The following is a 137,324-nucleotide window of genomic DNA, read 5'->3' on the forward strand; positions in this document are numbered from 1 at the left end:
GGGACCTTAGAGTTGTACCAAACAGGTCCTCAGTGCATTGCCTCCATAAATAAAGTACTACTCCCTCTGTTTATATTTAACCTCTTATTTATCATAAAATAAATTTATCTTTATGAACAATTATTACATCAAAATATTATAAAAGTACGATTAAATGTATTAGGGTTAGATAAAGTGGGGTAATTGCATTGGTATTTGAAATAGTAAAAGTATGTGTAGGGTGAGTGAAAAGTGAACGCGAAGGGATAATAATTTGCCACCGTTAACACATACAACTAGAAAATTTTTTTATATTCATCGATTTTCTTTTTCAAGGATGAAAAAAGTACTTCCTCCGTCCCCTAAAAAATAAATATAAGATAGGATGTGACACATCTTTATACTATAAATATGTCACATCCGGTAATATGTTGTTTTTTATGAGGCAGAGGGAGTATGCTCTAACTGATTTTTTTGCTAACATACTTATAATGTTATAAAATTCCTTTTTCAAAAAATATTATTGCAAAAGTTCTTATAAATAAAAAAAAGTTTCTATGTTTTCAAACCCAATATTTTGAGAGCTACGGATGGTTAAAGTTTTAAAATTTTTACCGGATAAAAATTAGCAGTATCATGTACTAAAATATGGGGGGAGTAATATAATTACTCAGCAAAGGTGTACTACTGGAGTAGTATATAGTGGAAATAATTCCCAATGTTCTAGAAGCTATCCAAGCACAAATAGGGGAAATCAGTGGGGTAACATGCGCACAGTTAGCAAGTTGCCTTGAGCTTACAAAACAACCTGCATAGTTATTAGTAAAATATCGTGAGCTTACAAAACTTACCAGTGCAGTTATTAAATTATTTTTGACTTTAGAAAATTACCAGTGCATAGTTAGTAAATTATTGTGAGCTTATAAAACATACAAGTGCAGCTAGTAAATTACCGCGAGCATAAAAAACTTACTCGTGCATATAATTGGAAGTTACGTTGAGCTTACAAAACTTTAAAGTACAAGTTGGTAAAATACTACTCCATGAGCTTAGAAAACCTACAAGCTTTTCTTTAAAAAAACATAAAAGCTTTTATTTATTCAAAAATAACCTACAAGCTTTTTTTTTTCTGGTGACGGGGATATTTCAAGAAAGCCATCTGATATGGGTTACCACCAAATACCAATGCTAACAAATACGTCAGAAAGTGTAGTTAGAATCAAATACACGTGGTCAAGCAAACGTTTGATTTTATTGAGGCGTCTATCTTTCTTTATTTTTTAGAAAAGTCGAACTTAGTCGCCTAAAATCAAGAATCGTATTGTGGAGACAAAATCTTCAATTAATTAACAAACTAATCGTAATATTCTGGCTACCAGGTGGCTAGAATCAAATACATAGTCAAGCAAGCTTTTGGTTTGATTGTGGCGTCTAGCTACTTTGTTTTATTTGAAAACATCTAAGGCCATGAAAGGATTTATATAGAAATTTCATCGGATTTAAATAGAAATTTTCCTATTTAGCAATTTAATTCAAAAGATTGAAGCTTTTAAAATCATATGAAATTCTTATGGAATAACTCATTGCATGTGATTTTGGAGGAGATTAGCAAGAGTTTCAACCTCTTAGAAAATTTTTTGTCTATCTCTCTCATCTTATTCCTACGTTTATTTGCGGATCAATCAAATGATCATTCTTGTGTGTGTCTTCTGAGTTTTGCAATTCTCTATTTTATACTTACATTCATTTCAGAAACTTACGTTTTTTCTAATCCTCTATTCGATCATGCGATTCAAATAGTCCCTAAAACATGAACCAAATCGTGAAGACACAATCTTCAATTAACGAAATAATCAGGTGGAAAGCATGTATACAGACGAGGGCCCTATATACATCAATCTCTTTGATCGGAAAGCATATATGATATATCAGCAAGGGAAAAGAAAACGGAAAACAACTATTTTTTTAGTCGGGGTGATAGCAGATCCCAGGATTTGGTCTCCAGCCTTTGTTTTCTATGTTAAATACTTAAATCTATACCATTATACCACAATCTAACAACCTAAATATTTCTTTATTCCTGATTAATACGATAATACTTGTCCCCGGGTGACCGGCGTGGGGGAGCCGGATCGGGCGCTCCCCCCGCGCGCCCCTCCCTCATGTGCTACCTATTGGGCCCACCCACTTCTCCATCCTTTTTTCACAAAAAAATGTTTCACTTAGTATACTTACAATGTTTCACTATTTATAGATCTAATGTTGCAGTGAATTAAAATAATCTTTTGCAACAAAAAACCTACATATTTTGAAAACTCTCTATTAAGGAAATTTGGTTTATTTTTTGTTCCATCAAAAATGTTTCACCTAGTGTATTCACAATGTTTCACAATGTATAGTTGTAATATTGCAGTGAACTGAAATATTCTTTTACTATTTGCTAAAACATTGATTTTATATAAGGTGAAACAACACCCGATTTAAAGGAATGAAACATTTTCGATTTACTTAGTGAAACAATTCCGATATACCTGGTAGAACATTGTGTAATATTTAAAAATAAGTCAATAATAAGCTATTTTTTCGTCGGAATATATCTATGTGTGGTCTTGTTTTGAAGATTTAATTGCAACGAATTTAATGGTGCAATCGAATTATGATTTGGATAAGTAATTTAAGAGAAAAAACAGTTTAAAGTAGTTTTACACGTAAATCAGGAGCTGACGTCAGGCGCTGACGTCAGCGCCCGATTTCCCCAGCCCTAGATCGGGTCGCCCAATCCGTAGGCGCATCCTGATTAATGTGGTAGTTTCCGGCCTTCAAAACGAACATGATAATAGATAGATAGATGGATGGTGCTGATGAATGCTCCTAAATAATCAATTTATTTATGAGAAAGTATTAAATATTATAATTATAAACATAACCAATAAAAAAATGCATCCCAAATCTGTTTAGAACGGGACCTAATACAAGTTTTACTTCTTTCAAGAACAACATATAACCCTTTTGTCTTTCAAAAACAACTTATAACCTTTATTCTTTCAAAAACAACTCACAAGCGTTTTCTGGTGAAAGGACTTCCAAGAGTGCCAGGTCGGAGAGAAATCCATCTGATTTCGGTGACCACCAAATGCAATGCTTGGTCTGGTTTTTCACTGAAAGTCTGGAATGAAGAGTTGATTTGGATGTGCCAGCAGCTGAAATTTGTACTTTGTTGTGCATTAGCAACTGGAGTAGCAAGCAAACAGAAATCAGAGACACGATTGTGGTTGACATATTCTCTCATTTATCTACCAACAACAGTGATTTGTGACTTATTCATTAGAGTGAACATGAATCTGTCCAAAAGCTAGAGCACAGCAGCGCGCATCTTTGACGGCACAACTACACAAGTATATGACTATGGAGTACTCTTGAGGACAAGAAGTACTGTCATGAGCTTGTAAATGCTTCACCAAATCCTTTGTTTAAAAATCGCTGCAATAATATATTATATAGAAGAAACATCGTATACTTGTTGCCATGCGTCAACTTGCATCTGATTAGTTTAGACAGAATGAGAGGGAATGGGCAATGAACTAGAAAAATAAAGCATGGTGGATCATTCAATATTTCAATTCAAAACCCATGTGGTTATGTCCATTGTAATACAAAATCACCTGTCTGATCAGTTACTGGTAGTTTTTGTCAGCCGTGGCTGCATGCGTCTAAAAAACCTAGGCAGAACCGAGAGTTCTGTCAGCTGACCTTATGTTTGTGTCGGGAATGCCAAGTTGCAAGTTCGTAATTTTTACAAAACTACGTATACTTTGATTAAATTATCACAAAACTACGGATTTAATGTGATATATCACAAATTTACATATTTAGTAATAATTTTATCATAAAACTACAGGTTTAAAGTTACATATCACAAAACTATAGATTTAACAATAAAATTATCCCAAAAGTATAGGTTTAACGTCAATCTAATCACAAAACTTGGATGATAATAACTCAAACATAACATTAGTGCTAAGTATTGAATCCCAAAATCTGTAGTTTTATGATAATTTTATTATTAAATCTATAGTTTTGAGATACTTAACTTTAAACCTGTAATTTTCCGATAAATTTATTTTTCAACCTATAGTTTTGTGACACATCAGCTTAAATATGTAGTTTTGTGATAATGTGCAAGTGTGATTGTAGAGTTGTATTGGGCTGCATCAAATTCAAAACAATGTATATATTTTTTATGGAAACCTATTAGATAGCTTGATAATATTGAAAGAAATCGGATCTATTATGTCGCATAGTTTGAAATTTATTATCATCATTCTACATGAAGAAATATACAACATATTTTTCGGTGAATAGTAGGCTCATCTTTCTATCTCTTCTCTTTGAATTATCTTCGGTACAATTTCCTTCCTGAACAAACACCGAGGTTTCATTTGGCGAATGGGATAATGAAATAATATCCCACCCTCCAAAGGGCAATATTACATCCTAGCCATACATTCTTCATACCTCATTTAATCTAGTCATTCATCCATTTCTCTTTACCAATCCCACCTCCAATGTCACATTTGCTAAACACACCCTGAGCATGGGCAATTTTTTTTTGAGATGTGGGCCCTTCATTTTCAAGAAATTAAAGACTGCACCGTGCAGCAACGTGCAAAGCTAACCGGCCGTGTTTAGTTTCCCCCAATTCCCAACTTTCCATTACATCATATCACATCAAAAAATTTCCTACACACATAAATTTTCAACTTTTTTTTCCAAACTCCTAACTTTCTTCAAACTTCCAATTTTTTTTTAGAACTAAACACACCCTAGACATGGACAGCAAACAGTATAAGGGGGTCAATTGCAACTGAAAAATCTCAATAACGTCATCCACGCAATTGAGCGGTTGAGCCCCTTTTTCGTTGGATTTTCATTGCTGAACAAATGTAGGAATCGATGGGGAAAGAGACAGGAAAGGTGTGGCGGAACGAGAGTGCCTTTTACCTTTGGCACGATCGAAGATAGAAAACCACCCCTTCCATCTGCTCCTGGATCAACGACGATTGAAATCGCTCGATCCTCCGCTGCCATGCCAGGATCTCTCCCAAGCTCTCGATATTGATTAGTCGCTGCTGCAAAGATGAAGAAGATCAACAAAGGAATTCGTTGCAATGGTCAGAATCAACATGATAAATGAAGCTGCGACTAGAATCAGGAGTGTACATACCATTGAACATTGATATCGTATCACAGCTAAACAAGTATGCACCAACCAACAAGAGAGAAGGAAAGACGCAGGCAATGGATCGCAACAAACTATGTTAACATACAGTGTGTAACATCGAATAAACACAAAGGAAACCTCTTAGGCAGTGAAATACAACAATTAAATAGCGTCTGGTATCGGAACGATGTCACATATGAAAAAGGTGGCAATGTTTACATACATCATTTCAGGCACTATACTGTCAAGGCCCTTTTAGTGGCTCTGCAACACGTTACACGTTACACTTCGAACGAGGGCAAACCATCCTCTTAAAATGGAGAGTAATGGTATGGTAAACTCATGCTACACATTCCAATCGGGGCGATAATTTTACAATTTGGCTGAAATGCCTTATTGTGCTTCTTCAGACACCTCACACAAATTTCAACTACAGCCAATTTAATTCAAGTATAGCCTCCATTTTAGCTGTCTCAGTAGTCATGCTGCAAATCAGAAACCACGCGCTGATTGAGGAACTCAAAAACATGGCTAAACAGTCGGGGCCTCCTCATTGGTACCCAACTTTTTCGTCACCATATCATAAACGTTATCTACTTTGGCAGGGTCAACCTTAAATAATACATGGGCATCTTCCTTCTTGGCGACACTACCCTTGAATATTTCCTGCATCAAAACCTCCTGCATTTTCAGGTAATGGTTGGGTAGCAATCTGTTCTGACAGCATAGATTTTTTTCCTGAAATTGAAAAATGGATCATTTATTTACTGTAGGGAGTATGAACAAGGCAATGACAAGATAAAATATGCACAAATAAATGTAAAATGTTAGAACATTGAAATTTGAAATATACTTACACTGGTGCTTAATAGCTCTGCCCCAGGAAAACCAACAATATCCCAGTCATCCCAATGTTTAGTGCCTGCATGCCCTGTGGTTTTTGGAGAATCCCTGCCAGTAGAATCCAAGCTGGCACCACCTTTCTTCTGATCCAAATTACCATCTGACTCGATTTTCATAGGTCGATTCGTCTTATGCACCACTTTAGTGTTGGATAAGAGCTGACCACTTTCCTTAGCTTTTTGGGCATTCACCTCATGTTCCTTTTTCCTCTTTTGCTCTATGTGAATCTTTGCTTCAGCCAATGTACGGCATCCAGCAGAACGACATTCCTGGACATCATAGAAGCAAAACAACCTCTTGTGCATCAGAACATAATGCAACCAGATCAATGAAGGGAGAATCAGAAAATCAACCAACAAGAGTTACTCGTGTGATCAGTAAAGAACATGTTATGTTACCAATCCATACCAAATCCAAATGGCATGATACTGAACAAAGAAAGAACAAAATACTGTATGCAGGACTGCATGCTTTAGAAGACTTGGCTGCGTTGTGAACTACCGGTTCTCATCTTCTATTCCCTCATTTTCTGTGCGCACGCTTCCCAAACTGCTAAACGGTGCTTTTTTGCAAAACAAAAATTCAAAACGAAAGTTACTTTTTTAAAAAAAATCATATTAATCCATTTTCAGGTTTTTGTAACTAATACTTAATTAATCATGCAGTAATGAGTAACCTCGTTTTCTGCGCAGGGGAAATGAGTTACGAACCATTAGGTTTGAACACGCCCTTAACCTATTTCATAACCTACACCATGTTTTTCTTTTGTTGTGTTTAAAATAAAGAAATTGCACCATCATGTTATTATCCTATTGTCCGACGCAGTGTAAAGCTGGCTATCATGTAACAAAATAATTAGCAGAAAGATTTGTTCTTAAGGGGTAAAACAGAGATTTACAGGCCATTAAATTTATTGAGGTAATTCCTTTGCTTGTTAACTAAATAAGTAATCCATCTTTCCCAGCTTCATATAGCATTATAGCATATACAGAGTCAACACGTAATAGAATAGTTCTTGCAGTAATGTATAACTTTATAAGAAATGAAAGAAAAAGATATGACAGCATAAAGTACAGTACAAATTAAATACCTGAATTTAATAAAATAAATAAATACCTGAAGCTCTTGAATCCTCCTTCGAATTTTCCGTTCCTCAAGAACACTCCTAACAAGTGCTTCATGTTCCTCCTTAGAAAGGAAACGCATGAACACCTTATAGCGATGGTAAACTTCCTTGTCTTCATTTGTGAGATCCTTCTCCAAAGGATTAGGAAATAGTAAGTTTCTTTCCAGTATGAACTCTTTTCTCCTTTTTCTTTCATCAAGCCTACAAATGCAACAAAGAAATGAATTCTCTTTATGGACCAAAACGCATAATATGGCTGTGTGAGATAGACATAACTTCAAGTAGGATATTTGGATTATCAGAAAATTCAGTGACAGGCATTTAGCAAATCACCAAAAAAAGCGAAGATATGTACTGATTTAGTTAGAAACTAAAGCAATGGAAAAGGCTTTCATCATAATAACTAAGATGAACAGAAAAAGATGCTGATCTTCTTAATCTCCATAATGAAGTTACTGCAATAATACAGTTAAAATAATTGCATCAGCACTGTTAACCAACCTTGACAAGTAAATACGCAATACCCTTAGCTTCAGTTCACGATCAGTTTCCGAATCAGTTTCTTTAAACTCCATCTCAGCGAGTGCCTGTTCAGCATCGTTATCATACTCTGGGTCAAATTCATGTCTCTTTGAATTGTATCCACTCAGTTCAGTCAAAGAAGGCCCTTCATCTGCAGAATATCGGGGTTTTTTCACACCTATACTTCTATCCACATGACCATCTGCGACATGCAAGTTAAACAAGGCAATATTAAAGTAAACAGATGTACATAAACATGAAAAGTTCAGGATGCGTGGTGTATACTTCGATACGGTAAAGAAAATGAGTTTCCCACAAACACAGTAAAGAAAATGAGTTTCCCACAAACACTTCACACCCCACATAAATAAATAAAAAAGTAACTTTAGTTCATTTTGCTGCCAGTATAAAATTCTGGCAAACATAATTTTGGTGCTGTTATTTTTTGTAGTTCCATTCCTAAGAATGTGACAAGCATGATTAGACATATCCTAAAGGTTGAAATTTGAGAGCTTCGGAGTCCATGCCAAGAATTGTTCCGTTTAAGTTTGATCTGGTCACCCATGACTGGTTATAACGAATTAACGATAAATGTAAGTAATGTTTTATAGACACCAGTGCAACGCTGAATGATATGTGTAGAATGCAAAATAAGACTGTTGTGTTCAGTTAGGATTATACCTTCAACTTTTGCTACATTAGCACCATCTTTGAATTGTCCAACATTTGATGCTTTCTTATTTGCACCTGGACAGATTCAACAGCATCAGCATAATGTGATAGCGCATTTCCATAAAATATACAAATATAAAGATATATTGTTTCAGAATTTAATTGTTCAAGGTTGTCATGTCAATGAGACGTACCCCCAGCTATGTGTGAAGGTGATCGACCAGCTAAACCTTCTCCAAGTGCATCTTCCACCCTATGCAAGTTAAAAAGTTGGTAAACAACCTATTGCAAATTTCAGAGTAATGCCAGCAAGTGTAAAGCAAGAACAGCATACTTGACCCTTGGGGGAGAAAATGGAGACTCGTCCTTAGGGGTCAAATCCCCTGGTAACACTGAAGTTCCTATACAAATAATAAAAGGTCATGTATAAATACTAGCCAATATAGTGAAATATTATCTCCTTTTCTGCTTTTCATATTTGAATTATTACACAAGGCAGCAATTACCAATTAGAAATCCATATTCAGAGGGGGGTTGTAACAGCCCTCCCTCCAGAACCGCGTAGCCAGCCCAACCGACGGGCGGGCCCACTTACACATACCACCCCACTTACACTTCCGTCCTCGCTTTGTGTAAAAGGGTTAACCCGGGAGTCGTATGGTTGGAGGGATGAGGCCTTATAAGTTGGTTCCACCCTTGCTAGACTAGCAAGGTGGTACTAAACATGCGCACACAGTTCACATGGGCCACACAGGCCTCATCCTAATTGGGCCAGGATGTCACAGGGGTGCCCTTGCTAAGATTGGAACACTATGATGACACAAGCAGGGACTAATCCAAGTGTGGCAATCTTTGCAGTGACAAATGATGGATTCCCCCTACAGTTTGGAGTCATCATACAGTGCAAGGTTCTGTTATTTGATTATGGGAAAAGTCCATTTTACACCCTCGAACTCTTATGTTTGTCTAAAATACACCTCGAACTACAAAACCGGCCATAATACACCCTCCAACTAGTAAAACCGTACATTTTACATCATATAGCGGTTTTAGACTGGTTTTGGACGATTTTGGACGCCACGTCAACATAGGGTCCCACCAGTCCTCTTCTTCTTCCTCCTCTCTTTGGATGAGCTCCCTAAGGAGCGGAAGCAGCGATGAGCTCCCTCCCTCCATCCCCGGCATCCTCCCTCTAGCCATGGCCGACGAGCTCCCTCCTCATGTGCACGCATGCTAGGGAGATGCTACGGCAAGCGCTGGCACCTCGTCGAGCTCGAGTTCCTCATCCCCAAGCCTCGTCGCCTTTGATGAACTCGGCGTCCCCAAGTAGCTCGAGGTCCACCAGCAAGCTGGTGTGACGCGTCGGCTCTGAAGAGGAGTCGCTCGGGAAGGGGGAGCTTGAGCTCGAGCTCGCTGGTACGATTTCATGGAGAAGATCGAGCTCTAGAGGCAGCAGAGGAGGCGGATCTTGAGCTTGTGCTCGTTGGCGGTCGGTGTAGGAGGGGCGGATGAGGGGGCGACGATGAGGAAGGGGGTATGGAGCTTACCGGCTCTTGAAAGGGTGAAAGGGAGCTCGACCTCGCCGGTTCTCGCAAGGGTGACGGGGAGGGGGAGATCGAGCTCACCGCTGATGCCGATCTTACAGGGAAGCTCAAGCTCTGGCTCCCGGAGCGCCTCCTCCATCCGTCAGCTAGTTCAACCTCCCTCCTTCCCTCTGCCGCCTCCCCAAGCGCCTTCTCATCCATGCGCCGCAAGCGCAAGCTCGAGCTCCGGTGATGTCGAGGTTGAGCTCTGCCTCGTCGTCGCCTGCTCCATGCGTGCCCAGATCTGTCTCGGGGCAGCGCCGTGTGCTGGCGACCAGCGGAGGACGGAGGTGGAAGGACGCGGAGCTCGGCCTCGGCACTATCGGCATCCAGCACCGTCAGCACTATCTCATGGCCCTCGCTCTAGCTCACTGCCTCACTCCGCCGCTCATCGTGGTAATCCCGTATGGACAGAGAGAGCAAGAGCACTGATCGATTTTTTATTTGTTTTCTTGGGTTGATTGGACTGCCACATCAGATGAAATCCACTTAAGTTTGCATGAGGGGTTCCTTTGCATGGTTTTAAAAGTTAGAGGGGGTTATGTACCCGGTTTTCAAGTTAGTGGGTGTGTTTTAGACTACATGAAAAGTTGAGGGGGGTAAAATGGACTTATCCCTTTGATTATTAACCTGTACATCTATACCTAGTCTTTGTTTCTTTGTATACAGTACTACAGTTACACGCTGTGGTACGCTGTGGTGGCAGCCCAGCTGCTTCTGATGGGAATAGCAATAAATCAGTGAAGGAAGTATGTCATGCAGGTGGATAGGCCAAAAGCATGTAGGGTAGGATCTATGTGTCTGTTGGATCCACAGATATCAGATCCGAGCTTTTGTTTGGATGTGAGATCTTACATCCAAACAAAAGCCCAAATGGATCTTACATCCAATTGAAAGTATTGTGCTGCTGCCAATTCACCAGGTAAAGAACATGACATAGATCACTCACTAACTAGCACCCTACATTCACTAACTAGCACCCTATATTTTATGTTTTAATATTGCCCTTCATATTTTGGATATTAAATGTTGAAAAATCAGGGTACCGAACATACTGATATATCCATGAGGACCATAGGTGCGCAATCAAATACTAAACAAAAGGCTAAACCACTGAACCACATTATGTATGGCGATTAGCAAGTAGTATGTTAGCATGTTAAGAAAACTAAACCACACAACACCATGTGTTTTTTGTTATCCCATCAGTGTGAAATCTTCAAATGTTAAACAAAAAGTAGAATATTTGACAACTTGCAGGTTAAAAGACTGTTTACATTAACTGAAAAGTATGATAGCAACTCACCTTTTTTACTCTCGCCTTGTACTTTAGCCATAGCAAGCAATTCCTTCCTGTTCTTACCGTTAACATGAGACATATCCTACAATGATGAGATCACGAGACAGTATATTGAATTAAGGAGTACCAGACGACTACCAGTTGAACTAAACAAATTAACAGTTTGAGAAAATAATTACCGGAAGGGGATAACAAGGTGAGTTCATGTATGCAGTTGTATAATGATCAATGCATTGTGCCTTGGTCTTGGTGCCAACATGCTCCGCAACTTCAGCCCAATTTCCCAGACCATACATTTCAATTCCCTTTTATTAATTATAACAAGTAAACAGTCAAAACCCAACAGCCAGAAAGTAAATAAAGCAAATGAAAGAAAAATGTACCTCTAGAAGAAGGATTTCCTCGTCTGCATTCCAATCTGGACAAATAAGAGGGAAAGACAGGTTGTCCTGGTGCAAAATCACATACAACATAAACCATGCATCAGGAATGGCAAGCACCAAAGTGAAAAATATTTCAACTGTAAGCTTCACTACTATTTTAGGCTATCCAATTATGTAAGAATTACAGAGCACTAGCTGATTAGTATAGTAATAAAGGATAACACCCAAGCAAAGACACCTGAAGCTAACAAAAAAGGAAGTAAAGTATATCTACATCGTTGCATTAAGACTTGGAGCTAGAAGTGAAGTGAACTGAAGCTGCACTGACCATGACCCTGTAAGGATGGTTGCTGCGGTGCGGGGTGACCTCGGCGCCGACCGAGAAGCACTCGACGCAGAGGTCGAAGTCGGGGCACTTGGAGCACTTGATCCGGATCTTCCCGGAAATATCCTTATTGCAGTAGTTGCAGTGGTACAGCGCCTTCTTCCCACCACCCTCTCCGGCTCCCCCGCAGGCCGCCGAGAGCGAGTCCGGCGCATCGCCGCTCGACGCGACCCTCCTCCGCTTCGACCTGCAGCAAACCCCAACCAGACAACGAATGGATCACTCCCCTCCACATCAACCAGAGCGAAAAATGCAAAGCGGGGGGAAGCAGCTGCTAGAAACAAACCTGTGGTTCGTTTCATCGTCGCCGGAATTGGGCACCCCGCGAGACCGGCCCATCGCGGGCGCGCCCCCAAACCCTAGCGCAAACCCTAGAAACCCTAAGCTCGCGCGCACGCCGCCACGGCCTCCGCCGCCGCCGCCGCCGCCTCCACTCGCATCGGGCGGGATCGAATCGAATCGAGGGGATCGATCGGGGCGAGGCGAGGGCGGATTTGGATTGGGGAATTTGGAGAGAGATCTGCGGCTGCTGGGCACGCGTGTTGGAATTGGGGCCGGGGTGTCGCGGACGAGACGACCATCGCAGATCGCGACACGGAGAGGAAAGCGGGGGAGGAGAGAGAGAGAGAGAGATTGTACTAGTACTAGTATTCGGCATCCTGGGATCTGGACCGTCCGTTCCAGATCTGACGGCTCTGGTTTTTTTCACTTGCGATTAATGCCCGCAAACGCCTAGAGAGATCTGATACCAAGATTTGAACTCTGACTTGTCTCAGTTCCGACAGCCTGAAGTGTATTCCGAAATTGAGCGATTCAATCATTTTCATCATAATTCTGAAATATGTTCAACAAACATATACTCCCAGAATCAAATTTCTCCGAATAACAACTCAACCATCAGATTTATCTGACACACACCACACATCAACTACTGCATTTTGCGCTTCATAGTTAAAATTGCCATATTCTGGCCTTAAGTGCAAAAATTAGAAAAAGAGGTATCGCCTTAATCCAAGCAAAACATCATCTGCTATTTCCTCTTCTCAAGACAGTTTATCCACATGACTTGGACAAGCATTCGAAACAGCAGGGGCAAGCATACACTGCAAAGCAGCAAAGCACAAACCAAGACGCCATTACAACAACTCGAGACATGTATCAATGGACCAAACGAGTCCACACGCTTGTGAATATTTCACAGGGGAGACTGCTGGAAGCGTGATTGAGGCCGGGGAAAAGGCCGTGGTAAACGGCAAAGCTAGAACAGGTTCTGATGGAACTTGTCTTGGTCGGATCTGTATACTCGTCGCTTGCTGTTGGTGCCTGAGGTAGGCTTGTGATGATCAGAGCTCTTCGACATTGGCCTGCTACGGGAACCGCAGGAGAGGCTGTCCTGTCCGGCCTTCGTGCCGCTGCGATGAGAATTGATCGGTTGCTCGTACTCCTGTTCAAGTTCATGATTTGAATGAGAAAAAGAATCCACACTTTGCTTTGGCTTGCGGATAGAAATAAGATCATAGGAGAAGGCAATTCTTCATGGTGTAAATGGACAGGATTAGTAGAAGAGTAAAAGTTGTACCAAGACCGGCCTGAATACCTCGGATTTACTCTTGGAGATGCATGGAGTTAGGCAAGGATTAAGATCCTTGCTGAACATTTCATCTGGACTACCGTAGTTTGGTGTGTCATCTTCTCCAATGCTACATTCCTGCGTTGCAGCAAACAGCATTAGTAAACTTTTGATAGGCGCAATAATAACTGGCATGCACAGGGGCGCCTTTATGGTACTTTCTAGTTTCTATTACAAGTAGCACTATAGTAGTCCATTGCCATGTAGGCTTTATGTTGTTAGAGGAACTTTTTAAAAGAAAAGGAAGACCAAAATGATAGTTTGTAGGAAGGATAAGACTTAATCTATGGCCAAATTATTTAACCATAAAAAATGGTAACGACTAGCTTCTGCAAATTTTGTTTGCAAACTATCACTTAGGTGAAGAGCATGTATTGAAAATCAGAAATAACTAAATAATAAGCAAAGTGAGGTCAAGAATGTGTGTGTCAATATATGTTGCATTGCCCCCATGACAGAATATATGTCAAAACGTGAGATAGTGTAGAGTACAAACCGGCATTTTTCGCTATCTGTGATTTGTCTTCTACATCTCCACTGGGATTTATAGGTGCCTTCTGGTTAAGTGATACAAGTGCTTGTGAAAAAGGAGAGCTTTTGTGTTAACTATAAAGAACAAAAAGCCTATTGGTTTCTTTGTTGTCACATAGGAGTACTCGTTGAGTACCTTGTGAAAAGGAATTACCCTATCCTTTTCGCTACACAGGCGACAGCCCGCCGATCAATTTGAATTAACCTATCTAATGTAAAGAACTGGACAAGAATGCTAGTATGGGACTTTCAATTATGTTATTAACAAATGAGCCAAGGCACTACCTTTGCATTGCAGATTGTCAATTTCGAGTACAAACCAGTTGGAACTAACTTTATAATTTGAAGGCAACTTATGAAGTACAAGTAAACCAGATGATAGTAGCAATCAAATGGTGGAGCATCTGGAAACTTTTTCAGTATTTCTTAACATACATACACATTATAATTGTAGCAGACGAATGGTAGAGCAAGCGAAAATTACCAGAGAGAAAGCAGTCTCCTCATTAAGCACCGGTGTTCTTGGGGAAGAGCAGTATTCATCATCAAAACATGACCTTGGCGTGTGTTTATCGGCCTTAACCTGTACATAGTGAAGCCATTGCAGGCGAAAGATTTAGTTAGGTGGGTAATTAGAATTAGTGAAGTGACGGCATTGCAAAATCGTCAAGAACATGCCTGCGCGAGCTCTTCGGCAAGGCATTGGATCTGTCCCGTGAGCGTGGAGATCTCATCCCGGAGGTGGCGGTCCGGCTGCGTGTCCGGGAAGAGCACGGCGTCCTTGAGCGTCCTGATCTCCTCCCGCTGCCGCAGGCACAGGTCCTTGAGGCGCTCAACCTGCTCGACGCAATGGCAGTAAGCCCACAATGGCATTGACGGTGGGCGGGGAGGAGAGGGAAGGAGGTGTGGATGTGTCAGCGTGTACCTCCGTGTCCTTCTGCTCGAGCTGGAGGCGGAGCGCGGCGATCTCGTCCTCCTGCTCCTTGCTCTGGGTGAGGAGCTCCCGCTCGCTGCGCAGCACCATGGCGAGCGTCCGCGTGTTCCCGCCGTTCTTGACCTCCGTCAGCGCCTTCTTCTTGGGCTCCGACGACCCTTTCTGGAACAGCTTCCGCGACAGCCCCGGCAGCTTCCCACCACTTCCGTTCTTCGCGGCGGCGGCGGCGGCGGCGGCGGGAGGTACGGGGAGGTTCTTCGCCGGCTTCTTGTCCATGGAGATGAGCCTACGGAGCACGGACCCGAGGTTCCCGTGCTGCGCCGCCGGGGCACGCAGGTCGCGGCCGGATCTGGCCGGCACCAGCGCGCGGCTCCCGTACCCCGGCGTCGCCGCCGCGCCGGCGCGTCGCGGAGACGGGGACGGCGACGGCGAGTCGTAGGAGGCGTAGCGCGACGCCGCGGCGGTCGCCTTCCTCATCTCTCGCACTCGCTCGCTCGCTCGCTCTATCTCGCCTTCGCTGCTCGCCGGGAGGAGGAGGAGGTGGTGGGATACTGGAATGGCGTTTGAAATTCAAAATGGGGGTTTGGTTTGGTCGATTGGTTGATTGGGATTGATTTGGGATGATTTGGGCCGCGCGGTGTGGTCGGTTCGGTTGCTTTTTCTGTCTTTTCACGCTGCGTTGCTGCCAGTGCTGGTGTCGGGAACTTTTTTTTTTTTGCTGCGCGGCGCGCTGCACGCCGGGCACGGGCACGGACAGGCGCGCCGAGGAGGAGGAGGAGGAGTTCAAAAGGTTTCGACGACACGGACGGATTTCTCGCCGTTTCGGCCGGCCGGACGCCCGGATCGGTGCAGTGGTTGGGCTGGGTTGGGATAGTTGGGCCATGGGAGGCCTCAGTGTGGAGGCCCAAGTGATTTTTGCAGGTTTGCAGCTATGCCATTGTTAGTTTTGTTTTTTTTTTTTAAACGAGCAGCGTCATGTATGCCCTTGTCACTTGTCAGGTTTTGGTTCCTACGTTTGGCGATGATTTTCTAAGTAAGTAGCTTAATGCCCACACTTCTATATTACTAGCCACATCTTATTAAGGTTAAGATTAGGCTTGACAACGTTGGTTACAACCAAATGAGCCCTAAAATTTTGCACTAAACTTGTTATATATAAACATGCAATTGAGCTTTTTTTTCATAGTAATGTTTTGAATGTAGGGAATCCTTTCCTTCACAATACTGTATGCGCATTAGGTGCCGATATGTAAGCCTCACTTTGCTCTAGTAGCATACCTTAGGGGCCCATAATGTATATCCAGCGTTTTAGATGGTTCTATTAATTTTAGAATATTTTTTTAACGAATCAGAGAATCGCTAATTTCATTGAATAAAAGAGGAGTAAACTGTACAAAGGCCTAAGCCAGAAGAGAAAGAAAAAGCAAAGGCCTTTGGCCCTAGCTAACTATAGAATAAGCCAACTTCTAGGTTTTTCGCGCCCACCAAAGCCCAAGTTTTGGCCTCCTCTTTGATTTTGGCCATCGGGCTGATCGTCGAGAGCTCCTTTTGCTGGAAGGTTCTGTGATTTCTTTCATTCTAGATCTCTAATGCCACAAGCAATGTAAGGGTGCGGAGAGCCTTCGAGGGAACGCCTCTTAAGGTCATGGTATTTTTCCATCATTCATGCACCGTCCGTGCTTGTTGCCATTGATTGGGGTGCAGTTGATCGCACGCAACCTAGCCCGCAAGGGTCTTCCAAATCCTTCTTGTGTACCGACACTCTGCAAGTAGGTGAATTGCCATCTCCTGGGTTTGACGACATAAGGGGTAAATGGAGCCGTTTGGCCAGCCTCTCGTTTGTAGCCGGTCGGAGGTCCAGACTCTATTTTAGATGATTAGCCAAGCAAAAATTTTATATTTTCGTGGTGCCCAAGCCTTCCAAATTAAGGCGTTGAAGTTTGTAGCTATCGAGCCAAGGGGTTTAATTATAAAATAATTAAACTGGCCTTCATAGTTTGTTACGCACGTTGGTACTAGCTAGTAAGATTTTTTTAAAATTAAAATGTCTCAGCGTTAAACTACAAGAAGACGCCAATCTCGATATGTACTATTATAATACTAAGTTACTTGCCACATGTTATACAAAACCCAGTAATACATCGTGCTCATAATAGTTGACTCGCTATACTACAATACTAAGCGTGTGCTTGGAAGAAGGGGAAAGAAAATTTTTATGAAGATATGTAAAACAATGTGAATCGTATTAATTATTTTAAATTAAAAAATGAATTGATATGAACTTTTAAAGAAACTTTCCTCCTTTTTTTTTCAAAAACAAACTGTTAGTAATTCGGGAAACATGTAAGCCAAAAACAAAAGATTCCTTCTCAATTTGTCCTCTTAGCATACGCACCCAATTTTCCATCCGTTGGTCATTTTTTTTAAGAATTACACGGTACAACACGGACACTCGTAATACACACACTTACTCCTATGAACGTACGCACGCACGCAAAACCTACCCCTATGAGTATTTTTAAAGACTGGGCCGGTAAATCCTTGAGATTGACGAAGTTACTATAGGCGTCTCGCTGTCGATAGATACGTCGTCTATTACTGAAAGCACAAACCGTTAAATCCTGGAAAATTCGCTCCCACGGGGAGTCGAACCCAAGACCAAAGGTGCTACTGAGGCATAACCACTAAGCCATATGAAGTATTAGCAGATAATGATAATTTGTTGGTGAAATTTCTATATATAAGTCTATAGCGATTTTAAAAGCAAATGTTAAAAAAAATCTTCGTTGAAAAATCTTAAAATCAACTTTAAAAATTAGTTTTAAAATTTAAATTTTAGTAAAGCTAATTCCATATAGGGTAAAAGATGGAGCCTTTACTTTCGTGGCGTATTAAAAGTGTGGGATCAAACCAAACAAAAACTAAGTGGGGACTAGATGAATACTCCACTGCATTGCTATGGAAAATTAATTTGCATAATATGTACAAATAAGATGTAATATGATTATCAAAACTAAAGCAAACTGATAGTACAATTTTAAGACTAAAAAAAATAAGATTACATGGTTTTATGAGAGAATAAAGAAGAGACAATTTGAATCATAGATCTATCATCCAAAGGATATAAATAATCAGGGTGATGTGGCTTAATGAAAGAAGAAAGGAAATATCATTAACTAGGGATGAACTATATAAATATATAGGATAATATGTGGCTTGACCACTAACAAAGCAATAATCTCTAGTATATTAAATTCTTGCTCGGTTAGTACTTGCACTATTTTTTTTTTACAAAATTTCAGTGACATTTAACTGGTATTGCGAATTAGTCATGATATATTTTTAACTGAGTAAATTTATAATGACACAAATTTAATTAACCTTATATTCCCTGGGTATGAATGCATGAACGGGATGATTCGATGTAAAAAAAAACTATTACAAAGTTGAAAATAAATTTGTTTTTTTTAAGAAGATCGAAGCTTTCAGGAGTTCGGAAGTGCGCGCATTCCATTCTATTCTGACAAAAAGAACGGACATACATCCTTCGTTAAAAAAATTTCAATCCTAGTTTTTTTTTGGGGTAATTTCAATCCTAGTTATATTCCTGGACAAGTGCATGTTGATATTGAAGTGAGCGTAGCTGATTAGATTTTTTTGTGATGGAACCAACCCAACCGGATTTAAATTCTAGATTTGACATGTGTGCTCACATTTACAGCTAATTACCCCCATAGTGACTTCGTCAATCTTAATATATGTCGGCCCAATCTTCCGAAGATGCTGTCAATCTTAAAATATGCCGGCCCAGTCTACTTCGTCAATCTCAAGATATGCTGTCGATATGCCGGCCCAGTCGAGTGAGGCGCTCGTGGTGACTTCGTCAATATTAAGATATACCGGTCCAGTCTTCCGGGGGTGCTCATAAGGGTAGAGTATGCGTTCACAGGGGTGAGCGAGGCTCGTGGTGACTTCATCAATATCAAGATATACCGTCCAGTCTTTCGGAGGTACTTACAGTGGTAGAGTGTATGTTCATAGGGGTGAGTGTACGCGCGTTATGAACGTCTGCATTTGTACTTGTGATTGTATAAAAAAAAAGAGTGCAGGTTGACATTCATAGGTTATTTATTTATTTACGGAGGGAGTAGACTCGAAGGGTGATGAAAATGAAATATGTGTAAAGCAAATAGCTGGCATAATTTAGAACCTCTCTGGGGGTTATCTTGAGAAAATGCAACACTGACGACTGGTGGAGAGTGAAGTCGACGAGCGAAGAGAACAGAAGCGAGCGAGCAAGGAAGGCGATCCAAGGAAGAAGATGGCGGCGGCGGCGGCCATGGCGATGAAAGATCCGAGCCTGTGGCACAAGGTGGCCGCCATATCCGGTAATCCGCCCTCCCCTTCCTCCCCCCTCCAGTCCTCCTCCTCCTCCTCCTCTTGCTTCCCTAACCTCGCGATTGGTTGACTGGATTTGAGCAGGGGTTGCTGCCCTTGGACTTGGCACCTATGGCGCGCACATGTTCCGCCCCAAGAACCCCGCGTACAAGGAGGTACTCGGATTGCTCCCTGGTGTTCATCCTTGCCGGATTATTCGTTCTATTTCCGACCTTTTTGTTACAATTTATTGATCCGATTCTTGCAATTTGGGGGTAAAAAATGGCGACAGGTTTGGCACACTGCGTCCCTCTACCATCTCGTCCACACCGCGGCGTTGCTCGGGGCTCCCATCACCAAGCGCCCCGATGTTGTTAGTATACTTGCTATCCACACTGCTGTTTATTTTGCTTCCTAATTTCCACGGGTTCTTCAGTGCTTGTCATCCTTGCAGTTTGGAGGGCTTCTTACTGCTGGGATTGTTCTCTTCTCTGGAACGTACGTGTATTTTTCCTCCTTTAAATTAGTCCAAATTATCAGGAAATGGCAAAAGAAGAGAAAAATAGTATCTTCATGGGTTTAATTGCATTGTATCTGAACTGCAAAATCGTTGTTGATGGAATTTCATCGTCTGTTTTCATTTAGGTGCTACACTGTGGCTTATCTTGAAGACAGGAAGTATTCTTCCACGGCACCGTTGGGTGGCTTTGCGTTCATCGCTGCTTGGGCCAGTCTGCTCTTCTGATTATATCGTGTTTTAGCATGTGAAAACGTATTACATTACTGAATGCTTTGTATTTGGTGCCCTATCAGTTCATGCAATTGACTCGTATGCATCTCTATCATGACCTTCTAGAAAAGAAATGAAATAAAATCAAAAGTACCTTGATGGTTGCACTTTATTGTCTTTAGCTATTCTGATGTGGTGCTTACATTCAATGATCGACCTATTGTGACACTGAAACTATTTCTTCTACTACATCCGTCCCAAATATAAGGATTTTTAGGGTTGGACATGGTTATTAAGAAGGTAGAATTAAATGTGAGAAGGTTGTGATTGGATGAGAAGTGGAGGTAGGTGGAAAAATTGAATGGTGGAGGGTTGTGATTGGTTGGGAAGAGAATGTTAGTGAAAAAGTTGTTATATTTTGGGACAAATCCTGAAGGCTAAAAGCTGTTATATTTTGGGTCGGAGGGAGTATTTAATGCTATCTCATAGGCTCATAGCCATGTCTTTAAAATCATGGATTTCCTGTACCACGGCAATCCTGATCGTTTAACCTTGATTATTGGTCTGCAAACATGGTCACTCAAATCATCACAAATGCTGTGTCTTAATTCTATCTACCCCATGTCCTCATCTTCGGTGTAAGATTGGTTCAGTGCTTCCAACTAGTATGCCTAAAATGTAGCATATGTTGTTTACAACTTTACGTCATGCTTAAAATCATTTGGGCACTGCATAGTGTAGCAATGGTTTTACCTGCTTCCTCTGGAATTATCAGCTTGTAGTCTTGCTCATGGATTTCTGATTAAAATCAATACTGGACCAAGTAGCTATTAAATGTTGGGTTATAACTATATACTTGCTGTCTTGGCTTTGTACATCCGTGTTGGATGTAGAAACCAGGTTTTAATCCATTATCTAAAAAAATATTCTACCTGTCTGCCGTCTGGCCTCTTTAATGCATTGTAGGAAACCGTCCCAGTCGCTCACTTTACCGTTAAAACAAGTTGCAGTATGAACAATGGAAATTATTCTTATTGAAGTTAACTTGCACAACAAAAATATCTTGAAGTATTGGAGGAACATTTCATCTCTCGTGTTCCAAGTAATGTAGTCCCCATAAAGACAAACTATCTGTCAAGCATATTTTTCATTTTCATTTACTGAATGACCAGGGAAAGAAACCGCGCTAACAAGGAAGTTTTCTTCTTCTGTGCTTTACTCATTGGTGTATCAGGGAACCACTTCAAAATGACACGAATCATGACCTGCAAGATGGCATGAAGTGATTGACATAATATTAACAATGATTGATGTTCGTATTAGTAGACAACATAAGTAATCATGTTTTGGTGTTATCCATGCTCTGAGTAAGATGTTTCCTGATTCTAAAGAGCAGAGTTTTCTGCATGCAATTGGAATAATTACAACTGTATCTAAAATAAATGACCTCACATACACATTAAAGGAAAAAGGTTAACTGGTTTCTGTAAAAATGATATGCAAGTTTTTTCAGAGATTGTAGATGTATTGAATGTGTAGCTATAATATATAATTTTTACATGCTACCTAACAAACAATAAATGAAGAAATTCCTTGCACAGAATGTCAGAACAGTCTTATTTTTTGTATAGAGGGTTTATTTCTCTCTTTTTGTTCTGCAACATGTCCCCTTCTGCTGGGTCATGAGTATGCATGAGCTTTTCTTTTGTACGGATATGCATGTTCTGCATTTTGTTCTTGCTACAATGCTAGTAATGTATGTACCAGCAAAAAAGTGCTTCTAATAATAGGCCAGTGAAGTATCAGAGTTTCAGAGGGCAAACATACTTGGATCCAGGTCAGTGACCATTGCAGCTGCATTGAAGTAGCAGGAACCACCTTGTTTCTTGAATTTTTGCCAGTAGCTGTTGAAGGCATAGGATGCGTGGTCTTTGACATTATTGGGAAAATAACAATATTTATTTGGTTGAATCATCGTGCAGTTTGCACCACCAGGACCACATGCCCAGCTGAGAGCTTGTTGCAGTACATCATCTGGAGTTTGCTCATCTGCTATGCACCATTGTTTCTCCCAATTGGGATCCTCTGCTTGCATTTAGAGGGTAAGAAGCAATTACTCAATTTTCTAAGGTTTGATCATCTCTGTGGGAGACATGACTTAAATGTCAGCTATAATTTCCCTCACTTTCCATGTTCAGAGATACTTAAGGAATGTTTGAGCAATTGATATCATTATGGAAGAAACATTGGCAGTATTAATACGTGCAGAGCTTGCGGTATAAGCTCTAGTAAAAAGTTATAGTTCAAATGCATCTCATTACTACCATATGCATCTGAGTGGGAATGGCATTGAAGTTGCTGCATCCAAGGTTCCAAAGCTTGTCTCACCCTAGAGCATTCACTCTACCATGCTAATCCTGTATTGCACAAGTCGTGTCAATTTCTTCAATATGTATGAGAGCATTGTCAAGCAATGTCTCTCTTTTTTCATTGTGTATTGCCATAGTTTGAAGTTTGCACGTCTTCTTAAAATTTTTGACCCAAATATGCTCACTCCAGATATGCACGCACATTCTTTTCCCTTATGTTTACCCAAATTATAGAAATATTTCTTGGATATGGACTCTGTTGGTTTAGCATTTGTCAGCAGATTTTCACTTTCAGGAATTCTCATTGTTTTTCAGGTTCACTCTACCACATTATCCAGACTTTAGTCTAGAATCTAAGATCTTGCTTACAGTGTGAACATTATATTAAATTTGGGTGGAGACAGCAGTGAGATAATCATAGACATAACTTAAAAAAAGAAGGGGGGGGGGGGCAAGAGAACTCATGAGCCTTCTGGTCCAGAACTTAGGTATTATGCCCTTACCTTGCTGAGCTGATGTTGCAAGGAAGTGGAGGATCAAACAATGCAGCAGTATCACCCTTGTTGCTGATTGCTCATTGGATCCCAATTCTTGACCCTGCCTGCATTTGGCGGTATGGAAATACACATTTTGTTTTCTTTCACCTTCTAGGCACTAACACTTTGAGACGGAACAGATCTACAAGTGATTAGCTTGATTCTGTGCGAAGTCCATTTGTTGGTATAATGGTCAATGATTGTGGACTCTAATATACTTTGCTTCTCTAGCATGCTGCAATTATTCCTTACTTCAGTCGCAAATCTGAGGATCTAACTTCCTTTTATATGAAGCAAAAATGATGCTGCCAAACGCAATATAATAAGACAATAAAGAAGAAACAGTTCCATTAAAGCACCCATTTGCTTTTAGTTACATGAAGACAATAGGGGGATTTTTTTTTTTTTGGGTTTTGTTTTCTGAATGATGCCAATGAAAAAAACATCAACACAAAATATATTGTTTTTTTTATAGTGAGTGCTGATGTTTACAAAGTGCATGTTGATGTTTCGGTGGGCTTCACATAGGTAGGATGGACTGATAGAGCATATGTATGGTTTGGTCATGTATAGCATCGAGAATCCAGACAAAATTATGATTTTGTTTTCCAGATGCTAAATTTATGTTTTTAGCAGATGAAACTACCTAAATAATCCGATGGTTGCTTCTGAAGATGTTTATCCTTACAATTTTCTTTATTCTGATTCCTGCACAGCTGTACATTGCCGTTTTACCTTTTTTGATTCATAGTCATTCCTCTTCAGGACAGCAAAGCAAGATAAAGGTAGTCCCTTTCTTTATCATGCTTGCTTGACAAGCTGGGAATCTGATGCATGTCCATGCAACTCATCTTTTCAAAACATTCTTTCCAGTTGTAATATGCGACATTGATCTGCCAAAACCTCCTTTGATACCTATATACATCTTCCTTGCATGTAAAAGACTATCTTCATATTTGCTTTCTCTTCCTTGTTCTACTCATCTACAGCGTCGCCTCTGAGCATGGGTGACAAGATGATCACAAGAAAATTATCATTCAATCAAAAGGACATGGATGTCACAGAGATTGATTTGCAGGATTACAAGGATGTGGATAGCATTGCGTTCTACCAGGTTCCGACAAACGTGGGATCTGGAATGTCCATGGAAAGCGAGAGATTGGTAAGAGTTCATGCATGTACAGATCACAATGGTGTCAGTTTTTTGCACAAGTTGCTTCATCGTCTTTTGGAGCACAAGGAGATGTATAGCAATGTGGTGAACCTCCTATTTCATGGTATTGAATGGCAAACTGAGGGGGTGCAACTCCTGTGTTCATTTTTAGGCCCTGGTTCAAGTGTGAAGCAGGTAGAATTCCAAAAGAATGTCTTTGGCACAAAATCATCAGCTGCTTTAGTCCCACTATCAGAAATGATCCAAAGGAATAACACCATCAAGGCAATTGTTTTTTCTGAGTGTAGAATTGGAGCATCTGGAGTCAAACTGCTAGCTTCAGCTTTGGCATACAACAGGAGCGTGGAAGAGGTCCAGCTATTGGATGATTCCATAGGTGCTAAGGGAGCCGAAGAATTCTCAAAGATGATTGAGGTAAATTGTGTGTTGAAGCTGTTGGTCATCCTTGACAATAGCTCCATTGCAGCAGCCCCGATTTTCTCTGCTGTGCTTGCACGCAGCCGCAGGGTGGAGGTGCATGTATGGGGACACTGTCGTGATACTAGAGGTGGCATGAACAGTTGTAAAATTGCTGAATTTCAGGCTGGAACTGGAAGCTTGAGGATTTACAACAATATTAATTCCACAGGTCTACAAAGGATTGCTTGTGCTATGGCATGGAACACCACAGTGACAACATTGGACATGTCAGGTGTACCATTGAAGTCCAAGTGGACCAAAGAGCTCAGAGGAGTCCTTGAGCGGAATAGGATGCTGAAAACTGTCAAGCTCACCAAGTGTTGCCTCAGGGACAAAGCTGTTGTGTATATAGCTGCAGGCCTCTTCAAGAACAGCTATTTGGAGAGCTTGAGTTTGGATGGAAATCGCTTTGGTGGAGTTGGTTTGGAGCATTTACTGTGCCCACTGAGTACATTTTCACCACTTCAGAGACAAGCCAATCTCACTTTGAAGGTTTTGAGTTTTGGTGGACGGCAAACAAATATAGGAAGATATGGCATAACAGCAATCTTGCAGATGTTGGAGACGAACCAGAGCCTACTTCAGTTGGCCATATGCGATGATGTAAGCTTGAGGCCAAATGATGTTGTCAGAATCTTTACAAGCTTAGAAAGGAATACTACTCTCCGAAACCTATCATTGAAAGGTTGCAGGGGAGTCGAGGGGGAACTAGTCTTGCAGACCATTATGGGCATGTTGCAGGTCAATCCTTGGATTGAAGAAATTGACCTGCATGAAACGCCTCTGCATGTTGCTGGTAAGACCAGAGAAATTTATGAGAAACTTGGTCAGAATGGGAGTTCGGTTGTACCAAATGATTTGCTCGATTTGCCACTAAGTGCACCTACTTGTTGCCAAGTTTTTCTCTGTGGTCAAGAATTATCAGGTACCCTTGGCGTTGTCCACTGTTCACTACTCTTTGTAATCTATAGATAGAAATAAGGCAACTATATCTATAGTTTTGTCGTGTTCAGCTCTTCTTTGTTTTAACTTGTCAATTTGCTGTTTAAAGTTTAAACTATTTCAATTTGTTCTGCTGGAGTCTGGATGGCATTCAAATGAAACCTACCCTTCTGTCGACCTAAATTTAGTTGATTTCTTGCTTGGTGCTATATAATGTTGTACCTTTACCACAGCTCTAGCATACGAACCGTTGATTTATTTTGCTTGCTTTTTAATGATCCTGCAGGTAAAAGCACTTTGTGTAGCTCCATAAAGCACTGCATGAATTCAATGAAATTGCCTCGCATGGATGAAATAAGAACTTCAAAGACTCCAATTGAGCAAATGTCACACACCAATGAGTATGGGATGAATATAATTTTCGATGGCAACACAAAATTGACTATGTGTAATATTGGTGGACCTGAGGAAAGTATTCCCTTGCATGATTTCATGTTTGTTGTGCATGGTGGTCCAAGGATTTTCATGATTGTATCTAGTTTGATTGGAAAGCCTGCTGATAAATATCCAAAAAGCATAGATGTGATTGAACAGGAGCTGATATACTGGTTGAAGTTTGTTGCTTCAAATTCTAGGAGAAGAGTGTCGCACTCATTTATACCCTGTGTTACGATAGTTCTCACACATTATGATAAGGTATCTCATCTAGCAGAAGGGCTACAATTGATCGTTGCAGCTGTACAAAGACTCAGAGAAGACTTCTGTTCATATGCTGAAATTTACCCCACCGTTTTTGTGGTAGACTCAAGATCACAGGTTTCAGTAAGTAAGCTCACCCATCACTTGCGAAATACAACAAAGACAGTTCTCCAACAAGCTCCTCAAGTTTATGAAGTATGCAATGATTTGATTAGGTATTTGCATAATTGGAGATTGAAGAATGATAAATCAGTGGTCAAATGGTCTGAGTTCTGCGAGATATGTCAGCTCAGCATTCCAGTGCTAAGGTTGAGATCAAGGCATGATAATGCCGAGAAATTAGACACAAGAAGACATGCTGTTGCAAAGTCACTGCATGATTTAGGTGAAATAATATTTTTTGAGGAGCTTGGAGTGCTGATAATGAACTGCGAATGGTTCTGTCAAGATATACTCAGCCAACTAGGTGCATTGAAATCCATCAAGATAGAAAATAGTGGTTTTGTCCGCAAACAAGATCTGGAGAAGATTCTGCAAGAGAAGCTGTGTAATCAAATTCAAAGATCAAACTGGAGAGCTGGTGCATCCTTGCAATCTGGTGATATCATTAATATGTTGTTGAAACTTGAACTGTGCTATGAACAAGACCCTGGGAACCCAAACACATTACTTCTAGTACCAGCTATGCTTGAGGAAAGCAAAGAAGGGATTCAACGGTGGCAGTTAACCATGCCAGAGTGCAGATATGCTGGAAGGCATATGGAATGTGAAGATACACACATGTTTCTGACAAATGACTTCTTTCCAAGGCTACAGGTAAAACATACTGTAACTCTAACTAGTAACTACTACACTGCTGCCAAGGGGATGGTCCTGTTATTTAGAGATATGTACAGAGCGCAGCTGGATATGATTAAGTCGATTACTATAACGATCCGACTTTCTAAAAAAGATTATCTTCCTTCCAGGTACGTCTGCACAATAAAATCATGTGCCCTGGAAATCAGCAAGGAGCAGTCTACAACTTGGAGAAAAACCTTATTTATACGGTGATCGATGGTGTCCATGTAAGGGTTGAGCTGGGTATGAAGTTGGGCTCATCCATAGATGTACTTGCATGCTCCACTAGAAATGTTACAGACATGGTGAGGCTTCTGCACAAGTCAGTAATCACAACAATACTAAATATGTCTCCCAGTATGACATTCAAGGAAAGCATTATCAGACCTGACTGTGTGAAATATCTCATACCACAAAGGTTCCGTACAACTCAGCTGCTACCTGTCAAAAAAATTAAGCACATTCTGCTGTCATTGCCGGCAGAAAGTTTTTACGATTATCAACATACCTGGAGTGCAGTTGAAAACAATAAAAGGGTCATCTTAATGTCAGGATTAGATCATGCTAGAGATCTTCTATCAGACGATGACTTCCATGATGTTTTGCATCGTAGGTACTATGATCTACAGCATCTTGCAACTGAACTTGCAGTGACCCCAGACAATCTGCAACAATCCGAAACTATTGCTGAATCGGATGCAGTTGATCCCTCCATACTAGGCATTGCCAAAGGTGTTGAGATGGTTCTCCAAAGACTGAAGAGAATAGAACAAGGAATCCAGGACTTGAAGGAGGAAATTGCAAGGCTGAGGTACTACGAGTATCACCTTGTGACTGAACTCCACAGGAAAATGGACTATGTAATGAACTACAGCATTCAGCTGGAGGATAGAAAGGTTCCTCAGCTGTTCTATCTTGTAAGCTTGGACAGCCGTTCCAAGAAGCTTGTCACAAGAATACTGCCTGGCATGCGGTCCCTACGGGTACACATGCTGTGCGAGTTCCGACAAGAAATGCATGTGTTGGAGGATCAAGTCGGGTGCGATCTGATTCAGGTAGATAACCGGGCAGTGCAATCCTTGCTGCCTTACATGAGCAAGTTCATGAAACTGTTGACTTTTGCTCTGAAGATCGGGGCGCATTTCATTGTCGGGATGGGGGAGATGATACCTGACCTGAGCAGGGAGGTAGTGCACTTGCTGGACTCGTCAGTCATGTATGGTGCAACCACATCAGCCTTATCATTGGGGGCATTAGGCGCAGCGGCAATGTATGGAAAAGCGAGGAATAACGGCAGCCAGAGTGGCACAAATGACATGGAGGATGATATGAAAACGGCCAGACAGTGGCTTGTTGATTTCTTGAAAGGTCAAGGGATTTTGACAGGGATGGACATAGCACAGAGATTTGGTCTGTGGCGCGTTAGGTACAGAGATGACGGCCACATTGCATGGATCTGCAGGAAGCACATTGTTGCGAGAGCAGACGAGATCTTTGAACTGCCACTCTGAACCATCCAGGGTGCAGTTGGTTTCACGGCCACAAGGTGCCTATCTGATGTCCCTGTCCTTCTGTACTGATGATGACAACTGACGAGCTTGCAATTGTAAGGGATGGTGCCATTGCTGATTACAAGGATCGCATATGGTAGGTACCTATCATATGCTCTGTTCCAGTTTCTATCACTCTGCTTCTGTCAATGGTGTGTTTTTACATTTTTCCTCTTTACTTCGTTGTTGTGGATTCACGCTAGTAGAAATATTAAGTTTCTGACGGCATATTGTTTCCTGTTCAATTGCTGATTTGAGGAGTTCGTTTATCTTTCTTCAATTATAATACTACAGTACTGCTTCATCTCTGATGATTAACTACTAGCAGAATTCTGTTTCAGCATATTCAGATTGACATGATCTTATATAAACTACCTATAGTATTTCCTTGCAGAAAAAAAATGCCACATTATTACACTAAAGACACAGGAGGTGACACTATAATGACTGTATCAGTTATCTGATGCCAGTATGAATTCATGGTTTTTCCCAACCCTAACCCAAATGCTTGCTACCTGAGTGCAACTTCAGTTTCTATCACTCTGCTTCTGTCAATGGTGTGCTTTTACATTTTTCATCTTTGCTCCGTAATTGCGGATTCTCTGATGATTAACTACCATCACATCTCTGTTTCAGCATATTCCAGAATGGCATGATCTTATATGAACTACTAGCTACTATATCATTTCCTTGCAGGAAGCCAATTTGTTACACTCATCACACGGGAGGTAACAGCTGACAACTATTAGGACTGTATCAGTTAACTGACACCAGGCTGAATTCATGGTTTTTCCCCAATCCAAACCCAAATTCTTGCTACCTACATACACCACCGTGTGCAGCTCCGGCCGGCGAGCTCAGAACACCGGGCATCCCTTGACGGCGATCCCCGGCGCGGTGGGGCAGGAGGCGAGCGGGCAGTGGTCGACCGCCGTGCCCCACCACTTGAGCTCATGGTGGGCGTTCTGCAGGGCGAAGAAGATGAGCACCCCCATGAAGGCCGTGCCGGCGTCGAGCGCCGCCGACAGCACGTAGTTGTACTTCTGCCACCACCCCTTGCGGTACTTGAACACGAAGTAGTTGAAGATGGTGCCCGTGACGAGCCAGCTCGCGATGTTGGTCGGCGTCGCCGGCGGCATCCCGGCGAACCCGTAGGAGATGACGGGGACGTTGATGAGCGCGATCCACTTCTTCTCCGGGAACGCCCTGCTGAGCAGCCACACCGGCACGGGCAGCACGGCGCCGGCGAGGAACAGCCACACCAGGTTGCGGTACAGGCCGTGGCGGCCGAACAGCCGGGCGGGGCCGATGAGCCCCCAGATCACCGACGCGTCGAACGTGACCCGGTACTTGGGGCACGTCCACGGGCTGTCCGGGTGCAGCGCCTCCACGTCGCAGATGTTGTCGATGCTGCCCAGCATCCACCACGCCACCGCCAGGTTCACCACGCCGGCGACCACCGTGCCCACCAGCTGCGCCGTGTACATGCACCGCGGCGGGATCTTCATGTAGTGCCCCAGCTTGAGGTCCGCGAGGAACGACAGCGCGTGCACCGTGCTGATCCTCCCGTAGATCTTGAACAGCAGGTTCGCGATCGGCTTCCCCGGCAGCGCGTACCCGATCATGAACTGCGCGATGATGTCGTACCCCGGTTGCTGCAACCACAACAAGTTTTTTTCTAACACAATCAGAGATGGACAACGACGAATCGACGATGATTCATGGTGAGATCGATGGATGGATGGATGCGTGCCTGGTTGGTGGTGGCCTGGATGACGCCGATGGGGAGGGTGACGACGAAGGCGAGGGCGAAGGCGAAGAGCATCCCCCACCACGGCAGCTGCACCTCCTCCCTGTACACGAACGACATGACCAGCGACACGGCGACGCTGCCGACGAGCAGCACGAGGAACCACCACTGCGGCACCTGCTTGTACCGCCGCATCAGCTTCGCGTGCACGTCCATCTTCGCCGCCGCGGAGCTCATCGCCGACCTGCTCTGCCTCCAGATGTCCCCGCCGTGGAACAGCGCCACGTGCACGATCGTCGCCGTGAACCTCAGGAACCCGGACCCGATGGAGATGGCGAACAGCGGGCTCAGGTACAGCTTCCCGTAGCTCTCGTACGCCGCCACGTTGAGGTCGAACTCCCTCGTGAGCACCTTGGTGGTGTCGTACTTCTGCCCGGACGCCGTGAACAGCTGGTTGGAGAAGATTGGGAACTTCCTCGCGTCGAACGTGTCGAACTTCCAGTAGCAGAGCGGCACGATGAGGTAGATGAACATGACGAAGCCCGCGGCGGTGTTGGCGATGGACGACCACGGCGCCACCAGCGGGCTCCCGTGGTACGCCGAGATGCCGGCCCAGTCCAGTGTGAAGGCGCCGACGCCGAGGCCGTGGTAGCCGGAGCCCACCTGCTGCGCCGTGATGCTGTGCGGCCACGCCCAGCACGCCCACGAGAAGAAGGTCAGGATGGGGAGCAGGTAGCCCGGCAGCGCGTAGTAGGCGAAGCTCGCGAAGAAGAAGATGAGGAAGAAGCGCATCCGTGTAGGCCCCCTCGACGACGACCCCTTCCCGCCATCGCCGCCCTCCTTCTCGTGCAACGCCCTTCATGTACTCACAGAGATCATTAGTTAGCCTGCATAGTTAACTGGCTGATCTTGCTTAATTGAGAGATTTACGACGTGATTAATTAATTACCTGAAGAGTGAGACCTGGGCTAAATTCGATGGCCACCACATGTCAGCCGGGTCAACCAGGTACCTCCTCAGCATCCCGGCCCAACCATAGCCCAGTATCTGCATGCAGCAAGCCAAGCATGACGTCACTTAGCTGTGCTACTACACTTATACTATCTACCACGATATGAATTTTCATGTCTCATTGTTTGTATATCGTCTAAATAGTTATTAAAAAATTAATAAATATAGTTTTTCTAGATTCATAGCGCACTCAGATTAAATTGCGTGAGAATAACTCCTGTTCATGATTAGTTAACTATATTGTTTTCTTTTTTTACTTTGGGATGGATTAGTTAAACGACTAGTCTAATCATGATGCAAGAATAATCTCATACTCCTATTTATGACTAGTAGTAGTACTGCTTAGTTTTGACTCGTGCACGGACCATCCGTCACCATATACCCAATCTTTTTTGCATCTTAGTGCCAGCAATCCGACAGGAATGCTAAAGTTGCCCACTAATACGAAAATTTGCAAGAGGCACATGCAGCCGCATGCTAGACGAACAAAATCACGCCAATTATTTGTAGGGCCTCCTAGTACATGGATGGATTCACGGTGACGTTATATGCCAACATGAGGTTTTCTTTCAATTTCAACTTCAACGCTGCATGATTGGTGGCAACTCGTACGCGAGATAAAGCAACGCAAGAACGTCTGATTGGTTCAGTATTTGTCACATCTTTTGGAGGAAAACATACAAGTCGCAATCGCGCGACAAATTCGCCAAAAAAAAGAAGACACGAGTCAATTCTTATTTCTTAGTACCAGTCAGAACCAGTCAGAAGCAAGCAATCGAACTGAGGGAAAAAGATATGGTTGAAGTGGTTTTGTTGATTGTTTCTTTGTGATTAATTAACTAATTAAGCATTCAATTAAGGTGCTACGTAAAATCATGGTTCAAAATTCCGGAACGTCATTTCGGACCCAATATGATGTTATTTCGACCGAATTTTTAAATTTAAATTTTATCTTTTTAAATTTGGCAATATTTTATTTAAATTTGACTAAATTTTGTTCAAAACTTCGGCAATTTCGGATCAAAATTTCAGTATATCGGCACCCTCGGAAAGAACCGTGGAAACCGAAAGATTAAACCCAGCGTAAAACCGGAGTAGGTGTGGAGGGAGACCTGTGTGGTGAGGACGATGAGGAGGGCGCAGAGGAAGCTGAGGGACTGCTTGTAGTAGGCCTTCATGACGGTGATGGCGCCGATGGAGTAGGCGTCGCCGCCGCCATAGGAGACGCCGCAGTTGGCGAAGATGGTGATGATGACGTGCTCCTTGATGTTGAAGGGCCCCGGGTTGAGGTTGAAGCTGCCGAGGCGGCCGCCGAGGAGGCGCACCTCGCGGCTGGGCAGCACGGCGGCCATGAACTGCCCCGCGGGGAGCACCAGGATCTGGGCCAGGATCCCCGAGATGGTGAGCGGCTGCGTGCGGTAGGTGAAGAAGGTGTTGAGGAAGATGAGCACGACGCAGGACGCGAGCCCCAGCGTCCACGCCCGGAATGTCATCACCGGCGTCGTCGGGTCGTCGGTCTCCGGCACCACCAGCGCCACCTCCTCCACCGGGCACCTCTCCCCTTCCCCCTTCGCCGCCGCCGCCGCCGCCGTCGCCGCCTGCTCCTCCGCCGCCACCGGCGACTTCAACGACGCCATCTCCCTAGCCTCGATCTCCTTCCTCCTCCGCCTCACAAGTCGCCACTACAAGCAAAGCGAGCTAAGCTAGCTGCGAATGATTTGTAAAGAAAATAATTTGCCAGTATCTGGAGAGGAAGGTAGTAACGCTTTCGGGGATTCGATTTGGATGGTAGCACTTGACCGCGGCGCGCCTCTATTTATATTCCAATTCGCGTCTCCATTTTTTTTCCCACCTCGTACTTATAGTTATTAGCTGGGGTTTTAGTGGCTTGATTACTCGGTACATCTCGGCTAGGGGAATCGTGGCCGTCCGTGGGTGGGATCGGACGGTGGAGGAGAGTGCCAGCTGGGCACCCGGCGGGCACGCGTCGGCTTAACCCCCGCACGCGCGCGGCGCGCGTGGGCACATGTTACGCAGCCGCTTAATCTAATCAGCGCTTTTAATTTCCTTCCAAATTGTGAATTCATCCTTGGTCTCAGTGGAAAAAGACGCATTGCTTGGCAAAGCGAGTGGTCAGTGGTGGCTTTGTGGGTGCCCTCTCTCTGACAAAACACACTAGTACTACATGAGCATGCGCATTAGTCAGTTGACTCAAATTAACATGGCTTATTTGTGATCTTGTCCAAACTATGCTACTACCAGAAGTGTCCAAACACATGGCTTGTCCAGAAGAAAAATATTGGAGGAAAAACCTTGGATGGAGCTTCGATGGGAATCTGGTGGTCATGGTGTCCGTCTAATTAAAGAAGATCAGAGCTTGATGGATGTGTTTTCATATAGACTGATTCCTCATCCGGATTGGATTGGCATATTTGTAGGTTTGCTCGGCCAGAAAAAGCAGTGCTCCCCCGTTGCCCTCACAGATAACCCAAGCAAAATCTTCTTATCTGTTTATCGTAACGCGTGGTAATATATTCGTCATCCGCGTCACTGTTCGAAAAGATTTCGTACTTGTGCTCGCGCCCAACGGCTGGCTGGCTGGCTTGCCGGCTGCCGCGCATCCGGTTCTTTTTTTTTTAACGGAAAAACGGCACAAGATAGTGCCTTTTCATTGAATAGAGTGGGAGAAAATACAACCCCTGAGGATAAAAAGAAAAGCTGTTACAGTACACTATAGAAGGTATGGGGCGAACTCTCGTAGACGCTTAGCCCCTGCTAGAACCCATAGGCCAACCTCATCTTTGATTTTTGTTAGCAGGAAGCTCGTTGCCATCTCTTTATGGTCAAAAATCCTCCGATTCCTCTCTTTCCAAATCTCCCAAACCACTAACAGGATGAGGGATCTAAGTCCCTTCTTTGGAACACCGCGCGTGTTTGCCATGTTTTCCCACCACTACTGCACTGAGTGGGCTTCCTCCCAATTCACCGGATCCAGCAGCAGATGGCCCACCCAAGTGGCGACAAGGTGCCAAATTCTCTTGGTGTATCTACAAGTGGCTACAAGGTGCAAGGCCATCTCATTCTCACAGCGGCATAGGGGGCAATGTTCGTTGTTTTGCCAACCCCTGGTCGCAAGCCGATCAGATGTCCAAACTCTGTTCTAGATAATGAGCTAAGCATGGAATTTACATTTCTCGGGTGCCCACACTTTCCATATCAAGGAGTTGAAATTTGTGTTAGGTGTCCCATAGCACTGCGCTTGGTAGGCTGAAGATGACGCGTATCGCCCGTTGCTGGTGAATTTCCAAGCGATCTGATCCGGTTCGCCATTGGCTAATTGCACATTCCGAACTGCTTCCCACAGGGCGACTAGCTGCTCAATGAGGCTGACTGTGATCGTTGACTGCGTATGTATGGTCAGATCTTTTATCCAAGCGTCACCCTCTTTTCCTTGTCGCAGAGTTTTCTTTCTGTTTTTGGAAATCGCATAGACTAGTGGCATGAGGTCTTTAGGGCGACGCCCATCTATCCAGGCAGAGCTCCAGAAGCGTGCCGTGTTTCCATCACCCACTGTTATTTCTGTTGAGGCGGCGAACAGGTCTCTGTCAATTTCGTCACAAGGTGTATCGAGACCAACCCATGGTTTGGTCGGGTCTTTCCACTTGTGCCAGAGCCACCTCAACCTCAAGGCCCTCGTGAACTTGTCCAAATTTAGAACTCCAAGTCCACCCTGGCTGGTTGGCAAGCATGTCTTTGTCCAATTGACCTAACATTTTCCCCGGTAATACCTTCCGTGCCGGCCCATAGAAAGCGTCTTCGCTGTTTGTCTATCTGCTCCAGAGATTCCTTCGTAATTTTTAGAGCAGTTAGGAGGTAAATCGGCTGCGACGTAAGCACAGATTTAACGAGCGTAGTTCTTCCAGCCGCCGCCATGTGTTTTCCTCTCCAGGTAGCTACCTTCCCCGAGATTTTGTCAAAGACCGGTTGCAAGTCCACCTTCCTCTTTTTTTCCTATCAATATATCACCTAGCCACTACGAGTTAATGGGTCTCGTTTGTCATCCTCTCCCTACGTGTTTACTCTACATTGTAATCATTGTGGTTGTATTGCGACATCCTTTTCTATCTAAACGTTCTCAGGTTACATGTCCGACTCGAACTCTTATCTCTTACTCCCTCCGTTTCAGGTTATAAGATATTTTGATTTTGGTCAAAATCAAACTGTTTCAAATTTAACCAAGTTTATAGAAAAAAATAGTAATATTTTCGATCCAAGATAAATTTATTATAAAAATATATTTAATTATTAATTTAATAAAATTAATTTGATAATGTAAATATTACTGTACTTATCTACAAATTTAGTTAAACTTAGAGTATTTTGATTTTAACTACCTGAAACGGAGGGAGTACCATGTATTCCAAATTTAAGTTCAACTATAACAAAAATAAAACTCGATGTTTCACACCTATTTTACACACGAAGATCGGTGGTCGCGGCTGTGTTTCTCGGCGTCGGCGCGTGGCTTCGAGATGGCAGCGTTGGGAGCAGCATGCAGCGTGTCATGCTGCCATGTACAGTTGCAGACAACAGTATTGCCATTGCAGTACACTGAGGCATGCAGGTGGTGGTGCCAAATCACTTTTGGGCATGGGGATCGGGCGATCGGTTCGGTAAGCCGGCAGTCAGCTTTATACGGTGGTGGTGTGGTGGACTGGTGGCTCGTTGGAAATGTTCTCCGATCACGATTGGCTGATGATTGACGAATCGAACCATGATTAATTGCCGAGTTTTCTGACAAAGAAAATTCCCAACTTCGTACGTGTCTCAGATATTCAGACGTGCACTCGATAATATGTAAAGAAATGCGCCCTTCACAGTTCACAGCGAACTTACATCGGCATCGGCACGGCATGAATGGGGGCCATCTGAACACGGGCTGCGACCTTTTGGAATCTAGCTAGCTACAGAATGGGCCAGTTTAATTAAAGTGGATCATCACTGTAGACCCGTGGCTGTCTAGGGCTCTGGGCATAGCGAGGTGTGCAGCTTCGGCTTCAGTAATCAGTGACCCACGACGGAAATCTATCCGTAAATCATGCCTGACGAGCCAAGTTCAACGGGCCAATAATCGAGTAGCTCCCCCAATTTTGTTCACCAATAACCCTGCAGAACTGTACGTTTGTGATCGATTTTGTTTGGTTCAGTGGAGCATTCTTGTGGAGAAACCCTATGTAGTCCCGGTTCGTAACCCCTTGTAGTCCCGGTTTCTAAACCGGGACTATCAATTCGGGACTAAAGATCATTATCTTTAGTCCCGGTTGGTAACACTAAAGATCGAGCTGACCTTTTTTTTTCATGGCCCTGTTGCTGCATGGTTTATATATATATATATATATATATATATATATATATATATATATATATATATATATATATATATATATATATATATATATATATATATATATATATATGTCATGCAAATGCATATGTGTGTGTATATGACCAAATTAAAATATATTTACATTATAGAAAATGTGTACACATGCATATAGAAACATATGTAGTCATGTATTAATTACAATCCATTATATGTCCTAGCTAGCTACGATTTTGACGTAGTAGTAGTCGCTAGCTTAGAAGCTAAGGACTTATGAATTGTGTTTCCGTCGTAGTAGAATTCACCCTTGGGATCAAGGATTTGTTCGTTGATGAATCCCATGAGTTGTTCTTGAACCGCCGCGATAAATTTCTTGTGTGTGGTCAGGTTATCCCTCATGCGAATAAACTATATGAATGTATGAAATTGATTAGTAATTAAACAAGAAATCGATACGTAATGAAAATTTGAATTTATTTGTACGTACATCGAGCTCTCTTGTGGTGATGATTTGGTCTGCAAGGCAGTGGCAATACTCGCACACGTAGTAGCCGCACAAGTTAGTTCCCTACTTTTGCTTTGTGCACTACAAATAAATGACAAACGACGAGAGATCTAATTAATATACACTTGTATGTATTTGAATCGGAGAAATATAAATGTATAGCATGTGTACTCACAGGAAATTTGAACTTCCGCCTAAGTCTTTCTCTCCAGTTGCCGCGGACCAAATGACGGAACCAATACCAAGCCCTATATGGAGTTTAAAACTATGATTCGTAGTAGCAATTAACATAACAAGATTTTCTTAATTAACAGAGGAACTTATGACAGTACCTGTCTATAAGTTCGAAAACCTTGTCAAACGTAGACTCTTTTTTATTCATTGAGTCATATACGTTGACGGTGCAGGCCGACAGGTCGAAGAGTAAAAGCACCCAGTGGAATCTACAATGTGCGTGGGATGCATTACATATGAAACACTTAGCAAGTTCGTACATGAATGAAATTTGGTATAGAAAGACAGTAAAATTAAACTAACTCTGTGTTGTACGGCAACAGTATGAACGTCTTGTAATGCTGCGCCTTCAGGAGATGGACGAGATTGTCCTCTGTGGCTTGCGGATATTGGTCGAGCATTGCGACGTTTACATTCCGAGGGTCGATGAATCCAGTATCGAAAACCCCCCGCCGTCGGGCCCTTTGAATCTCCATTCTACAACGATAAAACAGAGTATATTATTTTCTATAGTCTACTTATATACAAGGACCTAATTAATTAAAGGGGACGTAGTAAGAAATCTAACTGAACGATATACTTACAAAATCCAGCAACTCATAATAGAGATGTCGAGGGCGTCTAGCTGGTATAGTTCGTAGATTCCCTTGAAATTGATCCAGAGAATGTCATCTCCTTGCAAGAAGTCTATGTCCCTGATCCTCGCTCCGATCATCTCTCTACCGGTGGCGCTTATCTCCATGTACAGCTGATGGAACTTGTACATTTGTGTGGGTAGGGACTGCACCAGCTCAGGCTTGACAAGCGGTTACCGAGTTCGTACATGTATTTCACTTCCGCCTTTTCGATTGGTGCGACTCCTAGCAATTGATCCGTAGTTAGACCGGTGTCAGTAATAAATTCTTCTATCGTCATTTCTTCACCGGTCACCAATGGCTCGATCTCCTGGTTTGGTTGCTCTCCAAGCTGAGGGACTGGTTTGGACTTTCTAGAAGATGCTTTCTTCAGCGTTCGCTCATAGTCCGATAACTTAATGGCCTCCTTGGCAGGTGCAGACATACCCCTGAAGAAGTTTCTGACACTCGGGTCTATAGGAATATTCTTTTCTGGACTTCGAGGCTTGAATTGTCTCTTGACTTCTGATGCCACGTAAGCGTCAAGCTCCTCTTGCGTGCAATCGTACCCCGGGTCCTTGTTCTTGGCGGCGTCAACTTTCGCCTTCTTCGTTGCCCATGTGTGGGCAAGCGGTGGAGCTTGGGGGGCCCTTGACTTTGAAGGTGCCGGAAGAGGAGCCCGAGGAGGAGTTGGTGCAGGAGCCTGAAGAGGAGTCGGTGCAGGAGCCTGAGGTAGAGACGGTGCTGGAGCATGAGGAGGAGACGGTGCAGGATCCTGAGGAGGAGATGGCGGAGCCAAAGGAGATGGTGCACGAGACGCTGCTTGTCGCCCAGGGAGGATGATGTACCGCCTATGCCATAGAATAATGGCATGGCTTGTGTCTCGTAGATGCGTCTCACCGTCTCCTCCAGGGTAATCCAACTCGAGGTCCTCGTACGCGCCTTCGACCAACTCAACTTCGACCTTGGAGTATCCTGCTGGAATCGGCCTGCAGTGGTAAGTACCTGAAGGGTCCGTTGGGATGGCCATGCCCGACGCCACCTTCATGTGGTGAGAGGTTATTTATTAGTAATCAACATATATAAGCAGCAACTAGCAGAATGGCCAAATCTAAAATATATAAACTACGAGCTTACCTTTATTGATAAGTTCTTGAAAGGAATATGCAGCTCACATGGTGTCCGCTGAGTGATGTCATCAACGGGGCAGGTGGATTCGTCCTGGGTTTGCATGGCGTCCATGCTCTGTGATCCTACTTGCCCCGTTGAGGCGCAGCTGCTACGGTTTCCTGACGGGCTCACCATTGTAGGAGGAATGGTCGGCTGGGGATCATGGGACCGATGTGCGGCCATACGTTCATCAACCTTCCTTGCCACCTCCTCTTGCATGCTGCACTCGTAGCTCGATACCCTGAACTCTAGATCTGCAATCTTCGCCTCGGTATCTCTCTTGCTCCTCATCTGACTCCTGTATGTGTGGATGTCCTCCTTGAACCCAATCTTCCAAGGAATCACCCCTTTCCCTCGTGTTCGTCCTGGATGCTCTGGAGTCTGCAGGGCGAGTGACAGCTCGTCCCTCTCTCTGTCCGGTCGGAACGTGCCCTGAGAAGAGGCTTCCACTTCGTCTGTTAGTCGACGCGCAGCCTCTCATATCTGATCGCCGAAGACCAGTAAGCCATCAGCTGGGTTGAGCATTCCACCGTGAGCATAGTACCAGAACTTCGATCGTTCCGGCCAATTAGCGGTGGCCGGTTCGATACCCCTCTCAAGCAAGCTAGCCTCCATCTCCTCCCACTTCGGCATCGCGACGCTATAGCCGCCTGACCCCAAGTGGTGATGGTACTTCTTCTTGGCGGCATTTTCTTTGTTTCTTTCTATCATCGCCTGCCCTTGTTCACCTGTCTTATATGCAACGAACTCGTCCCAGTGATCCCTTAGCTTTGGGAATGTGTCGAAGTTCGGTGTCTGCCCATTCAGGATATATTTCTGGTACAGATCTCCCTTGAAGCTCTGAAACTGTTCTGCCATTTTCTTCAGAGTCCACCTTTGCACTTTGTCCTCTGTACCCGCGGGAAGGGTTAATGTCTCGAGCATTGTGGTTCACAGCATCTCTTTCTCCGAATCTGGGACAAAGCTCTCATGATCTCCGCGTGCCCTTGTTCTTCGCCAGTACACCGTACTGACAGGCACGTTATCCCGCACAACCCAACCGCTGTGACGTACATAGTTCTTGGCGGCTTCTGCCGGGGCACTAGGTCGTCCATCTTCTTCCACTTCCGTTATGATGTGCCGACCCTCAAGCTTCTTCGGGGCACCTCGTTGCCCGCGTGCCCTCTTCTGTCCAATGGAGGGTTGACTTCCACTAACCTCCTTCTCCTGGTTCCCCTCCACATCCCTTTCCACGTGCCCCTCCTGGTTCCCCTCTGCATCCCTCTCCACGTTCCCTTCCTCGTTCAAATACTGGTTTGGATCCTCGTTCCCCTCTTCTTCATTCCAGTACTGGCTGCTTCCCTCCGCGATTATATCGTACAATATCTGTTCCTCATCGCGATCAGCCATTTGTTCATACAGGAAACATCTGCTAAGTCATGAGACATTTATGTTTTAACAATCTTATATTAAAACTCAAATAATCTTATATGCTAAGACTAAAATAGTCATGTATGCTAAGTGTAACTGTCGTATATTAGAACCCTACACAATCTTACATGCTAAGTCTAATTACAAATCTAATAATCTTATACTAAAACTCAAATAGTGATATATGCTAAGTCTAGGTGACGTATATTATAGGACTCTAGCTAGTCAATAATTATATACTAAGTCTAATTACAAATATAATAATCTTATATTAAAACTCAAATAATCTTATATGCTAAGACTAAAATAGTCATGTATGCTAAGTGTAACTGTCGTATATTAGAACCCTACACAATCTTAGAAGCTAAGTCTAATTACAAATCTAATAATCTTAATTGCATTACAAATATAACAATAATATATATAATTACGTCTCTTGCCTGCGCGAATTCCTTCGAGGGCTAGCTCTACCACTCCGGCTTGAGGGACGACTCCGACAACGTCTTTTCTGCAAGATACAAAAAGATGTATTAGGATAAACGCGAAGTAACATATATTGCATTTGACGTTCACGTTTCGTTCACGATATCGTTCACGTTCGCGTTCTCGTTAAGGTCACGTTTCATTCACCTACGTTTGTTCGTTCACGTTCATTCACCTGCCTATAATTGCATTTCACGTTCACGTTCATTCACGTTCGTTCGCTCGTTCACGTTATCGTTCACGTTCTTTCGCTCGTTCTCATTCACATTCGTTGGCTTGTTCACGTTCGTTCGCTCATTCTCATTCACGTTCATTCACCTTGTTCTCGTTCACATTCGTTCGCTCGTTCACGTTCTCGGTGTGGCGGCAGCGGGACGACGGAGTGGCGGCAGCGGAGCGGCGGCGGGGCGCCGCGCGCGGCATCGGGCCGGCGCGTGGCGCGGCGGCGTGGCGCCGCGCGTGGCATCGGCGTGGCGCGGCGGCGGCGTGCGGCGCGCGGCGCGATGCCGTCGTGGCGCTACGCCCGGTGGCGGCGTTTCGCGGCAGCGGCGTTGCGCGGCGGCGGCGTGGCGGCGCGCCGCCGGTGGCGCGTGGCGGCGGCGTGGCGGCGCGGCGCCGGTGCCGTGGCGCGGCGTCGTCGTGGCGCGGCGTCGTGTCGTGATGAGGTAGGCGTCAGCGTCTGAAACTCAGCGGCCGGCGGCAACCGAGAGGGAGAGAGAGAGATCGAGATCGGAGAGAGAGATCGAGGGAGGCGGCGGCGGCTCTCACCCCAGAGATGCGGCGGTGGCGGAGGAGGCGGAGGCGGCGGCGACGACGACGAGCGCGAGACGACGGCGAGATACGGCGGCGGCGTCGGCGCGGGGATGCCCTAGGCAGTGGCGGCGAAGGAGAAGCCGAGAGAGATTGATCGGGCAAAAACTTCTAAGTGTTTGTGGAGAAGACGAGGGCGCGCATTGGGAATATATATACCCCTAGATCTTTAGTCCCGGTTGATGAGAACAACCGGGAGTAAAGATATCTTTAGTCTTTACTCCCGGTTGTTCTCATCAACTGGGACTAAAGATCTTTTCCCGCTATTTCCAAATTCTTTTTAAACCCGGTTAGGGTTAAGAACCGGGACTACTGATAAGCGCACTGAATATTATTTTCCATTACATATGTGTTTCTAAAATAGAAGATAATGCATTACAATTATTTAAAGTACAAAGATTAATGACAATTACTTCGAAAAATTAATAAAAATTCTAATAATCATATATACTTAGCATTTGAATGATATTATTAAATTGGTAAAAACTCTAATTAACATATGTATATACATACGACATGATTTAAAATTAATAAAAATTATAATCATCATATATACTTAGCATAGGAATTATATTAAATTAATTGTTAAAAACTCTAATTAACATATGTAAATGCCACATGCATGATTTAAAAATTTTAAAAATTCGAATAGTCATATATAATTAGCATATGAATGATAGTAAATTAAATTGTGAAAAACTCTAATTAACATATGTAAATGCCACATGCATGATTTGAAACTTTTAAAAATTCTCTAGTCAATTATAATTAGCATATGAATGATAGTAAATTAAATGTTAAAAACTCTAATTAACATATGAAATTGCCACCGGTGTGATTTAAAACTTTTAAAAATTGTAAGTATCGCATATAACTAGCATATACATGATTTAAACTTGTTAAAACCTCTAATAATCGTGCGTAATTAACATATGCCATACATCAATTGATTTATATGGATAATCAATACATCCAAAATAGTTTACATCGTGTACACAATAATTACGGCAATACATCGGCGGTGACGGTTGACCGCACGTACTTTCTCCTCACTATTGTTCCCTCCTTGTGATCGCTACGTGAGTAAGGGGTGTCTTCATTTGATAGGAGGATGCTAGGGTCAATCGTCACCGTGAAAGGGGGTTGCCCATCCAACTGATCGTAATCCTCATCAGTCTTGTCCTCAACTCCGACGATTTTTCTTTTGCCTGGGAGAACCACGTGACGCTTAGGCTCGTCAGGCCCTCTGCCCTTCTTTCCTTTGCTAGACATGTCCTTCACGAAAAAGACTTGCGTTACATCATTGGCAAGGACAAAAGGTTCGTCCGAGTATCCAACCTTGTTAAGGTCAACCGTTGTCATCCCACTGTCATCAATCATTACGCCTCCACCAGTCAACCTAACCCATTGGCACCGGAACAGAGGGACCTTGAGAGGACCATAGTCAAGTTCCCATATGTCCTCGATGGTACCGTAATACGTGCCAGTTGTTCCATCGTGTCCCATGGCATCGACACGAACAACGCTGTTTTGGTTCATGCTCTTCATGTCTTGGGCTCTCGTGTAGAATGTGTACCCATTGATCTCATATCCCTGGAATGTCGCGATCGACCCAGACGGTCCCCTCGCCAGGAAGGCAAGTTGTTGGTTGATTGACTCGTTACCCATGAGATGTTGTCGTAGCCACGCGGGGAAAGTATCAATGTCATGCCATGTAATCCATGCATCGGACTTACCGATGTTCCTGGCGCGAACTAGAGCCAAGTGCTCCTCGATGTAAGGAGCTACGAATGAAGATTTTTGCAGAACCGTGAAATGGGCTTTACGGAATAAATTGTTGTCTACTGTCATTATTGCTTTCCTTCCGAGAGTTCCCTTTCCCCGTAGTCTCCCTTCATGGCGTGATTCAGGTACCCCGATTGGGTGAAGATCTTCGATAAATTCTACGCAAAATTCGATGACCTCCTCTGTTCCATAACCCTTGGCGATGCTTGCCTCTGGACGAGCACGGTTACGAACATACTTCTTCAGAACGCCCATGTACCTCTCGAAAGGAAACATGTTGTGTAGGTACACAGGCCCGAGAATACTGATCTCTTTCACAAGGTGACAAAGCAGATGCGTCATTATATTGAAAAATAAAGGTGGAAATATCAACTCAAAACTGACGAGACATTGCACCACATCATTCTGAAGGGCTTCTAATCTATCCGGATCGATGACCTTCTGCGAAATTGCGTTCATGAATGCACATAGCTTTGTTATTGTTGCCCAGACATTGTCTGGAAGGATACCCCTTATTACAACTGGTAGCAGTTGTGTCATCAACACGTGACAGTCATGAGAGTTTAGGTTTGTGAACTTCTTCTCCTTCGTGCTTATTATTCGCTTGATATTCGTGGAGTATCCAGACGGTACCTTTCTGCTCTCCAAGCATTCAAACATACTTTCCTTCTCTGCCTTGCTAAGAGTGTAGCTGGCTGGACTCAAGTAATGGCTTCCTTTCTCCTTTGGTTCCGGGTGAAGGTCGCCACGTTGTTCCATATGCTTCAGATCATTACGTGCTTCCAGTGTATCTTTCGACTTTCCGTATACACCTAGGAAGCCAAGAAGGTTTACGCAAAGGTTCTTAGTGAGGTGCATCACGTCGATTGCGTGGCGTACGTCCAAGAATTCCCAATAGGGTAACTCCCAAAATATAGAGTTCTTTTTTCACATCGCCGCGTGACCATCTTCGCTCTCTATAGGCTGGCTTCCAGGCCCCTTTCCGAACACTACTTTAAGATCTTTAACCATAGCAAACATTGTTTTCCCGCTGCGATGTTTAGGCTTTGTACGGTGGTCAGCCTTATGTTCGAAGTGCTTGCCTTTCTTCCGTACCGGGTGGTTTGCTGCAAGGAATCGACGATGACCCATGTATACAACCTTCCTACAGTGCTTAAGATACGTACTTTCTGTTTTATCCATACAGTGAGAGCAAGCCTTGTACCCTTTGTTGGACTGTCCGGATAGGTTGCTAAGTGCAGGCCAATCGTTGATGGTTACGAACAGCAGCGCTCGTAGGTTAAACTCCTCCTGTTTGTCCTCGTCCCACACGGGGACACCTTCCTTCTTCCACAACAGTTTAAGATCTTCGACCAGTGGTCTTAGGTACACATCGATGTCGTTACCAGGTTGCTTGGGTCCTTGAATAATAATCGGCATCATTATGTACTTCCTCTTCATGCATAGCCAAGGGGGGAGGTTGTAGATACACATCGTAACGGGCCAAGTGCTATGGCCGCTGCTCATCTCTCCAAAAGGATTCATGCCATCCGTACTCAAACCAAACCGTATGTTTCGTGCGTCCTTTCCAAATTCTTTAAATTTTCTGTCGATGTTTCGCCACTGCGAACCATCGGCGGGGTGTCTCAGCATCCCGTCCTGTTGACGCTCTTCAGCGTGCCATCGCATCATTCTAGCATTCCCCTTGTTCCTGAACAAATGCCTTAGCCGTGGTATTATAGGGAAATATCACATCACCTTAGCAGGAATTCTCTTCTTTGTTAGCTGCCCGTCAACTTCTCCTGAATCGTCTTGTCTAATCTTGTATCGTAGTGCTTTGCAAACAGGGCATGCTTCTAGGTTCTCATACTCCTCACCGCGATATAGGATACAATCATTCGGACATGCGTGAATCTTCTGAACTTCCAGTCCTAGCGGGCAGACTATCTTCTTAGCCTCGTATGTTGTCTCGGGCAATTTGTTTCCCTCCGGAAGAATGTTCTTGACGAGTTTCAATAAATCGCCAAATGCCTTGTCACTAACCCCATTTTTTGCCTTCCATTGCAAGAACTCCAGAGTGGTATCCAACTTTTTGTGCCCCTGCTCGCAACCTGGGTACAACGAAGTTCTATGGTCTTCTAACATCTTGTCCAATTTATGGGCCCCCTTTTCACTTTCGCAATCCTCCTTGGCGTCCTGCAACATCTGACCAAGATTATCCGCAACGTCGTTACCATCAGCATCCCTTTCATCCTCGCCCGTTTGATTTCCTTCAAATCCAACGTACTGAGCAAAGTCCGGAATATTGTCGTCTTCCACTTCATCTTCTTCCATTTCAACACCTTGCTCTCCGTGGGATGTCCAACAATTATAGCTTGGCATGAACCCCGACTCAAACAAGTGGAAATGAATAGTCCTGGATGCAGAATACTTCTTCTGATTCTTACACTTATTGCATGGACAATAAATAAAACCCCTTTGCCTGTTAGTTTCGGCCACTCTCAAAAAATAGTGCACGCCGTCAATAAACTCTTTGGACCGCCGGTCAGCGTACATCCATTGCCGATCCATCTACATGAGTCGAAAAAAAATCGTACGCAAATAATTATTCTTACAATAATGACAGTCATACAATAATTATAAGATAATTACAAACTGTTTCAACAGTCATACAATAATGACATATCTTTATTCATACAAAAATCATAAAATATTACACCAAATAATTCTTATTTACTATTTCTAAAGTTTTAAACTAATTTTAATGTGTTTTACTTCTTTTAATTTTCATTTTAGTTTGTTTTCTAGTATTCAAGATTAACTTTCACTATAATTTTCCTTCTCAACTATTTTATAAAACCTTCTTTAGCAAATCAACTAAATTTCTATATATTCTTTCTTCCCCACACAAATTTTTTTTCTCATCAACTTACAATTAAATTTTGGAGACAAAAAAGTGTGCAAAACATAGCTGCAAATGTAATATGACAAAAAAAAACATTGGAGGATGAAGTTGCAAACCTTTTAGGCACCTCCGATTTGTATGTAATCACCAAAATAAATTCACTAGAAATTTTGGCATGACCTCACCTCTTTTTTGAAGAAATTTTGAAGCTTGCTCGGGCAGCTGGAGGAGGAAGAAGACATATATATAGGGGTGGGACTTTAGTCCCGATTGGTGTTACCAACCGGGGCTAAAGATCCGGGATCTTACCAACTGGGACTAAAAGTTACGATCTTTAGTCCTGGTTGGTGTTACTAACCGGGACTAAAGATCCCGAGGGGCCTGATAGGCCCTGACAGCATTTGAACCGGGACTAAAGATGTTACCAACCGGGACTAAAGATCAAATATGCCCGTTACCTTTTTGAACCGGGACTAAAGATCATCTTTAGCCCCGGTTTTTATTGCATCCGGGACTATTGTGGAATTCGGCCTACCGATGAAAGATGATTTCTCCACCAGTGATTGTCCCAGTTGTTAGTAGCCACTGCTTGCTCTGTAAGCAAGACTGTAAATCACAGTGGCCTCCACGATCACGTTCGTTACATGCAAGCCACTCGTTTGGGCGTATTAATTTAGCAACGCGAAAGTGGAGTAGAGTAGCGATAGCTTTCGATGGATAACGGTGGTTGTCGCACACTAACCACGCCTCGCAATGGCCCGGCTCCCCGGTGCGGGGAGGCACGTGGGGATCGCGAGGCGCGCCCGCCGCCGCCACATGCCCGCGCACGCTGCCGCACGGGCCCCGCGCGCGCCACCTCGTCACCGCCGTGGCCGCGTCCACGCGGGCTGCACGGCGAGCGAGCGCGATTAGTGGGGAAATCATGAGGCTAATTTTTTAGCGCGCATATGCTGCACTTTTGCTTCATCGAGTGCTCCTCTGTGGACAGTGGACACATCACACATGAACTGTGGAGGGTAGACGTAGCAGTGGACCAACGAGAAAAGGCGTTGGCAGAGACAAAAAACTCTCGATGGACGCATGAACAGGAACGTGCAGCAAAGCAAGAGAGAATCTAGGCCTCTGGGGGGTCTGGGGCCTTTTGCGCCACGTACGTGTTGGGCCGGGGTGGGTGGTGCTGGCTCATCGTATCGTATCCTGTAGCACGCAGGAGAGGAGAGAGTGACAGCGAGCATTGACCCCCGGCGAGTCGCGCGCGCTTTTCTGCCTTTTCCGCCGTGCTGCCCCCCCCCCCCCCCCCCCCCCCCCCCCCCCGCGTCGCTTTTGCATCGCAGCGCAGGTCCCCCTCTGCTGCTGTTGCATCGCTCGTGTTCCGTGGACTAGTCAAAATCTGGCCCAACCAGCCAGTCATCCATCCATGATCCATCCGTCGCACGCACGCGCGGTTGGCTCCCCTCCCCACTATTTTTTCTCGAACATTTTTCTCCTCCGCGGCGAGGCGCGGGAGCCAGCCAAAAACGTACATTGGCTGGCATTCGCTCGCGTCGCCGTCGTCGCATCCCCGACCGGGGCACCACCTGCCCACCGCCCGTTGCAGGTGCAGCCGGCCTCTCCGATTCGCTGCGGAGATGAGTGGATGGTGCCTGGTGTCGCCGTGTGCCGGGTTGCCGAGCCAACGACCGCGCAAGCGCCGAGTTTTACTGACACGGCCCCGGTCACGGGTGTGACCAACTTACTGTACGTTCAACCTCGCTGCCGTAGAAGACAGGCACGAGAGTCTAGTAGGCTATATATACCAAATATGGAATGGACTGTAACTACTACGTGGAAGGAAATGTGTACGTGGAGGCGTGGAGCTACCAATGTTTTCTCTGCATCATGCGCTACCGTGTCTGTGCTAGTCTGTGGCCCATCATGCATGTAGTGGGGCGTCGTGACGGCATCGATTGCACATTGTATAGCACCAATGCGTCAACGCGTGACGGATCTCATACATAATCTTTGACCCTTTTTAGATCCTACTCTAAAATTTTTCACCCTGTCATATCGAACGTTTGGACAGATATATAAAGTGTTAAATATAGACTTAAAAAAAAACTAATTGCACAGATTGCGACTAATTTGTGAGACAAATCTTTTAAACCTAATTGCTCCATGATTTGATAATGTGGTGCTACAGTAAACATTTGCTAATGACGGATTAATTAGGTTTAATAAATTTGTCTCACGGTTTACTAGTGGATTCTGTAATTAGTTTTTTTAATTAGTGTCTGAACCCCATACGACAGCCTATATAATACCCCATGCGACACGCTAAAACTTTGCACCCTGGATTTAAACACCCCCTTTTATTGAGATCAGGTACAGCTATACTTGCAACTGCACAAAATTTTTACCATCCGTTTAGATGATCAACGGTTCAGATCAAATACTACAGTAATAACATGAACAGTATCTTGATGCTTTGGGAAAGGGAGGTGGCATATACAGTCACCCCATCGACATCGACGGATGTAGCCGTTGCCGTCGCCAAGCAGTGGTCTCATCTAGTGACGGATCCAGAAAGAAATAGCAGTGGGGTCTAAGCAAACTAAATAGAGTTATAGTACTCTTCCCATCTACATATGGTAAAAAATTTTAGTAGAGTCTTCACGAGGGCTCTCATAGTCTTCACCGTTAGTAGTGAGGGCTCGAGACCCCGCCGCCCCTACGCTGTATCCACCCCCTGTTCTCATCCTCGAACGACCTCCTCGGCGAGTTCAAGCGCATGTAGTTCTTCCTTAGGACTGCCGGTGTCAGGTGATCAGGTCCGCTACTGTCTCAAGGCCCACCGATGCTGGATCCATAGCTCATGAGGCATGCTGCCTCCATGTTCCGCTGCTTCCATAACCTGCCTCTGTTGGATCCGCAGTTCGGGCGGTTGATGGAGTGAGAGGAGGGGGAGATGCAAATTTATTTTGTTACTTAGCTAATTGATCACACGATGATATTTTTCACAAGTAGTAACCACCTCTTTTAATACTAATTTTCGCAAATGATTTCCCTTAGGATATCGTTTGTGAACAATCATTTTTTACAGATGGTTTAGTGACCCACCTGTAATATGAAATAGGGGTGTCAACAAAATAGTGTTTTTAAGGTGTTAGAGGTGAGACTAACGACAATAGTAAAAACGGAAGAAAAATGCTTGCTTAGAACTCGCACTCTCTGCAACAATTCATAGAACGACGTTGATTGTTATTAGTGGTAAAATATAAAATTTCTCAAATTTGCTATATATTTGTCAACAAATTTTTCACCAAAAATTTGACAGATGTAATTACAGTACAATCGTAGTGTAATTACACTGTAATTATAATGTAACATGTATGTAACTTTCAAAAATCTCTCCATAACAAATTCTTTCACATATGTGTGTGATGTGATTTTTTTCTTCCTCACTAGAACAAATTTTTTAATAGATCTAACGATTCAAAATTACGTGAAACTTATATACAAATTACACTGTAGTTACATGCAAGTTACAGTGTAATTACATACAAGTTACAGTGTAATTACATACAAGTTACAGTGTAATTACACTATAATTGTACTATAATTATATCTGTCAAATTTTTAGAAGAAAATTTGTCAACAAATGTATAGGTGGTTCCAAAATTTCTGTTTAAAAATACAAAATTTTGTCAGGGCCCAGAGAAATGCACAGTTTGTACGCGGGCTTTTTTTGTAGGCCCGGCCATCGTCGACGCCTTGACGGATCCAGCCCGTTCCTTATTGGGCTTCGTCTAGCTTCCTCGGTGGACAGGATAACGCAAGATAAGAAAACGGCACAGGCACAAGCGAGCCAGCGATCGAGCGGGGGCGGCTCCTCCTGCGACGGCGAGGCGTCCATGGCGTCCCTCTCCCTTTCCCTCCACCACCCGTGGTATGTTTCCTCCTCCTCCTCCTCCTCCTCCTCCTCCTCCTGTTGATACCCGGCCATCTGGAAAGCACAGTCCTTGCAGCTTGCATTTTCCCTTTCCCGTGGACTGAATTGCTAGGGCTGCATTGTTCATAAGGATGGAATTGCTTTTGTGGCGGCAGCGATTTGGTTGGGTTTCTGCATTCTTGTGGTTCCAAGAAGTTAGTCTTTATAGCCTCTCCCAAGAAAAGGGCAGGTGGTAATGGTACCCAGCATTCTTGATTCTGTGCAGAAAGGTTAGTAATTTGCTAGGCACATAACTCAGGGGACTTGCTCATTTTGCAACCGGGATTGTTCTGTCGATGAAGGGATCATTTTTTTTTTTTTTTGTGTGTGTGTGTGGGTGTGTGTGGTGCCCTATCTTACAGGAATGCTAAGTTCCAGGGAAGCATGGATAGTTGTCCAATCAGTTAGCACAATACACCAATACCTTGAATGCAGTGCTACCATATTTTACAGAGATATTAGAGAAGAGATCCTGATTTGGAGGGAAGCCAGCATCTTTAGAGAAGTCGGCTGAGTGCCTGCCATAAGGCGGTTTCTTTTTCTAAGTTGTTCTCCCCTCATGTCAAAAAAAAAAAGTTGTTCTCCCCTCCCCTCTGCTCTTGGGTCTCGGCCCAGCCTCAACAGTTTAATGTCGATCTTGTAAAATTTGTAACACCATCTCTCATCCTAATAAAATTGGGACGGCCTATTCCTTTGGCCACCTCGGCAAAAAAAAAAAAGGAAAAGAAGAAGCTACCGTATTTGATAATTTACTTCCAATAGGTTGCTAATGTGTTTATTATTTCATATCTGGAACCTTATAAATTCACATAACATGATGGTAATAATGAATCATGAAGTTGATCTTGTTAATTATGATTGCCTTTGTGAACAAAATAATGGCCATGATAAAAATATCGATACCTCTTTTTTTTTATGGGGAACCATACCTCTAAATTGTGTGAAAAATCAGATCTAAAGATCTAACTTGGCAACAGTTTTGAGTGAATTAGTACATTGATCCATCATGACATGTTATCCTAATTTCAGGCAGAATTTTATATGCCTTTGTAAAAACTTAGTTTTTCTGATGATTTTACCTTGTTATTACTAAGAGTAAAGCGGCTCCGAACTACATGGTTGATATGTTGCCTGAAATGTTCAAGGTGAGCATGGCATGTTATAATCCAAGTTTACTATTATGCAGTTTCGCCGGCTGGCCTTTGTAAACTGTTTTGTGTTGGTTATGCTATTCTTTTCATATTTTTTTCGCTTACTGTATAAAACTAAATTAATGCATTTTTAATGTAATGGTTTTTTCCTTTGGGTATTATATGGGAGTTTTTTTTACCAATGTTATATGAGAGTTTTGATGGATTTTTCTTTGATATGAATCAGCAATTCAAGAACAGGCTTCCTTGGAAAGAGACAAGGGATTTGTCTTCATGTTATCCCTGCTGGCAGAGTTGGTTTTGTCAGAAAAACAATTGAGTGCAAGGAATCTAGAATTGGAAAGAAACCGATAGAAGTTCCATCAAATGTTACTCTTACATTAGAGGAGCAATTTATAAAAGCTAAGGGTCCATTGGGAGAGTTATCACTAAACTATCCAGGTGAAGTAAAAGTGGTGAAAGAAGAATCTGGTAAGCTGAGAGTCTCCAAAACAGTGGAAACCAAAAGGGCAAACCAGATGCATGGACTTTTCAGGTAAGATAAGTATTTTCTATTTCGTTTGTCTCTGGTTCACTTATCATTATATGTCAGTGTTTCACTATTTTATTGTTTGTTTTCCATAAGATTCCCTGGTATTACGAAATTTATTTACTGACTTAATCCCCCACTTTCCGTCATAAGTCACTTATATACTTGTTGCTTCTCTTTTGCGAACGCTATTACTCTGTAAGTACTACTCCTTGCAGTCACGAGGAATGGTAATTTTATAATCATGCCATCATTGCCTTAAAATAGCTTGTACCACAACATACTATTTGCAATGTGGGCATAGAAAGACACAGCCCTATACTCCTAGTAACCTATACTAGAATGAAGATTCTAGATAACAATATCCAACTTCCTGAAATCTTTTTCTCTAGCCACTTTCTTTTTAACAATCAATATTGGCGATAACCTTGCTTTGTTCAGGAGATCAGGAAGACAGGAACTAAGCATTACACTTTCAAGTTACATGGAACATAATAATCTACCTCGAGGGGAGTAAACCTTAAAAACAATTCTAGTAGTGCATCTGACAAAATCTGAAAAGTTTCATCAGTATGACGGTATATTTATTCTTGTATTTCTCGGTGTTCTATATCCATACCAAGGAAATATGGCATATGTTGTGCTATTGCTCCTTTCGTGGATTCAAGAAACAAGATCTGTAAATCTGTTCTTGAATTCCAAACATCATCCAGAGTTACTGACAAATTCCTCCATTTATTTAAAAAATAAAAAATAGCAAGATATCATATGTACTAAATTGGGACAAGCACCCACCTTGATTTCAAGGAGCACTCAGTAGTCAGTACAGGTGATGCAGGATCAAGGATTCATGAAAGGTGTGATGCGCCACCAAATATTTTCTGTTCACTGTTGACAAGCTTACTCAGTTACTCTCAAAACCTCCAGGCCTGTGTGCCAACTGCCAACCCTATTCCAATTCCTCTCACTAGCATGAATGCATGATAGAATCTAGTTTGTCTTTTCCTTATGCTGAAGAACCTTCTACAGAAGAATGTTTTGCTTTTGCTTACTAATCATAGCGTGGTCAGCTGAATGATCTTGTCAAGCCTTCATCTTTACTATTTATCCCTCTAAAAACAAAGGGTTGCAACTATTCAATGCAGGACCCTGACGGACAACATCATCGTAGGGGTATCAAAAGGGTTTGACAAGAAGCTTCAGTTAGTTGGGGTCGGGTACCGTGCAGCTGTAGAAGGCAAAGATCTCGTGATGAATTTGGGATTCTCGCATCCTGTTCGGATGGCTGTTCCTGAAGGCCTGAAGGTTAAGGTGGAAGAGAACACCAGGATCATCGTGAGTGGCTACGACAAGAGTGAGATTGGCCAGTTTGCTGCCTCCATAAAGAAGTGGAGGCCACCTGAGCCGTACAAGGGGAAGGGAATCCGATACGCCGATGAGGTTGTCAGAAGAAAGGAGGGTAAAGCTGGGAAAAAGAAGTAGAAAAGCTCTTCTGCTTCATCATCGTTTCGTTCGGCTGGTATTATATATACTTCCTTTTGGTTTTGATTTTTCCCCATGTGTAAGTGTAATCCATCTTTTACGAACAAAGAGAACAAGCTTTTTGAATCATGTAATCTCTCACGGCTTGTCGAGATATAGGACTCAAAATAGTGGAGTCACACTGTAGAGTCACTACTGTTTCCATCAGCCCATGTTTTGCCCTTGCAGAGTCACACCGAAATACTACTGAATTAAACTAAGGCTGGTTGATTAACCTTCACGTTGTTGCTGCACTGGAGTCCAAAGGAACCAGACTTTCAGAAACCCAAGTTTGACAAAACAGTGGTAAACAACCTGGAAGTCTGTAAGCAGTCGCCACGCCATTTAAGGGCCCTGAGAAAATCCGACGCGGCCGCGCATCAGCCATCACGTGGTCCGCCTCTGATATTCCCGGTTCCAATACCGCGACGCGCGAGCGCACGCAAAGCTGACGCGCAACGCAACGCAACGAAAGCGATCTCGCCGGACACGGCCGCGGCGCACTACGCCCCGAACCGAACCGAGCAGCTGACCGGTGATCGAAGCGCTAGCACCGTAGCACGCGTGTGCACACCACCAGCGCACCAAAAAACCTCCATAAAAACACGCCCTTTTGCCGCTATCTACTGCTCGTAGCACCTGCTTTTTTGCGTGGGCCGGCCGGACTCGTCGATCTCGTCTTCATCATCGCGCGCTGAACAGAAGAATCAGCGGCGGCGCATGCACGCCAATCGAGGCAGCGATGATCGTCCAAACCTCTGACCTACACAAAGTCACAAACCAGGCTGGACTGGACTACTGCAGTGCTCTACGATCAGGTACAATACCATTCTATAATACCATTCTCTTGATTTATCTACTTAAACTTATTTTAAGTAGATAAATCAAGAGAGAGAAAAGCAACGGGCTACAGATTTATAGCTAGCTGTAGCACGGACTCCAAGACGCAGTGTATCTATGACAGGTGGGATTATGTATTAATAGTGTAGTATGTAACTATTGTATTAATGAACTATTAGATTAGCTATAAATGAATTGGAGTTAGTAGTTGGCTATACTATTGAACTTGCTCTAAGTCAGTTATACTAACTTATAAACACATTTTAAAAAGATAAAAGAAGAGAGAGAAAAGCGGCGTGCTATAGATTTGTAGCCAGCTGCAACACGGACTCTAAAACGCAATGTATATATGATACGTGGGACCAGATATTAAAAGTGTAGTATATATTTATATGTAACTATTGTATAAATTGGCTATTAAGTAACTATAGATGATTTGAACCTAGCAGCTGACTGTACTATTAAACTTGCCCTACTAGCTGCGGTGTGTGTGGCACTTTTGATCTTCTCTGTGCTCTCAGCCTCGCTCGATCGCCACTTAAGTCGATATAAAAATTGGACGCCTACTCCAGAATTGAGTAGTGCAACAACCGCCAGCTACTTGGAAAATTCTCCCTTTCGTGTCATCATGTTCCCCTTCTCTCGCAATCGGCAGGTGATCTACCTGAAATCCTGATCAGCATCAATTAATTCGATCTGCTAATTAAGTAGTATCACTGATTCCCTTCTTTGTGTTGAGTAGGTGCCATTTCTCAAAGTGGAAGGCGGTGTTGACCTACTTGGCTGCATCTAGAATCTACCACATATTCAACCCAGTGTAAGTATACTTTATAATTAGTAATATATTTGCAATCAGCTTATTTGCACGATGTTAGTTAGTTGCCTGAGGCTGTTTGCTACGCAAGTCGGAGCTAATACTAGCTGCATTTCTTTATAAGCTAGTGAGCCCTTTTTTTCTTCACATCACATGCGCAGGAACACGAATGAAGAAAAGCATTATACAACCAAACAGAGCAGTCCTAACTCACCAACTAACCCAAAAGAAAGGAATATATTGTTAACTTCTCGTTCGAATAAAAACAAGCTACTTTTTGTGAAGCCAGCAAGCAATCTGGTTGCATCGTAGCTCAGGCACGGCACGTCGGCAGCCAACATATCATGCCGATTCCTTTGCTCCTAATCTCACTTAAACAGAAGCATGCACCGGCCACTTTCGGCGTCGCGAAAGCCGGTCGGTCGATGAGATCTCCGCCCAAATCCACGTGTCAGTGCACACGGAGACGCGTATATATACATTGGCACGTTGATCGAGCATCTAAGCTTAACTGAAAATTTTGGAATCTTACTGTAAACGCAATGGCTTGCATCTTTTGATTCAGTCACTTTGCTGTAGCGGTAACCAAGCAGTAGTAGGAGAGAGAGGAGGTAGCGATTACGACGGCCACCGACACCGGCCGCCATCCTCCCTTCCTTTCGCACGCCTCGTGGAGATGCCCGGTCTGCCTCGCGCGATCGAATGACCGATCCATCCATCGGCCACCGATCGATGAATGGTAGGTTCCACGAGGCGACAACGACCGCGCGGCCGGGTTGGCGAAAAAAAAGGCGAACCAGTAACGCGACCGCGCGAGATGGGAGCGGCAATCGCAGCACTGTTCGGGCGGGACAGGATTAGGTCACGCCCGGTTGGGAGCTCGAGAATTTTCTCATCTCTACTCGATCGGTCGCCAGCTATCATGCAACAGGCCAATCGATCGCAAAAGCGCGCGCCGTGGCTATCGCCTGTATATCGCGAGGTGGGGTGGTGGATTGGCCGCGGGCAACGCAAGTAGCGCGAGCGACACGGTGGCGGGGCTCGGCGCGTTGCGGCAACGTACGGGGGCTCGGTTGTTGCGAGCGCGCGCGCGCGCGGACACCGCCGTTTTCTGCGCAACCACCGGGCACGGTGGCTGGCTGGGCGGCCGTGGGGATGGGATGGATAGCCCCGATGAGTACGTCGTCCGATGAGAATGCCATGTGCGCCGTGCCGGGCGGTGGGGATGGGCTCCCGGTTGTTGGCGGTGTTTTGGCTTTGGCTCATGGCTCCGTTGCGCCGCCAGTTCACAACTTCGGATCCATCCCGTCCCGTCCGTACGTGGCCCCCCGCGTCGGATTCATTCCGCCCGTCGTCTGGCCGTCGGATCAAAGACGGATGGCTCGACGTTTTTCGCTGTAGTTTTTGCTTTGTTGTCTTATTTTATCTGTGTTTTTTGCGGGTCCTTTCGGTTTCGGATAGGAAAGGGCGAGCGGAAAGTGAGAAAAGAAGGGGGTGAAAGGCGTAGGATCCCTTTCTCCGAACGGGACGCTTCTATGGGGCTTGTGACGTGCTACGGTATTCCATTTCCCATAGTTTGTTTTTGTCCTGGTTTTGGACGCACGAGTCTTACACCACGGCATTTGTTATTGGGAAGACGACCAATGGAACTGTGAGTTGAATGGTAGCCATGGACCATGGTTCTCAATAACAACATGTGAAAAAGAGATAAAATGGCTCATGATTCTTGAACCATTGAACCTTACGCATTGCCCAGATAAATGTACGCTTTCAAACTCAACCAATTTAGAGCATCACCAACAAATTATGTATAATTTTCTCCTAAAAAATTGTTTTTGGTTTTCTAAACTGAAAATAAGAAGTGAAAAAATTCTTCCGTCTAACAGATAGCCTAAATTCAATCCTCAAAACTTAAAAGTGGGCCCTTCTATTAAACTACCAAGAGAAAATTCTGTTTTTTTTTCTTTCACGCGCAGAAAGATCGCTATCTCCCACGCGCGGGAATGAAGGAGAGAGGCGGGATTGCATGATTGGGAGCGACTTTCGCGCCCGCATATAAACGGAGCGAGCAACCGGGGGAAGAGAACTCCAAAACTCGAGTAGGAGGGTAGGGGATCTGTTGGAACTGATTTAGACTAAAATCCCTCAATTAGTTTTAGGAATCATATAGGTAGCCTGTTGGTGATGCTCTTAGTGCTTGGGTCGCCTGTGCGGCATGTATACCAACATGCATATACGTGCCAAAACGCTTCTTTTCTTTATGTCATCATCTGTTTTATCTCTGTCAACTTAAGTTATTGGTAAATTGGCTAATGCATTGTACTACACAACATTGAAAATTTTAGAAACATCACTTGTAAAGCTGTACTGCTAATCAATTATTTAATGTTAGTTGTGCCTATCAAAAGGCCATGGAACCAATTATTAGGGTTTTCTGTGCGTATCAAAAAGGTCACATGATGTTCTTCGTTAGCACTGTGAGAGTAATTGCATGCACACTACTGTGTAGATGACGTGTTCGAACATTGGACTCTCGTCAACCGCAAGCTGATCCCATTATTCTCATTGGCCGCATGGATCGGCAGCTGCAGCTGGGACCCATCCACAGGTACAAGCCACATTATGGCTGTGTTTAGATTCATAGTTTGGATCCAAACTTCAGTCCTTTTCCATCACATCAACCTGTCATACACAGATAACTTTTCAGTCATATCATCTCTAATTTCAATCAAAATTAAAACTTTACGCTGAAACACAACCTATAACTAGGATATATACGTACTGCACGAGAGAACGTGCTGGTGCACGAGACTTGCGGCTTGTGGGCGCACGGCATGCATGGTCCAGGTTTCCAACCGCAGCCTGCCTGCTTCGCCCATCCGTGCAACGACCCCCCAACTCTGAAAGGCTGCTCCGAAATCTCTGAACTATGATTAGCAGATTAGGTTTGACATTATAATCACCTCATTAATTACTGCCAGGTGTTTACTGTCATTCTCCCTACTTGACCCATTTTTTGTCCCCGGGTCGACGTCACAAAAAAAGGCTGAGCATGATTACGCACCGCTAGTTTCACTTTCATCGGTTGGGTGAGTGACTCATCCAGCCGTGTGTATGTACAAAGTGAGATGAGAACACCAAACTCACCGTCACGTCAGGTGAGTACGCGCACTAGATGAAAACTGTCTAGAAAATTATCGAACAACTGAACATCTTTTCTGGGTAAATGATACTCCCTCCGTCATAAAATAAGTGCAGTTTTACACTATTCATGTTCAACGTTTCACCGTTCGTCTTATTTAAAAATTTTGTTATGATTAGTATTTTCATTGCTATTAGATGATAAAACATGAATAGTATTTTATGCATGACTAAATATTTTTAAATTTTTCACAATTTTTTCAAATAAAACGGATAATTAAATATTGGGCACGGATATCCACGGCTGCACTTATTTTGAGACGGAGGTAGTATAATTCTTATTTCTTTTCTAAAAATACCTCAACGTTTTAAATATGACGTTAAATAGTTAGATTGATAGATAAAATCATAGAAATTATTTTCGAAGGGATATTACCGTTTTGACCCTTTTTATCCCGGTGCATCGTGTGCAGCAAACTTTTTTTTTCTTGGTGGAGCTGGCACTGTAGCTGTAGGCCACTGGTGATCATCCTGGGGAAGAACGCCAGGTAACAACAGCCGTGACGCGACGGGCGCGCGACCTGTTCCCTTTCGGGTGCGGACGTGTGGTTGATTGTGTGTGCGAGCCGAATGCTGCCTACTGCCGCCGCTTTTTTTTTTTCTTCTTTCCTTTCTTCTCCCTTTAAATCTTCTAGGTACTTCTTCCTGACTTCCTCCTCCCTTTCTTCTCTCGCCGCCGAGAGACACGAAAAAGATGGTGGGTGTATAGCTACATATTCACGCCACACCGCATCGTCATCTACACATCTCCACCTCCCGCGGCATCACCACTCACTCCACCGCCGCGCGCTTGTTCGCAGCTCTTCCTCCTCCTCGCATTGCAGGCGGCTGCCGACTGAATCAAGGTGAGTGGTGTGTGTTGTGTGCCTTCCTCTCTGTAACTCTGTTCATCAGTCGGAGTTAAAAGACTTAATGAGTTTATGTGGTAGGATTGGGTATTAATTTTGATGGTGCTAGCTGGCGTTCTTGATGATTGCAGGAAGGTGACTGTCCTTCCAAGGATTAATTTCAGCTTTTGATTTTTTGGAGTGTGTTTCACTCTTCGAACTAGTCCTTTGCTTTTTCTTCCTTCGTGTGCTTAGTTCCTCTCTTCTTTTTGTATCTAGTTTGGTACTGGTAGTCGATTATGTAGTCATAAATCAGTTGCAATCAGATCAATACTTTGGTCTCAATTCTTCTCCGTCTTTAGTCTTCTGTAGTAGAGGTTTAGTTTCTCAACCCTGCTCTGCTTTTGAAGAAAAAGAATATTCAGGTAGGATTCTGAGTTCTGATCAGTGGGAGCTTTGCGTTGCAGATGAAGCGGACCATCATCGTCAAAGTGGACTTGGAATGCGAGCGCTGCTATGCCAAGATCGACAGGGTGCTCACCAGGATCAGAGGTAGGTGCTCTCGTCGCACGGTTTGCAGTTTCTAGGATCAAATGGTGTTTCTGGCAGCTTTTGAGCTGGGTTAATCGTGACAACAAAGATGAATCTTTGAGAGTTCTTGCGTGCGCAGACAAGGGTGAGTTCGTCATCGACGACATCGAGTTCGACGTGAAGCACAACAAGGTGATCGTGTCGGGGCCCTTCGACCCGGACAAGCTCGCAGACAAGCTCTGCTGCAAGGCGTGCAAGATCATCAAGGAGATCGAGATCGTCGACCTCCCGCCGCCGCCTCCGCCGCCGGCGCCGGAGCCGGAGCCGGAGCCACCCAAGAAAGAAGAGCCCCAGCCACCGCCTCCTAAGGAGGAGGAGAAGCCCGAGCCGCCGCCGGCGGTGATTATCGTGGAGCCACCGGCGCCGGCGCCCGAGCCGGAGCCCGAGCCGCCGAAGAAAGAGCCGCCGCCGCCGCCGCCTCCCAAGCAGGAGCCATGCCCGCCGCCGCCCAAGGTCGTCGAGGTCCCTTACCCCTGGCCCTACCCCTACCCGTTCCCGTCGTGGCCGTCCGACTGCTGCTGCCACCATGGCCACGGCGGCTGCCACTGCTGCTCCTGCGGGAAGGCGCCGGAGCCGGCGCCGGCGCCGGCGCCTCCGCCGCCGCAGTACATCCCCTGCTACCCGCCGCAGCAGCCCTACCCTTGCGGCGGCTACAGGATCGTCTGCGAGGAGGACCCCTCCTACGCCTGCGCCATCATGTGACCTAATGATCATCGTTATCTTCTCCTTAATTACCTTCTCCGATCTCTCCTCCTGTATAATTAAGCACGCACCGTACAGACACGCACATATATACTACACATCCTACACGTACTCCTCTTTATCTACTCTTATACACTCCCTCTGTAACTGTTGATTTCCTTACGTCCCATTTAGAGGTGAAAAATAAGTAAGTATATATCGTCATTAATAAACAGTCCCAAGTAAATTCATGTACAAGCATTTGAATGCATTTTAGAGAGAAAAAAAAAAGGAGGAAGAGAGAGCTGTTCAGTCTGGGCCTTTGATGGAATGATCGTTTCGTCTGCACCACGACTGCTTTGCTTTGCTTTGCTTTATTTACGTTGCACTCGGGGACATCTCACTGTCGCCACCAGCTTTGCTTTGCTCCCTTGCCTCCATTTGTCACCGTGTGGTGATGGAAAATCACAGATTAGATAATGCAACAGCTCGCTTTTTCGCACACGTCGTAGTCCATCCCGCCCCAGCCGTGTAGCCAGATCGGTGCGAAAAGACGCGGCCGATAGCTGCTGGTACGCACGAATCACCCGCGCCCCGCGAGACCGCGAGACGGCAACGCGCGCCGAGGCGATCTGGACGAGACGACGGCGAGGCGAGACGGGCGACGTGGTGGCGTCGCGGTCGCGTGCGCCTCGGCACGGCTCGATCGGTGAGGTGAGCACGAGACCGCGAGATCCCGCGGCTTGGGGCGCGCACGCACGTCGGCGTCCGATGCGGACGTGCCACCGGCAGCGGTGCGCCACCACCGCTTTGTCGCTGCAGCTAGCGTCGCGTGGGCCTTGCCGCATCGGCTGCGTTCCGTTTCGGGTTCACGTGCGTGCCGGTGTTTCGGCTCATGGGCCTTTATTTTTTCCGGAGTTTGGCAACGCTGCGGAACTGGAGTTTTGTCCTTTTGGTGTTGCGTTGCATTGTGTGGACCGCGGGAGAATTGGTGGTATTACCATGTGGGGTTTGTTTTGATAGTAGTATTTGGGGTATGTATGCATGGATATCTTTGTTGGAATGCAGCATGGGAACTACTGAAACTGCCCCTGAACTGACAGAACATACCCAGGTTCCATCGAAGATTTGTTACTCATCAGTGGCAGGTGATCATCCCTGGAGCCAATCAAACGCAGCCTCTTTGGTTAGATGGCCCTTGTGGCCTTGTAGGCCTAGGACTAACAACTTGAGAAACAAAAAAGAATCTATAATCAGATGAGCATAAAGGTAGGCAGCCACCACACAGACCAGACAGCCTCCTCTGTGTTTACTGTTTCTGAACATTTGTGATATCTGGATTGCAGTGTTCTAGACTCGTTATCCCCTTATCCTTACCATAACAACAGTTTTGAGTTTAGGACTCCCCAGCCAACGGGTACCCACGAGGCGGCCGTTCAGACGTCCTATCAGGTGGCCAGGGTGCTTACGTGTGGAGCACCGCTGCTTTGCTTGACACTGTCCCATTAGCAAATCTTTCGTCCTTTAGCCGACTGATCTGTACGCATCCAACCGCAGCCTCCCACCTATCATGATTCCTGACCTGTATGTATCCATAATCCATTGGACATACGTGCGTGATTGCACTTGCATAGTTTGCATCTTGCAGTGCCTCGTGTTTTCAGTGTTTGATTAGCACACGATTTTTATTAGGAGAGCCTACGTAAAACTTGAAAAAAAAAAGCCCATTTTGATTTCAGTTATTTTTTGACGGTTAGAAGAACATTTAGATTCGTGTGTAAACATTAAACCATCTCCCTCTTTCTTCTTCTCCACCGTAACTTGCTCGAGCAGACCAAGTTCGCCAGCACACCATCCTTCCCGCACCACCCCCACGCGCCGCTTCTCAACCTCGCTAATGCCGGCGAGACCCACTAACCGTTAGAGATGCAAGTGGATAGTCCCACTACCCGCATACAAACCTGTTTGTTAGTTTATTTTTCATATGATAGTATAAAATTTAGAAGAAAAAATAAACTAGAAGTGAAATAAACATGCTAAAAAAACCCGCTCGCCCGTCCCACTTGCATTCCTACTGACCGTCCCTCTGCTCTCTTCTCCCTCCTCACCTAAGACACGCCCTTCATTACTCACAGTCATCATTTTAAGCTCAGGAAAAACCCTTCATTTTTCCCAGCCCAACCCCTCCTTTACCATGACTGTAACCTTGAACCCTAATTAGTTGGGCCCGTCCTAGCCGCACTAGAGCTGGAGGAGAGGGATGCCGTCACAAATCTCAAAGTGATTTTGACGGTCCAAAATTTGATGAAAATCTTACTTAAATTTATATCGAATGAAGGTTAACAATTCTGATTTGTATTATAATATACCTTGCATTGAAACAAGCCCATACATTATAAAGCAATACCTTTTTAATCAACTACTGTCTTTTTAGTTTTACTCTAGCGTATTTTCTCTCTCTTTTTTTTTTCAGAGCATTGTGGTTTTTTTTCAATGTGCAACCACTAATTTTGGTTTCCTGTGATTTTCTCCTTTTTCTCTCACTACTTTACTTCGACATACGATGCACGCGAGGGGAGCGGTGGAAAGGAGGATGACTTCTCTTTTAAGGTACTCCCTCGGTCCTTCCATCCCAAATTGATCATCCCTAGATTATTTTTGAGGTTTTCCTAAATTGATCATTATCTAAGTGTTATCTATTCGTTTATTCGCGTAAAAGTATTTGTGCAAAGTTAATGTCATCGTTGCATGTTTGTTCTTTTATCTGTGCAGGAGTAAATGGCACTAGGACTTTAGGCGCGCTTCGCAGCGCCCTAATGTTCGTTAAGAGCTATGTAGCTTAGGAGCATTTACAAAAACATTGAATAGTACTCAAATCAGAGCAAATAATAGGACTATGCGAGAACTGCTGAGACCAGTATTATGGACAACGAAAATCACATTACAACGGGCAAGTAGGCTTTGCAAAGTTCTACTGGGATTATTTAAAGCATGTCATCATATCTGTAATTGTATATAACTTCACTGTCATTCAAATATTGAAAAAAATTATATCAAATCATCATTTTTTTTTAATATCCCATTTAGACTTAGATCAAGTACACAGATAGCCATAAGCACAATCGATAGATTCTATAATCACTTTAAATTACATATTGTCGGTAAGAAATGTTACAACTTTAACAATGGATTTATCTTAGTAAACATGTTCTTAATGTATTCATTCTAACAGAAACCGCTATACAACTCGAACCCTGCCATCACGTGAGGATCAAAAATAGAGCTTGAATTCTGCAAGATAAAATCACCTAATAAGTTAGTCCAAAATCCATGTTAACTTATCCTACTTAAAAGAGCAAGCAACAAAATATATATATATATATATATATATATATATATATATATATAAGTCTATATACAAATGGACCTAATCATTCGGTTTTGTAAAAAAGAGCTAATTAAGTACCATTATGTGGCAATGATATATTATATGTTGCAGACCATGCACCTAAAAGCATAGATATCAAGAAACATCTGCTTATGTTAATGAAGCAGAAATTCATTTGTAGGACAGCTCCCCCCTAAAATAGTCTCTGATTAACTAAATGTTTTTTATGAGGCAACAGAAAAGCTAGTTGGTTAGATAAGACACTCTTTAGAAAAGTCATATGCCCAAGTAATACATTACTGAAATCATTTCTGATGAACAATAATGTTTTGGATAACTAATCACATTACTCCAATACACATGGGAGTTCTACAAAGTATGTGGCATGGGTTCTCAGTCTTTATAGTTAATACCAAAATCTGAAACGTCACTTCCAAAATGCACATTATAGATAAGGCTACAGTAGTAGATGACTAATAAGACTGCAACTCTACAATGCTTGAAGAACATAAGTCCAGAAAAAAAATCGTACACCATTTACCAAAATGGACATGTACAAAGCGAAGAACAAGCAACACATAAAAAATCTGACAGTCCTGTTATATGGTAAGTTGCTAACAATGCCCTATAAAAAAAAGCACGCAACCCAATTATATGTATAGAACATGTTTACCTCCAAAGCAAATAATAGTTTCAGATTTGTTGTTACTTGCCGATACCAATATTACATTTATGAAGCAAACTTGATTTGTCAACAAATTAAGGAGTGCTCATGTATGTAAAGAAACAAAGAATTTGGGAATGGAAGGTTATAGTAGAAATGAGCATTCAGACATGTGGGATCTGATATGGAACCTTCGGTGGGTACAAATTAACTGACAAAGCGAACTTCATCACACAATCATGTGCAAAATCAAAACAATATAGTGACATTTGTCAAACTTACCTGAGTTTCTAGCTTTGTCAGATTCTTGGAGATTTTTCATTTCAAAGAAGCATCATGTAAACTCACAAAATAACTGTGTAATAAGTAAAAGAGTAAACAACAATTAATTCACTTTCCACTGATTCATCCCACTACTGCACTGAAACGCAGAATCCTTCAGCAAAGCAGTACTTGTGTATGAAATCCCTTGTAATTGCAATATGGATGCAAAACTGCATCTTTAGATGCTAGCAATCTGACATGGTGGCAAACAATTAGTACCAGGTGCTGACCAGAGCAAGTCGCTGAGAAGAATGAAGAGGCTGTACTCTCATGGAAAAAGCAGCACTGCAGGCGCAGACAGAGAATGGGAGGAAGATCATGAGTGGATCGAGCATAAAGGAGGTGATTATTTGGCCATTGCAACAACACATCTTCTTCCCCAGTAGCAAAATTGTGCCATATCGACCTCAAGCCCTCAAGGTGCCTGGGATTACCATCAACGCTGGAGGTAGAACATCGAACGCAATTCAAATTGCAGAGCCGCACGCCACCAACTTGAACCAAAGTCGAGGTCAGGCTCCATCCCACCGGATCGAGTGGTTGCGCTGTCTCTGGTCTCCACTCAGTCCCTCACCTTCTCCTGATGCATCATCACCCAGAGAAGAAGATAGATGAGTCAACGGTAGCGTGAGAATGCAAGGGGAGGAAGGGAGCCCAAGAGTCGTACGTAAGGGAGAGCTAGGAGGGAGAGAGGCGGCGGCGGCGGCTATGCCGACCTCGAGCGCAACGCACTGGATTGAGAACTTCATGTTGAGCTTGAGTGCACCTACCCAAAATCAGGCGATGGGCCAACAGATCGATCCCCACACAGCCACACCATCGATCTCTATCACAGTGCCCCCAAAGCTAGCTCCGCATGGTCCACTCCCCCTGCTAGAAGAGAAGGGCCTGGGTCAGCAGATTGATCCCCATGCCATCGCTGGGAACAGATGAGAAGGGGAAGGCGGGGCCGACGATGGCGTGAGGATGCAAGCGAAGGGAGGGAGGGAGCGCCAGGAGATGGGCAGGATAGGGGAGAGCTCGAGGGGCAAGTCGTCGTCGCCGGCGAGGAGAAGCGGGGGAGGGAAGAAAAAGCGGCGGCGGCGCAAGGACAAGGGAAAGGAAGAGAAGGGATTGGGGAACAGTAGTGGCTAGGGTTTCGGGGGATTGGGTGTTCTTTTTTTTTTTCAGAAAACTCCCTTATTTTCTCTTTTTCAGAGCGCTGTCCTATACTTGAAATGTTGTCTCTTTCACGTAAGATATATCTTGAGGGCCTTTACATAATAATACATAAGACAACGAACTTACATTGAGGAACTTAAGAAAGATTATCAAGGTAAGGGAGGGTTTTTTTTTGCAAACTTACCAGCTCCAGCGCTCTCTGGTCGCGAGATGCTGATCGGACGGCGCTGCGGACGAGTAAGGAGAGCGCCCGAGGGCCTTTACATAAGAATACATAAGACAACGAACTTACATTGAGGGACTTAAGAAAGATTATTAAGGTAAGGGAGGGTTTTTTTTTTTTTGCAAACTTACCAGCTCCAGCGCTCTCTGGTCGCGAGATGCTGATCGGACGACGCTGCGGACGAGTAAGGAGAGCGCCCGAAAAACACCAGCCTTCCAACGCGCGGGGGACGTGGATAGACGCGCGTGCGTCCACGCCGTCCAAAATTCTCTGGTGCGAGCAGATCGCCCCAATCTTTAACTACCCCGATTGCTGCATGCCTCGTATGTATTCAATTGCATATTTGCATGCCCATTTGCATGTATAATACAACACCTTAAATCGATAAGGTGTATTTTCAGAAGTAATGATGTTTTCTAGTCTTGATGTTGATGTTGTTCGTAAATATATGATCAAATTGAGATGGAGGGAGTAGTAGAGACGGGGTTCATAATTCCGACGAAAACTGGTTGAATTCCACGAAATTTCGAGGTTTCAACGAGGCTCGAAAATAGAACCCGTATGATATTTCGACGAGTTTCATCCAAATTCAAATTTGAATTGATAAAAAAGGAAAATAAATAAATAAAATATTATAAATAGTATGATACTCATAGAATCTATTGGGATATAAATTTTCAAAAAAAATAATGTATTTCGTGTATTTACTAAAATTTACAGTAGGAAAGAAAAGAATAACAAATTAAAAAAAGGAAAACACTTTCAGTTTACCTCTTTTCAAGTTACCGATTGACATTTCGATGATTTCGCTCGGAATTTTGTTAAGGCCGACCAGTTTTTCACGAACTTATTGGTAAACTCAGGGAATTTATATTCAAATTTTAGTTTATAACCCCACAAAAAAAATTAGTTTATAAAATTTGTTCGGAATCTATCGGCTTTCCACTTGATTTTATGAAAACCGTTATTCCGATAGAGCCTGAAACGGAAGGCCATCTCGGAATCGTAAACCCTGAGTAGAGATAGTTGAGACGAGCGTGTGATTCTCTAGGCCTAATTTGAGGAAGCCCACGAGGATTTCAGACCTCTCCGGGAAGCCCAAGAAGAAAAACTCAAATGGAACGATGGGCTGGGAGCCTGGGACCATGTTGAACTGGTGTTTCTTCGTGTTTTTTTGCACGCGGAGAAAAGAAAGATGAGTCTCCAGTTAACTGAACTTCCTTCTATGGATCATCGGCATCTCAAATTGTTTTTTCTTGAAACAAGACTTCCTCAATTTTTGGTACGTGAGTAATCGGGATGAACGAATGCACAGAAATCTTTTCATTTGCGTTGCAGCTGGGAAATTCCTTGCTGAGAAAGTTCGGCTCGTCTAGGGAATAATGAATTCCAGCCGGTAACCGGATCACCCAAGCCAAGCGGAAAAGTACACCAGAGGTCCATGAACTTGTCACCGAGATACGAAAACGTCCTTGAACCGTAATACCAGACACCCGAGGTCCCCTAACTTTACAAAACCGGACACCGGAGGTCCCTCGGCGGTTTTCAACCCGGTTTTGTCCGACGTGGCGGCTGAGTCAGTTGGGACCCACGTGGGCCCCATATGTCAGCCGGCCACGTCAGCCTCTCTCTTCCCCCTTTCTCTTTCTCTGTTTCTCTTTCCTTCCTCTCGCTCTCTGCTTGCACTCGTAGGGACGATGCCGCGGAAGCGGCCGGGAGGGAGCAGCGGGGCACGCCGTCGATGCGGCGGCGAAGGAGGAGGAGGACACTGGCGGTGAAGGGCGGTGGCCAGCCCGGAGCTCGGCGGGGCGAGGCAGGAGAGGCGGCCCTATCCATGACAGGGAGCATGGCGGCGGCGGCGGCCCCATCCCTACCCGGAGGCGCCACCGACGACGAGGCCGAGCGCCGCCACTCCCTATCCGCGGCGGCGGCCCGTGGGAGGAGGACATGGCGGCGCGGTGATGCGGGAACAGGAGGCGGCATCTCCCCTGCCAGCCGAGCGCCACCACTCCCCATCCGCTTTCCCCCTGCCGGCCGCCGCGCGCCTCCTACTCTCCCCCGGCCGCCGCTGTTCTTCTCCCCAGCTTGCTCCCGCCTCGCCGCTGCTCTTCTGGTGATCGCCGCCTTCCAATTCCTCCACCGCCGCCGCCATCTACGCTCACTTCCTCGCGCGCCTCCCCGCTGTCGCCGATCCCGATGCCTTCTCCTTCTCGCGCGCCTTCCACGAGCTCGCCGCCGCCACCGCCAACTTCTCCTCCTCCTACCGCCTCGCCGCCGCCGCCGCGGCGAGTTCTTCCTTGTCGTTCCGCTGCTCCCTCCGCGGCCACCCCGCCGCGGTCTTCCGCCGCCCGCTCCGCCGCGACCAGGCGCACAACACCGCCCGCCTCGACGTCCTCGGCCATTGCCACCACGAGCTCATCCTCGACGCGTCGCCGCCGCCTTTGATTTGGGTTTCCGCCGATTTGACTCACGGCGGCCTTAGCCCAGAGCGAAGAGGGCGGGCGGGGGAGGCCGCCGCCTTGCTTCCCGCCGCTGCCGCCTTGCTCCCCCGCTAACAGAGACAAGAGTGAGAGAGAGAGGAGGAGGAAGAGAGAGAAGAGGGGGGAGAGGGATGAGGCTGACGTGGCCGGATGACATGTGGGGCCCACGTGGGTCCCACGCTGACTCAGCCGCCACGTCGGACAAAACCGAGTTGAAAACCGCCGAGGGACCTTAGGTGTCCGGTTTTGTAAAGTTAGGGGACCTCGGGTGTGTAGTGTTACGGTTCAAGGACGTTTTTTTATCTCGGTGACAAGTTCAGGGACCTCCGGTGTACTTTTTCCAAGCCAAGCATCCAAGCTTGGACCTGTGTGCAGTTGGATGCAGGACACTAGTATCACCGTGTTTAGTTTTAAAGTTTTTTTTCAAATTTCCAACTTTTCCATCGCATCAAAACTTTTCTACACATAAACTTCCAACTTTTCCGTCATATCGTTTTAATTTCAACTAAACTTTTAATTTTAGTGTGCACTAAACGCTTTTATGTAGGATGTGTCTGTCCGTGTAAATAGAAAATCGCCTCGGAGTGGGTGTTTCTCCCACTCTCTCATTGCCATGTGGTGCAGTTCCATTCGTGGAGTAAATTTTAATTGTGCCGTACGAGCAGTTTCGTTGGAACACCCAACGGAGCACTGTACGACCATACCGATTGCAGTCTTGCTAGGTGTACAATTGGAGTAACGATATATCGTGCGTGGTGCCGTGGTGACTGGTGAGCAGTGAGCCGGGTGATTATTCGTCGGGATCGATGGTAATTTTTCTCATGGTTTTCTACAGTAGCTCGTGCCTCGTGGTGTCGTGGGTTTGTGGTCTCGCACATGAAAGCAGCATGCCGGGCTCAGGGCTAACGGGGACATATATTTATGCCTTTTGCATATTACAATTTTGCTTTGCCAAAAGGGAGAAAGGCATATTCGATGAAAAAGAAAAGGTTTTGAAAGTATACATGTGTGTCTCTGTTGCTTTATCATTTACAACCCTATCGATTAATGAAACAATGTATACGTGCGTACCTTGCTAGGCACGTTCGACCATGAAACAATGTACTGGCTCTAGCTATTCACATCATTAAGATATTGCTCAAATTTTCCCTGTACACGAAGGGCATAGGCAAGAAGAACAATAGGGAGCCATCGTTTCGCTTATTCGTGAAATAAGCGAAATGACATATTTATAAATGAAAAGTAATCTGTGAATAAAACTTTTATATATGTGTTCTTAGCGATCTAAAAGTAAAGGCTGAAAAAATAAACTTTGCTGAAAAACCTCAAAATCAGCTCCAAATTTAAGGTTGAAAATTCAAATTTTGGCTGATAAATATAAGCATAAGCGAAAAAAGAGACCGATATATCATGTAATACCATTCATCTCTACCTCTTTTTTCTAGTATATCTTGTGGTCGAGACATCTCTTATTTGTCTCTCTTCTCCCTTTTCGTATATCCACATAAGCAAAATAATGGGTATTCCCTTTGTTGTAAAATATAAGGACCATATTTCTAAAAATTATTGTAAATTTTAACTAATAACTAAAGTAACAATACTATATATGTTGAGTATCATGAATATGATATCATTAATTAGGGTTCCTTTGAAACGCAGTATTCTCAATATACTTAAAAAAATACAGAATTGAAGTATTCTAGTACCTTAAGTCTTGTGGATTGAAAAAAAAACAGAGAAAATTCTCACGAATTATTGTTTAGATGGAGCATAGAAAAATGTACAGTAACTAGAAGATAGATGGACACAAATGATCTTTTCCAATAGGTTGAAGTTCACGTTAGAATTCCTTCAAAATCTCTACGTCTCGAGCCAATCTAAAGGAATTTCATAGGATACTTTCCTTTTATCCAAATGACCACGTATGAAAGTTTTTTATAGAATTGATTTTTTTTTTCTTCTAAAATTCCTCAAGGAATATTTTGTTCCAAAGGAGCCAATAGTATTTGAAATTGCATTCATATGATGTTCAATTTTATACTCCACCTGTTTCGAAATATAAGGTGTATTTCTTGTTTTCTGCAAAGTCAAAATTTATTTTTTTGACTAATAATTAAACTAAAAATATGAATGTTAGTCTCATGCATGTAGTATCACTTGATTTATATTTTAAAATATATTCATACAACGTTAGTTTTTTAGTTGCTGATAACATATTATAAAAATAGTATTGGTCACAGTATAATGTTGGAGACCGTATAGAAACATAATACGCCTCATATTGTCAGACACATGGAGTAACTGTTAATACTATTACGAAAGAAATTAAAAGTGAAAGTTTTATGTTGGAGACCATGAAAACTTGTATGGTATTTTGAAGAAAAGGAGTATATATAAGGCTTTGACTTGTCTAGATGCATATGTCAAGGTACAAGCTATCAACATCGAAGGGTGCACTACAACTCCATATATGTTTTGTCGCATAAGTCAACAAAGGAAAGGATAGTGAAATATCTTTCACACAGCAAATATTTTCTTCACTTTAAAATATAGTATTACACTGATGACTTCTGATATTATTTCCATCCCAGTTTGATCACTACCTAAGAAAAAGGCACTAAAACCAAGGTCACTAAAACATTTATCATAGTAAAATTAATCCTCATCGATTAATGTGGTATGTCGGTTCGTGCGAATCATGTCCAACAAAAATTAATTCATACTTTAAATGTTGCATAGATTAAACCAATAAAAATTAGTCTTGGTTAGTTGCACGTATACAGTTATATACATGCAGGGCACTCCACGGTGCACATGTACTATTTGCACAAAGAAACAAAGAGAAGCTTTGTTAAATGATGATTATTTTGAAAAAAACTTAAAAATCTTGGATGATGATCAAATTGGGATAGAGAGATTATATCGTTTGACTATGTTTTGATTAAAAGTTTAGTGTAAAATGTAAAGTTGTAAGTCATGCTTAAAATATATTTAGTGATAAAAATAAGACACACATGCTTACATAGTTTTAGTTTTCTCTAAGTAAGACTAACGATACAAATATCATATCTAAAAGTTAATATAGTCCATATATTTTAAAGGGGAAGATGATAGTTTATGTTTGTTAGAATTTAAAAAAAAAGTATTCCAAACATATACCAAATAAGCTAACAATATGGAGGTGTAGAATTGTGGGTCATGTATTGGAGTCAAAGGCTAACTTGAAGTACTACTAAAATAAGGATAGATCTATGACAACAATTTTTAATGGGGTTGTTTGGCGGGACTTGTTGCAGCATCTTTGCTACGCTGCGTAACCTCGTCGCTTGGCTACAGCCTACAACAGTGGACAGACTTGAGGGCTTGAGGCCGCTACATGTAGGATGTAGCGGCTGCTCGTTGTTGGTATAACTAGTTGTAGCTGTTGTAGTTATTGTTGGCTGGCTGCTGCAACAAGCTCTTCCGAACAACCCCAATAATAAAACATTCAACTTATTTACTCCTACGATAGTTAGGCTCTGTTTAGTTTGCGAAAAAAAAAATTTTTGGTGTTAGATCGGACGTTTGACTGGATGTCGGAAGGGGTTTTCGGGCATGAATAAAAAAACTAATTTCATAACTCGCATGGAAACCACGAGACGAATCTTTTGAGCCTAATTAATCCATTATTAGTACATATGGGTTATTGTAGCACTAATGACTAATCATAGACTAATTAGGTTCAGAAGATTCATCTCGAGATTTCCTCCCTAACTGTGCAATTAATTTTTATTTTTATCTATATTTAATGCTTTACGCATGTGTCTAAAGATTCGATATGATGTTTTTAAGAAAAACTTTTGGTGAACTAAACGGGGCCTTTATTAAAACTTTAGGAAATTGATTATTCTTTAGCGTAAATCGAATAGCACTGGATTTCATCATCTGCCTCATAGCTCAAACTCACGTGTGTCAGGGTTATGGATACCACATACCTACCTAATACCTAATAGTAGTTGATTAAATCTCGGCAGGACCCACCATATACTATGTCTTATACTGACACTGACCTCGGATATGGATGAAGTTCCGGATAAGGAAAGACAACCAGAGTTCTATATGGAAACGACAAGAACTACTCGGATTGTATTCATATTGGTTTCCCTAGTTTTACTTGGACAAAGGGACACTTATGGGTATAAATACAAGACCCTCTAAGAGGAGAGGGGACACGGAACAATAGATCAAGACATAAGATCAATATACAAGCCAACATACGCCAAGACAAGACGCTAGGTATCGACTTCAGAGATAGGCATGACTAGTCCCCTACGATGCCTATGGCTACCGTCAGGAGAGATATAGAGTTGTCTCTGATCTATGCGGATTCGAGGAGGAAGGTTACCATGTTGTCGACTACGAGTCAATACTACAGACCGCCAGGTCGACAACAGTTAGATAGGCTACCCCAAATATTATACTGGTATGATTATGGTGAATAAGAGCAATACCGGCTTCGGCCAACAGGATGTAGGGTTATTACCTGACAATTCAGGGGCCCGAACCTGTATAAAAATCCTCGTCGTTATCTCTTTTACCTAAGTCTCGTATACATCTTAGTACCAACGATCCCCATACTATGTAAATACCGGAACCGCGACATCAAACGTCGACCGACAACGTGGTACAGTATAAAAAAGTTTTTAAATATTTTTAGGTCTGATCAAACCATCGAATCCAATCAATACAGGGCCTACTCTACCAAAGTTCTGGCCTTTGGGAAGCATTTCCCCATTTTTTTAGCACTTACCACGAGTGGAAAAGGACGGACTTCTGCGCGAGGAAGAAGAACCGGATGACGTTGTACGGCTTTCCTCTCTCGGTTTCCCGACGCGACCGCCTCCGCCGCCATCGCCGCCTCTCCTCACCTCGCCGCGCCGCGCCGCCCCGCCTCGGCCGCGCGCGTCCCCTCTTCCCCGCCTAAGCCCCGCATCCCGCTCACCCACCCCACGCACCAACCCCCGCCTCGCCTCGCCGTCGTCGTCGCCGTCGCCCCCTCGCCTCGCCGCCTCTGCGTGGTGGTGAGGTAGTAATCGCTGTTGCTTCGGTTTCCCTTTGGTTGGGAGGTGGGAGGAGGAAGACGAAGAGAGGGAGAGAGAGAGGGAGATATTATCTTGGGCTGCCTTGCCGTGCAGTGTGGCTCGCTGTCCCACTCAGGTGCGGCGCTATTCCAATCCGTGCTTATCCCCGGCAGAATCCAATCCCCCTCGCGGCTTTTCTCCAAAAGCGCTCCGCCTTCTCGCCTATTTCGCTCGCTGCCGCGGCCATGATTCCCCGCTGATACCTCCGCGCGCCCATTTGGTTCCTCCTCGCCGAATCCCCCTTCGCAGCCGGTGGTTCTAGTTGAGGAGGAGGAGGAGGGGATTTGGTTGGGGGCGAGGGGGAGGAGGGGGTTGTGGAGATGTCGTCGTCGCGGTCGAACAACCGGGCGACGTGCTCGCGGAGCAGCTCGGCGCGGTCCAAGCACAGCGCGCGGGTGGTGGCGCAGACGCCGATGGACGCGCAGCTGCACGCGGAGTTCGAGGGGTCGCAGCGCCACTTCGACTACTCGTCGTCGGTGGGCGCGGCCAATCGGTCGGGCGCCACCACCAGCAACGTCTCCGCCTACCTCCAGAACATGCAGCGCGGCCGCTTCGTCCAGCCCTTCGGGTGCCTGCTCGCCGTCCACCCGGAGACGTTCGCGCTGCTCGCCTACAGCGAGAACGCCGCCGAGATGCTCGACCTCACGCCGCACGCCGTGCCCACCATTGACCAGCGCGAGGCGCTCGCCGTCGGCACCGACGTGCGCACGCTCTTCCGCTCGCACAGCTTCGTCGCGCTGCAGAAGGCCGCCACCTTCGGGGACGTCAACCTGCTCAACCCCATCCTCGTCCACGCCAGGACCTCCGGGAAGCCCTTCTACGCCATCATGCACCGCATCGACGTCGGCCTCGTCATCGACCTCGAGCCGGTCAACCCCGTCGACCTGCCCGTCACCGCCACAGGCGCGATCAAGTCGTACAAGCTCGCTGCCAGGGCCATCGCCAGGCTGCAGTCCCTGCCCAGTGGGAACCTCTCCCTGCTGTGCGACGTGCTGGTCCGCGAGGTGAGCGAGCTCACTGGCTATGACAGGGTGATGGCGTACAAGTTCCATGAGGATGAGCATGGTGAGGTGATTGCTGAGTGCAAGAGATCTGATTTGGAGCCGTATCTTGGCCTGCACTACCCAGCCACTGACATTCCTCAGGCATCCAGGTTTTTGTTCATGAAGAACAAAGTGCGGATGATATGCGATTGCTCCGCAACGCCTGTGAAGATCATCCAAGATGACAGCCTAACACAACCTATAAGCATATGCGGATCTACTCTCAGGGCACCCCATGGTTGCCATGCACAGTACATGGCAAGCATGGGCTCCGTTGCATCACTTGTGATGTCGGTCACTATAAATGAGGATGAGGATGATGATGGAGACACTGGGAGTGACCAGCAGCCGAAAGGGAGGAAGCTGTGGGGGTTGATGGTCTGCCATCACACAAGCCCGAGGTTTGTCCCTTTCCCGCTTAGGTATGCTTGCGAGTTTCTCTTGCAAGTATTTGGGATACAGATCAACAAGGAGGTGGAACTGGCTGCTCAGGCAAAGGAGAGGCACATCCTCCGCACGCAGACTCTTCTCTGTGATATGCTCCTTCGAGATGCTCCTGTTGGGATATTTACCCAATCACCTAACGTAATGGATCTAGTGAAATGTGATGGTGCAGCATTGTATTACCAAAACCAGCTTTGGGTGCTAGGATCAACGCCCTCTGAAGCAGAGATAAAAAACATTGTTGCTTGGTTGCAGGAGTACCATGACGGTTCTACTGGATTGAGTACCGACAGCTTAGTTGAAGCAGGTTATCCTGGCGCTGCTGCACTTGGTGATGTTGTGTGTGGCATGGCAGCTATAAAGATCTCTTCAAAAGATTTCATCTTCTGGTTCCGATCCCACACGGCAAAGGAGATTAAATGGGGAGGAGCTAAGCATGAACCAATTGATGCAGATGACAATGGTAGGAAGATGCATCCACGATCTTCATTCAAAGCCTTCTTGGAGGTAGTTAAATGGAGGAGTGTTCCTTGGGAGGATGTTGAAATGGATGCTATCCATTCTCTGCAGCTAATATTACGTGGCTCCTTGCAAGATGAAGATGCCAACAAGAACAACAATGCAAAGTCCATTGTTACAGCTCCATCTGATGATATGAAGAAGATTCAGGGGCTCCTTGAACTGAGAACCGTTACAAACGAGATGGTGCGCCTAATTGAGACAGCAACTGCGCCTATCTTGGCTGTTGACATCACTGGGAGCATAAACGGATGGAATAATAAGGCTGCAGAACTCACTGGATTACCTGTCATGGAAGCCATAGGGAAGCCTCTGGTCGATCTCGTCATCGATGATTCTGTTGAAGTGGTTAAGCAAATTTTAAATTCAGCTTTACAAGGTTGGCTCTATGTTGAACTTGGCCTTTTTGTACCATCCAACTTAATCATAATGTGTCCATTATTTTTTGGGTGACTAACTTAGGTCTTCTTTCTTGTATTTCAGGAATAGAAGAGCAAAATCTGCAAATTAAGCTTAAAACATTTAATCACCAGGAAAATAATGGACCTGTAATTTTGATGGTTAACGCCTGCTGCAGTCGTGACCTTTCAGAGAAAGTTGTGGGGGTTTGCTTTGTAGCACAAGATATGACAGGGCAGAACATTATCATGGATAAGTACACTCGGATACAAGGGGACTATGTTGCTATAGTAAAGAACCCTTCGGAGCTCATCCCCCCTATATTTATGATCAATGATCTTGGTTCCTGCTTAGAGTGGAATGAAGCTATGCAAAAAATTACTGGTATAAAGAGGGAAGATGCAGTAGATAAATTGCTAATCGGGGAAGTTTTCACCCACCATGAGTATGGCTGTAGGGTGAAAGACCATGGTACTCTGACCAAACTTAGCATATTAATGAACACAGTGATATCTGGTCAAGATCCTGAGAAGCTTCTTTTTGGTTTCTTCAACACCGATGGCAAGTACATAGAGTCACTGATGACAGCAACCAAGAGGACAGATGCTGAGGGTAAGATCACTGGCGCCCTTTGCTTTCTTCATGTGGCCAGCCCAGAGCTTCAACATGCTCTGCAGGTGCAGAAGATGTCTGAACAAGCTGCTATGAACAGCTTTAAGGAACTGACATACATACGTCAAGAATTAAGGAACCCACTCAATGGCATGCAATTTACTCGAAATTTGTTGGAACCTTCTGACTTGACTGAGGAGCAGAGGAAACTTCTAGCATCAAATGTCCTCTGTCAAGAACAGCTGAAAAAGATTTTACATGACACTGATCTAGAAAGCATTGAACAGTGGTGAGTGCCGTTTGTTCCACTGTAGTCTGACATATAGATATTTGCCAACTTTTATTCTGAGCCCTTCCATTGTTCTTGAAATCACGCTTTAATGATTTTTAACCATAGCAAATTTAGATGGTCTTGCAGATTCAGAACTGAAATCACCACTGTTTCATGCCTTTTCTCCAATTATATAGTCTATATGTAGAACAACATGATATGTAAAAAAGGAAACTTTCTATTTAGTGGTTGGAATTAACCTATACACGGAAAATTCCATTGGTACCATAACAGTTCCAGCACTACAAAATAAGTTCATATAAAGCTGTATAATATGCCTATTCCATTTGCTTTTTTCACGCACAAGATCTGATAGAATACGTATTGGTTACTAACTCTGTGCTCCCACAGCTACACGGAGATGAGCACCGTAGATTTCAACCTGGAGGAAGCCCTGAATACAGTCCTAATGCAAGCCATGCCCCAGAGCAAGGAGAAACAAATTTCCATTGACCGTGATTGGCCTGCAGAAGTATCATGTATGCACCTCTGCGGGGACAATTTAAGGCTTCAACAAGTCCTAGCAGACTTCCTGGCATGCATGCTTCAATTTACACAGCCAGCTGAAGGGCCTATTGTGCTCCAAGTCATCCCCAGGATGGAAAATATTGGATCTGGAATGCAGATTGCTCATCTAGAGTTCAGGTAAGCCACCCATTTGCCTTGTGGAACTTATAGTGATGTTTCTTGAACTGCAAGTACAGCTTTACTGGTAATAGAACCAACTTAAACTTTGCATGCAATGACCTAATTTCCATTACTCCAACTCAACTTCTCTGGGGAGAAATCTGTTTGTTAACATGCGTTCAGTAAGTACTAGAGGCGCACTATTGAGTTCCAGACACCTTTATTCCTGCAGCTTGTGTTTACTGTCCATCTTATCAATAGAGGCAGGACACTCAGTAGTCACATAAAAACTGACGGTTCAAAATAGGCCTTCCATATTATCTCAACATAAACATAGCATAAACATAAAATGCAATATCGTAACATCTGAGTAATGACTATATAACCAATTCAATGATGCAACCCTTACAACTATTTAAGATAACGGATAACCCGGCCGACAACCCTTAAAACTGTGAGTAAAAGGAGATTGATTAGATGATGCGAAGCTTTAGATTGTTCGACGAGCTTGCTGGGGCACAACCCCACTTAACAGAAGCGTAATCTAACATCTGCCCAACGGTTGGCTCCATGCAGGCTTGTCCATCCAGCTCCGGGCGTTCCAGAGGCTCTGATACAAGAGATGTTCCGCCACAGCCCAGGTGCATCTCGAGAGGGCCTTGGCCTTTACATAAGCCAGAAGCTCGTGAAGACGATGAGCGGCACGGTTCAGTACCTCCGGGAATCAGAGAGCTCGTCGTTCATCGTCCTGGTAGAGTTCCCGGTCGCCCAGCTCAGCACCAAGAGGTGCAAGGCTTCCACGAGTAAATTCTGAACTTAGGGCTATGGCCAAAATTCTTGTGGGTGCTGTATTGTTGTTGTTGCTGCTGCTGCTATTAGCAGATCAGGCAGTCTGAGGAGTACGTTAGCTGAAGATGTATCAGATGTGTGTAGCTTGTGAAAGTGAAGGTAGTGGTTGGATAGATGTATTTGTCACGTTGATGTCTGGAGAGCTAGTGAGCGAGCTACTAGGTGTTAGTGTAATTTAACCGGCAAATGTATGAACGAATTATGAATAAAATCTTCACTTGTGTTGTCATGAATAAAATCTTCACTTGTGCTGTCATTATTTCCGAAATTATTCATCAAATTCGAAAAAAAAAGAAGTGAACTATTTATATATTTTATCGGACAAATACACAAAAATCTTAGAATTATATCGAGTTGTGTGTGAATTAGATTGCGAATAGGCCCTTGGTAAAAATGAAAAAAAATATGGGGGTTTTCAGTTTTTACAAGCCCATTTGGTCAATACTGGGCTAGCCGTTGTTGGCCCGACCGCCGGAGGCTCACTCGCAGCGGTCGATCATGGCGGGGAGGGAGAAGAGGCGGCGGGTGGCGGCGCTCGACGGCGAAGAGCGGCGGCGGCGGCAGGAGGAAGCGGCGACCCTCCTCCACAGGATCAGAGGTGCACTCCCCCTCCCTCTCGTGATCAATCGCTTAAAAAACTTCTGAATCCTTCATCAACCGAAGTAAACACGCGTCCCTCGTTTTTTGCGCAGGGTTGGTGCGCTGGGTCGTCGCCGAGGTCGCCGCCGGCCGCTCCCCGACCGTCGCGCTCCACCGCTACCAGAACTACTGCTCCTCCGCCTCCGCCGCCGCCGCGTCCCCATGGTCGGTTTCCGCGTCTCGCCCTACCCTACCATCTCATCGGCCGTTTCAAATTCTCACCCCGCTGTATGCGCTTGCAGCGCCTGCAGCTACGACGTCCCCGTGGGCACAGATGTACTCTCGCTCCTCCACCGGGGCTCCCACGCCTCCCGGCTCAGTACGCGTCGTTGATTTTTGTCTCAACCTGCGTATCTACGATCATGTTAATGTTAATCAGTTTGGGATGTTTTAATCGATGTGCAGATGTGCTCCTCAGGGTTCTTCTCGTCGTGCAGCAACTCCTGCAGCAGAACAAGCACTGCTCCAAGAGGGACATCTACTACATGTACCCCTCCATATTCCAAGGTCTGCATAGGTTCCATGCCTCCGCTTCTGCTTTTGTTTCCTGCTGTGTGTGACAATTGGAATTCTGACACCTGTTTTTGTCTAAATACTGCAGAACAAGCGGTTGTTGACCGTGCAATCAATGATATATGCGTACTCTTCAAGTGCAGCCGGCACAATCTCAATGTGGTATGTACCGCGTAATCTGTGTTATTTTCCTTCAGAATCTTCAGTTTTGCTTCTAGAAGTTGCGTGTGCATCACATAATAAGATTCCACTTTCCAGCTGCTACATCCTTTGTGCCCACATTTCTGTCATTAATCACCTGGAGCCTTTTTTTTCTCAATGCTGTTTTACATCTTGAATTCATGTGTATGTACTGTCATAACTGACTGGAATGTGTGCTACCTTGGCTGCTTGCAGGTTCCTGTGGCAAAAGGGTAGGAACTCTGTCAACTATCATAGAGTTGGAGTGTCTGAAGATATGTTTAACTCATTCTACTGTCCTATTGATTGTCCATGCCAATACTTAATAAGATAACTTCTAACCCCTTATCTTCCAAGCACTTGGTCTGCTTAAAACAAAATCTGGATGTAAATAGTGAGATGCTTCTCTTTTAGCAAGGGCTTATAGAGCACTGTGAAGCTACCATTACAGTGCTATGCTCATATATTCTTCACCTATTCATTTCCCCTGTTAAAAACTCATCAATGTCTTTATTATTCCAGCTTGGTGATGGGCTGGATTAGATTTTTAGAGGGAGAAAAGGAAGTCTATTGTGTAACGAATGTCAATGCTGTAAGTTCTATGAGTTTCCTTTAATCACTGTAATATGTTTCTTTCTTTTTATTGATATGGTTTGATTTTTGCCTTCTTCAAATGCAGGCCTTCTCTATCCCAGTTAGCATCGAAGCAATAAAAGGTTGTTCAGAAATTTAAAGATCTAAAATTCAGTATTTATGTTACTGTTAATCTGCACTGAAAATAATTCCTTTACAATTTGCTGACATGGATTGCGTGAGGGGTTGGACCATAATCTCAATTATTCAGAATTAGCCACCATCCTTTGTTTTGAGAGAATCCACTTTGATATATTCTGAATCGAATAGCTAGGATTGATCTCTTAGCAAGGTGCTGTTCATTAGACTAAAGAATAAAGTCAGTGCTTAGTATCTTTACCCGTCTTGATTTAAGATATGCCAGAAAAAGACTGGACAACAAGTGAACCCACAGTTTATTCTTCATTTTCCTTACAAATATGCGGTTGATTATACTTATATCTTTTACTCACTTTATGTTACAGATTTCCTCTCTTGTTATCTGTGAACTTCAGTGTTATCCCTGATGCCTGAATTATATCTCAAGGAAATTAAGCTATCTTAGGTTTTCTCTTGTAGATGTTGTTAGTGTTGCGGACTACATACTTATTGTCGAGAAGGAGACAGGTATGAGGCTTAAAGATTCCTCATGTGCATGTGATACTTGTACTCTTCCAGTTCCAGCCTTCCTACAGTTCGCTTCTGTACTCTCCTTGCAGTGTTTCAACGTTTGGCTAATGACAAGTTCTGTGAAAGGAATCGCTGCATTGTGATTACAGTACTTACTAACTGCTGAATCTGGTGTTATACACAAAATATCTTCTTGCATTTATTCTTATCTAGTTTGATGTTGTTCTGTCTGCTCAGGGAAGAGGCTACCCAGATATTCCAACAAGAAGGCATATACTCTTTGTTATACTTTTCTCTTTTATTTTTCTGAATTGATATTTCAAATGTAAATACTTTATTTTTCCAGATTCTTGCGCTACCTTGTTGAACAGCTGCATTTGCCAGTTTACTGTTTGGTGGATGCAGACCCTTATGGTTTCGACATTCTGGCTACCTACAAATTTGGTTCACTGGTGGGTCATGATTTATCTAATTAGCTGTTTGCTTTGTATTTGCTATTATGCACTATCTGAGCATACCTGTTAATTAAAAATCACATATAACCACTTTATGCAAATGACTACTACACTTTCCTTATCAGTAGCTCCCAATAGCTGGATTGACCTTTATGCATTACATTTTTGTCCAGTATCAAGGCACATTTGAATCAAACAGTATGCCTTCAGTTTGTTTGGCAGCTCTAAGCCCTTTTAGCATGTCTTGTTTTCACGATATTCTGTCCCATTTTGCTGGTAGATTTGGACCTTGCAAGTTTATTTAATTTTCCTTGAAAGCTTGGTGTATTTATTTGTGTTAACTAACTACCTTCTGCAATGCGCTTGTGTAATTCTCATTCTATTTAAGCAATTGGCATACGATGCAAATTTCCTGCGTGTGCCTGATATTCGGTGGCTTGGGGTCTTCACATCTGATTTTGAGGATTATCGCCTTCCAGACTGCTGCCTACTTCACTTGTCGTCTGAAGGTGACTAAACTGAGGGATATAAATGACTGACATTTCTACAACTTTTTCTTGGAACTTATAAGTACCTTGTTTGTTCTTATTCAATTGTCAACCTCATGCTTCATGTATTCTGTTGCAGACAGAAGGAAAGCTGAAGGAATTCTCTCAAGGTGTTACTTGCACAGGGAAGCCCCACAATGGAGGTAAGGTTGTACTTTTCGTACCCGTATTACAAGCAATTCATGATTATGATGGGAGTTTACAAGTTAGAGCTCGGACTTAGCTAGTGGAACATTTCTTTGCTTTTGTTTTAACAGTAGTTAAAGTCATTTTTTTGAAGACTTTCTTATGAAAAACAGGCCAGCTTACTAATAAAAGCTGTACTCCTAACTTAGTGCCTTCCCTTCAGTCTCATTTCCTTAGTTTGAAAAACTCCACTACGCCCAGTAGGTGCAAGTTTTGGGGATGAATTTTAGTGTACCACTTGCCTAGGAAGACTTGGCCCATTTTATTTCCAGTAACTTTAGCCCTGAATTTTTTACACTGATATACTTTATTTGGCAGGTTGGAGTTAGAAGCCATGTTGCAAAAGGGTGTCAAATTTGAGATTGAGGCGTTATCTGCATGTTCCATTTCCTTTTTATCAGAAGAGTACATTCCCAAGAAGATCAAACAAGGAAGACATATATAAGATTGGTTGTACCTGTATCTATCCAGAAATTTTCATGTGGCAAAAGTCTTATTTTGTTTTTGTCATGCTAACTGTAGTCACATGTATGGCACTCTGGTAGTTTAACCCCCAGCAAGTATTTTGTAGCAATTGTTTATATATGACGGTGATTTGGTGCTGTCTCAAGAACTGAAAACCACAAATTTACAGCAACTGAAATTTTACTATTACTATCTCTGCTACTAAGAGCATCTCCAAGGTATGTCTAAAATTAGGCTCCTAAAAACCTGTATTGGGAGTATCACAAAAGATATTGGGCTCAAAAATCACCCACATCTCCAACAGTATCCCAATACCTGATTCCAAAAGAACTTTAAAATCTGCCATATCATCACTGGTGGGTTCTCTTAAACTGATTTTTCTCCAATTGGGAGTGCGTGGAGGTGCCCAAAATTAGCTCCTATTGGGTTGGATTTTGGATGTGCCTAAATATTGGGACCTCCTTTGGGAACCTGTTGGAGGGTTGGTTTTACCCTTAATTCCCAAAATTTAACTTTTAGGAACAAGATTAGGCCTCTCTTGGAGATGCTCTAACAATACCACCTAAAGAGTTGTGCAGCTTTATTTGGGGTTTATTGCATTTCTAACAGAAACCTTTTATAAGTGAATACCTCTATAGTCTGCAATTATGCATGTCTTTTCTCATTTTCTGCCAGATCGTCATCCTGTGGAAGCTGAGATTAACTATCCCGATCTTACCTGAGACTTAGTCTCCAGCCATCATCAGCCTTTTTTCCTTGCAGAGTTGCAGTTATGGAGTTAAGAAGAACGGGCAACAAAACAAAGGAAAGGTTGCTTAAATTCCAGGTGAAATCTACACCCACACAAGTTATATCATTTGCACATAACAAGCCGAAAGCATTGCATTGACTGAAAAGTAGCTTATCGAGTTTCATATATAGTCTCCAGCCATCATCAGCCTTTTTTCCTTGCAGAGTTGCAGTTATGGAGTTAAGAAGAACGGGCAACAAAACTAAGGAAAGGTTGCTTAAATTCCAGGTGAAATCTACACCCACACAACCTATCATTTGCACATAACAAGCCGAAAACATTGCAATGACTGAAAAGTAGCTTATCGAATTTCATATATGCAGGTGTGTGAGCTCGGTGTTACTTCACAAATACTTGTCTCTTACACATGTTCAGGAGCTGATCCACTATGTTAGATGTAGGAGGTAAGGACCACTCATTTCTTTTGTTACTTACTGAATTACCCGTGGGCAATTAGATAGAGTATAGGTGATAATTAGCGGAAGCAAAGGAAACCGTTGAAACACCAGATCAATGGAAAAGGCATCTGTTTTCACTGAGCAGATTGTGCTAGGGTCAGGTCATATGGGGAGAGAGTGCCAGAGTGGTCGACATCGAGCTTTTCAAACTCCTCCAGAAAAGAAGAAATCTCCTCTTGGTTGATCTTACCCAGTTCTTTGAGCTTGTACACAACAAATTCTGCAGCACTGCACAGACCAGATTTCATATATCAACACTGATTCTTTTAGGGACACGATGGAATAAAAATACTCTATGTGAGTTGTGTACTTACCCAACTTGTCGATCATCATCCAGATCGGCTGCCTCAAGATCCATCTTTGTCATTTTCCGTGTGAGAACCCAATTGGCCAGCATTTTCTGCCGTCGCTCGGTGTAGATCTCAGCAAGGTACATGAAGAATTGTGCCATGATGATAGTGCTCGTGATAATCCAAAAGACCGCGAAAACACGTCCCAGTTTGGATGAGAAGCTTTTATCCCCATAACCCAGGGTAGTGATTGTGGCACATACACAGTAGAAGGAATCAACAAGACTCAGTTTCTCCACTTTCCACAGAAATACGGTCCCAGAAATAATGGATAGCACCAGAAGCAGTGCATTTGTGTAAAATTTGTACTTTATCCTGTTTGTCTCGATTGCTCTAAGCATCTTGGTCTCACCACCCTTCAGATTCGTGTGCAATGCTTTGAAGAACAGCACCTCCTGCTTCTCAACAAGATAATCTGCTACTTTGCTGACAAAGAGAGCAACAACTGCCATACCCATGAAGACGAAAGCACAAGCAAGCAGTTTTGTTGTGTCATTGTTTGGGACGAGGTCTCCATAGCCGACGGTGGTCATTGTGACAACACAGAAGTACAAGGCGTCAAGCACTCTATTTGTTCGCTTGCCTGATATCTCATCCATGACAGCATAAAAGGCCAGGACGCCCACTAGAAGATAGATAAAAAGGAGAAGTCCTACTAGTCTGAAACTTGGCCTCATCTCCTTGAATAACTCCTTGGCTTTAACTGATGAGCCCTTTTCAGGGGGGCCTTGAAGAGGATCCGTGGAAGGAGTCGACCTGCATCGTCGAAACCGATTTACTCCTTCTGACGGCTTCCGCTGCAGCACATTAGGGTTATCAGCTAGCAGTGATTGCTGAATGCTGTTGTCATCCATTGGATTAGCCTGGATCTGTTACGGTCACAGCCAAAAACCTAAAATTCAGAAAATGGCATGAACGTTGTGCAATTTGACAAATAAGTGGGATGGAAAGAAAGGATTTGTAAGCTCAAAAGTTATGTAAAACTAAGGCAATATTTGCTGGATATCACAGGATTGCACAGAGAACCGAGGGGCTGCATTCTTCTAAGCATTATTTTTTTGTGAATTATTACATGCTAGAATCCTACAATATCTGATTGCTCCAATTGCAGGTGTGCTACGCCAGAAAATTCCAGTCACCTGCATATGCCTCCTATAAACTGAATTCTATCGGAAAGAGGTGCACGGCTGGTCATGAGCAACTCTAATTGAGCAGCAGGACGTGAAACCATTCTGCTCCATTTCCCCAGGTGAGTTACCATCATCCTAAACCCTAATCAGCTAATGTGTTATTTGACTTGAGCATTATTATACGCTAGCAGCAGCAGGCAAGATGATCTGGTTAAGGCCAAAATCAAAGCAAGGCAGCCTGACCTTTTTGACCAGTTGCCCTTTGGTCACGGGAAGGGTGCAGGTATTGACTATTGAGGATCTCTACTACCCTGATCGGATCTCCCCTCGATCTGTCCATTTCTTTGTCGACCAAGTCCCCCCACCTATCTCTATCCTCATTCGTTTAGATAATATTTCTCCAGTTCTCTCTTCTTCTCCATAAAAAGGGCATCAAACCGTAGAAGAAATTTGCGAGACGATGCAGGGATTGACTAGGGTGGTCGAAACAGCAAATAAGGTACTAGCACACATCAAGAACAGCTGCTCTCGATACAGTCCCACGGCCATATGCCAGTATGCCACTGCTCTTCGTGCGAAGAAAGCAAGGGAGGCAACGGGAGACAGAGAGAGCTTCTCTTACCTTTCCTCCGGCTGAGGGGACGCCGCGCGTCGATCTCCTCTCCCTCTCGCCCGACCTGCCCTGAGCCGCCTGAGACGGATGCCCCGCGCGCGCGCGCCACTGCTGCTGCGCGCCTGCGGGGTTGAGGGCTCTGGCTCCTGGCTGCAACACCACACCGGCCAAGATTCTGCGCGTCGTTGCCGCGTCCGGGGCTATTCTATTTTAAGGCGTCCGGCTAACTCCACCGGAACGGTGGATGTTGTCAACGTTGGGGCTAGCCCAAATCTATCAACGAGCTCAGCGTACGCAGCCGCAGGTGTGTTCTGACTTGTGAACTTGTGACGGCAACTGCAACCAGCGGCCACAAGTCGCAGTCACAGGCTGGATCTACTACTAGGGCTGTGTTTAGACGTAGTTTTGTAAAATTTTGGCGTGTCACATCGGATATATGGACACACAAACAAATTACAGAATACGTCTTTAAACTGCGAAATCATAACGCAATTAGGCTTAAAAGATTTGTCTCGCAATTTACACGTAAATTGTGTAATTAGTTATTTTTTTCGTTTATATTTAATACTCCATATATATGCCCAAATATTCGATGTGATAGGGTGTAAAATTTTACCAGGGGATCTCCGGTAGAACGGAAGGCAGGGATTGGTTTGCACGAACCAAAGGGGAAAGAAAAAGAAAAAAAAGGTTCGGTCTGACATATGGCATTGCCCTGCGTCCGTCGTCGTGCAGGATGCGTCCATTAAGGGGCCATTTGAATAGCAGGATTGAGAAAATATAGAAATAGGAAAAACGTAGGATTTTGATAGAAATATAAGTGTAAAATAGAGGATTACAAAACACAGGAAAAAATAAGAATGGGGTCCCTTTTGAAACGCAGGATAGGAAAAACACAGGAATATGAAAAACGTAGGAATTGAAGTTGTATGTTTTTCTAATTCTACAGGAATTGAAAACACAGGAAATGGAGAGAAGAGCCCTTTGATTATACCACATGATACCCTCAACAAAGGAAAGTTTCACAAGAGGTCTAACCTCTTGCTTATTTTTCTATGGAATTGATCATAGAAATGCAATCCTATGGAAGTTTTCCTATCATCTTCCTATGAATCAAAGGGCAATATAGGAAAAAATCCTTAGGAAAATGAATCCTCCAAAATTCCTTTGCTAATCCTCCATTTCAAAGGGGCCCTCGACCGTTTAATTGAACCACAGGAAAAACGCAGGAATTGGATGAGAGAGATAGACTCAAAAGAAAAGTTACCAAGAGGTTGAAGCTCTTGCTAAATTTTCTCCAAAATCTCTATAGTATCGTCCATTTCATAGGATTTTCAAAGGATTGGATAGGATTCGATCCTTTGTTTCAAAGGGCTTTATAGAAAATTTTCCTATAGGATTGAAATCCTCTAAAATTCTTATGTTTTTCCTCCCCGTAAGAGCATCTCCAACAGTCTTGCTAAATTTGCCTCTCTATTTACTCATTTGGCCAGCCCTCCAACCCATTTGGAGAGCCCTCCAACCCATTTGGAGAGTAAAGTTTAGTTTTCCCTGCAACAGTCTCTCCAATATACTCTCCAAACTGACGGTGGGACCAGTATGTCAGTCTCACCTTAGCAATAGTCTTCCCAACGAGCACCGGTGGCGATTCGGTTGGCGAGCTCCGGCGGCGCGGAGAGGCGGCGACCCAGCGGGCAAGCTCCTGCGGCAAACCGGCGGTCGGGAGGTCGCGACTCGACAGGCTGGCTCCGGCAGTAGGGAGAGGCGGCGACCCGGCGGTAGGGAGGCCGCGACTCAGCGAGCTAGCTCCGGCTGCGTGGAGAGGCGCACCGGCGGTGATTCGGTCGGCGAGCTCCGGCCGCGCAGAGAGGCGGCGAACCGGCGGTCGGGAGGTCGCGACTCGATGGGCTGGCTCCCGCGGCAGGGAGAGGCAGTGACCCAGCGGTAGGGAGGCCGCGACTCGGCGAGCTAGCTCCGGCTGTGCGGAGAGGTGCACCGGCAGCGCGGAGAGGCGGCGAACCGGCGGTCGGGAGGTCGTGACTCGACGAGTTGGCTCCAGCGATAGGGAGAGGCGGTGACCCGGCGGTAGGGAGGCCGCGACTCGGCGAGCTGGCTCCGGCGGTGTGGAGAGGCGGCGGCCTGACGGCTAGGCTCCGGCAGCGCGGAGAGGCGGCGAAGGGAGCCCGCACCTCGGCGGGCTGGCTCCAGCGACGCGGAGAAGTGGCAGCCCGATGGGCGGAGATCGCGTGGAGGCGGTGGAGGTCGCGCGACTGGCCAAGTCCGGCAGGGGCGGCGAGGCTAGCAGTGGCGCGGAGTACACCAGTCGCCGCGGGCTTCCTCCGCGCGTCGTCGTCGTCGCCGTCGCCGGAGCGGATGGTGGTGGCGGCAGCGGCCGGAGCAGGTCGCCATGGCGTCACACCAGACGTCGTCGTCCCTCGCCACGGCGGCACTCGAAGCCGATGGTGGTTGGCTCCAGCACTGGAGCACGAGAGAGGACGGGATTATTGACGTGGGGAAGTGAATCCATGTGGGGCCCACCATTTGGCGATGCGTTTTTGCCTAGCCAAAGTTGGCTATCCGGTTGGCCAGCATGTTGGACCTCTTTTTTACGTTTGAATGGCCAAAATTTAACTTGGAGAGGCTGTTGGAGATGCTCTAAGTCTTGAAAGTTTCGAAACATTTGCCATTAGAAAATAGTATTAGCTTCATCCGTTTTATAAAAAATCAATCAGTATCAGATATGACACTTAGGTACCTTATTAAAAATCGTTTTAACAGTTGAGGGATGCGTATGGTATTGTTGTCCAGAGACAAATTTCAGACTCAATGATAAATTGAGGACCTAAAGTGAACTTATTCATTCGTGCAAACGTTTAACAATCACCTCTTTGCGACTTCCTCATATGTCTTCTCTAGTGTGATGATCAGATTCTCCTCAATGTTTTGGTAGGGATTGCCACTATGTAAGGATTGTTGCAAAAACCATGGGATTACTAAGAAAAACTGAGAGATTTAAAGAACCGAGAGGATTATCACACGAGATAACCGTGATAATTGAGGAGATAACTGCATCGGTTTAGTAGCGATAGAAACTCATGAGACGTCGTTAGTACAGTAGCAGTCATGATACACATAGGAGGGGAAACTGCCACGCTGATTTCAGAACATCGAGCGGTTGGTGCTAATCGATCTGAGAGAAGTATGAGAGTGTTGAGATAACTTATATCTCCGGTTAACTTCGTATCATCTTTAGACAACTACTTCAACACCATATATGTTGCTCCCTCCAATCTAAAATGTAATAACTTTTAGCAAATTATTTGGACAAAGGTATGTCTAGAAACATAGCTGAAAATTACTATATTTTAGGACGGAGGTAGTATATGCAAGAAAAGAGCAAGACAACTCTGATCACTTGGAAAAACTATGCTCAAATGTCTCTTCCATTTCTCTCATCAAAACAAAAGGTAGCTCGGTTGATGAAATTTATACCCGTTTCTATATTTTGAGGTGTTTTTACAATGATCTTTACTGGTAGTAGAATTAATCTAAATCATCTATATTTTCTAATCCGAAATATCATACTCCTTCTGTCCTATAGATCAGACGAGACATTTCATATTACAACAAACCCGTCCCATGGTATAGCAATGAATCTGGATATTTCATAGTATATTTAGTTCTAAGTTGTTATATTATGAGACCGAGGGAGTATATATTATACACCACCTCAACTACTGGAAGTTGAATTTTTTTTACTGATAGTAAAGCTCATAAATCAATGGCTAAAGATTATTTTCACTGATGATAATGTTATTAATAGAATGCACTACTAGTAAAAATCACCCACCACCGTGTAGATACTCTTCTATTTTACCTTCAATTCACCTGTTAGGCAATGGCTGACGTAGTTGGAGGTAGACTAGAGCCATATCATACAGCACACATGAAACAATACAACCACAGAATCAACATCACGAGAGAAAACATGTAGTATCATTCATTTCCCTGCAGGATCAAGACAAATACCTCGAGCTGGACAGTTCTCTTCTCTCGACACACCCATTCTGGAGAGGACCCATCTGACCTTTTCACTACGGGCCACATGCTGGCATGGCGAAAAAGCCATCGCCAATCCGCCATTGGTGTTCTCAGCCTCAAGCCCAGCCTTCTGGCCAGTACTGCCTACTTGCCTTCATCCCAAGGACTCATCCTCCTCCACTTCTTTCCCTCCTTGTTCTCTTCCTTATATGAATGCAATCACCTTTCAAAAAAGATTGAATGCAATCTTTGTTCTTCATCGATCATAGTAGTTTGGGGCTGTCCAGTGACAGAAGAGAATGCCTTCTTCAATTATGGCAGAAAGCTCTCTGGCTTGTCCTGTTTCCTGACGTCGGAATGGCTTATGCACAGAAGACCATGTATTAACATGTAACTATGTAAGGCAAGGAAAATTCAGAACATTTTGGATTCAATTCCACTGTGAAGAAAAAGGGAAATTTCAGAACATCACCTTGTATAGTCATAATATTGAGTTTCAAACCTATGATACCTAGAAATTTCAGAGCACTTATTTTGCAGGAACCATACTTTTCCTAAGATTTGCAGAACAAAATTTCTTGGCTTCAAACTTGGAAGAGTTATTCGGAGAACAGATACTGGTGATGTGCAGTGTAACACATCCACAGCATGCTCCACCAGAGCAAAGATGTGGAGCTCATATTTAAGGCAATCCCTCTCTTGAAACATACGCCATTTCTCTCATTTGTTTTCACTTGAAAACGGCAGCTTATTTACCTACCCTACCCTGAATTGACAGACTCTTAAAATCATAATTTACGCATTGCTAATGAGCCTAATTAACCATGTTCCAGATGTAAGTTTTTTCATCTCCTTGGTCCATACTTGGAGGTTATACTTACTCTCTGGATTCACCAATGAAGCCATTCAATTTCAGGCTCCAGCAGTGGTATACTTGGAGGAGGTTGTACTCTTCAGCAGAGCCATTCTCTTTATCATGTTGTAGTCTCTTATCTCTGAACTTCTCTGAAACTTCAATTCCATCCTTGAACTTTCTCTGAAATAGCAGGAGCAATTCAGCACTCATGATCATTTCTTCACTTCCAGCTATTGCATGAGATTATATTTCACTAGCACTCATTTCTGACAAGACAGAACGATTTAGAAGCGAGATTAATTAGTAAGGGAGTGATTGGCTGATTGCACTACAGTGAGAGCAAAGAAACCCTGACCTCATCAGGATAAACCAAGGTCTGAAGAGAAGGTTAGCTGGGACTCTTGTTACGTGCGCAGCCAGCAGCCGATAAAGCAGGAAACCGTGATAGGATCCCGTTTGGAAGCGTTCGTAGCTGACAAAATGTGAGCCCCATAAGCTGTCAATTTTTAGCCTGGACTCCTTTCTCTACTTAAGTAGAAATGCGCCGTTGTGTTCAACCGTTTTTCTTGCGTGCCCAAAGGGAGATACCCTGATGTCGACACGAATCCTCTCCATCGGCTGTCGTTTCAACTGTTGCTGATGAACTCTAAGAGAACCGCAGAAATCGATTGATGCCATCTCTTTTGTTCTTTCTTTGCGTATGATTCAAAGAACATAACACGAAGCGATGTACGGGAATTTAGCTGGTTTTTTTCATGAGATTGGTTATCAAACATTCGCTCAATTCATTGCAACAAGTACTTGTTTAGCTGGCAGAGTTGAGACTTGAGAGTCCCCATCGATTCAACCTGAGGCCAAGAGATTCCAAGGTCACTGTTGGAATCCACATTATCTTTCGGCTTGATCCTAACCTTGGTTGGGAATCACTCACAGTTCCATCCAGGAGAACGGATGGCTCACGACACCAATGCAAAGTCGATAATAATTCGATTTATTTCATAAGGAGCACAAATGTGTGCATGGCCTCCATGTTCTTGCAGGTCTCACTCAGCTAAAAAAAGACGGCAACATCATGCTCGTTATCTAATCAATGCATATATAGCAGAGATCGATCGATCGATGTCATCCGGCCGTTAGCTTCAGCAAATTAAATTATGCGTGTGTAGGATCTTACTTCACGGCTCTTTTGATCTTGGACCTTCTTGCTGGTCATTAATTGTGATTGCTACATGTATTTTCTTTAAGGCTAATGTGATCGTTTGCTCACTGTTAATCCTGCCTAACTCGTCTTGGTTTTTACATTTCATTTAGTTTCCTGATGCTGCATCTGCTTCTATATAAACCCCTTGCTGCCTTGCAGCTTTTGGCCAAGCAAGAGCTAAAAGCTAGCCGTTGTGTGAGGGACTGAGAGCTAGTGGTGCACTAGCTGGCTGTGAATCTAGCCATGGCTCTGTCCACGTTCGTCCTTGCCGTTCTTGTCATGAGCGGCGCCGCCGCCCTTGGCCGCGAGCTCGCCGGCGACGGCGCCGCCGCCGCCGCGGCGGCCGACGTGGCCATGGCGTCGAGGCACGAGAAGTGGATGGCGAAGCACGGGAAGACGTACAAGGACGAGGAGGAGAAGGCGCGGCGGCTGGAGGTGTTCAGGGCGAACGCCAAGCTGATCGACTCGTTCAACGCCGCCGCGGAGAAGGACGGCGGCGGCGGCCACCGGCTGGCCACCAACAGGTTCGCCGACCTCACCGACGACGAGTTCCGTGCCGCCAGAACCGGCTACCAGCGCCCGCCGGCGGCCGTTGCCGGCGCCGGCGGCGGGTTCCTGTACGAGAACTTCAGCCTCGCCGCCGCGCCGCAGAGCATGGACTGGAGGGCCATGGGCGCCGTCACCGGCGTCAAGGACCAAGGCTCGTGCGGTACGAACTCCGGCGAACACGAACAAACTAATGATTACTTGATCTTGCATGCGTCAACTGGTAATTACGTAATTGAATCGAATAATCACCTGATAAAATTTGCAATTAATTAACTGGGCGTGCGTGCATGGCATGGCATGACACGTACCCGCGGTCAAACGGAAAGGTAAAAATGGTCAATCCAAGTAAACAGAAGATTCTACCGAGCCAGTCTACAGAACAGTCTACGCATGCACTTTTAGTCAACTCGAGAGTCAAACATAGCTAAAACTGTTTGACTAATATGTGCTACTAATCACAAAGAAGAAGCTGTATTAGTGAGCTGATGGATTGACTAATTAATCAATATATGCATGGGCATGCAGGTTGTTGCTGGGCGTTCTCGGCGGTGGCGGCGGTGGAAGGGCTGGCGAAGATCAGGACGGGGCAGCTGGTGTCGCTGTCGGAGCAGGAGCTGGTGGACTGCGACGTCCGCGGCGAGGACCAGGGCTGCGAGGGCGGCCTCATGGACACCGCGTTCCAGTACATCGCGCGCCGCGGCGGCCTCGCCGCGGAGTCGTCCTACCCGTACCGCGGCGTGGACGGCGCGTGCCGCGCCGCCGCTGGGCGCGCGGCGGCGTCCATCCGGGGGTTCCAGGACGTGCCGTCGAACGACGAGGGCGCGCTCATGGCGGCCGTGGCGCGCCAGCCGGTGTCCGTGGCCATCAACGGCGCCGGGTACGTGTTCCGGTTCTACGACCGCGGCGTGCTCGGCGGCGCCGGGTGCGGCACGGAGCTGAACCACGCCGTGACGGCGGTCGGGTACGGCACGGCGAGCGACGGCACGGGCTACTGGCTGATGAAGAACTCGTGGGGCGCGTCGTGGGGCGAGGGCGGCTACGTCAGGATCCGCCGCGGCGTCGGCCGCGAGGGCGCCTGCGGCATCGCACAGATGGCCTCCTACCCCGTCTGATTATATAAACAAAACACACGCCGATCAACCACGTCATTAATTGATTCGATGGATCAGTTTCAAAATATAAGTCATTCTAACATTTTCTACATTCATATTAATGTTAATGAATCTAATATGAATATAGAAAATACATGAATGACTTACATTATGAAACGGAGGAAATATAAATATTAATTAAGATGTGTATATATATGTGCTCTGGTATGTATAGCGACACTGCACCGTGTCAACATGTATTCTGAAATCTGAACCGGCCGGCCCGTGCAGGAAGTCTGCAAAAGTTGGACGCGCGGGGCTGTACGTAGCTGTGTGTATATTGTATAGTGTATATACTACTTACCATGATGAAGTTGTACAAAGTGAAATATGTTACCATATTACCGTACAGTGTACACAGTCTTCACTAGTACTTCTTTCTTAGGTCTCTCACAGTGCGTCTAGGTGGACTGTGCCTTAGTCCCGCCACGTAGGTTTTTTTCCGCCGTGTCGCTTGGACCCGCGCCTTAGCTAGGGTGCTCGTGACCAAACTAGGCGGCGCGAAACCTCGCCTGTTCGAGGGCGTGCACGGAGGAATCGACGCGAGACACGTGCGCTGTGGGCGTCATTCCCTCGCCGTCCGGTGCTCTCGCGCGGGATTCCCCTGGCGAAATCCCCTATTCACCCTCCCAAAAATCCCCTCCCGCCACAGATCGGATTGGAAGAGAAAAGGCAAGAAATTCTTGAGGATTGGAAGAGAAGAACAGATCGGATTCAACAAGATGAAAAAGAAAAAGAAAGCAAAATCATCATAGCAAAATCATCCAAACCAACAGATCTGGACATGCAAGAAAAGAACGGCGGCGGCGACTCCTGCTTCTGCTCCTCTTCTTCGTGGCGGCGGCGGCTGCCGCGCTCGCCGCGGCGGCCTGTGTCGCGTGGCTTCGCCGCTCCCCTGGGTCCGGCGGCGCTGCTCGAGGTCCCCCTCGGCAAGGTCGCCACGGTGGAGGCGTGCCCCGCTCGAGCCTTTCCCCTCCTCCGCCGGCCGCTCGTCCGCTCCCGCCACCGGCTGCTTGTCCGCTCCTGCCGCCGGCCGTCCGTTGGCGCCACATCGTCCACTCCCACCGCTCCCGAGTCCGCGCGGGAGGAGAAGCGAGCGGCGCGGTCAACGGCAAGGCGCACGGCGGCGGCGTCCCCGGCGTCCGCCGCGAGGGAGGAGAGCACGACGAGGGAGGAGAAGGGAGGAGAAGGCGAGGCGAAGGGGAGGAGAAGCCGAGAAGGCGATTTGCTGAGGGTGGGGGTAGGTGAGGAAAAATAATTTGTGTGCGCTACCCGTGTCCTTGCGTAGGGTGCCGCCCACTGCGGGCTTCGTTTCTTTTATCTGTGTCTCTATCCAACTAAGCCACACATATATGGGTACTTGCACTGTGGGGTGGGTGTTTTGGACTAACTTTTTAGGCTAGGGGTACGGGCCCCATAGCTTGCACTGTGAGAGGCCTTACTACACCGCGATGCGCGATCTTGTTCTGGCTGGCAGCTTTTTTGCCTCTGGTGCTCTACATGATAATGGTTGAAAGCGATAGCATTTCTTTCGGAGACTATTCTCACTCAATTGAAAATTAACTATATCTATCAATATATTTATCAATTCATCTGTCAGTATTGACAACAATCTGACCATTTCTTTTGACGTCGTGTTGTTATTGACACCGAACATTTGAATTGATAAATATAGTTTCTTCTATATAGATAAATTTGTTTATATATCTTTATCTAATAAAAAATACATAAGAATTTCGGTTTAACCGTCGCCGATGATGGCCGTCTAGCGAGCTTCCCTAGCATTCTGAGGCTGTGTTCGTCATTTGTTGTTCCCAGCCAGAACAGTCCGTACGAAAAATGGAGCGACATATTAGCGCATGATCAATTAAGTATTAGCTTTTTTTTTCAAAAATATATTAATTTGATTTTTTAAACAACTTTCGTATAAAAACTTTTTGAAAAAAACGCACAGTTTAACCGTTTGAAAAACGGACGTGCGGAAAACGAGGGAGATGGGTTGGGAAAAGTGGGTGCCGAACACACCCTGAGGCTGTGTTCGGATGTACGTATTACCAACCCAGTGCACACGGAAAACAGAGCGGTCCATTACTGCGTGATTAATTAAGTATTTGCTATTTTTTTTAAAAAAAATGGATCAATATGATTTTTAAGCAACTTTCATATAGAATTTTTTTTAAAAAAAATAGATCAATATGATTTTTAAGCAACTTTCATATAGATTTTTTTTAAAAAAAATTACACCGTTTAACAGTATAAAAAGCGTGCACGCGGAATACGGGGGAGATGCAGCCTGAGTCCGTCCTGATTCTAGGAGACGGTATCCCGTCCTTCCCGTTTCACGTGCACCAGCTGCGAGGGGGAACGCCCGCTGCGCGCGGGCAAAATCGCTCGCTTGCGGCCTTCTGGTCCATCATTCGTACTAGCCCCACACAGACCACAGCGGCGGCACGCTGCACGCACGCAAAATTTCCACCGGAAAAGCCCATAAAATCCAGGAAAACGTGGTGGTTTTGCCAACCTCCCGCCCCTCGTCCAAAAAAAAGGCCCGGAAATAAAAGCGGATTGGAATCTGGTGGCTCCGGGTCCGTGCGGTGCGGGTGCGGCTCGCTCGACTTGGCGTCGTTGGAGTCCACCTGACCTCCTGTCCTCCACCGCCCGCTTCCCCTCGCCTCGGTCGTCTCGGCTTCGTCTACTCGTCTCGTCTCGAGTCCCCGACTCGGAAAGTCCAAAGCCCCAATCTTTCCGTTCCTCCCCCTCCTCCTCCCGGATCGGAACAGGAGAGCGGGAGCTCCGATTCGGTAGCTTCCCCCGTCGATTCTCCCCGCCGTAAGCGCGATCCCCCCATTTCCACCTCTTTTATTTCTTTCCGTTCTTGCTCGATCCGGTTCTTGGAAACTAGGGTTCTTGGGGGTTGGGATTGGGATTGGGGTTGGTTTCTTTGCATTTCGGGGGGGGGGGGGGGGGTTCCGATTGACCGAATCGAGGTTTGTTCGCAGGATTTTTGCCCTAGCCCTGGCTGACGCCGCTGCTGCTGGGCTGGGGGGCGCCGCCAATCGTTCGCGATGTCGTGGGGGCGATTCCACCGCGCGCCGTTCCCGTCGGGGATCCCGGCGATGACGAGGTGCTCCAGGCACCAGCCCCCCGCGCCGCCCACCGTGGTGGTGATCGATGAAGACGACGACGACCTAGGCGACGGCCCCTCCGATGAGGAGGTCTTCATAATCGATGGTGATGCGGCGAAAGGCCGCGCGTCTTCTGGGTGCAAGACTAAGAGAGGGAACAGCTCGTGTAGTAATGTGATTAACTTAGATGATGATGATGAGGAGGAGGAGGAGGGTGGTGGTGGTGATAGGGCAGGACCCAGCTCTGCCGGTGCTGCCGCTGGTTCTCCAGCAGTGACGACGCCCGGCCGTGTCTCCCCGAGAAACAGATATGGACTGGATTATGTTTCTGACAGTTATGAGAGTGATTCGTCTGAAGGACACTCCGACGGAGATGATGGCTCGGATTGTGAGATTCTTGATGACGCCTCTGGGTCAGCTCGCAAACAGTGGGAGAAGGCTGCTTCGAGGAAAAGCATGCCTCAAGGTTTCCGGAAGAGTACATCCACATCAAGTGCCGAGTCAAGTACACAGCCAGATGAAAGTGAGGAGAATGATGCAGAATGCGATATAAATGAGTACATCAGGAAGTATTTTAGTGAAGATGTATTGAAGAAAGGTGGACCAATCAGTACAAGCGGTGCAAATGCTAAACCTTCAGTTCCAGATGCCCATGATTGTTCAAAGGGCAATGCTTCCAATGCAAATGAAGCTGAAGACTGCAATGCCACCTCCAGAATTGATCCTGACCCAGCTTGTAATGACGAAGCAACTCATTCCCAAAATGGTTCTGTGCCTGAAAAAACTGCAGAAAGAAGTCAATCTCCACACATAGATGAAACCTTTGAACCTGAACAATGTACAGACTACAGCTTTGTCTCTGCCAACAGGGTTTTTCCTGCATGCTCCTCAGCAAATTGGAAGGATCAAAGTCCTACATTTGTCAGTACTCCTGAAAAGCTGGATGAAAAGTTATCTGATGGCACATATGCACGGAAGGATGAAACACTAATAGATGCTCACAATAAAAGTACCACAAAGAACAAAGAGATGTGTCCTGAACCAGATAATGGTTCTCTCGATGGTCGACTAACAGAAGATCCACCTCTTTCTAGCAGATGCGACTGCTCAAAGCAATCCGAGAAAAAATCGGCACATTTAGATGCAAACTGTTGTGCATCTGCTGCTTCCTCCAATAAGAATCCTTCTGCAAATGTCATATTGGGAGGTTGCATGCCACCTCAGAAGGATTTAGTTGATGGTCCAGAAAAATCAGGCCAACCTGCCGTGGCTCAGGTTGCTGCAGACATTCAGGATGGTCTAATCGGTGCACGTGAAAAGCACAAAGAATCCGATGAGTACAAACGGGCACAGGAGGAGGAGTGGGCATCCAGACAGCGTCAACTGCGAATACAGGTACGATTTGTGCCGCTTTTAGTTTAATTGTTCTAAAGTTATACAAGAAGGATGTGAACTGCATGAATATTAGAATGTAAATAAGTTCAGTGTTAATCTCAATGAGCATTATGCTATTGCACTATATTGTTGGAATGTTTAGTTTTGAGGACATTGCGGCATGATAGTGTAATCACAAAACAAATAAATAAATGGATAGCAGGCTGAGGGAAGCAAGTAGCACCTACATGCAATTCATGATGTTTCCTTTTAAAAATTATTGCAGGCTGAGGAGGCACAGAGGTTGCGAAAAAGAAAAAAGGCTGAAGCAATGCGATTACTTGACATGGAGAAGAGACAAAAACAAAGATTAGAAGAAGTCCGTGAATCACAGCGAAAGGTATCTTGTTATAACCTCTAGCGTATTAGCAAACACTTGCATGATTCTCTATTGTCCGCCTATGTGTTTTCAAGAGCATTTGGTTGCTTCAATCTTTATGTGCTATTGTTTAATATTTAGATTGTTCCTTTATTTTGTTGAATCAGAATGAAGCGGATATACAACTAAAAGAAAAATACCGAGGGGTGGTGAGATTGGAGCTCGAAAGTATGGAAAGAAGATACATTGATATGGCTTCTATATTGCGTGCATTAGGCATTGCTGCTGAAGGTGGTGAGGTATATTATTCATATTCAACCTATCTCTTCCTTGTAGTAGTAAAGTTATTAATTGCTGCTGTTTTTCTTCTTGTTATATCTTATCTGTCTCTCCAGTACAATATAAAATGCTAGTATCCCTTGTCCCTTGCATATTGCTGTTAAACTCAATACCTTATAACAGTAAGCTTCATGAACAGTTGTATGTTGTCCATTTCATGATATCCATCTCATTCACGGACCAACCACTAATTGATCTCTAATAAAAAGATGAGGAATTGCCATACATTTTCATGCTAAATTGCAATCTGGAACCACTTAACCTCTTCTGAAACACTATGATGGACTGAAATTTTACTCCCTATGTTGAATTTTTAGGCACCTCTAGATTTCATCTTGTTGATTGAAACGCACACACAATAAACTATGCAAAATTTGTATACACCATTTCTGGCTATCAACTTCCATGCTTTACATTCACATCCATGCAATTCAGTTGCAAACAACACTATTTCGCATGGAGAGAACTATATTTAATGCAGATTATTGCGTTATTACTACAAGTAGTTTGGTTTTTACCTTCCTTTGATAGTCTCTGCTTAGTTCAAAGCCGGGTAACAAATTTTAATAGAGGGAGTGATAATTATACTTGATTTACTAACGGATAAACATTGTGAAGCAACATTTCTTAGGAAAATTGGCAAACATTATGAAATGGAAGTAGTTATGTTTTATGTACCATATGAAACCAACTTACGAATCTGTTACTTCGAGTGAATTAACTTATTACTTGTTATTGTTGTGGCATATGCATAGATAGATATATGCACTTGGAAATTGTATTTCAATTTTCTATGGAGAAATCCCAAATTCGTTTGTTTATTTATAGAAGAGATAGCTTCTCATGACAAATTTTGGAAGATTTGCCAATTATTGCCTCTGGCAATCTAGGCGAGATCAATTACCACCTTATGCCATGTTCTGATATAAGTTCATAAAATGATACCCATAAATGTAAATAAGGAATTATTGATCTCTTCCCGCTGACAATTGTTTAATATGAAACTTTTTTCAGGTTAAAGCTGCTTACAAGCAAGCTCTTTTGAAATTCCATCCGGACAGAGTATCAAGAAGTGATATGTATCAACAGGTCAAAGCAGAGGAGACATTCAAGTTCATTTCACGCCTGAAAGAGAAGATGCTTCGAGTTTAATACTAGCATATCCCTGTTCAGTTAAATACAACCTCTGACCAATATCTTTATGTTAAAGTTGTGGCTAGATTAATTTATTCATAGGCTGAGTTCTCATCAGCCGGCACATAGTTCCACAGTTCTGAATGCCATTCTTAGAAGACTAATGCTTAGCATTCGTTATCCTCTCTTGAGAATTTTTAGTGGTAGGGGAGTCAGCAGTGACAGTGAGCTTGGGCGCCTTGGTATATTTCTTGGTTTTTGTAATGGGTAAAATGTTTGTATAGGAGTGACGGCAGAAGATCATTATATACAAGATGATCTCCCATTATTTAACTGAGAATGTCACGCCTTATTTTCTTTGTAAACAGTCGAACGATTTATGCCTATCAACTTGTTCGCATACAATTTATTCGTTATGCAGTATGCGCTCAATCAGCTCTGCCGGTGATCGGACAGATTCAGCTCCAATCAGCAAGATAACGGAGACTTATTGTCTACAAAGTTTATTTATCTTACAGTAATCACACTATGCACAATGCTGAAATTTCGCTATTTAAGTCACACATGACACCAATGGAGATGGTTGGAAACGGGAAAATTTGTTCATGCTACTCGCATATATTACATGGGTAAATTACTGGTGGGAGGAAGACGGTGCTGGACGAAGCCAAAATATACACATTGCAGCTTGCTACTAATGCTGAATTTAGGGCTAAAATGCTTTCCTCGTCTCGCAACCGCAAGATGACAATAGTACTAGTAGTAAACCAGAGCAGCAGGCGACCGGACCGGGTCAGGTTGCAACTTGTGATTACTGGTATGGATCTGAAGCCTCCTTAGCCGTTGATGTGGCTCAGCATCCATGGTGGCAGCCCAATGCGAACATGCTGTGGCTGCCCTGCTGCTACATCCTCTATCCTTTCGCCAGCTGCTGCAGGGTAGTTACTGTGGAACGAATAAGCACACCTCTTAGCTACATCACCAACCAAAATGACAAGAAAAAGCCCGCTGGCGTTTTGGGGGAAAAGGGGCAGATTTGGCGTGTTTTCAGACAAAAAAAAGCGTAAAATTCTGAGGTGCCTAAAAAAGGTTTGATAGTTATTGGTTTATACAACCTTGTTAGAACTTTCAGTTGTTTGGTGGTTGGTGCCAAAATATGCCCCTATTAAGTTGTTGGTATTTTTAATAGTATTTTAGCTAATGTTTGATTTGCTATTAAAATATAGTGATAACATATATAAGTTGACAAAAAAATGTAGCACTTCCAATATTTGTCTAGGTTTTAGTATCGTCAATATTTTGATATGGTAGTGAACTAAACGAGCCATTTAATTTTGTTTTCTAATAAAGCTGGATCTAATGATCTTTAGTCCAAAAGGTTATTCGTCTGTGCTACATAAGGACGAAACTAACTTCAGGCTGCTAGTTACTTACCTGATATTAGTTGTTGGAAGGGCTTCCCTCATCATGAAGGAGGATGATGAGGAACTTGTTTGAGGTTGTGTCTGGTCCCATTGCACTTGTTGCTTCTGGACTTTCTGCTTCTCCACCAGCTGTAGGAAGGAGCAAGGGTTCTGTCAATTTAACTTGATTGATGTTAAACAAACCAAGATCAGCTGAAGCATGGAAACTAGGGGGCATCAAGGCTAGCAGCCTACTTCTTTCTGTAGGACCTTATTCTCCTCCTGCAGTGACTTTTCCTGCAGCAAGAATCCGGCGTGCATGTTAGAAAATGAAAGTGTGGCAGCACTTGCAGTTGCAAGCATGGCGGGAACTTAAAATAAGAGTATGAAACATAACACGCGATGGTATCAACTGGTGGCCGGCCAAAGATTTCTCGAGTTTTGACAAGGTTATTTCTAGCAAGTCCCAGTACTCAATTAAAGGTCTAACATGGTTGACATCATTACCTTCCGTTGAAGCTCGTTAATGGACTCGAGCATTAGTTGGCTCTGCACATAAAGGAGATTTGTAATTGTCAGCTCGTAAAACATACAGGACATCTATATTTAGCTGTATAAAAACCATATAAATTTTGCACATATTGTTGATATCAGCCTTGAATAATTCTCATCACAAAAACCACCTTTCTGGATCTGATATGTTTCAACGAATTTTCCAGCTGCTGCTCCAGCTGCTGCAGCTCTTTGAGATTCAAAGATTCAAGATCCTCTCCCATGAGGTGCCTGCAGGATTTAAGGCGAACAATTTTATGTCAACAGTGTATAGTACATAATGTCATAATGGCACCAGTTGTGAGTAGTTTCCAATTACTTTTGACATTTCTGTATTGTCTCAACCTTAGCCTTCAGTTTCCTATATTCGTGGCACCAGTTGCCCTATACAAGCAAGCATAGAAGATTTACATTAATAAATTTGAGTAAATAGGAAGTATCACAATACTATTCATACATTAGCTGATATTTGAAAAATTGCCAGGAAGAACTGATTGTGCAAATGATTGTGCCCTTTGGAGTACCTTGAATTTCTATATTAACAAGTGTAACTTTAATCGATTTTGGCACTGCATATAGCTAAAACTGTGGACACCTAGAACTGCAAGATACCTCCGTGGAGAATTGCTTAGGTACAGTGTATATTGAATAAATGGATTTACTTCAGTGTGCTTGCAGTAAAATATGATTAACTTTGTCCCCCACTCCACACTTACCTTTTCTTCTCGACACTCATCAAACTAAATTTACTGGTGGATGTACAGTGACCTCCACAATTCTAAGCACAGAATCACTAATATTACAAGTTTAGAAATTGAATGTGCTGAAGAGTATACAATAGTGCCATCCAAAATCTATATAGAGAAAAGCTCTAAGCAGATAGTGCATGTTAGGAAAGGGAACTATAATGTATGTTTCCTTGACAATTCATCAGCGTGATAACTATATTATCTACTATCTCCAAAGTAGCAAACATTTCTAGGAATGATAACAGGGTTACAGTCTGCCTAGCTAGTTCAGCTTTTTGTAATATCTTGATTAGAAAATTCTCAGTCTCACTCTTTATGGTATGGAAATATGACTTACCACTGTCTGCATAATAACTACATTAGTTCAGTCAACAATGTTCATACACAGCAACTTCTTACAAAAAATATTGCAAACGAAGAATATGCATGTCTACATGGGGGATGCTAATTGGCGAGCGCAAGTCAGTTACGGAACTGGCGCGCGCGCCAGCTGGCGGTCCCACGCGATTTTTTTCCTTTTTTTTTGTGTTTCCTTTTTTTCCATCTTTTTCGTTTTTTTCTTTTTTTCGCTATTCTTTCGTGTTTTTTCTGATTTTTTTAATTGTTAGGATACGTGTTTTCAAAAATATTTGAGCTGAAAATTTTCAAATCTTAACTTGAAAGTTTTTCAATCTGAACTTGAAAGTTTTTAAATCTAGGCTTGAAAGTTTTCAAATCTCGAGTTGAAAGTTTTCAAATCTGGGTCGAAAGTTTTCAAATCTAAACTTGAAAGTTTTCAAATGTGGACTTGAAAATTTTCAATCGCGAGTTGAAAGTTTTTGTCAAATCTAAACTTGAAAGTTTTCAAATCCGGTCTACATGTATCTAGCCATAAAAGAACTTCTGATTTTGGAGTACACCATTAGTCCATCAACCCCAACTAAAGAGTAAAGATTATTCGTAACAAATAGACGAATGGATCTTTTTAATAGCATAATTGACTATAGTAAGTCCCAGCTAAATGAAAACAAGGATTATTTAAGGTTCCAAACTTCTGATGAGCCACGCCAAAAGTTCTGGAAAATGTTTATTTTGTTTTATTTGATGAAAAATATGTTTTGTGATATTCTCTGGCACACAAAATTCCATAATGAGTGTTGATGTAGTCATGCATCCAAAATTTTTTTTTATAGTTTTTCATTAGGCAATAACTATGATTTTGTTCCAGTAAAATCCACAAAAGGTATATTGAATCATAGTGTAAAAAATGTTTGAATAAGAGGGAACTGGCAAAGCTGTATACGTGTAAACAAACATGGAAGATAAATTTGATCTAATTTGTGAACAAAATTTCACTTATGAAATGTAACAATACCACAATTTTTAATGATCTGACCTGAGAGAGAGAGCCTAATTAATTGCACCAATATAAAGAACAGTTCAGTTTGAGTTTTCAAGATTTCAGACAGCAAATAGGTTCAATTGGGCTGGGATGCCAAAAGGTCAGGACGCTATGTAATAAAAAATGGATATAATCTAATTTAGAATAAATCTACATATTTGATAAGTACATTGAAGTAAGAGATTACTGTTCAAAGAGATGTAAAGCAATATTTATTAAAAGTTGATCTACATAACAATGGAAAATTGCCATAAAAAATGATGCCTAATTGATTTATCCAACTTGAGGAGAGCTAAAATGTTGGATGTACCCGTCTTGAATGAGTCAACCGAAACAGGTGTAGTGAAAAGTTCAAAAAATAAACAAGATATTGAGATATGAGAAACAACAGAATTAGAGCTCTTTATTTTTACCTGAGTGTCAGATTCAGCTGAAATAAGGACCTTTTCTGCATAGGAGTAGCGCTCATAACGTTCAAGGATTTTGTCCATACTGTGAAAAATGAGGAATATACGTTTCATCATTTGAAATAATTGTAATAATAACTAAGCAGTATATATATTCTTCCATCTCAACAACAAATGCACATATGGCTGTACCTTTTCATATACAGGTCAGATACATACACTGTATTTATGATTCTGGTCTGTTTTTTCTTGAAGTCCATTTTTTTAAGAAAGGATAGGAATTTAACAGGAAACCTACTTTAGTTTCCAGGTTTAAAATAAAACGAAGGAAGAACAAGAAAGTTGCACAGGCGCGCACACACACTTCAAAATCTACTTGAGTGCAACCCCTTATGTTTTAACATGGAGTTGTTTTAGAAACTGCGTATGCAGTATTGTCAAAACGAAAAGGTGTATCACTGTAACATCCTAACTGAAGGATGCCCATTTCTTTGAATGTCTTAATAGGTAAGTTAGTGACTATCACTATGATGAGAATATATATATATAAGTAATACAAAACTAGATATTGTTATATATTTATGTGTTGAAGTAACTTACATATTGTGTGGGAATATAATATCAATACGATTTCACTTGCCATACATGTACTAACCAAAATCATAGGACTAGCAGCATCTAACAAAGGCCCTCAACTACTAATAATCTCTAGTTCAAAACATGAATAGGTTTCTCAAATGTCACAGTGGATATTATGACATGTAAATGCGTAACCCATAATAAAATGCCATTTGTTTTATTCAAATTCTTTTTTGCAATTATGTAAAAAAAAGTCATGCTTAAACTACCTTTGATGCTTAAAACACATCACAACAAAATAAATGACAATTACGTATTTTTTAATAAGACGAACGGTCAAACATATGTATAAAAGTCAACGGTGTTATACATTCAAAATTTAAATGGGGGTACTTCGTAGTGGTGTAAATAACAACACCTACATTTTGCAGTTTATTCTTATAAGAACTTATGTAAGATATAATACAGAATAGATTTGCCAATCTACTTCTAACACAAGAGTTGGATTAACACACCACCCCCCCACACACAGAACCCTAAAAAAACAATAAATTGTTGTATTTATGCAGTTCATGAAAACGGTTTTTTGGGCAAAGCTAACAATAAACATTTTCATATATCAGAATGATCAGCTTTTGGTGGTAGCACTGATATGGTTCAAGTTCTGAAACATTATTAAGTCTTACTCCATCCGTTTCATATTACAAGTCGTTTTGACTTTTTCCCAAGTCAAGCATCTTTACATTTGACCAATTTATAGAAAAAAAATAGCAACATCAACAATACCAAATTAGTTTCGTTAAATTTAATATTGAACATATTTGATAAAATGTTTATTTTGTGTTAGAAATATTTTTATTTTTTTCTATAAATTTAGTCGAACTTAAAATAGTTTGACTAGGAAATAAATTCAAAGTAACTTATAATATGAAATGAATTATAAATGGAGGGAGTAGCTTCATTGTTTGCTAAAGTATTTCCATGTTCTTGAGGCACTTTGAACAAGTTCACTTTATAACCAAAGGATATATACTTTCTACGGCATACTAAAATGTCAACCTTTCAAAAGGGTCTGTATAACCTTTTGGGGAAAGATAATATGCATATATATAGAAGGTATACTTCTGGGGCAAAGTCAAGGTAAACATGTAATACAAGCATACATGTCAAGAAAAGCTTAAGCAACTGAACTGTATCTCATTTTCGTTAAGAAAAAGAAATGAAACAGGATAGCAAGTATAACTATCTATAGAAAGAATTAAGGGGAAATACAACACCCTAGACTCTTAAGCAAACATAACTTTGTTGAAAGAGAACATATTTGCTTCTTATTCCTAGACAGGGTCTAATCAATGATAATCAAGTAAGATCACATGTGATATTGGGTTGTCTACATTAACTAAATGAATACTCTGCCGCGTTGCTGCGGGAAATTAAGTTGCATAATATGTACAAATAAGATGAAATATGAATATTAAAACTAAAACAAATTGATACTTATGAGTTTAAGGCCTAAAAATGATTGAGATTACTTGGTGTAATGAGAGAAGAAAGAAGAGAAAATTTGAACCATATATCTATTATCCAATGGCTAGAAATAATTGGGGTAATGTAGTCTAATAAGAGGAGAGAAATATCATTAACTACACTTAGTGGAGATGAACTATATAAGTATATAGGATAACTTGAAATTAATCAACCTATGGAAAATTAACAAAATTATTACAAAAATGAAGTGTCAAGAGAATTAATACAGTATTAATGCTTAAAAGATATTGTGAATAATGCAATCCAAACTGAAAATTTATCATTAGTCCCGGATATATACAGACGTTGCTACAGTTCAGTCAACAGCAGGAATCAACTCAATACTGTATAACCAAATAGCTGAACAGGTATATTATGCGGTTATGAGTTTGTATGTCCTACGCGAGTTGGACCAGTAGGCCTCCGAGCATAGTTAGACCAATTAATGCCCGCAAATATATATCCATTTTATTATTTTGGGCTAACTTATAAGAGAATATTTGTATTTTTCTGAATCAAGTAGACTGGAAGTCTGGAACCCTAATAGCGTGTGAGACAGTGAGAGCCAGAGTTAACTCATTGCCGACTCATCTATATACGGCTAGATGCAATACTACAAGAGTCTTGTTGTGAAAACAGCATGCAAGTCGCTGCGAGCTCTATTAATCAAAGCAGAGTTCTGAACTTCGTGCATTGGATTAAGATGGAGGAAACCAACTTTACAATTCTACTGCTTATAGTTAAAAAGAATTAAAATATCTCCCGAGTCACTTCAAATATGACTACTGTTTGTCTGTGTAGACGTTCATCGTCCAAAGAGCAGTAGGAGAGTATTTTACTACATTTGAAGTACGGAGAGTTTTCTAAATTGGCACCCAAACAAATATGAAAGAACTAGTGTCTTGCTACTCCTAAACGACAAGCATTTATAAATATTACCCATCGTACCAATGGAGTAGGCTCAATATTCTTATTGGCGCAGTAGGTAACTACTTGCTTAGCTTTAACAAGAAAGCCAGTCGATCTATTGCCTTGTGATGAATTGTAAGTGGTTGCATTTGCCGCTACGTATGCCAGCTTAAGGCATGCTAATTAAAGTAACATCTTAATTAAAGTTCGAAGAGGATTTGTCATGTTTCCCAACTAGGTTCATGAAAGCATCTGTTTAAAGCTAAATCTTGGAAAAGTCTTAAGAAGGATTAATTAGCATAACTACAGTACCCTGCAGGAACCTAATGGAGTTGATTTCCAAATAAGACGTTTAATGACGTACGAGAAACGAAAAAAAAATCAGATTAATCCATCGGCTCGTGTACTCCCACCCCAAACTTGATACCTTGAAATCCAAACACTGTTACCTCACGTGAAGCTCTACTCCTATGTCTTAACTCACTGATCAATGGTTAGAGTGAGAAGGATTTCAAAATATGTGATACTAATGACTCTTATCTAGAGATGTGGTTGCTAGCATTATGGGGATGCCCAACACACTACCCTTATTGGATTAAATCAGCGAGGAGTTAATTAAGTTAATTAGTCGTTCATTCATAGAATTAGAATAGAGTATAAGCTGATAATCACTGATCATATGGGGAGTCTGATTAGTAGATATAAGGATGCCCACAAAACTGAAGAAAATTTATAACAGCCAGATCAAACTCTATTCGTATGTAGTGAGGAAAAAGGAGAGATAAGAAAATTTTTAACTTAAAAAATATATAAGAACTGGAATTAACCATCAAACTCTAAGATTTGCATGTTGACTTAACAAAGCTTGCATAACAATGCATTAATAGTAAATCATTGTCGAAAACATCAAGAAGGATAAATATCCTTCAGATGATATGGTATACTGGAAGCATCCAACGTTTTGCTTCTTAGTTCTAAATTTCTAATGTCTGTTTCTTCAGGAACCATATGCACATCCCAAGAAGAACCTGACAGAAAAGGTAGAACCCAGCAACTAAAGCGCTAACTAGGATGAACCTTTAGCTTATAAGTTCTTTTTTTTCCTGTTAACTCCTCTCTACCTCTTACTAAGTCTTAACATCTTAACAGACCTCCGATGTAATGTTGTAACCTTTGTACCTCCCCTCTGAACTAAGAAAATCGAATGAGTTAAGTGGGAAACTCTCCCCCAAGGTGACTTTTCGATAAAAAAGAAGCAGCATGAAACCAGTCTGTAATCAGGCTAGCTAGAAGCATGGATGTTTCTTCAGAAACCATGTACATCTCAAAAAGAACCTTATAGGAAAGGTAGAACCCAGCAACTAATGAACCATTAGATTGAACTAATGACAGCCGGGAATTAAGAAGTAAAGATTAAAGGCCAGCCCTAGCTTATAAGTTTGTTCTAGTAAAATCTTTTCGTTCTGAAAAGCATGGCATGCATCAGCAAAGAGTCCAAGAAAGCTAGAGGCAGACGAACCAGCGAAAAGGGTTCCAACAAGTCACCAGCAGCTTAAGATATGAACTCCTCCATCTCCCGATGCATCCCGTTTCATCTTCTCCCTTAATATGCTTAGTTGCCTCAAGAGAAAGAGATGGCCAGGGAGAGAGAAAGAAGATCTAAACGAGCCCAGAATTAATATGGGGAATAGTGAAGAAAGAAGAGGCACACACAACACAAGCAGCAAGTTCAGTAGAATTTTAGATGAACACAAGCCAAGACCATTTTAATCCCCAAATAATCCCAGGTCCATCAAATCTACGTACTAGAGTTCCTAGCTAATCACCCCTCTCCCCTTTGGGTGCAAAGCTAGCTTGTCGCCAAGCAAGCAGCACCCATCGGCAGGGCCAAAAAAAAATTCCCCAAATAGCGCAGCAGCAACGCCCTCTCCAGCGAAAGCGGAGCATAAAATTACCCTCGTACGGGCACTGTAGCTACAGTGCACAGATGCAACGCATCTCACCTCACGCCGTCAGCTCAAAGCCTGAAATAGCAAAACACGCTGCCTCCTCCATCGCCGGCAAGCAATCAACAATCGCAGCAGAAATTCAAACAGATTATTGGGGATAACCCCGAAACACACGCAACAAAATTAATTCGAGCAATCAGGACAGATCGAATTAATCACACACAGAATTCAAAGGCAATCGATCGATACGAACAGAACGGAAACGGGAACACATCATGTAGCGCAAGGATTGCTCGATTAAGCGAAAAGAACTGAAAGCTTAGAGACAAGCGATGAGGATGAAATTTAATCAAGCACACGTACGTACGTACGTACCATGAGTCGGTGGCGTACTCGTAGAGCTTGCCCTTGGTGGAGAAGATGATGAGCGCGACCTCGGCGTCGCAGAGCACGGAGATCTCATTCGCCTTCTTGAGCAGCCCCGACCTGCGCTTGGAGAAGGTCACCTGCCGGTTGATCTTGTTCTCGATCCGCTTCAGCTGCACCTTGCCCCGCCCCATCTTCCTCCTGTTCTTCCTCCTCCTCCTCCTCCTCCTCCTCCTCCCTCCCTCCCTCTCTCTCTCTCTCTACCTCCAACCAAAATTAACCCTACCCACCTCGCTATCAGCGACGACCACTAGCCCTATAGCCACACCTATCCCCACACGGCAACTACTGGTGGTGGTGGCTGCTGGCTATCCGCCTATCCCCTAGCCCCGGCCCCCATCACGTGGACACGGCGAGACGGCGGCGGAATGCGTCGCGCGCGATGGGGGGGACCGATCGATCGATGGATGGATCGATCGAGTGGGGGAGACGACGACGACGAGGAGGAGGAGGAGGAGGAAATGGGGGGATTTTAAAGGGAGCGCGCGCCGGATCGTCGGAGGAGGAGGAGGCGGTTTGGCGATACCGGGGTGGTTTCGATCGCCTCCGCTGTCGAACGGCCATTGGGCGAGGCGGCGCCGGCCCGGGCCCCGCCTCCCGGCGACGCGTGCGTGCGTCGTACTCTCGTGGGCTTTTCTGGGCCGATCCTTTTTTGGGCCGTCTCGTCTGGCCAGGCGGTGGGGGTGGGCCATGGCTTTTCCTGCCCAATTAGGCCGCGGCAGCAATGCGTCGTGATGGGACGGGATGGCTCCTGGCTTGGCTTGGCTTGGGTCGGCCGCAAAACAGTGCCTGCGTCGTCTCGTCTCCCGTCGGCCCCGGCGAGGGGGTGTGCCCATCAATGGCGTCGCCTGTCGCTCCCAGAGTGGATGATTGCCTGATTGGCAGTTGGCACCCCTGCAGCTCTGCTTTGGGTTGAATGCAGCAAAGGCATTCGTTCTCTTTCTGCTGCTTTTGACCTTTGTGGATGAATGCATTTCCTCCGTATTAAAGCCTGTTTAGTAGATCTTCATCTCTTAAAATTTAACTTTAGGAGTTAAAGTTTAAAGTGAAGTTGTGTAGCGGTCTGAACTCAACTCCACCTCTCTAGTTTATTTTGTGATAACGCTCTAGCCAACTATATTTCTATTTTAGGTGTAGAAACTATTTGGTTGGACTCCAGCTATAGAATGAGTGGAGCTATAGCTAGAGCCATACTAAACTGGTCCTTAAATAGACTTCATTTTCGATCGCTTTAACTTTGTTCTTTCTTACCTATAATTAATCTGTAACTCAAAATTATTCCTAGGTTATCATTTGACGATAATTTATTTTCGTATTAATGAGTGTTCATTTGATTTTTCTTCTCTCACCATTAGTTTGTTAGCTTTGTTCTAAAAATGTAGTCTTCGTAGAACGGAGAAAGTATTTTGAACAGGAAGCAGGGACCTACTCATGCAGTAGGATGATTGATTGCCCTCCCTATGCACAGTAGGAATTTTAACATTGGCTTGTCTGGTTCTCAGGGGCTATGCAAAACTTGAGCTACATTATTAAATATTTTGGATCAGATCTAACATCACATCGTTTTGGATGGGACTTAAATACGGACTTCACTGTGCATTCTTGGATACACTAGCTAGAATGTTATTTCATTCTCTTATAAAATTACTGATTTAATTGTACGATTGGATCTATCTGTCTCTTTGTAAGGATGCAGGCGATGCTATCTTACATAAGAGCCCATATTCTAAGTTAATTTTCATCAACAAGTATATAATAAAAATGGATGAAAAAAAAGTACAATTAGGTTTACTGGGCCTCAAAGCCTGCAAGCATGTCGCGTTGGCATCCCTATTTTCTAACATTTATGTAATGATTCTATTTTCCCAACTACCATATATTCTACCTTAAAACTTGACTTCTTGACGTATCATAGCAGCATCTCTTTAAGATATGGTGTATGATTGATAATGTTAGATTCCCCATGGGCAGAACTAGGTGAGGACAAAAAGCTCAGCTCAGCTTGTAAGCCAAATTAGCTGAGCCCGAGCCTCCATCATAGCTCTTTTCCGAAACGAGCCAGAGCTGCAGAACCGTCAATAAGTTATAATGTATTTGGTTGAAAGGGATGAGATAGTCATGTGGGGACAAATCTATTTTCAGGGTGTTCGGTTCGATAACAGGTGGGACAGAATAATCCTTGAAATGGAATATTTTTCTAGATCCAGGTCAACTTTATATGAAAAAAATTAACGGACTCGAATTGAGATGCGGGCCACACCCTCACATTCCTTATAAAAAAAATAAGAGCATTATATCCCTTATGCCAAAGACATAGATGGGGCTATCCCATCTCAGAAAATAAGGATGGACCTAACATATCCCACTTCATCCCCAAATAAACACACTTCTATAGTTGTACATCAACTTGCAATTGCCAATGCATTTGGTAGTTTCATGATTTATATGTGCAATACCTGTACATAGTGGACCCAAGGGAACAGAGAATCATGGGAAATGACTATAGGGGATGAACCAAGGGAATATATAGGACACATTAAAGTGTTGCTAAATACTAGAGATACCCCGAGAAATTCCCCTCTGAAATAGGGAACAAATGGAATTTAATTTTGGATGAGGGGATTGAATCCAAGATAAGCTAAGAGAACAGGAACTGTGTTGTCACACTCACATGTTATGCTTGGGGAATTTGCTGTGACAAGGGGAAAAAAATGAAAATGTAAGCAAAATACCAAGTATATATCTTATTAACTGAAGCTCAACCATAGTCTCCACCCCCCACACCTCAAATCATCTCTCTGGTCCCTGTTCGATTTTGCTCATGTTAGCATGGAAAACACGCTGAGACATTAGTATCCGATTAATGAAGCATTACTACCATGAACTTGAAAATGGATTTATGTGGTTTTTAAGAAACTCCTATAGAATTCTTTTTTCAAAAAAGTGCACCATTTATCAATTCGATAAGTGGGCTCACGATACAAGAGAGTAGCTCACCCCATCAATTCAAAATGAGGCCAAAACCCCTAACCGCTCCGTCACTTCCTCAACCTCACTAATGACAATGCACAGTGCCCGCTGGAAGGCCACTTCATGGTAAACCCGCCTCTAACCGGGCAATCACAAGATTAAAAAAATAATATTTATATGATCTAAATTATTATTATTAATAATAGAAAAATAATCTTGTTTTGTTTCAAAGGAGGGATTTTCCTTTTTTTTCATTTACCTTGAGCGAAGCTGGACCAAATTGGGATCTAATATTTTTTTGTCCGTTGACTTTGAGCCCTTCTTTCTCCCCTCCCTCCTCCCCGCACAAATTTTCATAATCTCTCCTTCATTATATATGACAAGCCATCCCAACAACTTTGCCTAGCCACTAAATCTAACCATCTTGATTAGCTGACCACACTACCAAGGGATCCCTCCTTAGAGTGGCCCTATTAAAGAGAATAATAATAAAAAAAACACCGTACATGATGTATAATGCTTGGTCATACCTCAAAGAGACTGGTGATTGTGTGAAGTTAGAGCTATAGCATTGACACAGAGCGAGATGTATGACAATGATGATATACGCGTAGGGGAAATTAATTAGAATCGCCTGATCACGAGCGAGAAGTTCCTATATTATATGATGATGATGTCATGCCATTGTCAGCGTGTGAAGAGCCTTGTTGTGCTTTGAACTTGCTAGTTATATGGCCGTGTGGTCTACAGTTGTTAGGTAGGTAGTTAATTTGTTGGTACGTATGATTGTTTTAGCCCGATTTTCTCTTCATTTTGAGACTAATCATTCGGTGTTGGGGGTGGTGGTATAACAGTTCTCTCCTTAAAACGAGTCACTTTTTTTTAAAAAAAATATAACGATGAAAAATTACCGTGATTGTAGCATGCAGATACACGATATTGGAGAACAATGTGCGCCGTGTTTACTTCCAAAGTTATTCTTCAAAACTTCAACTTTTTCATCGCATCAAAACTTTCCTACATACATAAACTTTCAACTTTTCTGTCACATCATTTCAATTTCAATTAAATTTCTAATTTTAGTGTGAACTAAACACAACCGTGGGACTCTATCCTATGTGTATTTTACCTCTACCATTAATGCTTTATGCCGACCACGACCGTCAAATAGCTGATGAACGCACAACATGCAATCCTGCAAAAGATTACATACTTTACAGTCATTGGATAGTAACCACCATATCAGCGCCCCTTGTGGATGACGACGACAACTTTCATTCTCATGTCGTGTCATTGCCAAAAGATATGGAAGAAACTTATCTTTACATGCATAGTGTCTGCACAATGGGTGAGATGCAAACATGTAATTATCTAGGGCAATAGAGATTAATTAGAGAATTCATATTACTGAAAAGCGACAAAACACATGTTGACAGAAGGGATAACCCACTAGATAACAATATTCTTTCTGGCGCCTTTCTAGCAAACATTCATCGTGGCACAACTGCTCAACTGCTTAACCTGCTGTTAAATGTTTCTAGAAAATTTAGATTTCTTCAGAAAAATAAATCGTACGGAAAATTGCTATATTAACTCATGCACATTTCATTTTAGCATATAAGTACAATAGCTACTCTTACTGACTAAATGTAATGTTTATTTCTTTTGGAACATGGGTGCTCGTACTTATGACTAATTAGTCTTTCATTAGTATAGACGACGTACATGTTGACAGCGAGACGTTTGTGCACTCCGTTAATTTTAAGATATACCGACCCAATCTTTTTAAATGTGCTCACATGATTAGGGTGTGCGTGTGTGTATTTATAAAGGTGAGCACGCACGCGTTGTAAACGCTTGTGTTTGTACCAGCATATGCACTTCTGAGCACACCTCCCTAACTGATATTGATACTTTTTTGAAACCTAAACTGATATTGATACTCTCTCCGGTAAAAAAAGTACTGATATTTTGATATGCATACAGTCAACAAGTTTAAATTTTAACCATCAATATCGCTTTGAATATTTTGATTTTGATTAGATTAGTCTTTGAAAATAATTTCAAAATATTATAATTTTACTATATTTTTTATAGATTTTATTCTAGTAATTACCAACAAAACAAGTGTCTTGATGTGTTACCACACTTCAATATCCAGAACACACTTAGAGCACGTATAATAAAATGTTATAAGGGGGCTATAAGAGTTACCACACCAGATTTATGATGTGTTGGAGAAGAGAATGGAGGAGACAGAAGAGAAGTGTGCTTCTGTAGCAAGCTGTAATATGAGCTCCAAAAATCTTTAAGAGAATAAGGTGTGCAAAATACTTCCTCCATTTCACAATGTAAGTCATTCTAGCATTTCCCACATTCATAATGATGTTATATTGATGTTAATGACATCAATATGAATGTGTGAAATGCTAAAATGACTTACATTATGAAACGGAGGGAGTACGTATTAATAGTGCTATATGTATAACTATAGTTAAATATTGTATGGGTAAGATATTAGATTAGTTATAAATGATATGGTAAGAGCAATGTGATCCATAAGCAAACCATATATATATTTATGTGGAAGAGAAAAATAAGAAAAAAGTGAAAAGTATTGGCTCTCATGCAAGAGTTAGCTCTACACATGCTTAAAAAAAGTATATATTAAACTCATAGTAAGAGAAAGAGAGAGAAGAAAAAAATATAGTAAGGCCGGTCTACTATATATATTAAACTTTATATATAGCTAACCTATTATATATATATGTTAGCTAAACAATGATCGCTAATTAATAGTAAGGCCGGTCTACTATTAAACTTAGTTACGTTGGCTCTACTATTAGGGAGCAGTTAACTGTTTATAAGGCAAAAAAGACAATAAATTAACTCTCATCGGTACTGTACATAATAACGTTAGGCGGAGAGCATAAATGCAAACAACGCACACCCTGTGCAAATATTCGCAAGGATGGATCAGATGCAGATCCGCAGTGAAGGAGAAAAAGACGGGTATATATATGTATGAAGTTCTAAAAAAAAAAAAAGTGTACGAGGCAGGAAGCTGCCGGCGTCGCCTCATCACTCATCAGATTCCACCTGCAACCAAAAAAAATCTGTGGACTGTGGAGCATGGAGATCGACCACAATTAAATTCGTCAATAATTCCTGCCCAAAGCTAGAAAAACAACAAGCCAATATCAGGAGAAGCATATTCCTAAGTGAGATTACAACAAGAGAGCAGTTAGGCCACACATCCCTCTCCACATAGTACTCCATCCGTCCCGTAATAAGTTTATTTTTGGCTCATTATATTTATCCCAAAATTAATTTTATTTTTAGTGATCATTGCATCGAAGTTTATGAAAGTACAAAATAATTATACTGAGAGTATATAAAGTGAGAAATAATTGCATTGAGATTTGATAAAATATGGGTGTTTCGGTCTTTTTGTTTTGTATCGATATGTGCGAGATGAATAAGACAGGGGTAGGCCATAGCTTCGTGCTACGCAACATAGTAGATTAATTTGGAGATGAAGCTTGGGAGGAGGCCACGGGCAGACAAAGTCGTTGTCCTATCCAAATGTACGACCATCTCTGTCTAATACATCTTCGCTTCCGTCCATAAATATAAGGATTTTTATTCTTAAGTAAATGAAAATGTTTTTGTAAACAATGGTTATTTTTAAAATTTTGAATTGCTTGTATTAACTTCCCAAGCATCTCATTGGCTAAAAATATATAGATGTTAGTGTTTTAGAATTATATTGTGATACAAATTTTAAATCATAAAAATGCTTATATTTTGAAACATAGGGAGTAGTACTCTAGTGCCCCACCTGGCTCCACGCGGCCCCTCTCTTATTCATTTTCTTTTCTTTTGGTGGTGATAGTGCGTGTGGCATTTTTATATTTTAGCCGGTCGGTGGATGGACCTCGACCGTGCCACTAACAATGTCCACTAGTTTCATACCTTGCACGTGAGTGTTGTCTAGTCATCATGACTATACGCATCTCTTTACCTACCGATCATGCTTCATTTAGAATATTATGTACAGCTACCTTTATTGATGGGGTGAAATTATGTTGTCTCTTATACGAATATTACGCACTTTTTTAAAAAAGTTTTTTTTTTTGGCCTAAGGTAGCTACATATGATAAATGGAGTGCGATATTTCTAAAAGTAAGGTCTATAACTGTTGAGCACTACAACATCGTGGATATATCGACTTGATATCACAAACATGATGTAAACGCAAAAAGGATGGTTGTCCCGCTTTTGTTTTCACGGTACCATATCACGCACCTTACTCGCAGTGACAGTACTCACAAACTGTTCATACAAGACAAAACTATACATAGTAGTAGTACATTACACTGAGAAAAGTTTGGCAAGCACTTAATTAGCAACAAATTGAAGAGGAAGGAGAGAGGAACTTCTGAAGCAACATATAGAATCCATACATATGGCCAAACTCAGCTGATACTTGACCCTGATTAACTGAAGCTGAAACGGTAGCTAGCTAGCTAGCTAGGCCATCCACTCAGGAGGATAACCGCCCGGTGGCGGCGCCGGCGGCTGGTTCACGTCCACGGCATGAAGCCTGCAAAAATTAGCAAGTGCATATTTGCCATCAGTCCAACATGATTCATATATAGACAACCATCACTTTGCCATTATTAGGACAAATCTTGATAATCCGTGGAAAACTAACTTGTTTGGTGCAAAAGCGGAATTAATGATTTTTTTCCCCTTCTAAATGAAAGCTCCATTTGTCAAAAAGAGTGTAGAAATCTCCCTTTTTCTAACAAAAGTTTAGCAAGGATGAAGACAGTGCAGTTCACGCACCCGAGGGCCTGGAAGAAGTGCTCTGGTTGGGGAGGCTCACTGGAAAACACGCCGCCGCCGCCGCCATGGCCATTGCTGCAGTTTCCGTTCCATGGAGGCTGTGGGGGAGCTGCCTCTACGTCGATCTCGTCAAGCTGAAACAGGAAAGGATCAAACAACCAAATTAACCAAGAGAAGAGCAACGTTGTCACTGCCGATCACTACAGAGAATGATCATGATCAAGAAACATGTGCGTTCTCCAAATAGCATGATGTCAAATTGATGCAGAGAGGTGAAGGCTGAGAAGCCGATGCATGCATTTTATACTGCTGCCATGCCACCAGCCGGGGGGACCTACCGACCTATATATACTTGGCCTACTTGTGCATCATCGGCTTTTCAATCACGAGCCCACAAATCTACTTCAGAGGAGATCGAGCAAAATTCTTGGGAGTGGTCCAAGAAGCGAGTCATGCGGTCCCTAACTACAAATGCAGAGGGAGCTTTTTCTATATGGTTTCTAGGTAGCATTTGAGTAAATGGAAATCTCGTACCTTCCTTTTCAGGACCCTGTTTGCATCTTGTAGCATTTGTTCCTGAAGAAAAGTTCAATATTGGAGCAATTAGATAAAAACAAACCGAATTTGCCACTGAAAGAGGTACAAGTATTCACTGTAGTGTAGTATATCATTTGGCGGCATTGAAGAAGATATTTCAGTGTTACCTTTCTCTTTAGGTCGCAGAGTTCATCAAGTAGTACCTGAGTCTGCAAAATATGTATGAAATCATGCACAGAAGAGTATTAGAAGTCACCTAGCTTGGAGCAGCTTTTTGAATCGTAGAGAATAATATATATCCCTTAATTTTTTTAATGAAAAAAAGGAAAGCAAATAGTTGCACCTTTTCTAATCAATTGGCAGTCACCAAGTGTACAGCAATGTACTCCCTCTGTAAAAAAAAACTAAACCTAGGAGGGGATATGACATTTTTTAGGACAACGAATCTGGACAAAGGGCTGTCTAGATTTATTATACTAAGATATGTCACATCCTTGTTTAGGTTGAGTTTTTTTTTTTTAAGAACGGAGGGAGTATCAGTGTGGCAAAATGCAGTTACTTTTTTTTTAACGTTACAGTTACTTGTTATTCACAACTCCTAGTCAGAAAATCCCACTTTTAATTTAATCCAACCTTTGTAAATTATTCTAATTAAGCTTAAGCAACACAACAACTAAGGGTTAAGCCTCGTAGAACATTGATCTTTTATCACATGGATGTTGGGTAAGCCAACAAATACAAATCCACATCACATATTACCACATTTGTATAGCTTCAGATATAGTGCATAGTAAGCAAACCATAATATATGTAACAAAGAAGCTAGCGCAACGTTACGGATGAAATCTGAAAATTTTAATCGGTAAGTATACTACATATTTATACTTGAACGAGTTTCCTTGCTATGTTAATTTACCTTTCTTGATCTGATTTGCTTCAAGGTTCTGACTACTTGACTCTCAAGCTGCTCAAGTTCATTTGTAGCCAGTGGAGCTAAATCCTCACCTAGAAGGTTCCTGCAACATTATCACCAGTTAAAATATTTTGCAAAACAAAGGGAGCAATGGAGTAGAGCCAGTGTTCTTTAGACTAAAATATTAGACCCAACAAAATTGAAGAACACATGTACATATGAGTATGAACATAAAGAATCTATTACCTTTGTGATTGTTGCAGAATCTCAACATGTGCCTTCAAGTTCACATATTCCTGATAGTTGTTCTACATTATAAAGAAAAGCGAATTGAAAACAAGCTAAAATTTTAAATTTAGTTATTCTTGTCATACACAGCACAAAAGCGGCACTAATGATTTACTGAAAGTGTACTGATAATATACATTTGTAATAGTGACAGCGTTTGACCTATATTAATCTACAAACAGTTGATCTATATATATATTGTATTGTATTATTAAGATAGCTTAAATGGAAGCTACCACATTTGCTCTGGAGGCTAAAACCTATATTAATCGGAGAAAAGGGAAAAAAAATGTTTGGACCATTAGATCGTGGGGTCTAGCTCATTATAGTTTAGATTGATGAATATATCTGCATATAAAATGCAATTGTAGCTATAGAAAAAAAAGGTAGAAATTGTATATGAAATCCAATTCTATTTTTTTTAAAAAAAATATATTAGGTAGAAAATACAATTGTATCAATCGAATAGAGTTAAAGTATTGCATATCAAATCTAATTCTACTTTTGAAATCTAGCACCATGCAATTTGCATGAGACAATCGCCTAGTTATATTAAGTATAGGCCAAGTTATATTTGCAGTACGTATAATAAACAAATTAAAGATGTGAACATGGTAATTAAAACTAAAATGGTCCCTGTAGAGAGATGCGTAGAGTTTATGATGAATGCCAATAATTGACGGAGTAACTACGAAGAGATACTATATATACTCTATCTAGTGCACCCAGATCCCCATGGATATGTTCAATAAACATTTATCACATTTACATCATGTATGCGTTGCCCATTTAGCTAGATAAATACTGTTCTTATCTGCTTCTTTGGGCTTGCAAGCAAATCCGAAGCTCCACAAACTTAACTAAACTGGAATTCAAAGGAAGTGCACAACGCATTAGTATGTGCTTGCATGAGAATTGTTGAACAAAGAAATCCTTATAGAAGGTAATGCATGAAATGCACTAGGCCAATGGCCATCGATTTATACATGTGTTCCCAATTTCCGGTGACTTAGGTATCTCTGGTCTTAATGCCCGGTGCAAATTACAAATGGGCACAATTGATCTTTCTTTTTCCTTGTCAAAAGTTAAATGGCCGGTGAGGCTAGCTATGAGAGGAAAGGAATCTTTGCCTTAAGAAGAGTCATTATATTTCAAGCTATGGATGTCTATGACTCAAGAATTTACTATTCTTTCTTCTCATAGTGAGAGAGGAGTACGGTTTTTATGATCACATCTCATGAGTACTTTTAAAAGTTAAATTTCATGAGAAAACAGTTTTCTAGTGTAAAGATTGCCTCTCATAAATCAATCTCTAGTAGATTATAACACAAATAAAAATACTGGAAGCAATTACCTGATGGTTAATTTTCTAGGGGACATTATGCAAAAATGATTATGTCAATAAAAACATCAACAAATAATGTGCCATAAACTGAATAAAATTATCAAACCTGCATCTCATCGCTAGTTGGTGCGGCAGCATCTTGCGAAGCATAAATGTACCTCTGGTATCTCTCAAGCGTCTTAAGCATGCTGAAATATGAATTAGAGATAGATGGTTAACTAGCACACTATACAGAAAATATGTTTCCCCTAAAAGAAATAGTATATTAATAAAGCTGTTAATTATGTCTTCCGATCAATTTGTGAATGTTTCGTTGTCATTTTCTTCCTCAGGAAAAAAAAAATCAAGCCTCCTTTAGGGTACATTCATTGGAGAGGGTTGGGAACTGTTCCCTCTCGCACACAAAACAAAGTAACGCACGATTAATTAAGTATTAGCTTAAAAAAACTTAAAAATAGATTAATATGGTTTTTTATAAGCAACTTTCTTATAGATTTTTATAAAAAACGTATTGTTTAGCAATTTGGGAAACGTACAAAGTAAACGAGATAATAGAAGTTGAGAAAGTGTCTAAAAGAAGTAAAGAACCCAACCTAAGTCCATCTTAGGTGCTTTGGTGCCACCAGAAAATTGATTATACCAAATTAAACAAGAAAAATGCAAATAAATATATGGAAAATATAGCTTTAAATTTGTATGCCGCTCCATCCGAAGTGTTTTCGTCCCCCCCCCCCCTCACCTTTAGGAGAAAAATAAAAGGTGATCTAATTAACAAAGCAGCCCTAGTCTGTGCCAAGCCACTAATTGTACATCCTTTTTCACTGAGGATGAAGGATAAAAATAAAACAATATTCTAGTGTGTTATAACCCAATAAGACACCATTTTTTCCTAGCAATATTTAAAAATTATTAATATGAGAAACGTGTATCTATGGATGATGCATGTCACATATGACAAATTAACAGTTCACCAACGGTGAAACTTTGTGTGATCATCACATGGTAGCTAGTGAACACATATACTACAAAAACAAGGTACTGTGGCACTTGATAAAGAACCAATAACGGCATAGCATTATTATACAGAAATCTCTTATTCAAATACAGTAATCTGTCTCTATGGATGATACCCCTTATAACAACAAATTAACAGTGTTAACCAAGGGTTGAAACCTGTGTGATCATCATACGGTAGCTAGCGCGAATGCATATTCCTACAAAAATATGGTACATATATATATGATACTTGACAAAGAACCAACAAGAAACAGACAAAAAAACTGGACCCTTATGGCAATTTAGTGATTGATTGGAAAAACTAAATGTGCAATAATTCAGTAATAGAAACTACTAGGTCATTTGATTTCCCTTTGTAACGTATATATTAATTGTAAGAATGTAGCATACATTCATATGGGGAAAAAGGCCAAAACATATTAGCATCCCCATACAAACTATAACTCACTAGCATGTATATTAACATGGTCAGTGTATTCTTTAATATGCAATTTTTGCTAATGTGAGTTCCACATTTCATGCAAACTGCCCCAAATTTGAAGATTATCCTGTATGGGTCAATTACACGTTAATATAATAATATACTATAAATTAGCAATTCTACCTCACAGAGTGTCTATATATATGGACGGTGCATTTGCCTACAGTGAATTGTTTTATAGAGCTGAAAGTAGTTGTACAGTTGATCTTTTCCAACGTAGCTATAAGGTAACAGTATTTTGGTACTGTCAGATATACAAAGTCAGAGCTTGTACGTTAAAGTAGTTCTTGCAAGTTCCAAGCCGTAGATGAATTAACACATGACGATGTTGGTGAGTTTAACTAGTGTGTTGTGTTCATGAGATATTTATTGCAGCAAGTTTATAATTAACACACAAAAGTATCCTTGATAATATATAAGTAAACGACAAATTTTGATCAAAAGCGGCATTCTTCAGCAAATTTTGCTCATCAACAGCTAGTACTAAAAGTGGCATTCTTCCAAGTAAATTATTTAAACTCCATCAAGTTAAATCCTCCAAATTTTAGGCTAATTCAGATTCTAGCATTTGTACACGCCATGATATTTACATCAAATGAAACCCCTTTCTTAATTTTTCTTGCCTGCTATGACACACATACATATATACACACACGGTATATATACGCATATATGTACATGTCTGGATCTCCTGCCGAGGACAACCTCGTCTTCTTTGCCTTGTTCTTTTGTAGCCTTTTTTACATGAACAGTAGCTTCGCCCAATAGAACAGAAAGAAAGGAACAGGCGTAGAAAAAACAACACGTACGAAATCATGGCCCCTCCCATAAGTTCATGCACGGACGACGACGGATACAGTACACGCGCGAGAAAATTCAGATCGGTCGTGATTTCTTGCAGATTGTGCGCGCAAAGATGGAGCAAATTGCGGTTTGGGGAGTGCAGGTTAAGCAAGTTGAGAGAATTTGATTAGGGGAAGAGGAGGAAGCTGAGATGAGTGAGAGGGGCAGTGGGTTTACTTGGATGAGGAGGAGAACTGGTAGAGGCGGCCGGCGTGGGAGAAGAGGACGAGGGCGACCTCGGCGTCGCAGAGGATGGAGAGCTCGTAGGCCTTCTTGAGCAGGCCGTTCCGCCGCTTGGCGAACGTCACCTGCCGGCTGATCTTGTTCTCGATCCGCTGAAGCACCACCTTGCCTCGCCCCATCTCGATCTCCCGCTCGAGATCTCTCTTCAGTCTTCCCTTCCTCTCTCTCTCTCTAGATCGATCTCTAGCAGACCAGCAAATCAACACAAACCTCTGAAGAATTTTCTTCAGCAAAGCTTAGCTGCTAGCTCTTCTCATCCATGCAGCATCTGCATGATGGATGGATCGATCAGTGCATGAAATCAATTCCGATTCCTTGCTCTCTCTCGCTAGCTCTCTCTCCTACTGTCACACACGCACACCGGCCGGCCTGCAGCTGATCTGCTCAAGCTGTGGCTTAATTAGGAGTAGCTTTTTTCTCTCTATGCCCTACTTAATCTCTCCTCTCAAGAGAGAGAGATAGAGAGAGGCCTGGCCCAGCTTGCAGCGCCCTGTGGATGGTGGTGGTGGTGGTGGTGGTGGTGGCCGATCTACAGCTTAATTGGCCGAGAGAGACTGAGCGCGAAAGAAAGGCAACGAGAGCGAGAGGCCGGGTCGTCGACGAAGAGAAGAATCTTTTCTTTCGTGGGGTAGAGAGGCAGATTGAATTTGGATCTCATCTCATATTCTCGTCTCGTCTCGTCTCTCACCCTAGGTCACGTAGTAGTAGTACGTTACGTTTCCATCGCCCCAGGTATAGCAAAAATTAATACCGCCGCGAGCGCTCGCACAATCGCAATTCGCAAGCTTGTAACAGCGACGTTAACAGCGAGGCGAGGGAAGCGACCGGGCCGGCGGGGGCGTCGAACCCGAGGTTGTGTACGTATCACACGGTGCGGCCCGGGCAGCAGCGCGCACAGAGGCGGAATCGCGACGTGTCGAGCGGACGCTGGTGCCGGGTGCTTTTATGCCCACAGGCTAAGCGGAGACTAGCTATAAGCTAAGCTAGCCAGCGGCTGTAGCGAGCAACGCCCAAGCTCTCGTTGACGCAACAGGTAAGGTGGCTGTACGTAGGAGAGTACAGGATGGCTGCCTCTCTTCCCCCGGCCCGCCGGTCCAGCCGCTTCCCCGTCCTCGCCTCGACGCTGCCGCCGTGTTTCCTACGTACCCGACGCGTACGCACGCCGGGGCGCCGGGCCACACGGCGAGGCCGGTAGCTGGGGGAGCGATACGCTAGCTAGGCAGCCATGGCCGGACGCGTGCGTGTCGCCGGCTGGCAGGGGGGGCGTTCTTCCGGCCGGTCACAGTGCACGTCGCGTCGACCGGGACGGGGGGCATGTCGAGCCATCAGGTCGGCGGCGTCGCCTCACGTGACGGGTGGGGGGGATGGCAGAGGACAGAGAGGAGGAGGAGGAGAGGAGGGGGATCGATGAGCGCATGAGCTCATCTGCACAGTGAGCGGAACAACTACTACGCCCAGCACAGTAGCTGTAGCCTAGCACTGTCACTCCTACAGTGTGGCTGCCGCGCTGGGCCCACCACGTAACCCTCGGTCTCGCTCTCGATCGGGGGGTGTACTGTAGCTGCAATCAAAGTAGTTGCCACAACTTGAAGAGCGTACAGTACTTGCTAAAACCTAAAATTAATTAAACCGGTTAGTTTTAATTTGGCAAATTTGCTACAGTATATCTAAATCAAAACGTGGATTTTCCGAGAACACTATAAAAATATGGTAATTTGCTGAAGAACATAAACATCGATTATTTTATTGTTTTCATCCTATTTGATAGAAAAATATTTTAGGAGGCCCCTATCCCGCATATGTGAACGAAGGAGTATGTCTCAGTTCGAACTGATCATATCCCCGCCTCTCAATCTTTGTGCTCTCTCACTCAAACCCCTATTAGCAGGCAGCGAGGCGATGACATGAGTGGCGAGGAAGAAGAGGAGGGCAAAATAAACATTTCATATGCCTCATCTCTTCTCAATTAAGTGGATTTTACATTTTAAAGGCCGTGATGTTCTCCAGCAAATTATCACGTTTTTTAGTGCCCTAAGACAAAAGCTACATTTTTAACGGTGTCCACCAGCAAAGATCATGTTTTTTAGATGTTTTGTAGAAAATTTTTCCTTTTACTTTACATTTCTCATATTGAAGTTGAGGTTAAGTAGAAATTTCATAGGTGTTCATTTTGAAAGTTGATAAAACCCCATATCGTCACCGCCCAACTCTTTCTTTTAAACGCAATAATTTCATTGGATATTCTAGTTGGAGAATGGGGGAAATTCCAAAATTCTAAAGGACAAGCTATTTGACCCACATGAATTTGTGTGTGTGTGTGTGTGAGTAATATTCCAAAGCCTTGAGTATGTTGGGCCCTATTTAGATTCCAACTTTTTTCTTCAAACTTTCAACTTTTCCATCACATCGTTTCAATTTCTTCAAACTTCCAATTTTGATGTGGAACTAAACACAGCCTTGGTACTTTTGTACAGACATATGTTCACGCCATGACAATAGGTTAAAGCTCGAGGACTATTTCTCTTTGAAATTTTAAATTTCCTTTCCAACGCTAGCTAGCTACAACCTCTAGATATAGGCTCTAATTTGAAAATGCCCTAATTCTTGATGTGTATTGAGTATATGATATGGAGTTAATTAATTTGCAATATTAATTTGCACAAACAATGGTTACATATATTGAGCATGGTCACACCGTGATATATGCTGCTCCATCTTGTTCGGTATACTCATTTACACACACACGTGAGCTCCATTTTAAGTTTTAACACATAATTGGCGGATATAGCACGGGGTAAAATTACAATGAGTGCATGGTGAAATGCATAGGAAATTAAATAGAGCATAAGAATGCACGTGCAAAGAGAAATTCTACGGTCATTAAGAAAATACTTACTGGTAAAATACTAGATAACAAGTTTTATACTAGAAAATATGATACGATAAAGGATGGTAAAATTATGGCTCGCAAAATATAGCACGAAAAAAGAAACTGAACTAGCTGGTGCAGTAGGTGTCCCCATGCATTAATGTACTCCCTTGATAGTTGATAAAGAAGTACTCCAAGCACTCAAATGTAGCCTGTTGCGATGTCTGAGAAAGTAAGAATATATAGAGAGGTAGTAGTACGTGAGAAAGACATGGCCGGCCCATGTCCGTTTCAATTGCTATGTTTTGATTTGTTCTTGGATTCTCTTTATTTTGTGTACCAGTCCCATGCATGTCCTCTAAGATGCACTAAAAGTTGCGAAGAAGCAATCCCAACCATATCTTCTCATCAGTGTCATTTATTAAACTGTACTTATCAAGTACAATGTTAGGTAATTACGAATAAACCTGCATGGTCCTAAACTAATTCCATCTCATATGCATGTGATATGTTCAGAGCTTTAGATAACCGATAATGTCACTAGCTAAGCGTGTTACACCGGTCCACTGATCCACTCATGCTGATATATAAGTTCAATCACCCAACTGTGTGTTACACAGTGGACAAGACAAGTGACCACCGAGAGTGACGATATATTCAGGCTCACATATGGCAAAAGTGTAAAGTGGGAGGCAATGTCGGCACCACATAAAGGCCAGCCATATATGCATATATGAACTCGTGACAGAAAGTAGGACAAGATCGATGGAAAAGGGAGGAGGCGAGACCAGGTTGGGTATATAGCAAAGCGGAACAAGGCCATATCTATGCACACACACGCATGTGACACGCCCCTAGGTACAGGCTGTGTTGTTACAGTCTAGGCAAAGTCGAGTACCACGTTACATGCAGGAAAAAGGAGCAAAAAAAAAAAAAGGCCGGGTCGTAGTAGAGCTGTAGCCCCCTGTTGCTAGCTGGCCCGGCCGCGGCGGCACGATCGCCATGTAGGGAGCGGCATGTCGGGCCTCTCGCGGAGTCGCGGTTTGGCGCGTCGGGTGCGTGGCGATCCGTCCGTCCAGGCCGCGCGCGGAGCGGGGTCACGCGGCCTCCGCTGTTACGACGCGCGAAATTTCTCTGCGCGTTCGCGGCCGTGCGCCGCAGGCGGCCGGGTGGGTGGGGAGCCGTGTGCAGCGGGCGCGGGTGGGGGCGTGGCCGCGTGGGCGTCCGTGCTGGGAGCTTGCGTCGCGCTGCGCTGCGCTGCGCGGTCTGCGGGTTCCGTGGAGCCGTACCGTGCGCACGGCCGCACGGCGCGTCGCGGGGCTCGAAACGTGGCGCCGGTGGCAGGAGCGCGCATCGGAATCGGCGAGTTGCCTCCCAGCTCCGTGCAGCTGCGGTGCTGGCACTCACCAAGTGGACGCCGGCCACATCGCGTGCGTCGTCACCCCTCCAGGATCTGAAGTGGCAGAGGCATTGAGGAGTACAGTAGGAGTACTTCAGCTGGGCATGTATTCCCTCTCTCCGTAAAAAAAAACAACATCTTAGTACAACGCGACACATTATAATACTCTCTTTGTCTAATTTTAAATGCAGTTATGGTTTTTCGCGTCCAACTTTAACCGTTCGTTTTGTTTCAAAATTTTTTTTAAAAAATTAAAAACATAAGTCACGAGTAAAGTATTATTTATGTCTTATCATCTCATAACAACAAAAATACTAATTATAAAAAATTTTCAAATAAGATGGACGATCAAAGTTGGACGTTAAAACTTATGGTTGCACTTAAAATGGGAGTACAATGAATCTAAACATAAAGCATGTCCAAAATTATTGTAGAATGTGATACATCATAATACTGAAAGAAATTTGAAAATATACTTTATTTTTTCATATTTTGCATTTATATACCTGGCTGCGATTAATTTACAAAAATATACCCAATCCGCTGAACGGATGCGCGGGAGCGGAACCCGAGCCGGTCGCGCGGAACCGAGATGCGCGACCGAGCCGGTCCCACACAACTGGCCTGCGGGATCGAGTCGGTACCGCGGCGCCGATGCGCGGGAGCGATGGAGCCCATGGTAGGACGAGTGAACGCGGCGGTGCCGCAGAATGGCAGCGCGGGACCGACGCTGTCGCGCGGTTCCAACGCGCGGAACCGAATAGGTCGCGTGATCTTTGAGATGTGTTCTTCCCCTAATTTTTCTAACTCATCCGCGCGCACGCTTTTCAAACTCCTAAACGGTGTATTTTTTATAAAAAGTTTCTATACGAAAGTTGTTTAAAAAAATCATATTAATCCATTTTTGAAAAAAAATAACTAATACTTAATTAATTATATATTAATAGCCTGCTCCGTTTTCCGTGCAGAGGAGATCGGATCCAATTCGGGAAACCGAGATGGGGGCGGCATGTGGGAGCGCCGGTCCCGCACATCCGGCATGCGGGAGCGTTGCCGCGCTCACCACGCCCGCGGGACCAGCGTGGTACCGCATCCCCGGCCTGCGGGACCGGCTGCTCGTCCTCACTCCCGCGCAACCGTTCTGCGGATTGGGTATATTCTTGCAAATTAGTCACAGCCAGGTATATAAATGCAATATATGAAAAAATAAAGTATATTTTCAAATTTCTTTCTCATAATACTAGGTTATATTTTTTTGACACAGAGGAAGTAGGGGGCTAGGGGCTAACCTGCCTAGTGCATCCTCTGTCTAAAAAAAAGATAAACCCTAACTATAAACCTAAACGCGTGTATGTCTAGATTTACAAGTTAGAATTGAATATTTTTTTAACTAAGGGAGTATGAGTCATTCTTGCCACATTTTTTCTTTAGTCTCATTGGCACGGGTCAACATAGGAAAAATCTTGCCACAAAATATATCTATGAACTAAACAAGCATCTTAAACTTGTCTAACTAAGGCTGAGTTCGGCACTTAACTTTCTAACACACTCCTCTCATTTTCCTCGCGCACGTGTTTTTTTTTAAAAAAGTTCTTTACGAAAGTTGCTTTAAAATCGCATTGATCCTTAAAGGCTAATACTCCGCTTCGTTTTCTGTGCGGGAGGTGGAGTCTTGGTGTGCCAACCTTAAGCAAGTTGTGAGTGCCAACCAAACAATGTTGTAAACTAAGAAGTATCATAATCTAAAAAATGCTAAGTTTTCTATCTTGTAGTTCATTTTTTGATTCTATAGCTACTGTTAGTAAAATCTAGATAAAAATATTAACTGTTTGAGAGAATTGAAGATTCTGGAGAAGTTGCAGTTACTATCAGCTCTCCAAACAAGATCGTTAATTGACCGTTAGTAGATTTAGCGCTCCTTTTTGGGAACATTTAGACGCTAGATTTGTTGCGTTCAGGAAATTACAATGTTGTAAAAATGCATATTTCGAGAGCTCGAACGTTATTAGTAGTATAACAATTAAGGCTAACAACATACTACAGTATTAAAAAGCTCGGCGAACCACCTGTTTTAGTTTCCAGCGTTCATAACATTGTCGGAATAAATCTCCAGTCAATACACAATCAGTAAAAACACACATTCGCGCGCGCACACAAGAACTATATATCTAATCGATCTTTGTTCAAGATGATGGAAATCCAATCATCTCAAGCGAGCTAATCATATGCATGAGCCGTATGAGTATGACACACCATCCGTGGAGAAGAACTGGGAATTGATATTATCCCATCTCCACACAAGGCATGTCACTAGATTATTGTGCGATCAACAAGCAAAACGTTGGTTCACCGGCAAACCTGAGCTGAGGCACGATTCGTTCCAGCACGACCCAGGACGGCAGAGGTCGAGGCGCCGCCATAGCTGATCAGGACTCGGTCGACGGTCCTGATTTCCGCCTTCTTCGGGGGAAGTCGATTGGAATTACTAGGTGTGTTGGGCTGGACATTTGGGCGTACATATGGGCCAGCAAATGGGTGGCTCCGTGGCTGGGCTTCTGTTTCGTCGCGTCGGTCGTTGGGCCGTAACATTTTCGGATGGTTTTGTGCAACGCGGGGATCGGATATTCGGAGGAGGCCATGCGGCGCCAGCAAATGCGACGATTGCTACGTCGTCGTCGACGGCGGCGGCGTGCGTGCGTGCGTGCTTCCCTGCGGGACGTCGTAGTGCGTGGCGCTACGTACGACTGCACGATCCCTCCCTAGTCCTGGGCTCTAAAACGTGGCACGGTGGCTGGCAGGAGCGCGCGTCAGAATTGCCTCCAGCTCGACAAAGCGATCCGGAGAGGCGTGGGTACTGACTACTGAGTAGGAGAGTGATTTTTGTGAACTAGTGATCCGACTCCCACAGCAGGGCTGCTGTTTTCCTTTTCTTTTCCATTTTTTCGCGAGGAAGGGTTGATGTTAGATCAGGCGCAGATTAACAGATTTAGCTAGTTCTCCCAATAGGACATGTTTAGTTTTTTTTTTCTTTTTCCCCAATAGGACATGTTTAGTTTTTTTTTTCTTTTTCTTTTATGGATTCTAGTATATGCCGAGGTTAAAATGCAATTAGTTTCATATATATGTTTGGATGATAGTATATACTTAGTTCACAATGCCATGCCTAATTATGTGTCAGGCTAATTATGTGTTATAGAGACCATGAGACTTGACTCGAGGATCAACTTGGAAATCCTGAACGTTGATAGCAAACTGGAGGGGCACAGCACCAACGCTTGTTTAGCACAATCCCACGAAAGATGATCAACACGTAGGTGAAGGTAAGATGATCTGGGCCTCTGGGGCCATCCCTGGCACCAAAATCGAATCGATGTCCTCGTCTCCATAGGATGTAGAAACTATAACTTCTTAAGTATTCTCACAGTAAAAGAGGGAGCATTGATTCAAGACTCAATTACAGAGCAAGACAATCAAAGCTAAGCAATAAACTTTAACAGTTCGTCTACGACAGAAATGCAATTCATCAAACTATTGCTGCCTCTTCAACAGATTAGCAGCAGCTTCCTACACAACCAAATTATAGCCCATGTAGTCCATGAATTGCTGTTCTGTAGATTATTTACTACAGAGTGCTGACAGCTGAATGAATCCATTCCAAATTATAGCCCATGTATTCCATGACTTGCTGCTTTGCATATTATTTACTACAGAGTACCGACAGCTGAATGAATCCATTCCATTGGCCACTGAATGAATAACTAGATTAACCATTGATATTTTAGACAAAGTCTGACATTTTCAAGTGGAAATATGGTACTAATGTTATGGTAACAAAATAATATGCTAGAAAATCTGATCAAATATATCAATGACTAGTATGCTAGAAAATACATGTTGCGTTGCCTAGCATTATTAACACCACCATCACTGGTGCAATAACTTATCATAAATAAACCCCTTCTTCCAACAAACTTACCAAGCAACGGCTGAAGTAAGTAACCATATTTCACACAAATCTTTGTTGTTTGAAGAAAATCTTGAAACCAAACCTTTGCCACTTGATAGAACATTTCCAGTATCAGCATCCACAAATTATACACTTTGTGAAACTAGATGTTTCTGTGAGGTTCCAAAAAACAAGAGGTAGATCTGACTGAGCTAAATTAAAGAGAAATATATCTGTGGCTTAGCTAAGATTATATAGCCTTGATCCAAACAATAAGAAAAATATCTATACACAAGGATTGATAACAAGTTTAAAACCTGAGCTCCACAGATAGAATATATTGCATTGTAATCTTAAGATATAAGAGCCACACAGATACTGATAAACCTAAGCTACTCTATGTAAGTTCATTGACTATCTAGAACTAATCATGTGTGATATTGCAGGTCCTAAGAGAGTAAGATAGATGCCTCTTTAAACCGTTCGTGTTTGCTCGCACATATTTTATACATATATCATGTAAGTAAACTAGTGCTCCTGCCTCTAAATGTAATTAAGTGGCTTCAGCAGCTATTCTGCAGGTATTGGTGTAAGAAAATTCCAGCATTGCAATACATGTCCGAACAAAGGAAAATGATTAATTAACCATTAGACAATACACCTCCTGCTCAGCTGCTTGATGCAGCAGGTGTCTGTGCACGGCTACTTCGCTTGCTGCTTGGCGAAGCAACTAGCTGCGGCAGCATAGCATCCAAGCACCAATCTATCATGAATGCACCCACAGCACACAGAAGCACTGTCGAATCAATCATACAAACATCCACAGATATTATGCACTATCCAATGGATCTATCTATGTTCAAGAATCAAGATGATTGATAATGCAATTATACAAATCAACCAAAATCATGAGGCAGATACGAGTATCACACCATCTGCAGAGGAAGCACATCAAACTGAAAACGCTATAAGATTGAGCATGAGCCTTCTCGGAGGGAGGCATGTGAGTTCTAGCGAAAGCGTTAAAATGAAATAACCAAATAAATTCATGCTCCTTCAGTGCATCAAGATTAAGCAATCAATGAGCAAGCACATACTGGTAACGATAAACATTAGTAGTACTAAAGAGACATGCAGGCTGTAGCAAAACAAACCCAGCTTGTGAACATAAAACATGTCATTCAGAATCTGATCTCCTAATCAGCAGCCTGGCGAAATAAAAATAAAAGAAGTCTAGCTGGCTCCCACACCACACGAATTACTTCTCTGATCTCTATTTCTGCATGCTCTTCCACTCGCTCCATTGCTGGCCAACAAAAGAAGAAGACAACTCAGATGAATTGTACACACTGCTAATGCCATAACATGCTTGCTACAGTTGTAAGCAAGACAATTGAGTAATTGTAGTAGCACAACATTGAGCACTAAAATGAAGATGACAAAGCAGCAATATCAGCATGTATGAATTGCAAATATTCAAACAAATTAAGCTTGTGTGTATGAGACAAAACGGATTACCTGAGCACACAACCCTAGGAATTCACTTGGGCAAATTAGCATCAGTATATAGTCCTCATTCAACTTCCTCTTGCCTTTGCCACAACCAGGAACCTGAACATGACGGTCAAGGTATCTGAAGAACTCAGAGCCAAACAAACGCTGCGGAACAATCATATCTGGGGGAAAAGAAAGAGGGCTGGACTCGAGCCTCATGCTTCTCATGTCGAAGCGGCACATGTGGTGCACCGCAGGTTCCCCACATTCGCTGATTGGCCCCAACAGTGAACTGGACAGCGTGAAGTAGAGGGCATTGTCTTCATCTTCCTCCTTCCTCAGGAAAGGGTAGACTGGCTGAGTCTCCGGCAATCCATTCTTCTTGAAGTCCTCCAGCTCCCACAGACTTCCCAGGCTGAGCTCCACATCCTTAGTCCATCCCCAAGAGGCCGTGTCCAGCGTCCACACTGTCATGGTCTTTTCATCCACCGGCATAGAATCTTCGAAGGAGATGGAGACGAACTTGATCGAGCTCCCAGAGGTGCAACCCATGGTCCGGTATATCTCCGCCGGCGCAGTATCCGGCATGTCCAGGGCGTCACACTCGCACCCATGGGGCAGCTCGATGAAGCTGAAGTTGACGTGGTAGCTGTCGAAGAGGTCGCTGCAGCGGCAGCACAGGACGCCCTTCGTGAGGTCAGCCCAGAAAGCATGGCTTGTGGACGTGAACTTGACGTGGTGGCGGAACTCCGATGGCGTCTTCCCCTCCGGGAAGACGGGCTCCTTCAAGTGCCACGGCTCAATGGAGGGACCCGGGGTGTCACGCAGCAGCAGAGGCGGTTTCTCCGACGATGGCGGCGGCGGCCACAGGCAGAGCACATCACGGTGGTAGTAGTTGCATCCTTGTTCTTCTTTCTGGTACTCCAAATTCCGCGCGAAGAGTACAAGGGTGTACTCGTCGCCGTAGCGCACAGGGAGAGGGTCGCACGGGTAATAGGCCTGGCAATAGGGATGAGCAGATACATGGGGTATCATGGAGAGCGACCGGAGAGTGGCATCGTAGATAAGGTAGTAATTGTCACGAGCGAAGGAGTAAGACACGGCGAGGATGATGAGGTTCTTGTCCGCGATCTCGACGTAGCCGGTGACACACGAGGCGTGTACGATCCCGTGAAGATCCATCTTCAGGCAGCCAGTTTGTTCCGTGAGCTCCTCCTCTATGATGGAGCGGATGACCCCGTCGTTTGCAGTGATGGCCAACTCTGATTGATCCAGGCCCGCGTCGCCGTCGGCGAGGCGCACATATAGCTTCAGACACTCCGCCATCAATTGGCCATACTTCTTCCCGGCTCCGTAGTTCTTGTTCGTAAAATCGACGACCTTCCACCCTTTTGCTGTTGGACCGATGCAAAATCTGTAGTCCGACACGTTTGGATCCAGCAGGACCCAGGAAGGCCATGGCGATGACGGAGGCGGAGACCGAGACGCCGCCATCGCCGAGGATTGCGGTAGAGGAAGGAGGGGGGAGGGGAAGGAAGGGGAAGGAGGCGGAGATTAGATGTGTGCACGGTGAGATTTGATGGGGGAATACTTGAGAGAAACTCCCTCTCTTAATAAAATTGGTCGATCCGGAAAAAAAAAAGGGACTAGCTACAGTTATAGTGCCATATTTTTTACCAAAATATAGTCGGCATGTGTTTATATTGTAAGTCTCTAAATTATATATATAATTTTAGTGTATTTATAATGTAAGTCTTAAAATTACATATGTAGGTCTTAAAATTACATATGTCAATCCCAAAATTATATATGTAAGTGGTGTGCAAGTGGGGTGTAACTACCGTGTAAATTTATATAAATATATAATTTACAACAACAACCAAAGTTTAAAAAACATAACAGTATGCATCTATGGCAGAGTGTCAGAACCAATCACCGACATGAAAAAAAAAGTAAAGCCTGTGTGCTGATGCCCCGTGAGCACGAATCTTCATACCAATACTAAGGCTCAAAATTCGACTGCGTTTATGGGAAAAATCTGTCGCCATAATTATAGCCAATCTGAAAAAAAAAACTTGAGAGAGATGGTGCGATTTTGCACGGTGATACGATCATACGAGTAGTAGAAAGAAAAGAGGGCTGAGTCGTTAGATTTGGGTTGTCACGGATGTCCGATTAGCGGACGGTGGATGTGTGCTGTAAATAAAGAAACACATAAACAAAAGCGGAAAATCTATTTCGAGAGCGCTCTCGGTTTAGCTCTATAGCACGAAGCATCTCACAGCCGTCTGATCGTGCACGTCGTCATGGCGTCCATCCACGTGGATGTCTTTTTCCTCTTCAAATAAAGTTCTCTCAAATTATTTATCCGATCTACAATCCAATTACACCATTGTGTTCGTTACAATTAAATCTTCACAATAAGATCTTACATGATTATATTACGATGAAAAAATATTTATATTTGTAAATTACTTTTATTATATATAAAAAAGTTACTTTTAGATTTGACTAAATTATTTCTTAGACATATAAATGTAAATTCAATAAAGTCTAAAAGTAATTTGCATATATTATAAAAGTAACTTAAAACAAAACGGAAGTAACTTTGTCACGACATTAAAAGTAAATTATGTCAGGATTATGGATACCACATACCTAATAGTAGTCGACTACATCTCAGCAGGACCCACCACATACCATATCTTATACGGAAACAACCTTCGGATATAGGAGGAGTTACGCATAAGGAAGGATGACTAGAGTTCTACATGGAAACGACAAGGACTACTCGGATTGTATCCATATTGGTTTCCCTAGTTCTACTTGGATAAGGGGACACCTATGGGTATAAATACAAGGCCTCCTAGGAGGAGAGGGGAAACAGATAATCGACACACCCACCACAATCTACAGAACAACAGAAGCCACAACATACAAGCCAACATAGGCCAAGACAAGACGCCGGCAGATATCGACTTCAGGGATAAGCACGGTTAGTCCCCTATGGTGTCTCTGGATACTGTCAGGAGAGACGAAAGCGCTATCTCTGATCTCGCCGGGCACGGATTCGAGGAGGAAGACTACCCTCTTGTCGACTACGAGTCAGAACTTCAGACCGCCATGTCGACAACAGTTAGATAGGCTACCCCACATATTATACTGGTGTGATTATGGTGAATAAAGAGCAACACCGGCTCCGGCCAACAGGATGTAGGGTTATTACCTGACAATTCAGGGGCCCGAACCTGTATAAAAATCCTCGTCCCCATCTCTTTTACCTCAGTCTCGCATATATCCTAGCACCAACGATCCCCCATACTATGCAAATAACAGAA

General features: G+C 43.4%; 16 protein-coding genes and 2 long non-coding RNA genes across 28 annotated transcripts; 9 read left to right on the forward strand and 9 right to left on the reverse strand.

The window, feature by feature from the left end:
- Window positions 1–5,267: 5,267 nt before the first annotated feature.
- Window positions 5,268–12,682, reverse strand: LOC4334126 (transcriptional adapter ADA2-like). Its single transcript, NM_001402268.1, has 12 exons — window positions 12,361–12,682; window positions 12,018–12,261; window positions 11,690–11,755; window positions 11,486–11,611; window positions 11,313–11,388; window positions 8,758–8,824; window positions 8,618–8,676; window positions 8,433–8,498; window positions 7,731–7,953; window positions 7,220–7,430; window positions 6,058–6,372; window positions 5,268–5,938 (listed from the first exon to the last, which is right to left on the reverse strand). The coding sequence occupies exons 1-12, from the start codon at window positions 12,411–12,413 to the stop codon at window positions 5,732–5,734; spliced, it is 1,713 nt and encodes a 570-aa protein (NP_001389197.1). The 5' UTR covers window positions 12,414–12,682; the 3' UTR covers window positions 5,268–5,731.
- Window positions 12,683–13,080: 398 nt separating this feature from the next.
- On the reverse strand, window positions 13,081–15,801 carry LOC4334127 (uncharacterized). Its single transcript, XM_015773929.3, has 5 exons — window positions 15,161–15,801; window positions 14,914–15,072; window positions 14,720–14,818; window positions 13,672–13,782; window positions 13,081–13,518 (listed from the first exon to the last, which is right to left on the reverse strand). The coding sequence occupies exons 1-5, from the start codon at window positions 15,644–15,646 to the stop codon at window positions 13,333–13,335; spliced, it is 1,041 nt and encodes a 346-aa protein (XP_015629415.1). The 5' UTR covers window positions 15,647–15,801; the 3' UTR covers window positions 13,081–13,332.
- Window positions 15,802–19,405: 3,604 nt separating this feature from the next.
- Window positions 19,406–20,443, forward strand: LOC4334128 (uncharacterized). The gene is made up of 5 exons (XM_015775200.2): window positions 19,406–19,557; window positions 19,652–19,722; window positions 19,839–19,919; window positions 20,001–20,044; window positions 20,192–20,443. Exons 1-5 carry the CDS (start codon window positions 19,491–19,493, stop codon window positions 20,289–20,291), a joined length of 363 nt encoding a protein of 120 aa, XP_015630686.1. The 5' UTR covers window positions 19,406–19,490; the 3' UTR covers window positions 20,292–20,443.
- A 965-nt stretch (window positions 20,444–21,408) lies between these two features.
- Window positions 21,409–22,371, reverse strand: LOC136355765 (glucan endo-1,3-beta-glucosidase 1). The gene is made up of 2 exons (XM_066308723.1): window positions 22,104–22,371; window positions 21,409–21,541 (listed from the first exon to the last, which is right to left on the reverse strand). The coding sequence occupies exons 1-2, from the start codon at window positions 22,369–22,371 to the stop codon at window positions 21,507–21,509; spliced, it is 303 nt and encodes a 100-aa protein (XP_066164820.1). The 3' UTR covers window positions 21,409–21,506.
- LOC107280430 (protein TORNADO 1) lies at window positions 22,242–29,188 on the forward strand. 2 transcript variants are annotated; one of them, XM_015775195.3, is made up of 4 exons: window positions 22,242–22,378; window positions 24,171–25,739; window positions 26,043–27,271; window positions 27,424–29,188. In XM_015775195.3, the coding sequence occupies exons 2-4, from the start codon at window positions 24,185–24,187 to the stop codon at window positions 28,804–28,806; spliced, it is 4,167 nt and encodes a 1,388-aa protein (XP_015630681.2). In that variant the 5' UTR covers window positions 22,242–22,378; window positions 24,171–24,184; the 3' UTR covers window positions 28,807–29,188. The 2 variants fall into 2 exon arrangements, with proteins under 2 accessions (XP_015630681.2, XP_015630683.1); XM_015775197.3 differs by lacking the exon at window positions 22,242–22,378 and adding an exon at window positions 23,947–23,966.
- A 165-nt stretch (window positions 29,189–29,353) lies between these two features.
- Window positions 29,354–33,393, reverse strand: LOC4334129 (oligopeptide transporter 3). Its single transcript, XM_015775199.3, has 4 exons — window positions 32,719–33,393; window positions 31,545–31,642; window positions 30,599–31,451; window positions 29,354–30,500 (listed from the first exon to the last, which is right to left on the reverse strand). Exons 1-4 carry the CDS (start codon window positions 33,241–33,243, stop codon window positions 29,703–29,705), a joined length of 2,274 nt encoding a protein of 757 aa, XP_015630685.1. The 5' UTR covers window positions 33,244–33,393; the 3' UTR covers window positions 29,354–29,702.
- A 17,337-nt stretch (window positions 33,394–50,730) lies between these two features.
- On the forward strand, window positions 50,731–54,142 carry LOC4334131 (large ribosomal subunit protein uL6c). The gene is made up of 3 exons (XM_015772395.3): window positions 50,731–50,809; window positions 52,229–52,537; window positions 53,677–54,142. Exons 1-3 carry the CDS (start codon window positions 50,775–50,777, stop codon window positions 54,011–54,013), a joined length of 681 nt encoding a protein of 226 aa, XP_015627881.1. The 5' UTR covers window positions 50,731–50,774; the 3' UTR covers window positions 54,014–54,142.
- A 1,271-nt stretch (window positions 54,143–55,413) lies between these two features.
- LOC112938231 (uncharacterized) lies at window positions 55,414–58,327 on the forward strand. Its single transcript, XR_003241285.2, has 3 exons — window positions 55,414–55,547; window positions 55,635–55,709; window positions 58,216–58,327. It is a non-coding gene; the product is annotated as an uncharacterized lncRNA (long non-coding RNA).
- A 1,236-nt stretch (window positions 58,328–59,563) lies between these two features.
- On the forward strand, window positions 59,564–61,318 carry LOC4334132 (protein PYRICULARIA ORYZAE RESISTANCE 21). Of its 2 annotated transcripts, XM_015772396.3 has the most exons (4): window positions 59,564–59,752; window positions 59,837–59,890; window positions 60,202–60,286; window positions 60,405–61,318. In XM_015772396.3, exons 2-4 carry the CDS (start codon window positions 59,855–59,857, stop codon window positions 61,025–61,027), a joined length of 744 nt encoding a protein of 247 aa, XP_015627882.1. In that variant the 5' UTR covers window positions 59,564–59,752; window positions 59,837–59,854; the 3' UTR covers window positions 61,028–61,318. The 2 variants fall into 2 exon arrangements, with proteins under 2 accessions (XP_015627882.1, XP_015627883.1); XM_015772397.3 differs by lacking the exon at window positions 59,837–59,890.
- A 2,801-nt stretch (window positions 61,319–64,119) lies between these two features.
- Window positions 64,120–66,422, reverse strand: LOC4334133 (uncharacterized). The gene is made up of 4 exons (XR_010740114.1): window positions 66,337–66,422; window positions 66,050–66,252; window positions 65,341–65,962; window positions 64,120–64,297 (listed from the first exon to the last, which is right to left on the reverse strand). It is a non-coding gene; the product is annotated as an uncharacterized lncRNA (long non-coding RNA).
- Window positions 66,423–74,401: 7,979 nt separating this feature from the next.
- On the forward strand, window positions 74,402–79,443 carry LOC4334135 (phytochrome C-like). Its single transcript, NM_001418716.1, has 4 exons — window positions 74,402–76,751; window positions 76,856–77,672; window positions 78,066–78,359; window positions 78,918–79,443. The coding sequence occupies exons 1-4, from the start codon at window positions 74,687–74,689 to the stop codon at window positions 79,153–79,155; spliced, it is 3,414 nt and encodes a 1,137-aa protein (NP_001405645.1). The 5' UTR covers window positions 74,402–74,686; the 3' UTR covers window positions 79,156–79,443.
- A 198-nt stretch (window positions 79,444–79,641) lies between these two features.
- Window positions 79,642–83,604, forward strand: SPO11-1 (meiotic recombination protein SPO11-1). Of its 4 annotated transcripts, none has more exons than NM_001404773.1 (15): window positions 79,642–79,788; window positions 79,883–79,994; window positions 80,072–80,148; window positions 80,235–80,336; window positions 80,431–80,504; window positions 80,739–80,755; window positions 81,045–81,114; window positions 81,202–81,238; window positions 81,714–81,761; window positions 81,854–81,912; window positions 82,002–82,033; window positions 82,111–82,216; window positions 82,608–82,728; window positions 82,847–82,910; window positions 83,272–83,559. In NM_001404773.1, the coding sequence occupies exons 1-15, from the start codon at window positions 79,689–79,691 to the stop codon at window positions 83,396–83,398; spliced, it is 1,146 nt and encodes a 381-aa protein (NP_001391702.1). In that variant the 5' UTR covers window positions 79,642–79,688; the 3' UTR covers window positions 83,399–83,559. The 4 variants fall into 4 exon arrangements, with proteins under 4 accessions (NP_001391702.1, XP_066164296.1, XP_066164295.1 ...); XM_066308199.1 differs by having other exon boundaries at window positions 79,646–79,788; window positions 80,081–80,148; window positions 83,272–83,604; XM_066308198.1 differs by lacking the exon at window positions 80,739–80,755 and having other exon boundaries at window positions 79,646–79,788; window positions 80,431–80,515; window positions 83,272–83,604.
- An 886-nt stretch (window positions 83,605–84,490) lies between these two features.
- On the reverse strand, window positions 84,491–89,286 carry LOC4334137 (two pore potassium channel a-like). Of its 4 annotated transcripts, none has more exons than NM_001418718.1 (3): window positions 86,769–87,113; window positions 84,981–85,885; window positions 84,491–84,894 (listed from the first exon to the last, which is right to left on the reverse strand). In NM_001418718.1, the coding sequence occupies exons 2-3, from the start codon at window positions 85,868–85,870 to the stop codon at window positions 84,741–84,743; spliced, it is 1,044 nt and encodes a 347-aa protein (NP_001405647.1). In that variant the 5' UTR covers window positions 85,871–85,885; window positions 86,769–87,113; the 3' UTR covers window positions 84,491–84,740. The 4 variants fall into 4 exon arrangements, with proteins under 4 accessions (NP_001405647.1, NP_001405646.1, XP_015630531.1 ...); NM_001418717.1 differs by having other exon boundaries at window positions 84,981–85,908; XM_015775045.3 differs by lacking the exon at window positions 86,769–87,113 and adding an exon at window positions 88,372–89,286 and having other exon boundaries at window positions 84,495–84,894.
- Window positions 89,287–91,340: 2,054 nt separating this feature from the next.
- LOC107280424 (senescence-specific cysteine protease SAG39) lies at window positions 91,341–94,901 on the forward strand. Its single transcript, XM_015775040.2, has 2 exons — window positions 91,341–93,566; window positions 93,932–94,901. The coding sequence occupies exons 1-2, from the start codon at window positions 93,101–93,103 to the stop codon at window positions 94,516–94,518; spliced, it is 1,053 nt and encodes a 350-aa protein (XP_015630526.1). The 5' UTR covers window positions 91,341–93,100; the 3' UTR covers window positions 94,519–94,901.
- A 2,302-nt stretch (window positions 94,902–97,203) lies between these two features.
- LOC4334139 (uncharacterized) lies at window positions 97,204–101,241 on the forward strand. 2 transcript variants are annotated; one of them, XM_015775546.3, is made up of 5 exons: window positions 97,204–97,386; window positions 97,557–99,077; window positions 99,343–99,456; window positions 99,603–99,734; window positions 100,789–101,241. In XM_015775546.3, the coding sequence occupies exons 2-5, from the start codon at window positions 97,623–97,625 to the stop codon at window positions 100,924–100,926; spliced, it is 1,839 nt and encodes a 612-aa protein (XP_015631032.1). In that variant the 5' UTR covers window positions 97,204–97,386; window positions 97,557–97,622; the 3' UTR covers window positions 100,927–101,241. The 2 variants fall into 2 exon arrangements, with proteins under 2 accessions (XP_015631032.1, XP_025879638.1); XM_026023853.2 differs by having other exon boundaries at window positions 97,204–99,077.
- A 264-nt stretch (window positions 101,242–101,505) lies between these two features.
- On the reverse strand, window positions 101,506–111,230 carry LOC4334140 (MADS-box transcription factor 14-like). Of its 2 annotated transcripts, none has more exons than NM_001402270.1 (8): window positions 110,740–111,230; window positions 105,407–105,485; window positions 103,183–103,247; window positions 102,995–103,094; window positions 102,819–102,860; window positions 102,567–102,608; window positions 102,343–102,482; window positions 101,506–101,853 (listed from the first exon to the last, which is right to left on the reverse strand). In NM_001402270.1, the coding sequence occupies exons 1-8, from the start codon at window positions 110,922–110,924 to the stop codon at window positions 101,745–101,747; spliced, it is 762 nt and encodes a 253-aa protein (NP_001389199.1). In that variant the 5' UTR covers window positions 110,925–111,230; the 3' UTR covers window positions 101,506–101,744. The 2 variants fall into 2 exon arrangements, with proteins under 2 accessions (NP_001389199.1, NP_001389198.1); NM_001402269.1 differs by having other exon boundaries at window positions 101,614–101,853; window positions 102,343–102,461.
- Window positions 111,231–118,035: 6,805 nt separating this feature from the next.
- LOC4334141 (MADS-box transcription factor 34-like) lies at window positions 118,036–124,942 on the reverse strand. Its single transcript, NM_001402271.1, has 8 exons — window positions 124,213–124,942; window positions 121,801–121,882; window positions 120,308–120,369; window positions 120,065–120,164; window positions 119,316–119,357; window positions 119,146–119,187; window positions 118,612–118,745; window positions 118,036–118,366 (listed from the first exon to the last, which is right to left on the reverse strand). The coding sequence occupies exons 1-8, from the start codon at window positions 124,395–124,397 to the stop codon at window positions 118,294–118,296; spliced, it is 720 nt and encodes a 239-aa protein (NP_001389200.1). The 5' UTR covers window positions 124,398–124,942; the 3' UTR covers window positions 118,036–118,293.
- An 8,632-nt stretch (window positions 124,943–133,574) lies between these two features.
- Window positions 133,575–135,593, reverse strand: LOC107277591 (uncharacterized). Its single transcript, XM_015774159.3, has 2 exons — window positions 134,011–135,593; window positions 133,575–133,798 (listed from the first exon to the last, which is right to left on the reverse strand). Exons 1-2 carry the CDS (start codon window positions 135,478–135,480, stop codon window positions 133,766–133,768), a joined length of 1,503 nt encoding a protein of 500 aa, XP_015629645.1. The 5' UTR covers window positions 135,481–135,593; the 3' UTR covers window positions 133,575–133,765.
- Between the last annotated feature and the right edge of the window lie 1,731 nt (window positions 135,594–137,324).

This window comes from Oryza sativa, chromosome 3, assembly GCF_034140825.1.
Source record: "Oryza sativa Japonica Group chromosome 3, ASM3414082v1".
In the NCBI taxonomy this organism is placed as follows: Eukaryota; Viridiplantae; Streptophyta; class Magnoliopsida; order Poales; family Poaceae; genus Oryza; species Oryza sativa.

Bases quoted from the DNA above. Each gene is read 5' to 3' on its own strand.
- LOC4334135 (NM_001418716.1), top strand. From the start codon at position 74,687: ATGTCGTCGTCGCGGTCGAACAACCGGGCGACGTGCTCGCGGAGCAGC. The intron at 77,673-78,065 runs GTGAGTGCCGTT...GTGCTCCCACAG, and splicing joins CTAGAAAGCATTGAACAGTG to CTACACGGAGATGAGCACCG. The intron at 78,360-78,917 runs GTAAGCCACCCA...GGCTCCATGCAG, and splicing joins ATTGCTCATCTAGAGTTCAG to GCTTGTCCATCCAGCTCCGG.
- LOC4334139 (XM_026023853.2), top strand. From the start codon at position 97,623: ATGTCGTGGGGGCGATTCCACCGCGCGCCGTTCCCGTCGGGGATCCCG. The intron at 99,457-99,602 runs GTATCTTGTTAT...TTGTTGAATCAG, and splicing joins TCCGTGAATCACAGCGAAAG to AATGAAGCGGATATACAACT. The intron at 99,735-100,788 runs GTATATTATTCA...AACTTTTTTCAG, and splicing joins TTGCTGCTGAAGGTGGTGAG to GTTAAAGCTGCTTACAAGCA.
- LOC107277591 (XM_015774159.3), bottom strand. From the start codon at position 135,480: ATGGCGGCGTCTCGGTCTCCGCCTCCGTCATCGCCATGGCCTTCCTGG. The intron at 133,799-134,010 runs GTAATCCGTTTT...TTTGTTGGCCAG, and splicing joins TCCTAGGGTTGTGTGCTCAG to CAATGGAGCGAGTGGAAGAG.
- LOC4334128 (XM_015775200.2), top strand. From the start codon at position 19,491: ATGGCGGCGGCGGCGGCCATGGCGATGAAAGATCCGAGCCTGTGGCAC. The intron at 19,723-19,838 runs GTACTCGGATTG...AAATGGCGACAG, and splicing joins AGAACCCCGCGTACAAGGAG to GTTTGGCACACTGCGTCCCT. The intron at 20,045-20,191 runs GTACGTGTATTT...GTTTTCATTTAG, and splicing joins ATTGTTCTCTTCTCTGGAAC to GTGCTACACTGTGGCTTATC.
- LOC4334137 (NM_001418718.1), bottom strand. From the start codon at position 85,870: ATGGATGACAACAGCATTCAGCAATCACTGCTAGCTGATAACCCTAAT. The intron at 84,895-84,980 runs GTAAGTACACAA...TGGTCTGTGCAG, and splicing joins GATGATGATCGACAAGTTGG to TGCTGCAGAATTTGTTGTGT.
- LOC4334131 (XM_015772395.3), top strand. From the start codon at position 50,775: ATGGCGTCCCTCTCCCTTTCCCTCCACCACCCGTG. The intron at 50,810-52,228 runs GTATGTTTCCTC...GATATGAATCAG, and splicing joins CTTTCCCTCCACCACCCGTG to CAATTCAAGAACAGGCTTCC. The intron at 52,538-53,676 runs GTAAGATAAGTA...TATTCAATGCAG, and splicing joins CAGATGCATGGACTTTTCAG to GACCCTGACGGACAACATCA.
- SPO11-1 (NM_001404773.1), top strand. From the start codon at position 79,689: ATGGCGGGGAGGGAGAAGAGGCGGCGGGTGGCGGCGCTCGACGGCGAA. The intron at 81,762-81,853 runs GTATGAGGCTTA...CTCTCCTTGCAG, and splicing joins TATTGTCGAGAAGGAGACAG to TGTTTCAACGTTTGGCTAAT. The intron at 82,911-83,271 runs GTAAGGTTGTAC...TTTATTTGGCAG, and splicing joins AGGGAAGCCCCACAATGGAG to GTTGGAGTTAGAAGCCATGT.
- LOC4334140 (NM_001402270.1), bottom strand. From the start codon at position 110,924: ATGGGGCGGGGCAAGGTGCAGCTGAAGCGGATCGAGAACAAGATCAAC. The intron at 105,486-110,739 runs GTACGTACGTAC...CATTTTTCACAG, and splicing joins GAGTACGCCACCGACTCATG to TATGGACAAAATCCTTGAAC. The intron at 103,095-103,182 runs GTAATTGGAAAC...TAAATCCTGCAG, and splicing joins ACAATACAGAAATGTCAAAA to GCACCTCATGGGAGAGGATC.
- LOC107280424 (XM_015775040.2), top strand. From the start codon at position 93,101: ATGGCTCTGTCCACGTTCGTCCTTGCCGTTCTTGTCATGAGCGGCGCC. The intron at 93,567-93,931 runs GTACGAACTCCG...ATGGGCATGCAG, and splicing joins CAAGGACCAAGGCTCGTGCG to GTTGTTGCTGGGCGTTCTCG.
- LOC4334127 (XM_015773929.3), bottom strand. From the start codon at position 15,646: ATGAGGAAGGCGACCGCCGCGGCGTCGCGCTACGCCTCCTACGACTCG. The intron at 15,073-15,160 runs GTACACGCTGAC...TGCGTCGAGCAG, and splicing joins TCGAGCAGAAGGACACGGAG to GTTGAGCGCCTCAAGGACCT. The intron at 14,819-14,913 runs GCATGTTCTTGA...CACTATGTACAG, and splicing joins TTGCCGAAGAGCTCGCGCAG to GTTAAGGCCGATAAACACAC.
- LOC136355765 (XM_066308723.1), bottom strand. From the start codon at position 22,371: ATGCAAGCAGAGGATCCCAATTGGGAGAAACAATGGTGCATAGCAGAT. The intron at 21,542-22,103 runs GTATGTTTGCCC...GCCATCTTGCAG, and splicing joins GGTCACTGACCTGGATCCAA to GTCATGATTCGTGTCATTTT.
- LOC4334141 (NM_001402271.1), bottom strand. From the start codon at position 124,397: ATGGGGCGAGGCAAGGTGGTGCTTCAGCGGATCGAGAACAAGATCAGC. The intron at 119,188-119,315 runs GTAACACTGAAA...ACTTTTCTTCAG, and splicing joins TCTGCGACCTAAAGAGAAAG to GAACAAATGCTACAAGATGC. The intron at 118,367-118,611 runs GTGCGTGAACTG...TAATTTTTGCAG, and splicing joins CACTTCTTCCAGGCCCTCGG to GCTTCATGCCGTGGACGTGA.
- LOC4334126 (NM_001402268.1), bottom strand. From the start codon at position 12,413: ATGGGCCGGTCTCGCGGGGTGCCCAATTCCGGCGACGATGAAACGAAC. The intron at 12,262-12,360 runs GTTTGTTTCTAG...GGTTTGCTGCAG, and splicing joins GACGATGAAACGAACCACAG to GTCGAAGCGGAGGAGGGTCG. The intron at 5,939-6,057 runs GTAAGTATATTT...TTTCAATTTCAG, and splicing joins CAGAGCTATTAAGCACCAGT to GAAAAAAATCTATGCTGTCA.
- LOC4334132 (XM_015772396.3), top strand. From the start codon at position 59,855: ATGGTGCTAGCTGGCGTTCTTGATGATTGCAGGAAG. The intron at 59,891-60,201 runs GTGACTGTCCTT...TTTGCGTTGCAG, and splicing joins TTCTTGATGATTGCAGGAAG to ATGAAGCGGACCATCATCGT. The intron at 60,287-60,404 runs GTAGGTGCTCTC...TTGCGTGCGCAG, and splicing joins GGTGCTCACCAGGATCAGAG to ACAAGGGTGAGTTCGTCATC.
- LOC4334129 (XM_015775199.3), bottom strand. From the start codon at position 33,243: ATGGCGTCGTTGAAGTCGCCGGTGGCGGCGGAGGAGCAGGCGGCGACG. The intron at 31,643-32,718 runs GTCTCCCTCCAC...TGCTGCATGCAG, and splicing joins TCATCGTCCTCACCACACAG to ATACTGGGCTATGGTTGGGC. The intron at 30,501-30,598 runs GCACGCATCCAT...TTGTGGTTGCAG, and splicing joins TCCAGGCCACCACCAACCAG to CAACCGGGGTACGACATCAT.
- LOC107280430 (XM_015775195.3), top strand. From the start codon at position 24,185: ATGGGTGACAAGATGATCACAAGAAAATTATCATTCAATCAAAAGGAC. The intron at 25,740-26,042 runs GTACCCTTGGCG...ATGATCCTGCAG, and splicing joins CTGTGGTCAAGAATTATCAG to GTAAAAGCACTTTGTGTAGC. The intron at 27,272-27,423 runs GTAAAACATACT...TCTTCCTTCCAG, and splicing joins ACTTCTTTCCAAGGCTACAG to GTACGTCTGCACAATAAAAT.